Genomic DNA, 121,896 nt, shown 5'->3' on the forward strand with positions numbered 1-121,896 from the left:
TATTTACTCTTCGAACGAAACTCTTAAAAACGATCACGGTTGCCTTCGGCACATTGTTCAAATTTTACTTTACCGCTAACTTTGGTGACGCCGTAAAACATATTGGTAAGGGTACCTCAAACACCAACCAATATAACTATTTATACAGAATTGTGTTTGACTGCATATGTGATACGGAATGAAAAAAGAAATGGCTTCTCAGCAGAAGCGTGATCAATTTTGTGAGTCACTGTACATGCATTAGAGAAATAAACTCCCAACTGAAATTCGTTTAAGTGCACTTTCCGAAACTAATTTTTATTAACTTTATTAGTTAAAAAATAGGCGCTCAGCACATTTATAGACGGCCTCAGAGTTTACTATTTACCGTTTTCTTATTATTTATAGTTATTGTCTTTTTTGCTCTTTTTTTACTCTTTTGTTTGCTTTGGCCGCATTTAGCCAATATTATAATTTAACTATATTGATGTTGGCGCTGTCGCTGCCTAGGCCGTTTTCCAACTTAAGACGCAGATCCTTGAATAGCTGATAACCAAGCCAATGCCAACCGCATTCCAGCCGCAATCGGTGCGCTTCCTAAGTAAGCGCAAATAAATTCCGAATAATATTGCAAAAGTTTTGGCACCGCGACTGTGGCAGGCCAGACGTACCGTTGCAACGGCCAAATACTAATGCCAATAGTGAAGGAGCGTAAACTTTCTCAGCAATGTGTTCATGCAGCGTAAGTTTTCGCTTCGCAACGCAAATTGTGAGACCGATATGAAGAAATTGGATTTCGCGCTTTCGTGAAAATGTACTGGAAATTCGTTTGAAAATTTGCATTTTCGCCCCACCACGTTCCACTATGTTAGCGACCATTGTGGGCCAATTGCTGCATGCGACCCATTGCCGTTGCTCAAATTTTCAATAATTTTTGCGTATTCTTGTATATATTCGTTCTACTCTGCCTTCTCTGCGTCTCCGTAATATTTATTTGTTTACATATATTTTCCCCTGCAATTTGGTAAATTTGATTTGACGTTTCCACACAAAGGCCAGCAATATTCCACAACTATTAACAAAGCATATGTATGTATATATGAGTAATAATTGGAAATATTGTGGAAATTCGCAAAAAAAATTGAGTTGCTCTTCAATTTGCGTTGGTCTCCTTTTCGACGTACGTTCTTAATGAACTAATATATTTTAATTAGGTAAGGGGGTACTAAATTAGGAAGGAACTGAAAATTTTGTTTCAAAGGCAAGTTAGATGACAGAAATTTAGATGTACGAGGTGTGTTCAAAAAGTAACGGGAATTTTCGATTTTTTAAAAAAATAAATATTTATTCACTTATGCACTTATGCCAGCGCTTCTTCCAACCGTCGAAACACCTTTAAAACTCAATTTGCGAACTAATAAAGGTGAGATTGTTTCTAATACTTTGGGATCTCAGCAACTGAACAATTAAAAAATTCAATCATCAAATTATAACCAAATAAATCTACCTTCAGATCCCCGATAGTATAAATCTAACCCATCGAACACTAACATAAAATTAACTATAATACAACTAATGCTATTTAATTGACCAACCAGAAACGGTTTATTGAAAAAGCAGACCAAAAGTGGGCATTCTCTGATCTAGGAACAAATATTGAAATTCATTTTCTTTGCAAATTGGATGGGAAGTATTATCATACCCGGTTGTTCCAACCCAACAATTGGAGACCTATTATGTCGACTTTAATCTCATCCATTTGACTTTAACTTAGATAACCCAAGAATGAAAAAGTTATCGCTCATAAACTAAGCACATGTAGTACTTATACGGTATATTATAACTCTTTGGAAAAATGGGTGTACATTTATCAGTCTATACCTACAAACCATATATATACCTATGTACTGAATATATAAACATCCATCCAGCCGTGCTATTTTACCCGTATTTTCGGCCAATAATTAATATAAAATCGTAAAAAGCGAACAGCGAATTAATCGTATAAGAATTAAAAATTCCCATAACTCAAAGTCCTTATGAATCTAGGTGATAACATAACCACAAACCAGTCCATTTATCTAATCAGGCCTATTGACATCTCAAGGTGTAAATTTATTGTTGATAGCGATATCTGATGCGACGCACAGCCTTATAACGGTAACTATCTTGAGCCAACTCGGAACTTTTCGCCGCCGGCACTTCAGCAATATCATTATTGGAAGGTATTCACCATTGGGAGCATCCATACCTTTAGCGGCGGCAACTTCCTCAGCACCCTCAGCTTCACGACGATGACGACGGTACTTCAAGCGATGCACAGCCTTATAACGATCACCATCATCAGACGGTCTTCAACTCTGGTGCCAACTCAACTTCTACTGCAGGTAAGTATTCAGAAGATGACAATTCAGAGACTTCACGACAATGCCAAGTACAGAATCTCAAACGATGTACAGTCTTGTAACGGTAACCATCGTCAGCGACACGAGTTTCAACGCCCTCTGGTGGTATATATTCAGCGCTTGGCTCGGCTACTGGTAGCAAATATTCAACGGAAGGAGCCTCACGACGATGACGGTGTACCTTGAAACGTCTGACAGTTTTGTATTTATAAACATGTTTCGCTACACGAGTCTCAGTGCCCTCTGGTGGCATATAATCGGAGGAGGTTTCTGCTACTGGTGGTAGGTATTCCTCTGATGGTACCTCACGATGATAACGGCACTTAAGACGACGCACAGCCTCATCACCGACTGGTGGCAAATACTCGGCGGATGGCTCGACACCGTCAGCAGGAATACAGGCATACAGCGAATGTCACCACAAAGAGTTTCTGCAAAAATTATACATATTTTTTTTAACTTCCCGCTAAGAAAATTGAAAATTTTCTAAAAATCGGGAAGTTATTGGTTTCCCCCCATTTTGCGAAAATCGAGTTCTCAACAGATCTCGACGTTCTGAGGGTCGAGGAAGCTTCCCGAACATTAGTGTGTGTGTGGATGTATGTAAACCTCTTATATCTTTTAAACGGCTCAACCGATTTGAATAAACTAAACGGCATTCCATTTCGTGTAAGTTTGGACCAGTAGATTTCGAGAAATATCAAAAATAAATCGTTTTTTTTTTCGAATTTCTTCCAAACGACTTGACCGATCGACACCAACTAATCAGTTCTAAACCTTGAAAAAACACATCGTTTGTCGCAAACCGGGTCAAAATCGGGTGATTTACTTACGAGATATCGAAAACGAAAGAAATCACCAAAATTGATTAGTCTTTGAGAAATGTGGGAAATAGTGTTATATTAAACTCCCATTAAATTTTTGAGCTCGAAGATTTTTATCCTTTCTGTTATCAGCTCCCTTTTGACAAATTCTACATTTCGTTAAACGAGATTGTTGTTGAACTTAACACTTCGCTGATGTTAAGCTCAATGAGGCTGTTGGGTTAATGGTGGAGATTATATATTTTTTGCGGCCCTGATCATGTAAGAAATTACAATAGAATATTGAATAATTGAGAAAAACAAGAAGAATTGTGAGAGAAGCTGCGACCATAACCATAAAAAATACTCTTTATATGAAATATTTATACAACAGGAACCAGGAAAATCATAACAAAATAGGAGCGTCGATAATGTCAGCCGCTTGAAGTGTTCTTCGAGTAGCTATGTTAAGTACACGAACAAATTATGGACTTAATTTTTTACATTTTCGAATGTAATGTCGAGATAGGTACTTAAGCAAAGTATATAAATTTACTTTAAGAGCAATTTCATTTTAATGTTTACAATGTATGGAAATTCGAAAATATTCGCTTGACTCCTGAGATTAAAGTAATCTGTACATTAAACGCATTTTCTTCAATTATTATTGCGTCACGAATTATTTCTGCTTTTCCCTTATACCGGGCACTTAAAGTTCTCTACAAAGTATACGTATCTTATATCGTCAATAATTATTACAGTTTATGTGTAGACCAAACATTTTTGTTTGTGGTAAAAGCTTAGAAGCTTAGAAATAACACACATTTCTCAACTGCGATTTAAAAGAGCTCCTGAAAAGTAAGCTTAGGTAATAAAAAAGTAGTTGCAAATTCATTACATACGTATCTCGAATACCAGCTATCTACATCAAATTCATTTTAAGAACTTTTTGATGTTTTTGTCAGTCACAGTTTTCGACGTCCACTTGGTCGGAATTCATATCACCTTAATAGAACTCACCACTTAGGAATATCTCATTAATTGAATTTCTTAAATTGAAAGTAAAGTTACTAAAAAATGAATTCACTTAATTTTAAATTAAAATTCCTACTAAATGTATAGATTTCCTTCTGACCCCGAGCGAGAGTATTTTCAAACGCTTTGTTCAACGATTTTTTCTGAAGAAAGACGAAAGTTTGAATAATTTCCATCCAATAATTTAAGAAGTAGGTAGTTATTTTTCATCGTTATGCTCTATTTGAGCTTTTTTAAAATATATATATATATTTTTTTTTTGTGGAAAGAAAATTGAAACAAACAAGTAAGGAAGGGTGAAACCGAACATTGCATACTCTTGAAACTAGCGTTACGTATTACGCATATGGAAGATAGGGGTAGTATTGACCTGATTTTATCTATTTTTGGCTTACAGCCGGAAACTCGAAAATTTGTCTATTAGGTATATGAGGACTAAGGGAATTATTGATTCGATTCAATCCATTTTCGATATACAGGCATAATATTATCAGGACAGAATTCTATAATATATCTCAGAGATTGACCGATTTTTCGATAAATGTTCTCAATAGGAACTGGGGTCCATGTATTCGGTACCTAGGGACTTAAATGTTTTTCGTTTGATTTGGACAATTTTTCGTCAGAAGATGGCACACTTTAAAGGCACTATTCGTGCAAAGTTTCACTGCTTCTTGATTTGTATACTGGAAAGTGAAAGAATCAGAATTTAAAATTGTGATATATGGGGTGTAGGCATGGTTGTAGTCCGATTTTCATGCTGTCAATATAATGTTAGAAATGTCAATATAATGTTGCCTGCCGAATTTGGTTGAAATTGGGCTAGTAGGTATATGAGTTTTCACATAAATGTTGGTGGTGCTACGCCCTTCATCCAATTTTAACAGCGGCGCCTATAAAGCATTCTTCTATTTTCCGGTATAAAATTTTATTTCTCTGATGCATTTATTTATAGATTTATCGGACTTTTAGTATTTTTTAACACAACTGTTATGTGGGGAGTGGGCGGGGTTATCATCCGATTTCACCTATTTTCACACTGTCGGTAGGGGTGCGAAAAGGGGTATAGCTGTCCGTACAGGCGATGTCGAGCTCGAGATATTCAATATATATATTCTTCCAGTTACATGTTGCCCAACAGGACATTACCCGAACATAGGTGCGCTACTTCGGGGTGAAAATCGTTTGGTGCTAGGCGACTTTAACGCGCATCACGATCCTTGGCACTCCTGCCTGTCAAACGATCGTAGGGGGATGGAGCTGACGGAACAGATTGACGATTCGACATTCTGCACAATGAATGACGAAGCCCCCACCAGAATTATCGGCACCTGTAACAGCTCACTAGATATTACTAGCGGGGGTCTGATAAATAGTATAACATGGCGACCTATGCTAACTCTCGCATCAGACCATCTGCCCATAATTATCTCGATCGAGAAACCTCCCGACTTTATTTTTGTGGACAATCGTTTGTTAACTTTAATAAAGCTAACTGGGTCGGCTGCACAGAATTTACTGAGAGTACCTTCAACGCAGTACCCATTCTTATGGACGTCATCGTTGGCGAGCGTCAATTCCGCAAGGTAATCGCTGCTGCTACCGCTCGCTTCATACCGGCTGGTAGAATCGCGTAACTCCGCCCAAATTTCCCAGTCGAAGCAGCTGTACTAGCAAATGAGCTCGACATCTTACGCCATGCCGATCCCTGTGATCCCCGAATAAGAGATCTCAATTTGGAGATTCGGCAAATGGTAAATCATCATAAGCGGACAAAATTAATAGATCACCTGAAGTCCTGCAACCTCTTCACCGGTGTAAGCAAGCTTTGGACAACTGTCAAGGCCTTGACAAATCCGAAGAAACATGACGATCGGGTTGAAATTCAATTCGATGGCCATGCCTCCTCGCACCCGAAGAAGTGCGCGAGCTATTTTACCCGGCAGTTTATGCAGCACCCTTCGACCGACAAGGCCAAACGATGTGTTACCCGGCGGCTGAAAGACTGCGCACCACTTCCTTTTACCAATGGGGAGGTTCAGAGTGCCATCACAAAGGCCAAATCGTCTAAATCCTTGGTCCTGATGCTTATTCAATGCTTATGCTAAAACATCAACGGGAGTAAGCTACCTCACCAAAGTCCTCAACTTGTCGATGACCCCTCTTCAAATATCCGATATGTGGAATGTCGGAAGCGTGGTCCCACTACTGACACCTGGGAAACCCGCCAACAAAGATAAGTCGTCCGATAACTCTCCTTTCCCCAGTAGTGAAGACACTTGAGGCTTTGCTACTCACGACATTCACTCACCACCTGAGTCTAGCAGAACATCAGCATGGCTTCCGAAAAGTGCACAGCACCACCACAGCACTTAGCGTCATAAACGCCCAGATATTGCCTTAAATAATAATCCATGCCAAATTTTCTGAAGATATCTCGTTAAATTAACGACTTTTCCATACAAGCACTTGATCCGATCATTCAGTTTGTATGGCACCTATATGGTATAGTGATCTGGTCAAAAATTTTTTTTCGAAGATTACATTGTTGCCTTAGAAAATTTCGTGAAGATATTACGTCAATTAAAAAAGTTTCCCATACAAGCACTTGTTTCCGATTGTTCAGTTTGTATGGCAGCTTTATGCTATAGTGGTCCGATATCGCCTGTTCCGACAAATGAGCAGCTTCTTTGTTAGAAAAGGACAGGTGCAAAATTTCAGATCGATAGCATAAAAACTGAAGGACTAGTTTGTATATATACAGACAGACGGACAGACAGACAGACGCACATGGCTAAATCAACTCAGCTCATCATGCTGTTCATTTATGTATATATTTTATAGGGTCTCCGACGTTTTCTTCCGGGTGTTACAAACTTTGTGGCAAACTTAATATACCCTGTACAGGGTATAATTAAAACAAAACAAATGTTAACTTCGGTTGCACGAAGCTACAATACCCTTCACAAATACCAAATCTGGTAAAGACATCTGTCAAAATGAAAAAGCTTCCATTCAAACACTTGATTCCGATCAATTAGCAGCTTCTTAGGCAGCCCGCCCTCGCATAAGGGATTAGCCAATGTATGTTTTGTGTTCTCTGAACACTCAGCAGAGCATAAATGGACGGAGGGGAAAACACTTATATAAATACGTACACAAAAAAAATATCATCAATATCAAATATTCAAACCTTTCTTATAAAGTAGTAAATACGAAAGTGAAAAGTCATAAAGAATTTAATTTGAATAAATTTTATTATTCTTGCATTTATTTCTTAATATAACAAACTAATCGTAAAGCACCATCAGCACACGTGGGACTATTTTGTTTTAAAATTCCATATCTCATATTTACACATCATATATTCGCAATCACAACCATTTACTTGAAACCTATCATTTAACATGCGAGTTCATTACGTTTTTAAAATCTACTGACGGTTACGGTACTTCAAGCGACGCATTGTTTTATAACGGTAACCATCCTGATCCAATTCAGCGCTCTTCACCACGGGTACCTCAGCATTATCATTACTAGGTGGCAAGTATTCACCATTGGGGGCATCAATGTTTTCAGCGGCGGCAACTTCTTCAACAGCTTCAGCTTCACGACGATGACGACGGTACTTCAAACGTCGAAAATTCTTATAACGATAACCATCATCGCTCAAAACGGTCTTCAACTCTGGTGCCAACTCAACTTCTAATGGAGGTAAGTATTCAGAAGATGGTAATTCAGAGATATCACGACGGTGACGAGTACGGAATCTCAAACGACGTACAGTTTTATAACGGTAACCATCGTCAGCAACACGAGTTTCAGCGCCCTCTGGTGGTATATATTCAGCGCTGGGCTCGGCTACTGGTGGCAAATATTCAACGGAAGGAGCCTCACGACGATGACGGTGTACCTTGAAACGTCTGACAGTTTTGTATTTATAACCATCTTTCGCTACACGAGACTCAGCGCTCTCTGGTGGTATATATTCGGAGGAGGGTTCAAATACTGGTGAAAGGTATTCCTCTGATGGTACCCCACGACGATGACGGTATTTCAGATGACGCACAGCTTTATAACGGTAACCATCGTCGGCAAGAGGTGCCGATTCATCACCGACTGGTGGCAAATACTCGGCGGATGGCTCAGCTGGTGCTGATTGGGCGATGGCATATGCAATAAGGCACGCAGCGAGTGCGACTGCGAAGAGTTTCTGTGGATTAAGGGCATTAAGATATTTTAGTGTTAAAGGACTTGAGAGCAATAGTAAATACTTGAAGCGGTGTTAAGTCGTAGCTTAGTATTAAGTGAGTGGGACAGTTTTATACTTTATACTCACCATTTTCTTATTATCCTTAAGTACCTACAATATATCCTGTCAAGTTATAATTTGTTTATTTTCTTGTTCTGGGTTTGTGAACGTAACACTCTGCAGTTGGTTAACTCAATGATATCACTATCGAGATATTTAGAATATTTATAGTTGGCTAGATGATTGAAATCGGGTCTGAAAATATTTAGGTTGCCAACTCATGTCATATACTTCAATAGAAATTAGGTACTGAAGTAATTCATAAATTTATAAGCAAAAAAGCTGAATAAAACTATAAGCAGAGCTACATTCCGGGTACATCTGTGTGCTCATCTGAATCTGGTTTGGGCAAATAGAAACGCTGAGAATGGTATATGTAGTCACATTATGGCAACAACAATGAGGCTTTCAAATTAAATTTATCTATTTTCAACTCCTCCACGAAAATTTCTTAATTTATTACCATTTTAAGGGGCACTTGTGCAAATTTAATAGCATTATTAATTATTAAGCACAGTTTTTCGAACCGGTTTTTCAAGTAGCCCATAGTTCAGCGTTGCCCACCTACGTATGTATAATACATACTCGTAAGTAGCAATCACAACAGCGCTATTCATTTGGACCGCTGGCTCTGTACTGTAATTGGCTACTGTTCACCTGATGCCATTTAGGACATCAAATTGATCGATCTGAATTTTACAATTACTGTTTAATGCTTCACGAATAAACATACGAAATATTTGCTGACGAAAATAAAGCTAAACTGCTGAGCGATTAAGCATTAAGGCAGAAAAATTACTCGGACAAAATGCTAAATCATGTTATCAGCATATTTGCTTTGAACTCATCTCTACAATCGTAACAAACATAAGTGCTAAGGCAAATTCTATGTAAAGCTTCGTGATGATTTGGCTTATCGAGAACTATATTATTGAGTTACGGTTTTCATAATGAAATAAATTAGCAGAAGGAAAACAAAGCGACCGCGATCTCAAAGCTCTTAAGTGGCATTGTATTACGTAATTTATATTTCAATAAAGAGTAGAGCATAGGAAACGTAGTCAGCGAAGAATAATTACTTCGATTTTGCTAACCTGACCTTGGCTGTAGTGTATTGCTCGCAAAGGCATACACTTCTACAGCCGCCGTCTATTCTTTGCATATATATTGTAAAATTACAATTACAATAAAATTTCTATAGCATAAACTTTAATTAGAAACATTTTTATGTACATTAGAAGCTACTTCACTTTTTGGATATCTAATTACGCAAATGGAATCCAAATTAGTATTGCCAACTACCTACTTGGTTGAAAGAGGAGGTCGAAAGAATGCCTGATCGCAAGCGACCGCCCTGAAGTAATAATTAAGCTCATAGTGATTCCAAGTTAGTCGCAATTCGTTGAATCTAAAACCATACTATTACTATCAGGTTTCAAAAATAAAATAGCATATGCCGACATTTTCGTCGCCAAAATTATAAACAAATCGAATCATCATTTTCATTATCAAGATCTACCACATTATTTTAGATATTATTTTAAGTGATTCCAAGAGAAGCGCTACTCGCGGAACCTAAAATTCTAATATTACTACAGTATCCCAAGATAATTGCACTTCAAAAATTGCAAAAATTTATGGTTCAATTAATCGGGTAATCAATTCACCGATACTCGTTTAATTGAACAATTCATTCAATTATAAGAATCCCGCTTAATTGGACAACCTAATCAATTAAAAAATGCATATGTGCACTTTAAGTAATTATTTAGTTTTTATACTCTCGCAACTTGTTGCTACAGATTATAATAGTTTTGTTCACCTAACGGTTGTTTGTATCACCTAAAACTAATCGAGTTAGATATAGAGTTATATATATATAATGATCAGGATGAAGAGACGAGTTGATATCCGGATGACTGTCTGTCCGTCCGTCCGTCCGTGCAAGCTGTAACTTGAGTAAAAATTTAGACATATTTATGAAACTCTGTACACAAGTTTCTGTGTACCGTAAGACTGTTGGTATTACAGATGGGCGTAATCGGACCACTGCCACGCCAACAAAACGCCATTAATCAAAAACAAATAAATTGCCATAACTAAGCTCCACAACAGGATACAAGACTCTTATTTGGTACACAGGATCACATTAGGAAGAGGCATATGCAGTTTAATTTTATTTTTTTTAAGTGGGCGTGGTCCCGCCCCCTAATAGGTTTAATGTACAGATCTCCTAAACCGCTAAAACTATAATAACAAAATTCACCGAAAACGAACGTTTTTAGCACCTCTATCGACAGCGTGAAAATGGGTGGAATCTGGTTACAACCTCGCCCACTCCCCTTATAACGGTACCGTTAACAACTACTAAAAGCGCAATAAACACACCAGATACATTAAATATTATCTCTGAGATGGCATGAGATAACTTTATAGGAACCGCGTTCAAAATTAGACAGTGGGCGTGGCAGCGCCCATTTTCAAGTGAAAACCCATATCTTGGGATCTGCTTAACCGATTTCAAACAAATTCCGTACATAACATTCTTCTCATTATCTATGTTATAGTGCGAAATCGGATTACAACCATGCCTATTTCCCATATAACACCATTTTAATTTCCATATTATTCTTTCACTTTCCACTATTCAAATCAAGCAACAATGATTGTATCTTTACGTGAATAATGCGTTTAAAGTGTGCCACCTTGTGACCAAAAATTGTCTAAATCGAACCAAAACTGTTCAAGCCCCTAGGTACTGAATATGTGGACCCCAGTGGCTATAGTTGACTTTTTACCGAAAATATCGGTCGATATGTAAGATATATAATAAAATTCATATAATAAAATAAATAAATGAAACTCTCGATAATAGTATGGTTTTGTGTCAAAAATGGGTTGAATCGGATCAATACTTCCTATAGCCCTCATATTCCTAATATAAAGATTTTTTAACTTCCGCGTGACTTTATACCGCATATATCGGCCAATATGCGAGTTATCTCAATGGAAATAAGAGAGTGTGTTTTATGTTATTTAAAATTGATCAAATTGGGAGAAAATTTTACCTAGCCCCCATGTAACTAATATCAGGATTTTCGAAATTTCGTCTGACTTTACTCCATTTTATTGGTGATGGTATGTGAGTACCTTAGTGAAACAGGTGGAGCAGTTTATTAGTCTGTGGCATGTTAGTAGTATAAGGTATTGGCAAAAATTAATCAAGTCGGGTTAATACTCCCCTTAACTTCCATATACTACTTATAATGTTCTTCGTTATTCTAACCAGTTTTATGCCGGATATGTCGGTCAGTGAGTATTAATTTTTTTATACTCTCGCAACCTGTTGCTACAGAGTATAATAGTTTTGTTCACCTAACGGTTGTTTGTATCACCTAAAATTAATCGAGTTAGATATAGGGTTATATATATATAAATGATCAGGATGAAGAGACGAGTTGAAATCCGGGTGACTGTCTGTCTGTCCGTCCGTCTGTCCGTCCGTCTGTCTGTCCGTCCGTCCGTGCAAGCTCTAACTTGAGTAAAAATTGAGATATCTTTATGAAACTTGGTAGACATGTTTCATGGTACCGTGAGACGGTTGGTATTGCAGATGGGCGTAATCGGACCACTGCCACGCCCACAAAACGCCATTAATCAAAAACAAATAACTTGCCATAACTAAGCTCCGCAATAAGATACAAGACTGTTATTTGGTACACAGGATCACATTAGGGAGGGGCATCTGCAGTTAAAATTTGGAAGCAAATGTTTTTAGCACTTCTATTGACGGTGTAAAAATAGTTGAAATCGGGTGGCAACTCCGCCCACTCCCTATATAACGGTACTGTTAAAAACTACTAAAAGCGCGATAAATCAAGCACTAAACACGCCAGAGACATTAAATTTTATCTCTGAGATGGTATAAGATGACTTTATAGGAACCGCGTTCAAAATTAGACAGTGGGCGTGGCACAGCCCACTTTTAGGTGAAAACCCATATCTTGAGATCTGCTTAACCGATTTCAACCAAATTCGGTGCATAACGTTCTTTTCATGTTTCTATGTTATAGTGCGAAAATGGGCGAAATCGGATTACAACCACGCCTATTTTCCATATGACACCATTTTAAATACCACTTGATTCTTTCACTTTCCACTATGTAAATCAAGCAACAATAATTATATCGGCGTAAAACTTTGCGTGAATAATGCAATTAAAGTATGCCACCTTGCGGCCAAAAATTGTCTAAATCGAACCAAAACTGTTCCAACCCCTAAGTACTAAATATGTGGACCCCAGTGCCTATAGTTGACCTTCTACCGAAAATATCAGTCAATACACAAAGAAATCTCAAACGAGTATACCATTTGACTTTGCGAGAGTATAAAATGTTCGGTTACATCCGAACTTAGCCCTTCCTTACTTGTTTTATATATAAATGTACTTTTATATGATTTCCGTTTTTCCACCTGACTTAAGACCGTTCTGGTTGATCAAAATGTAATATTGTAACGAGATTAGTGGATAGTTTTCTTAAAAATTATTTGGTTTGACGCTGAATTAGAATGAAATTAGTATACACCTTGGTCTGAACCTCACACCTTCATATGTATAATGAATTCCAATTATCTGGTTACGTTTGTGACATAAGCTTATATTATAAAATTTAGCCATTGGTCGAGTTAATATCACATGCATACTTATGTATATCGCCTTTCAAGATGTTCTTCTATATAATTTTCGCTAACGAGAACTAAAATATAGCAATAAAACTGAGACTAAGTTTATGACCTTTAATATAAGTCGAGAAGATACCAAATTTGGTTATAGTTTAATCCCGATTTCGTTTAATAATGGTTTAAGAATGGATTCTTGCTCACAATTTTTCTAATATAAGGTTTTGCCACACCTGAAGGAATTGCCAGGCCTTTGATTCTTGCGAATTGCAAGAGTATAAAATTCTCGGTTCCGCCCTAGTACCGATTATCGGGGATATATTGACCCTAGCTCCTACATATTTTATGTAAAAAATTCAAACTTCCGTTTGGCTTTATATAAACGTAGAATATTAGATATACAATAGTTTAATGCCGAAAATGTGTGAAATCGGTCCACGAATTTCCCCAGTTCACATGTACTACTTATGGTATAATTTCATAATTTAATGAAATTAAATGGACAGTTTTTCTTAAAGATAATGTGGTATATCGCTGCATATGAATGAAATTGGTCTAAACTTTTGTTTAAACCTTATAACCGTAATATACTGACTTCCACTGCTCTGGTACAACAGCAACCTCATATAATCCACATATTAAATCTAGCCCCTTTGGTTCAGTTTATATCACATATATCATGTTTTAGTTAAATAGCTTCTTTTCATTAAAGTTAACATTTCGGAGAAAAAAATAGTATTGACACTAAATAAAACTATGATCAATAACATAAGTTAATAAGATACCAAATTATAATAGAATAATGAATGTTGAATTCTTTCGCAACATGTTGCAGCACAGTAAAGTTTTGTTCACCAAACTGTTGTTTTCATCACCTAAAACTAATCGAGATAGATATAGATTTCTATATACGTATATTTCTTGTAATATTTGATGACCCCATCGGTTTAAATGCTACTGTCTATTATTTCAGTTTTGCGACACATGATATGAAGGTCATGAGGTCACAGTTAAACTCAAGAAAATAGTAGCAGTATGTTGCAAGAGTACGATATGTTGGGCAAGTTGTAAACACTGTTCAACATAGAACAAAACGGCAAGATCCCCAAATTCGCTCTGAAGAGCAAATAAGAAATACTCGAGGTCATAGATCTCGGCGCGAAGACCCTGAGGTTCGATCTGTTGAGCAAGTATAGGAATTTAGAGCGCATACGTGATCTAATGTAAAGAAAACATGCAAGAAGAAATCCTGAGATAAGAAGAGAGGAGCGTGATGGAGAAACACAACGTCGACAGCTTAGTAGAAGGGATATGATGGAAGAAATTTTCAATCAGATACGTTTTAGACAAAGTCAAGTTCGCCATTGTAGAGATAACCCAAAAGAGCAAAGTGAAAACAAAAAGTCCCAACGAATCCGATTAACGAGAGAAAATAATGTTATAGAAACTGATAATAGTGGCAATTTAACAGATTTCAAAAACATTTATTTCCAAAATATAAAGACGGGCCCTACTGAAATATGTATTTGCTGCGGCGGATTATGGTTTGCGCAAGGTCACCCAAATGCTAAATCCGTCTTCTTTTTAATGCAAAAATTTTCTTCGGAAGATGGAAATTACAATTTTTGTGCTACTTGCAAAAATGCAATTATTGAAAAGAACGTTCCACAAATATGTTTAGCAAACGGTCTAGACTTTCCTGAAATACGGGATTGTTTGAAAGATTTAACCCCAATTGAAGAACGTCTCATAATGCCTAGATTGCCTTTTATGATCATCCGCCCGTTAGGATATCAAGGTCTGAGTTCTCTCAAAGGTGCTGTTGTTAATATACCAATTTCTGTTAACAATATTGTGACATCTCTACCAAGGTCCTTTGATGAGGCTCATGTGATACAAATTCACTTAAAAAGGCGTTTGGAATACAATCATGATTACATGATCGATACCATACGCACCGCAAAGCATATGGAACCTTGCAATTCTTAGTGAATACCCCTCTGTATCGTGAGCACAATATACATATTAATGAGAACTGGATTTCAGAATTTAATAACCAAAAAGAAGTTCCGTTTGTTGCATTTGCAGAGGATTCCCGATTAGTTCAATATTTTCATGCGGCACAAATTTCTCATGATAATCCCTCAGCTAATAATATTCCAATGGGTCTTTTACCTTCCAAGCTAAATCCAGGTGGTCAATAAACTCTTCTGAACAATATTCCTGTAAAAACTTAGACTATAACCGTTTAGTCATAGCGCGAGGTGAGGACAAATTGACATAATTTAAGATATCAATCTATAAGAGTTGTTATTTGGAACAATTAATGGAACAATATACGGAAGAAGCGTACATGCTCTGAAACATACAGCAAAATAATACGTTCTGAAATTCGCCGTTTTGACAGAAGAGCGTGTACCATTCCAAAGTTGTTCTATGATTACAAAAAATTCGAACTGCTACAAATTAAGAACAGTACATCCATGGAAAACTTTTTCAAAATTCTAAATTAGAAATTTCTGATGTAGTCATATTTGAATTTAAACGATTTTGTACATTTCTTGTCTGATAGTAGAATAAATATGTCTTTTGATGACCATTTGTTAGCCCTTAGATTAATGATATAAAATTAATCTTAATTGATGAAATATCGATAGTAGGTGCTCGTATGTTTAGCTCTGTTGATGCGAGATTAAAGCAAATTTCCAAAACAGGCAGCCCCTTCGGTGGTATACCGGTCATAGTGTTTGGTCATTTGAAGCAACTTTCACCTGTTGGAGATAGGTGGATATTCTCTCCCAATCCCAATGATGCATACAGCACTTTAGTTGGTTCTCCTTTGTCTGAGTTATTTAAATGCTTTGAATTGACAGAAATAATGAGACAACGGGACGACCAGGCCTTTGCAATTGCATTAAACCATATGGCATCTGGTACTATACCAAATGAGGACATATCACTCATTGAAACTCGAGTAGTTAATTTCGAGGAAGTTCCCGATGATGCCATACATTTATTTTGATCCAATGAAGAGACAAAGAATTTCAATGCCCTTAAGCTTAGTCGAATCTCAACTGAAGCTATCCTATCAACTGCAAAAGACTGAGTTAAAGGAATTGGTAGGGACTGCCCTATGAATTGACATTAAAAACCTCCGCCAAATATATTATTACAGTGCAATTCAAAAGATTCAGGACTTTTATTAAAAAACGAATATTATTTTTTTTTTTTTTTAATTTATTGGTTGCCTTCAAAATAGTCTCCTTCCGCCTGAATACAACGTTTTGCACGTTGAAGAAGGTTATCGAATGACTCCTTTAGGTTGGCATCAACGTCAGCATAGCGGTTTCCTTTCATGGCCAAATGTAGTTTTCCGAGCAAATAAAAATCGCAGGGTGCCATATCAGGCGAATAGGGTGAATGGTTAATGATATAAATGCGATTTTTGGTCAAATTGAATGTTGAATTCTGAGGTCTTTTTCGCGTTGTTTCAAAGTGTGCGGGACAAATCGAGCACAAACCTTTCTGAGGCCCAAATTTTCTGTCAAAATACGATAAATCGACGCTGCGGAAATTGGTAATTCCGATTCCATATATTTAAGCGATGATTTCGGCTCTTTTTTAACGCACAATTTCCGTGTTTTTTTTCGTTCACAACATCTGGCCGGCCCGAACGTTCGTCGTCTTCCAAGTCCTCCCGTCCCTCTTGAAAACGTTTAAACCACTCGTAAATACAGCTACGGGATAAACAATCATCGCCATAAACTTGTTTCATCATTTGATGTGTTTTGGTAAAAGTTTTACCAAGTTCAATACAAAACTTAATGTTGGCTCTTTATTCGATGCTCATTTTCCGACCGACACTACAAATGTAATGTCACATGTAGCGCGATATCTCAGCTGTTATACAAGTCAGCTGTTATATAAATTTTATACGACAACACTGAATAATACACAAGCGGGATAACAATTTCAGACAGATGGCGCCACTAGAAGCCGCTTGTAGTTCATACAGCCGAAGTTGTAGTTCATACTCGACCCAGAATGTCTGAAGCTTCAATATAAGTCGCTTCTAGTCGAGCTACTTCTGCAAAAGGTCTATTCATCATAGGAAATTTTATTTCTCCTAACAAATATTCTGAATCGGATCCTGTATTTAGGGAACTGAGGAAATTGAACACAAATAAAGCTCTGACAACAAGTTTCAATTTTATGATTTCCCGAACATAAGGCATCAAATTTTATTCCATAATGTTCAGAGTCCTCACGCTCACATTAATGATATAAAAAGCGACTGCTTCATGCTATCTTCAGATATTTTATGTTTTGTAGAAACTTGGAGTTATCCTTGCGAAAATTTTGGTACACCAGGATTTACTCCAATTAACGAACTGAAGATAGATAGCACGGAAACAAGCAACAGAAATAAACGGGGCATTATATTATATTATATGCAAAGCATAGTATTGCTAGCTCTATAGAATCAAAGGCTGTAAAGAAAATGTATTCAGGCCGCAAAGTTTTAGAAGCGGTTTTGTTTAAATGTTTCAATATTAATATTCTGGTTCTATACACAAATTCAGCTTTCTCTGTCAGACATTTAATTGTAGAATTTCAGGAAGCCCTTACTTCTGAGTTATGCAATCAAAATGTGCTAACTGTTGGAGATTTCAACATTTGTTTAATGTCTACAGGGAATTCAATAGGAAATCTGCTCCATGAAAAAAACTTTAGTTCCCTGCGTGGTGTAGAATATTCAACTACACGTGTCGGTACACAAATTGGTTGGGCCGTTTTAAACATGGATCCTTCCCATGTTAATGCAATTACTTTTGAGAAAGTACACAGCTATCATGACAGTATTTGTGTCTCTATTTCGAACTAAAGTTGTCAGACTTAGTGCAATAGTTCTTCATTTTTTTCCAAATATAATCGAATTAGAATGGTATAGCAATTTTGACAGTAGTTTTTAATACAATTTTAAGAAAAATATGTATAATCGAATTAGAATGGTATAGCAATTTTGACAGTAATATTTAATACAATTTTAAGAAAAATATGTAAAAAATCTAATTAAGAAAATTAAACTTATGTGTATAGTTTGTTATTATATAAGACATTATTGTATAAATATATGATAGAAATTAAATAGTATAAAGAGAAAAGAAATATATTTTGGATATATGTATAAGAATCTCTATAAAAATTTATGTTTAATATTGTAAATATTATATACAAATTAATATAATAATATAATTTGTATACTCTCGCAACATGTTGCTACAGAGTTTAATAGTTTTGTTCACCTAACGGTTGTGTGTATCACCTAAAACTAATCGAGTTAGATATAGGGTTATATGTATATAAATGATCAGGATGAAGAGCCGAGTTGAAAACCTGGTGACTGTCTGTCCGTCTGTACAAGCTGTAACTTGAGTAAAAATTAAGATATCTTAATGAGACTTGGTACATATGTTTCTTGGTATTGTCAGACGGTTAGTATTGCACATGGGCAATTTCGGACCACTGCCACGCCCACAAAACGCCATTATCTATCTAGTTAATAATTAAAATCCACAATGCTCCTATTAGCCAAATCATGAAAAATGTACTCTGAATATCATATGAGACATTACTTTCTATATTTTAATTGAAATTATAAGTAAGGAAGGGCTAAGTTCGGGAGTAAGCTAACATTTCATACTCTTGCAACTTGCAAGAATCAAAGCCGAGAAAATTACCAGGGGAAAACTTTACATATATTAAGAAATGTAGTATGGGATCTAAGAGAACTATTGATCCAATTTAACCAATTTTTGACACAAAGGTATATTATTTTCAAAAAAAACATTTTCCCCGAATTTCAACTACATCTCATGTCATATAAAATTGCTTTAAAATATGATCTCAAGTATACCTCAGTAATGCCAAATTTGACTCAATCAGCCTTTTCCTTTCTCTGTTTCCAATATAGCAATAATTTCCAACTGACAAAATGAGTGATACTTAAATACAATTAAATAAACAAGTTTTCTTAAAAATTGTGTATGAATATGAAAGAAATTGGTCTAAACTTTGGTCCAAAACTTATATATCTAAAATGACGAATTACTATCCTCTGGTTGACGTTTTACTCATCAACTCAATATATTAAATGTAGCTTCTTCAGTTGAGTTTATATCCCATATATCTCATTTGAAGAGGATTTTAATAAAATTACATTAAATTACAGCAATAAAACTACGTGAGTCTGTGACCTATAATATAACTTAATTTAATACTAAATTTGATTATAATCCATTTACGATTTCGTCTAAAAATTAATGTTGAATTATTCCGCAACATTTTTATACTCTCGCAACATGTTGCTACAGAGTATAATAGTTTTGTTTTCTGTTAATACAATAATACCTTATATAAGATTTTCAAACTTCCGGTTGGCTTTCTACCATGTATATCGATCAATATATGAGATATCTTAGCAAAATTAATTGATCGTATAATATATAGCTTTGTGCTGAAAATATATGTATTTAATGATTTTATGATATTTTATTCTAACAACTCTTATGACGAATATGTCAGTCAGTGTGTAAGTTATATATGTATTTATAAAATTGGATGGAAACATGTTCCTAAATATACTTAAGTAAAATCAAAAGTTAGTGCAATCAGACCAAACCCACCCGATACAATGATTTCTCATTTTCCAGCTGAATTTAATTTTATTTATTTATTCTTAAACATAATGTGATAAAATGGCACTTAGGGGTTTTAAGGGAAGCGATGTAAAAATTGGACACTGGGTGTAACACCGCCCAACTTAAAATTAAAACCCATAGGTCAGAAACTACTTCACCAATTTCAATTTTTTATTTTGGTGCGTAATATTATATTTGTATCCAGCCAGCAACCACGTCTACTTTTCATACATATATCACAATTTTTATTTCCATATGATTCTCTCACTTTACAGTATATAAATCGAGAGGCAATGACGTTATCGAAATAAAACTTTGTACCCATAATATTGTATATTTATGGTGTGTAATTTCACATCCAAAAGTAGTTAAAAAGTTATGATCTGATATAACTTTTCAAGGCCCCGGATACCAATATGTGCACCACAGCGCCGATGGCAGATTTTTCTCCGAAAATATATCATTCAATCTGTGAGATATACTATTGAAATAAATAGAAAACCATTTCCTGATAATAATACGCCCTCATGTGAAAAATCGATCAACATTTTCCCTAGCGCCGATATATGTATTTATGTAAAGATTTTTTACTTCTTAGTTTAAAATTTTTCGGATTTTTGCAATTCACAGCACATAGAACAAGCATCTACTAGGTGCATTCAGATACCGATTATGTGACCCTAGAGCCTATGGTTGACTTATTACTGAAAATATCGGTCATCATGTGAATATGTCACAACGAAGATTAGAGATATTTTTTGGTATGGAGCAATTTATGAATAATATGTCAATAAAATTTGTTGGCGATGGTTCGCTGAAGAATTTTTTTGATAAGAGATCGCCCCATACCTTCTTCAATCGCTTTGGTTATATGGGTTATAACGAATGTCGTAATTTTTATTAGCTGTGATATGAAACGTAAAATTAATGAAATCTAATGAAAATGGGTTGATGTTGTCTCATATACATCCAGACCAGAAAGTTTCCGGAAATTGTTTTTTTTTCGATATTCGCGGTTTGGTTCATCATGAATTCGTTCCAACGGGACAGACGGTCAATAAAGAGTATTATTTGAGTGCTTTGAGGCATTTACGCAAAAACATCCGTCGTAAACGGCTGGAATTGTGGAGCAACAATTCATGGATTTTTCAGTTGTGTTGAGATTTGTGTGGATTTTTCAGATTTGTGAACCACCGTATTCACAGGATTTGGCTCCATGCGATTTTTTTTGTTTCCAAACTCCAAATTATTTACATAAAATAAGTTTTTTTAACGCGAAACATTTTTTCCCAGCGCTTATAGGGTATCTCACTCTCTTTTAAACTGAAGGTAATGAAGTGAACAGCAACTTCGATAACAAAAATCTTACAATACCTACTTATATTAATATATATAAAAATTATTAATGATTTTTATAATATGGTTCTAAACTATACATAAACATAGATAGATACATTAGCATACAAATATATAGTATGTACCATTGGTATATTTATTATAAATTACAAACTTTCTACCTTGATATACCCTAAACATATATTCCACTAATTTTCTACCTATTTTGACCTTCATGAGCAGACATTTGCGGTAGGTGAAAAGGTAAGTTTAGGAAAGAATTAAACTAAAGCAATTTTCGTAGGGGTTTTCCGCTGAATGCTTTTAAGATTATTTAACAACTTAATAATTTCAAAAAAATATAATATCGCATAATACTTATTCAGTGTTTATACTTCCAGTTATGCTTGATTACTTGACGAGTGAAGTAGTAATTTTATTGAGGAAAGTTTAATTTTTTCAATATCATATAGTTAAATACAATACAACTATATTGTGGTTAATATATATCACACAAACATGCATACACCAGTATCCACGTTCAAGGAAGCTGTACGAGCGGACCCTTAAAATAATAAATCATGTGTGTACGAATGCAAATGCTTCGGAGAAACAATGATTATAGAAACAATGAGCAAACACAAAATACAGAAAATCGCGCTAATCACAGATTAAATCAGAGAAGGGGGAGAAGAGCAAAGTAGGGATACTGGATTACGTGGGTCTTACGGGAAAACATCGATGTAGGGTCTGCTGAACAAAGTATAAATACTGTTCAGCATAGGACTAGACATAAAAATCCTGAAATTCGCTCAGAAGAGCAAAGTAGGAACACTAGGGAACATTGAGGGCTCCGTGCAAAAAATCTTTGGTACAGGGATTCAGAGCGCATAAGTGATCAAATACACAAAGAGCATGCAGGAAGAACTCCTGAAGGAAGGAGAGAGGAACGTTATGTGGAAACACAACGTCGACAGTTAAGCAGGAGGGGTGCAAGAGATGCAATTTTTAATCAGAGACGTCGTCGACATAGTCAGATCGGCCTTCGTAGAGATAACCCGGTCAATAGGCATATTGAAAACGAGGCAGTCCCAACGAATAAAATTAGTTGTTTTAGAAGCTGTTTATAGTGGTAATATAACAGATTTTAGAAACACTTATTTTCAAAATGTTAAGAAAAGTCCTACCGAAATATGAATTTCCCATCCAGGCGGTCAAATGACACTATATCAGAGGTAAATGCTGGAAATTATACTGTTAAGAAAAAACTAAAACATATACTTGTAGGTCATAAATTTATATCTGCGCAAGAAGCTGCATTAGGCTCCATTATTTGGAAGCAAGTAATGAAAAAATATTTATAAATACTTCTCGACCTGAGGAACGTGTTTGAATGGTAAAACCTAGGGCGGAACTTTAGAACCTTCCTTCTGGTTCGACTGAAATATTCGTAGCTGGTAATTTGGATCGTTATGTTCAGTGAACCGATCAGTTAGAAACGCTTTGTTTATTTGATTTTGCATCAATGTATACATTTTTTAAATCCAGTAGAAGAGCACAAGAAAAAAGATCATAATAATATATGCAAGGCATAGTATTGCTAGCTCTATAGAAAAAGTTTAGTTCCCTGCTTGGTGTAGAATATTTAACTACACCCGAAGGTACTCAGATTGATTGCGTATTTTCAAACATGGATCCTTCCCAAGGTGCAGTTACTTATGAGACAGTGCATAGCTATCATGATAGTGCAACATTTATTTCTCTTTTCAAACATACATATATTAATGTTAATTGAATGGCACAGCAACTCTGACAGCAGTTTTTAAGAAAAATTTAATAAAATAAAATATATTAATATGTAAATACTCTAATTAAGAATATTTAAATTATATGTGTTATTTATTATTATATAATACAGTATTGTGAAAATATACCATAAGTTAGAAATTAAATATAATAAGGCCAAATTAATTGTAAAATAAGTGTTGTTAATTAAATTATATATGTCTATACCTTTGTATAAACATCTCTATAAAAACTTTTTTTTATGTTGTAAAGATTATATAAAAATTAAATTTTAAAGTTTTTAATATTTATTTTTTTTAAGCTAAACATGTCTAATAATATTGATGTGATAAATAAAAATGTTAATTCTTAAAAAAACTATTTCTTTTCATATAGTACCTCAATATAGTTGGAATACATTTTTTTACAAAATCATAAGCGTATACAACAAAATTTAAGTACTCATAACTGGAGTAAACTGAGTACACAAATTGTTCTAATTAGTTTCAACTATGAATGTACATGACTGAGGCAACACTGCTAATTAAAATATATACAAAAATCTCATACGAGTATAACATTTCACTTTGCGAGAGTATAAAATGTTCGGTTACACCCGAACTTAGCCCAGCCTTATTTGTGTTGCTATATTTTAATTCGCGTCAGATAAAATTATATTAAAATCATCTTCAAATGAGATGTATGTATGTGATATAAACTCAACCGAAGAGGCTTAATATATTCAGTGGAAGTGGGAAACGTCGAGGCTTAGACCAAGATCCAGACTTTCGGGACAACCAAAATATTTCGAACCTGTTTCCGAATTAAAAAATTTCGTCATGTTGATCGGAAAAGTGAAGAAAATGTTTTGCAAAATTAAAGATATTAAAATCGAACATAGTTGGTGTAGGTTGTGCAGCGCATATCCTGCATAATGCGATTCGTAACACATGTAATGCACTTATTGTTGAAATAGAGAGCATTGTTGTTCAGATCTACACACATTTGTGCATCGACACCATTCGCACTGAAGCATTAAAGTCAATCTGCGAGATTTCTGAAAACAAATACGATCAACTGGTTGGTTACCGCAAAACTCGGTTCATTGGCTTGAGAGAAGCTTTGGGGAAAATCATCCGCATGTTCCAACCTTTGAAAACGTATTTCGACGACTTTCCTTCACTCTTCAAAAATGCCAGATGTTTCCGCCACTTTTCAGTAATCCACTATCGAAGTTCATGAACAAGTGAAAATATATTTTTATTAACTGTAATTTTTCTAAAATCGAAAAGTTATTTAATTATAATCTCATTAAGTTTAGACCATGGTTTTCAAAGAAACAATAAAGAAATTTGAAGATGATGATATTCCAGCAGTTGCAATTTACAAACACTTGTAACTTTTAATGAACAATTTGCGAACATCCATCCGACACAATTACTTTCGTTTGCAAGTAAAAGCGGAAATGGAGAACCTGAAGAAAGAAAACTGTAACTTGATGCAATTTGAAGTAAAGGCGATACAATTTCTAAGTAAATATTTCATTTTACACCTCAATTTCTCATTTTTAATTGTCTTCAATATGTCAATCAGTTGATTGCTACGAATATCTTGAGGCATGGACTCAATAGTTTGCTCGTGTAAAACTATTTGGTTGGGTGCCACTCACTGATAAACACCGGAAACACCGTCCACTTCATCAACTGATATACTAACGATATATAACAACTAAGTAATTGCGGATTTCACTCGTAGATTGCTTCAGTTGAATTTTTAGGTTTGCTGGCGTAGTCCAAATGTAAAACTCATTTTGTTGTTTGATAATTGGCAATTCAGCTGTCAATCAGTAAAAAAAAGATTTTTGATCGGTTGCGTAGTTTTTGTTTGGCGTTCGTTGAAAAATGGAAGATCAAAAGGAACATTTTCGTCATATTTTGCCTTTTTATTTTCGCAAAAGGAAAAAACGCATCGCAAGCTCACAAAAAGTTATGTGCTGTTTATGGCGACGAAGCCATAAAAGAACGGCAGTGTCAAAATTGGTTTGGTGATTTTTCACTCAAAAATGAAAAACGCTCTGGTCATCCAGTTGAAGTTGATAACGACCTAATCAAAGCAATAATCGATTCGGATCAACAGTACAACACGTGAGATTGCAGAGAAGCTTCAGGTATCACATACATACATTGAAAATCACTTAAAACAACTTGGCCATGTTCAAAAACTCGATACATGGGCTCTTCACGAACTGAAAGAAACGCATTTACCGCAACGCATTAACAGTTGCGATTTGCTAAAGAAACGTAATGAAAATTATCCATTTTTAAAACGAATGATAACTGGCGATCAAAAATGGGTTGTTTACAGCAATATCGAGCGGAAAAGATCGTGGGGCAGCCCAGGTGAACCAGCTCAAACAACATCAAAAGCTAGTATTCATCAAAAGAAGATTTTGTTATCAGTTTGGTGGGATTATAAAGGAATTGTCTACTTTGAACTCTTACCACCCAACCGAACGATCAATTCTGTTGTCTACATTGAACAACTAACGAAATTCAACAATGCAGTTAAAGAAAAGCGGCCCGAATTGATAAATCGAAAAGGTGTTGTATTCCATTATGACAATGCAAGGCCACACACATCTTTGGTCACATGGCAAAAATTATTGGAGCTTGGTTGGGATGTTTAGCCACATCCACCATATAGTCCTGACCTTGCACCATCGGATTACTTTTTGTTTTGATCTTTACAAAACTCCTTGAATGGTAAAAATTTCAAAAATGATGATGATGTCAAATCGTACCTTATTTAGTTTGTAGCAATAATTTCCAACTGACAAAATGAGTGATACTTAAATACAATTAAATAAACAAGTTTTCTTAAAAATTGTGTATGAATATGAAAGAAATTGGTCTAAACTTTGGTCCAAAACTTATATATCTAAAATGACGAATTACTATCCTCTGGTTGACGTTTTACTCATCAACTCAATATATTAAATGTAGCTTCTTCAGTTGAGTTTATATCCCATATATCTCATTTGAAGAGGATTTTAATAAAATTACATTAAATTACAGCAATAAAACTACGTGAGTCTGTGACCTATAATATAACTTAATTTAATACTAAATTTGATTATAATCCATTTACGATTTCGTCTAAAAATTAATGTTGAATTATTCCGCAACATTTTTATACTCTCGCAACATGTTGCTACAGAGTATAATAGTTTTGTTTTCTGTTAATACAATAATACCTTATATAAGATTTTCAAACTTCCGGTTGGCTTTCTACCATGTATATCGATCAATATATGAGATATCTTAGCAAAATTAATTGATCGTATAATATATAGCTTTGTGCTGAAAATATATGTATTTAATGATTTTATGATATTTTATTCTAACAACTCTTATGACGAATATGTCAGTCAGTGTGTAAGTTATATATGTATTTATAAAATTGGATGGAAACATGTTCCTAAATATACTTAAGTAAAATCAAAAGTTAGTGCAATCAGACCAAACCCACCCGATACAATGATTTCTCATTTTCCAGCTGAATTTAATTTTATTTATTTATTCTTAAACATAATGTGATAAAATGGCACTTAGGGGTTTTAAGGGAAGCGATGTAAAAATTGGACACTGGGTGTAACACCGCCCAACTTAAAATTAAAACCCATAGGTCAGAAACTACTTCACCAATTTCAATTTTTTATTTTGGTGCGTAATATTATATTTGTATCCAGCCAGCAACCACGTCTACTTTTCATACATATATCACAATTTTTATTTCCATATGATTCTCTCACTTTACAGTATATAAATCGAGAGGCAATGACGTTATCGAAATAAAACTTTGTACCCATAATATTGTATATTTATGGTGTGTAATTTCACATCCAAAAGTAGTTAAAAAGTTATGATCTGATATAACTTTTCAAGGCCCCGGATACCAATATGTGCACCACAGCGCCGATGGCAGATTTTTCTCCGAAAATATATCATTCAATCTGTGAGATATACTATTGAAATAAATAGAAAACCATTTCCTGATAATAATACGCCCTCATGTGAAAAATCGATCAACATTTTCCCTAGCGCCGATATATGTATTTATGTAAAGATTTTTTACTTCTTAGTTTAAAATTTTTCGGATTTTTGCAATTCACAGCACATAGAACAAGCATCTACTAGGTGCATTCAGATACCGATTATGTGACCCTAGAGCCTATGGTTGACTTATTACTGAAAATATCGGTCATCATGTGAATATGTCACAACGAAGATTAGAGATATTTTTTGGTATGGAGCAATTTATGAATAATATGTCAATAAAATTTGTTGGCGATGGTTCGCTGAAGAATTTTTTTGATAAGAGATCGCCCCATACCTTCTTCAATCGCTTTGGTTATATGGGTTATAACGAATGTCGTAATTTTTATTAGCTGTGATATGAAACGTAAAATTAATGAAATCTAATGAAAATGGGTTGATGTTGTCTCATATACATCCAGACCAGAAAGTTTCCGGAAATTGTTTTTTTTTCGATATTCGCGGTTTGGTTCATCATGAATTCGTTCCAACGGGACAGACGGTCAATAAAGAGTATTATTTGAGTGCTTTGAGGCATTTACGCAAAAACATCCGTCGTAAACGGCTGGAATTGTGGAGCAACAATTCATGGATTTTTCAGTTGTGTTGAGATTTGTGTGGATTTTTCAGATTTGTGAACCACCGTATTCACAGGATTTGGCTCCATGCGATTTTTTTTGTTTCCAAACTCCAAATTATTTACATAAAATAAGTTTTTTTAACGCGAAACATTTTTTCCCAGCGCTTATAGGGTATCTCACTCTCTTTTAAACTGAAGGTAATGAAGTGAACAGCAACTTCGATAACAAAAATCTTACAATACCTACTTATATTAATATATATAAAAATTATTAATGATTTTTATAATATGGTTCTAAACTATACATAAACATAGATAGATACATTAGCATACAAATATATAGTATGTACCATTGGTATATTTATTATAAATTACAAACTTTCTACCTTGATATACCCTAAACATATATTCCACTAATTTTCTACCTATTTTGACCTTCATGAGCAGACATTTGCGGTAGGTGAAAAGGTAAGTTTAGGAAAGAATTAAACTAAAGCAATTTTCGTAGGGGTTTTCCGCTGAATGCTTTTAAGATTATTTAACAACTTAATAATTTCAAAAAAATATAATATCGCATAATACTTATTCAGTGTTTATACTTCCAGTTATGCTTGATTACTTGACGAGTGAAGTAGTAATTTTATTGAGGAAAGTTTAATTTTTTCAATATCATATAGTTAAATACAATACAACTATATTGTGGTTAATATATATCACACAAACATGCATACACCAGTATCCACGTTCAAGGAAGCTGTACGAGCGGACCCTTAAAATAATAAATCATGTGTGTACGAATGCAAATGCTTCGGAGAAACAATGATTATAGAAACAATGAGCAAACACAAAATACAGAAAATCGCGCTAATCACAGATTAAATCAGAGAAGGGGGAGAAGAGCAAAGTAGGGATACTGGATTACGTGGGTCTTACGGGAAAACATCGATGTAGGGTCTGCTGAACAAAGTATAAATACTGTTCAGCATAGGACTAGACATAAAAATCCTGAAATTCGCTCAGAAGAGCAAAGTAGGAACACTAGGGAACATTGAGGGCTCCGTGCAAAAAATCTTTGGTACAGGGATTCAGAGCGCATAAGTGATCAAATACACAAAGAGCATGCAGGAAGAACTCCTGAAGGAAGGAGAGAGGAACGTTATGTGGAAACACAACGTCGACAGTTAAGCAGGAGGGGTGCAAGAGATGCAATTTTTAATCAGAGACGTCGTCGACATAGTCAGATCGGCCTTCGTAGAGATAACCCGGTCAATAGGCATATTGAAAACGAGGCAGTCCCAACGAATAAAATTAGTTGTTTTAGAAGCTGTTTATAGTGGTAATATAACAGATTTTAGAAACACTTATTTTCAAAATGTTAAGAAAAGTCCTACCGAAATATGAATTTCCCATCCAGGCGGTCAAATGACACTATATCAGAGGTAAATGCTGGAAATTATACTGTTAAGAAAAAACTAAAACATATACTTGTAGGTCATAAATTTATATCTGCGCAAGAAGCTGCATTAGGCTCCATTATTTGGAAGAAAGTAATGAAAAAATATTTATAAATACTTCTCGACCTGAGGAACGTGTTTGAATGGTAAAACCTAGGGCGGAACTTTAGAACCTTCCTTCTGGTTCGACTGAAATATTCGTAGCTGGTAATTTGGATCGTTATGTTCAGTGAACCGATCAGTTAGAAACGCTTTGTTTATTTGATTTTGCATCAATGTATACATTTTTTAAATCCAGTAGAAGAGCACAAGAAAAAAGATCATAATAATATATGCAAGGCATAGTATTGCTAGCTCTATAGAAAAAGTTTAGTTCCCTGCTTGGTGTAGAATATTTAACTACACCCGAAGGTACTCAGATTGATTGCGTATTTTCAAACATGGATCCTTCCCAAGGTGCAGTTACTTATGAGACAGTGCATAGCTATCATGATAGTGCAACATTTATTTCTCTTTTCAAACATACATATATTAATGTTAATTGAATGGCACAGCAACTCTGACAGCAGTTTTTAAGAAAAATTTAATAAAATAAAATATATTAATATGTAAATACTCTAATTAAGAATATTTAAATTATATGTGTTATTTATTATTATATAATACAGTATTGTGAAAATATACCATAAGTTAGAAATTAAATATAATAAGGCCAAATTAATTGTAAAATAAGTGTTGTTAATTAAATTATATATGTCTATACCTTTGTATAAACATCTCTATAAAAACTTTTTTTTATGTTGTAAAGATTATATAAAAATTAAATTTTAAAGTTTTTAATATTTATTTTTTTTAAGCTAAACATGTCTAATAATATTGATGTGATAAATAAAAATGTTAATTCTTAAAAAAACTATTTCTTTTCATATAGTACCTCAATATAGTTGGAATACATTTTTTTACAAAATCATAAGCGTATACAACAAAATTTAAGTACTCATAACTGGAGTAAACTGAGTACACAAATTGTTCTAATTAGTTTCAACTATGAATGTACATGACTGAGGCAACACTGCTAATTAAAATATATACAAAAATCTCATACGAGTATAACATTTCACTTTGCGAGAGTATAAAATGTTCGGTTACACCCGAACTTAGCCCAGCCTTATTTGTGTTGCTATATTTTAATTCGCGTCAGATAAAATTATATTAAAATCATCTTCAAATGAGATGTATGTATGTGATATAAACTCAACCGAAGAGGCTTAATATATTCAGTGGAAGTGGGAAACGTCGAGGCTTAGACCAAGATCCAGACTTTCGGGACAACCAAAATATTTCGAACCTGTTTCCGAATTAAAAAATTTCGTCATGTTGATCGGAAAAGTGAAGAAAATGTTTTGCAAAATTAAAGATATTAAAATCGAACATAGTTGGTGTAGGTTGTGCAGCGCATATCCTGCATAATGCGATTCGTAACACATGTAATGCACTTATTGTTGAAATAGAGAGCATTGTTGTTCAGATCTACACACATTTGTGCATCGACACCATTCGCACTGAAGCATTAAAGTCAATCTGCGAGATTTCTGAAAACAAATACGATCAACTGGTTGGTTACCGCAAAACTCGGTTCATTGGCTTGAGAGAAGCTTTGGGGAAAATCATCCGCATGTTCCAACCTTTGAAAACGTATTTCGACGACTTTCCTTCACTCTTCAAAAATGCCAGATGTTTCCGCCACTTTTCAGTAATCCACTATCGAAGTTCATGAACAAGTGAAAATATATTTTTATTAACTGTAATTTTTCTAAAATCGAAAAGTTATTTAATTATAATCTCATTAAGTTTAGACCATGGTTTTCAAAGAAACAATAAAGAAATTTGAAGATGATGATATTCCAGCAGTTGCAATTTACAAACACTTGTAACTTTTAATGAACAATTTGCGAACATCCATCCGACACAATTACTTTCGTTTGCAAGTAAAAGCGGAAATGGAGAACCTGAAGAAAGAAAACTGTAACTTGATGCAATTTGAAGTAAAGGCGATACAATTTCTAAGTAAATATTTCATTTTACACCTCAATTTCTCATTTTTAATTGTCTTCAATATGTCAATCAGTTGATTGCTACGAATATCTTGAGGCATGGACTCAATAGTTTGCTCGTGTAAAACTATTTGGTTGGGTGCCACTCACTGATAAACACCGGAAACACCGTCCACTTCATCAACTGATATACTAACGATATATAACAACTAAGTAATTGCGGATTTCACTCGTAGATTGCTTCAGTTGAATTTTTAGGTTTGCTGGCGTAGTCCAAATGTAAAACTCATTTTGTTGTTTGATAATTGGCAATTCAGCTGTCAATCAGTAAAAAAAAGATTTTTGATCGGTTGCGTAGTTTTTGTTTGGCGTTCGTTGAAAAATGGAAGATCAAAAGGAACATTTTCGTCATATTTTGCCTTTTTATTTTCGCAAAAGGAAAAAACGCATCGCAAGCTCACAAAAAGTTATGTGCTGTTTATGGCGACGAAGCCATAAAAGAACGGCAGTGTCAAAATTGGTTTGGTGATTTTTCACTCAAAAATGAAAAACGCTCTGGTCATCCAGTTGAAGTTGATAACGACCTAATCAAAGCAATAATCGATTCGGATCAACAGTACAACACGTGAGATTGCAGAGAAGCTTCAGGTATCACATACATACATTGAAAATCACTTAAAACAACTTGGCCATGTTCAAAAACTCGATACATGGGCTCTTCACGAACTGAAAGAAACGCATTTACCGCAACGCATTAACAGTTGCGATTTGCTAAAGAAACGTAATGAAAATTATCCATTTTTAAAACGAATGATAACTGGCGATCAAAAATGGGTTGTTTACAGCAATATCGAGCGGAAAAGATCGTGGGGCAGCCCAGGTGAACCAGCTCAAACAACATCAAAAGCTAGTATTCATCAAAAGAAGATTTTGTTATCAGTTTGGTGGGATTATAAAGGAATTGTCTACTTTGAACTCTTACCACCCAACCGAACGATCAATTCTGTTGTCTACATTGAACAACTAACGAAATTCAACAATGCAGTTAAAGAAAAGCGGCCCGAATTGATAAATCGAAAAGGTGTTGTATTCCATTATGACAATGCAAGGCCACACACATCTTTGGTCACATGGCAAAAATTATTGGAGCTTGGTTGGGATGTTTAGCCACATCCACCATATAGTCCTGACCTTGCACCATCGGATTACTTTTTGTTTTGATCTTTACAAAACTCCTTGAATGGTAAAAATTTCAAAAATGATGATGATGTCAAATCGTACCTTATTTAGTTTTTTGCTAATAAAAACCAGATGTCAAAAGGTCGTTGATCAAAATGGGCAATACATTACAGAATAAAGTTATTTAGTTCCATGGAAAAATTGTCCGCAATTACTTAGTTGCCAACCCAATATATAATATATCGCAATTTTCAGTGAATCATAATATGGAAAAAATCGATGACTAAAAAAACCGTCCTGAATTTTGCCGGAAAAAATATGGTCTAAGTCTAGACAAATTCCATTCATATTTATCGCTTAATCATTAATATAATTTTTAAGAAAATTTGTCCACCTAATTTCATTAAACTATTCCTTCATTCCCACCATTTTGACCAACTTAAAAAATTTGAAGTCAGCTGGAACATCGGAAATTACTAGATGTACTATTGAAAACCGTTTATCTGTTTTGACATTACTACAAATTATTAGCGGAAAAAGATGCGCCCTGAGTTTCATTAAGGTACCTCACATACCGTCGCCAATATATAAAGTGTAGGTAAGTAGGTAACTAGGTAAGAGTGCCGCCCATTCGTGCTCAATTAGCGCTAAATGCGCCATTTTGATACACTATTTGCATGGTAAGACCATTAAATATTGCTATCTCATTTCATTATTGTATTCACACCCTTTGGTTCCCTCAAGGAAACTACTTATCGCAGAGAGAGTTTTTTTTACTTTCCGTTTCCTTATTCCACAAATATCCCGTTATGGTTGCTGTAAGTCTATATATACTTTTTCTGGACCTATTCAATAAGTCCTTAATTCTTGTCTTGTAATAATCTCTCTTCATAGCTTTTCGTGTTCCAACATTATATAAATGAAAAATTATTATATAGCCTATGTAGACGTTAAACACCTTTAAATTGGCGAATACGATGTTGCAAGCGGTTAAACACACCTTTAAACTGGTACCTCATGTCAGGTTCGCTTATTTCTAGTCCCTGCTAAAATAATATATTCAAAAGCATGAAAGTTTGTCAGCTGCATTTAGGCCGGATGGAGCTGAAGCTCAGCAAAGCAAACGTAGTTATAGTCCAATTTTGTTCAATTCAAGCTGTGTTTGTATACGATAAGGAGAAATAATTAAAGTTTGATTATTAAGTAGTGGCTGTGCCTATATTATATATAGGGATGGGGTCAACACTGTGAGCATTTTTCAAATAAAGAAAATCACTGCCTAAGTAATTTTAAGCAGTATCTAGTGACTTTTTAGTTTTGAATGTACTAAAACTGATTAAACGTTAAAAATCAGTTCTGAACAACCTTTTCGTCTAATTCAATCCGAAAAATTTTCTTTTAGTGAATTTCAATTTTCCTTAATTTATTCTATCTAGTTTCGAAGGCTTTTTAATAAAAATTTTTATCCACATCATAACTATTTGAATATCGTTTTTTACTAAAATTTGTAATTTTTAATCTGCGGAATACCTTCCTTTCACTAACCCTCGAAGTATAATTATGCACTCACCTCAACTAGGCTCAGCTTAGATCCCATCAAAGTTTAACAAATCTCACCAAATTACAATAAATACCTTTAACGTACTGTGAATATATGTGTATGTTTGTTGTAAGCTCATAAAACTCGGACAACAAACTTGGACAGTAAAACAAAGCGCACCAGATCAAACAAAACCTACAAAATCCGCAGTGCCAAAGTGTAAATGTGTTTTTTATGTTCTGCAGCTATCCCAATAATCAAAGCAAAACTTATAGCATATAAAATTACCAAAAAAGCAAATACCATAAAAGTCCACATGCAGCAATATTTGCTGACACTCCGTGGACGTTCATCCACACATGGGAATTAAAAAGGGGCGTAGTTGGGCGCGGGCATGTCCAAAAAGCATAAATGCAAGAGCAGCAAATGCTTAAACGTTCAATTGACTGGAAATGCGCACATGATTCATAATTAATAAACTGCGAATATTTTCACAGATTAATTTCACGTCACCGACAACAAACCACGCAAACACTACCTGAAGGTGATCTGCAGGCTGTGACTAAAGGCTGGTGGCTAATGAGTCAAGTAAATTACACCTGTGTATGCTATGAATTATGTGTAAAGGAATGAATGGCACAGCATGCACCACCACCCCACCGCTTTCATACTTTGTTGTAATTCAAGTGGTATCAGCGATTTTCAACCAGGAATACAATTACTCATCACAGTTCCAAAGTGCCATCACCATCAACGCGATATCTCAGTTGGTGTATACTTATAAATGGGAAAGTGATTCGAAAAATGTTACCATTGCTTCCGCTCTGGGCATACGCGGTTAAACGTCAGTAATTTTCCATTCTCATATCGAATGCATTTGAATAGGTTAGTTTATTTTCCGATTGATAAATCACTTTGAACAATAACAAACATGTTGTTCACCTTTGAATCAAAATATCTGAAAACGGATTAAACCATCGTATATCAAAACGTTTTGAGATCACCACAATTCTACCAAGGCATCCTGCCTTCATCTCAACTAATCAATCAAAAATATATTCCTAAAAATCAAACTTAGAAAGGCAAAGGTATACCCAAGGATTCAATCCCCCATCTACGTGGACTGCGTTAGATTAAACCACATTCCTAAAGCTTGAAGGTGGATAAGGTTGGCGTTCATAACGAAGGTTTTTTTGGTGGAGGGCACTCGGTAAGGTCACACTAGATAAACCGCTAGAATGTGCTCAACGAGCGGTTCTCATTGGCATCAGTGGTGCACTACGTACACCACTTAATATCACTCTACTAATATCACCCGTGAACAAAGCCGATAGATGCATTGCTGCTAAGGTTACTATCAGAATCTGGAGAACCGGATACATTAAGGGTCCCAGAGAGGGACGTTCCGAAATCCTCTCTTACTCCAACTGCATTAGTCTTCTATCGGGAGCTCTTAAACAACCCTTGTTTCAGATTGCGAGACCAAAGCATGTACTTTTCCGAAGTACGGCTTCTTTTAGGGGGTATGTATCCACTTCGATAACAGAGCAGATGTTAACATGTCTTCGTATATTCGAGTGCTCAGACACTGTGGCGATCTATTCTGAGCAAGCAAATCTTGCAGGGGCTATTTTTTGACACAGTGGCGGAGGATTGGCAATGCCTGAAATCAAACCACCAAGAAAAAATAGTTGAAACAGGAATTTGAGCTAATTTCTTACTTGTGACGCAGCTCCGTGTCGCCTAAGACAAAACCCTAGAAATGTAGTTCATTACATATAAAATGTGCAAGCTTCAGGCTCCATCCAATTTCCACTTTTACCAACAAGCGCGTCAGTGAACTCTACAAACAAATAATCCGGCCAGACGGACCAAGCGGTGACCGTGTAAACGCTGCCGCCTATAGAGAGATAGAGTGAAAAAGAACCGCGTTGAAATACCCAATCAACAGCCAACTCCCAACTGGACATACACAACTTGTCTATATATTATTTTCCCCTTCAAAAAATTTCTGATTGGGCTGGTTTAAAGTTAAACAATATGATGTTGTTTGGCTTTTTGTTGTTGATTTGTTCGTTTACTGTTTACAATGCGCTCAAAAGCTTAACAAGTGCGAGTGTGTTTGCATCTACATACATTTGTACATTTGGGATTGAATGCTGTGCCTTAGTCACCTTTTAAACGTTTACATTTCTTTCGGTCCCCCCCACTCTTTCGCCCTTAATTACTTGTTTACCTATCAGAAATTCATTCATTTTAAAATTTTTGCTTATACTACACACATTGTTTAACAAAAATGTAGCGAAATAAAAAATAAATTACAAACATTGCAAAAGCGACATCAACAATGACCATAACAATTACAATAACAACAAAGCCTAATTAACGTTAATGGCCAATTTCAAACACACTGTTCTTGTACCCTTGGATATACTAAATATACAGTGTAGAAAATATATGTAGAGAACTCGATGAAAAGCCTGGAAATTTCTTGCACCTAAATACATAGTGAAATAAACCATACCCTGCAGTCAAATTGCAACTCTGCTCAAGGAATAAGAACGTACGTCTGAAAAATGTTTTCTAATCTTTTTCGGTAGCCTATCTATGGTGCTTTTGACTTCAATATTAGCCGTCATTGATTCTCATATTTTGCAAGAGTACGATTTGGTTGACGTAACAGTTATGATATAAACAGATATAAAAGTAGGCACAGTATTATTAAATATAGATCTGTCGAAAAATTTTCGATTTTTAAAAAGTTTCAAGGTATCATACCCTACAAACTTCGGGAACATTTGTAGAGATATCAAAAGACATGTGTACATCTTGCTATGCGGCAACTCACTGTCTAATATTGATGAATATTTATAATGTTTTTCCAAGCTTTCCTATACCAAATAAGACGAATTGAATTAAAATCACACATTCAGCTGTTTCATATAAATCAGTTTCGGTGCTATTGAAATAGGTTTCCCCCAGACTTTTGAAGGGGTCTAAAATTTTAAAACAAAATACATATATTATTATTGCTTTTATTACGGTTTTGATTTGATGAAAAACTTTAGTTCGAACTAAATTCTCACCCTCTTGTACTGATCCATTCCAGTACCACTCACATGTATTCCATCTTGGGGCACTTTCAGTAAAGTTCTACGTACGAAATATTATCAGCGTAATTCGCATCATTTTTATGGTAGCATGCCACTAGTATTAACTCCATCTGCTTTAAAGAGAACCGTAATCTTTAAGATGAAAAAATGCTACTGACACCAAATAGTTACGTAATGATTATTATCCTTGCTCTGTTCATTCACCGAGGCTGAGGCATACAAAATTGTATTGAAAAGTTGTAGAATCTGTATATTCGGTGTGTTGCCCTCGATGAAAAGCATATTGAATAATAAAATCGAATTTTGCCAAAAGAAAATCAGAAAAAACCTCACCTTTTTAAACCCAAAATTGTTAGTTCCACGATAGTACGATTGCACCTTACTTTCGCATTTGGATAACTTTACGGAGAAAGAAGAACCCAACAGAAAAATGTTATACCTATACTAATTTCGTTCTTTGAATAAGAATTCATCTTAACTTTACAAATTTAGAACCTTTCGCTTTTCTACAAGGGTCGCCACTTTTATTTGATTACAGTATTGTAAAGCTCAATTCACTTAAATACAGTGGTGAAATTCCTGCAAATAAAAGTAAATAACTGTGAATAAGAGAATACAAATTGTCACTTTGATGAGGCGCAAAAAATTGGCGAATAAATATCGGATAAATTGATTCCATAGATAGTAGAGAGTTGCGCTTAACACGCTGTGAAAGAGTTCTCGAGCCGATAATTAAGTACATACATTTGCTCTGAGCTTTCGACTTTTTCTGGGCATAAGGTACAGTGGCAGCTTACATTTAAGTGAGGTAGCACTTAATGTAAGTGTACAATTAACTTACAGTAAAGTAATTTATTCACTATATACTTGGTATGTAATGCTAAGGCACTTTTTTTTGCTTCTCAGTAATTAAATCCCATTAATTGGTGTGATTCTTGACTTGTGATTGCAAATTACTGCATTTTAACAGTTTTAATAAAAATTAAAAATTTATATAACACTAAAAATAGCTTCGTAATTTAATTTAGTGCTAAAAAACCACCATATTATGAAATTTTAATTTAAAAATAAAATTAAAGCATTAGAAACATCTCACTTAGTGAGCAAATTAATTTTATATACAGGAGTAAGGAGTTGTTTTTAAAGTTATACGAATTTCAATCGAAATAAAAACAGCAAAAAATGGCAAATATTTCGATTTTATTGGTGTGAAAATGTATGGCATTTGGTGTTTGAACAAAGTTCTGGTTAAGTGGTCAGCGCGAGGAAATATTGTCGTCCCAATAATCTCGCAACTTGTTCCACCAAGTGTAATAGTGTGAATAATAGTATTGTATATGGTCAAGAACAGACTTACCGTAAGGGCTCATTTCACCCATTTTTTCTATTTTACTTAAAATCGCTAAAATGGTTATATTTGGAATTTGAGGACTAGGAAAAGATTAATTACTCTCGCATATAAAAGGTCAGTAAAGCAAAATTACCGCTATATCTCCCCGAATTTAAGTTAAATATTAAGGCTACGTTAATTGGTCAGCCCGTTATTTGAGAACTATTCGAAAAAAGGATTATTATTTATGTTCATTTATTATATACATATACACATATATACCCTCATTAAAATATCTTACTTTTTGTCTGATTTATCCAATTTAAAATCAATGAACCAGTTGGATGTAAGATATTGGGTATATGGCCTATCTTTCCGTGAATTCAGTAAAGAGATCTTTTATAAAATGTTCCAAAACTTAGTCGAGTAGTTGACATAGTTTCAGCAAAGAATAATCAAAAGTGAAGTGTAATATGTTACAGAAGACGTACATGGGTATATCTCTTTGGGTAGTACTGTTCCACGAGAAGATATCAAATTTCATCCATTGGATTACGGAAGTAATATCACATTTAGCTTACAAGAAAACACATTGCAATTATGATTGTAACTAAAATAATGGAAGATTTCCAATTTACCATATGAATTCTCCTAAAAACTTATTGCTTCCTTAATTTGAACTTAAAATTCCTGATTTCCATATTGCTCAGACGCTATTTATTATAAGTTTTTGACAGTTTCAGTGCAGAAAGTACTAAATACTAGATCCTCAGAGGAATGACAGTGCCCATTCTGTGACAGCAGTCAGTAAAAGCAAAGAGCATTCAAAACTCTACAAAAATTGAAACTTGCTATAAAATATTTAGCGTAATTACTTTTTTAAACTTATTACAATATTATATAATTATAACACCTAATTTTATAGTCATTCAGAAAGTACTTGGTACTCTGAGATTTATGCGGGGCCTAAAAATGTATTTCCATATTACTTGATATGTCAAAACATTGCTCAGTATATCTTTCATAGGGGATGGAACAGATTTGGAAGAAAGTTGTTTTTAATAAACTGATTAAGGTTCAAATTAATTATCATCAGCTTTCTTATCAGAGCTTTCTTATTACATCTAAGCTTTACTAATGTCTCACCAAAAGATCTAAGCATTTATTCAGGCCTAAGTTCCACAAAGCAACTAGTGTTGGCTTACAATTTTTCCGGATTTTTACTGGTTGTGCATGAGTTTCCACTCGTTCACCCTCAACGACTGTGCTTAAATAACGGTACACAACAAATTTTATCGAGCACATTGGAATTATTAAATCGACAGCTCTTAGCGCGAACGGAACACACAAGAGGCATCATGTTATCCAACCACAAATTACACATGCAACATTTTCAATGCAAGTGGCAACACTAAAATGCCCGATACAATTGTGCGTATTTATTTCCTGTCCGTGACATCAAATTTCAATATAATACGAGAAACAAGCGTATTCATTTAACAAAAATACTGACACAAATGAGTTGTAATCGTGTTGCATTAAAAATTTAACAAAAACTCCAATCAGCGCATTGCTACCTATGAAATGCAAATAGTTGCCGAACTATATATGCTAGTATGCATACATGTATATGTGTGGGTGTGTGTGCATATGCATAATACATGAAGCGCATAAAAGATAGTGTAAATCAAATCAACGCCCAACGCTACCATATTCACCCATAGATACCAACACTAATGCACGCACTTACATTTGGCAAATTATGCATGTGTCTGTATATATGTGGGTGAGCATGAACAATATATTGTGCAGCTTATGAGCACAACCACAAAACAATCATTATACTGTTAAGTATAATGAAAATTGAATACGAAAATCCCTAACCAAAGTTGAGCGTGCACACACACATACACGCATGTGCATCCCTCTCGAATGGTTTGAGTAGCATATTTTAAGGCGCATTAAGGCCACCGAGTGTTAAATAAACGCAACGGAAGCATTAGCAACGCCATAATGAATTAACGGTCAATCCCACGGAAACCACTTACCAACTCAGACCACTAGAATAACGGTATTTTTGTAAATGCTTATAAAAGTGCGGAATAAATAGCAAAAATCGGTTAGTTATTTAAAGTAAAGTAAAGCTAGATTTAAACAAACACCAAATTCAATCATCAAGGCAATGGTGGAACTTATATAGACTTAGAGAGGGTAATAGTTATATATAATGAATTATGTCCTTATAAAAGAGTAGTAACCCACATTCTAAAAGTTAAATACAAGTACATATGCTGACAAAAAAATATTTAAATCTTATACAAAACCGCTAGTTTTTTCATAAACAATGACCAGATTAACATGCTAATTAAATTTGTCTCTAAATGGGAAGGTTTTTTAAATCATACAAGTATAATACATATTTGTATAAAAATAGCAACAGATCTTCAATGAGAAACTAGCCTGGCTCAGCTAAACTCCCTTATATTTACAAATATTTGAAGCACTTTTTAACTAACTAGATACGTTTCTTCTCGCCATAAATGAATACACCTCAGAATAAATGAATATATCATCTTCCAACCACATTGAGCCTTAAACTAAGTTTTAGTCTTTACCGTAAATTGACAGTTAACGAGGTTTAGGATTTTCTAGCAATTGATTTACTGATCCTTATATTATGTTATGTACAACCTCTGTTAGACCAATTCTTGAATACGGTTTAGCAATTTGAACCCAAGGCCTCAGGTATACACAGACAACAAGAATCAAAAAAAATTGATTTTAGGAAATTTACGTTAGGATGCTCATTATTATATACCTTTTATACTAGTCGTCTAAAGTTTATTAACTGACCTACTCTGGCCACCCGAAGAAAAATATATGCTTTAACTTTTTTGGGTAAAACTATTTGAAATAAAACATATTTTTCTCTCAAGAATATCATGGAACTGTTGTCCCTCTCTTTTCTCGAAGAATCCTCTCCAAAAGAAGTTCAATGAAACTTTATTTAGAGAAAACGCGTTATGCTCGTCCGTTATCCGAATAAATAATGTTAAGAACGTCAATGGGGCTACGACTACCGTCAACATGAAGATATATCGTCAAATAAAGAGGTTTTCCATACAAGAATTTGAAACCATTCAGTTTGTATGGAAGCTATACGCTATTATGATCCGATATCGGTGCTTCCGATAAATGAACAGCTTTTGGAAAGAAAAGGATGTACCAGCGATAACTTGAGTAAAAATTAATATATCTCAATGAAATTTGATACACGTATTCCTTGGTAAAGAAGTGAGGATGAGTTTGTAGATAGGCGTAATTGGTCCACTGCCACTCCCATAAAACGCCATTATCCGAAAACTTATAATATGACATAACTAAGCATTAAATTAAGATATAAACCTAAATAAACTCAATGAAGATTCTTAAATGTCTTACCGCTGGTGGGGGACAAAAAAGACCTTCATTGAGCTGAGAAAAATTTCATTCTAATTTTATTTTATTAAATGCATCTTTTATATACTATTTACAAATCTTACTATCTAGTTATATGTATATATATATATGTATATTTGTATGTATCGTTACATGACATTGGGTTGTTTCTAATTGTACAACTCAATCTATGTGCGTGTGTGTGTGTTCGTAGGTTATCTATTTTATGTGATGTGATATAATTCTGCTCAAATATAATATAAGCGAGACTGGCTCAATAAAACAAAAACGGTTAATTATTCTTCAATATTTATTTTATCCCCTTCAAAATAGTGACTATTAGAGGCGATACACATATGCCACCTTTTTTTCCAATCTTCATAACACTTCTGGTAGGCCGCTTTAGGTATGGCTTTCAGTTCCTTCTTCGAAATCTCTTTTATGACTTCAATCGACTGAAAATGCTTTCCACGAAGCGGCAATTTGAGTTTAGGGAAAAGAAAAAAGTCACACGGTGCCATGTCGGGTGAATACGGCGCTTGCGGAACAATATTTACGTTGTTTTTGGTCAAATAATCGTGTACAAGACGAGACGTATGAGCTGGATTTTGGAACAAGTCGAGCAGACACACGTCTCATGCCCAAAACATCGTGAATAATGCTATGAGCGGATCCATTTGATATGTTGAGCTCACTAGCTATCTCTCTTTCAGTCACACGACGATTTTCCAACACAATTTTCTTTACTTTTTCGACGTTTTCTTCGTTTATTGACGTTGCTGGACGACGATCATGGGGCAAGTTTTCCAGCGATGTACGGCCGTCCTTGAACGACTTATACCAATCAAAAATACGTACACGTGATAGGCAAGACTCCCCATATGCCTTCTGCAACATGTTCATTGCGTCCGTCGCACTTATTCCATTGGAATAACAAAATTTCAAACAAACACTTTTTGCTCAACGTTAATTTCCATAGTAAAATTCGAAAAACACACTCGAGGTTGACTTGTTTATAGTGCCGTAAAAAAAAACTATGTGACAGATCGCGCTCAAATTTGACATGTAAACATATAACAGTCCTGCCAACCTAACCAAAAAAGTATGACCATGTGTCATGTCCTTGTCGAGTTATGGATAAAGTCTCGTTTATATTTGAGCAGAAGATTTAGAGTTCAAGTGCACAGAATTATAGTGTATAAATGAATTTTCAGAACTCTATTTTTATCAATGCATACATTTATTTATGTATGCGTATGTATTGCAGCATATAGTTTTATGTTTGTTAATGTCTATATGTAAGTTTTGTACTACCTCAGCATGATAAGCTTGTTCAAAGATATTTGAACAAAACCTGTAATTTAGTACAGAAGATTGCACTATCAAGAAGCACCTATGGACTAAAAATTATGAAAAAAGGGACGTGGCCCCGCCCTCTGGTAGGTTAATTGTACATGTCTCCTAAACCACTAAAGTTATAATCACCAAATTCGCCCCGGGCAAATTCTATGAGAATCCCCACTAACAGTGTGAAAATGGATAAAATCGCGCTCTCTCTTAACGGTTTTGTTAAAAAATACTTAAAGCGCGATAACTCAATATCTAAATATAGCAGAGAGATAAAATTGTATACTCAGAATGACTCAAAAGGGCAGTATAGGAGTCGGGGTCAAAATTATCTCCAAACATATCTCCGGATATACTCGAACAATTTCAACCAATTTCGGTATATAACATAATCCTGACGATCCTATGTCACATTGTGAAAATGGAAGCAATCGGACTACAACCACGTCTCTCCGCACATAGCACAATTTTAAAACCCATATGATTATTTCAATTTCCAATACACAAATCAAGTATAAGTATATATTCGGATAAAGCTTTGCACAAATAATGCCCTTGACGTATGCCATTTCGAGTCCAAAAATTGTCAAAATCGGACCATAACTTTTCAAGCTCCGCATACCGGATATGTCGACCCCGTGCGTATGGCTGACTTTTTTCCAAAAATATCGGTCAATCTGTGAGATACATATGTTACTGAAATTCTGAGAAAACCTTTATTTGGTAAAAATATACCGTTGTGCCAAAAATGGGTTAAACTGGATCACTTCCCTTAGGCCCTATATACCTAATAACTGTCGGCCAATGTGTTAGTTATTTTAATGAAATTGAGAGAGCGTATTCTTCTAATAACAGCTCATCTTTGTCCCTAAAATGGACAAAATCGGGCGAAATCTTGCCTTAGCCACCTCTATTCCATATATATGTTTATATTTATATATTTATAAAATTGCTTGAAAATAAGTTCTCAAGTATACCTGAACAATGTCAAAATACCCCATGTAATGATTTCCGACTTTCCACCTGGCTTTAAGCCGTTCAGGAAAGTCAAAAAAGTGGACACGTATTCTTAAAAGTTATATTAATATAAATATAATTGGTCTTAGGCTTAACCTCATATCCCTAATATAATGATAATCCTTTGGTTGACGTTTTTCACATCAACTCAATATATAAAATTTAGCCTCTTTGGTTGAGTATATAACGCATATATAATATATATATTTCATTAGAGGATGACTTAAGTATAATTTTCGCTGAGGGGAAGTAAAATATAGTAATATAACTAAGTGAAACTATAACGTTCAAAATAAATTAATATGATACCAAATTTGATTGTAATCCATTAACGATTTCGTCGAAAAATTAATTTTGAACTCTTTCGCAACATTTTTAAAATAAAGTTTTGAAAAAATATTTAGCCGGCTTTAATCCTTGGAAGTTGCAAGAGTATAAAATAATCGGTTACATCCGAACTTACCCCCTCCTTACATGTTTATATATATATTCTATAAGGTCTCCGGCGTTGCCTTCTCAGTTGGCAAACTTATATACCCTGTTCAGTGTATAAAAATTTATCACTGAATTATTTGCAAGTGAGAAAAATATATATATTTGTTATAACGGTACTCTTACAGTCTCATATTTAAGTACATTAGGTATTTCTGTTTACATATGTACATTTATGTATGCGGTTTTAGCAAGTTTAAATGTGAACCACCCCCGCATACCATGGGTGAATTTTAAAACCAAATAATAGTCAACAAACTTTGAGCGAAAAAAAACCAACAACCACCAAAAGATAATATCAAACAAATGTGGTCAGCAATATCGGCAGACGTCAGACAGTTTAGCAAACTCCCATGTACAGTGGGACAAAGTATTTAAGCATGCAACAGAAAAAACATAAAATAAAACAAAAAATACTAATTGTTTCAAATTTATTAATCCAAGAAAAAGAATTTAGGACATTATCTTTGTATCGTTGTGAATAGGGAAACGGAAATAGCTGCATCTCCTTGACATGTGAAATATTCTTTCAAACAACTTAAAGTGCGTTTGCTGAGTAATATTCAACTATATGAGACTCTGCCCGATACAAGGTGAAATATCACAAACTACTTGTCCAATCTAAAATTCATGAATTGATCCATTACCTTACCGAATTTAGGGAATTCTTCCTTTCTAAACATTTCAATAAATATCCTGATCATTAAATAACATAATTATTAAGGATCAACATTTTTTCAAGAAATACCCCCGCGCGTTTCTGTGACTATGGTATAAATTTAATATTATTACAATGAACTAGTATTTAGTGCTGTGACAATATTATTTACAAATAAATATGAAAATGTTATAGAAGGTATAAGAGTCCAAGTGATTTAACTTGAGGTTTTACCGATATAGTGCATTTTGTATAATCGATATCGTACTTACAATATATTGCAGTGGCTATATGTTGCTTTTTTTTAAATTTTTTTAAGTAATACTATATTCAAATGATTTTTACATGCATTTTAAGCACCTGCTTATTATTTCCAATATTATTTTTTTATTTATGAATTGTTTTGACTTTTAACATATGTATGAAATGACGATATAAGCTATCCTATCTTTCAAGTTGGATCAAACTGCAGAGAGTAAGAGCTTATGTTTACTTCTCCTTACACTAAAATCCCGTTATCACAAAAATGAAAATAGGAATATACATTTTTGTTTTTGCATTTTGAACTTAAAAATATAAAGAAGAAATACATGTAGAAAATTTGAACGGAATTACCTATTTACATTGTGGTTTTACTTCACTTAAAAAATAGTGTCGGGTAAACGCAGACTTTATTGGCTATGTGTATACCAATTATAAACAAAGTACCTGCTACACATAGCTGCCTGGTATATAATCGCACCACACAGACAGCTAGACATCAATATATGTATGTATGTATGTACATATATGACCTGCGAAAATTTGAACGTTTATATTTACTAATAATACTGAACATTAAATACCTAAGCTCTAACTCATGTCCAAGTTCAAATTCAAAATAATTGTTTAAATGAGGCCAACAACAAAATACCCGATATGTATTCAACATTGCATTTAATTAGAAGAGCCAAACGTCAAACCACAAAATCAAACCAGAGTACAAACCCTGATTGCCGCGCTTTAGCATAGTTTTAGGCGTCAAGTGATACCATGAGGCTAAGGTTTACCATTCAGGAACTGATAGAAATACTAAAGCATACACTTAGGCTCAACTAATAAATAATATACACAGTTAAAAATATTCTATTTATTTTTTTTCACAACATTCTTTCCAAACACTTAAATAATGTTCATTTTGGTCTTTATATACAAGCTAACACTTTGTTGCTCAAGAGGTATTATTATATTTCCACAAAAATTTAGGTTATGTTTATCATGATCGTGCCAATAGGGTCATAGAATAAAATATAATATATGTATGTATAACTGATGTTTGTACTGCGATTTATTGTACCTACCAAGCTTCACATTATATCGGCACTCTAATAATTCGAGTATACAAGTATTACTTGGGACCAAAGCGGCAATGCACCTGCTCGAATTTGGGGATCCGAGAATTTTACTCGTTTTTCACTTATGTGCTACACAATCAAGAAGCAGGTGCTCTGGAGTTTTCTCTTCCTCTGCATCGCATAAGTGACATAGCACAAATGTCTTAGGAGTCAATAGTGGTCTGTGTATATTGTAACTAACTTTGTCGTAAATAGCCTAACTTTCTTCTTAGAGAGATTTATTAGACACTTGAGCCTCATAACTTTGAAACATATAGCCACCCAGTAATAATTCTTCTGAGTCGGTAGTTTACCACCAGTACCTGTTTCTCCCACTTCGTCCATTGTTCTTTTCGGTACTGCTTCTTAATGGATACCCACTGAGAAGGGTTTCCAATCCTATCGGACTAATGACCGATGCTGAATAATATAGGAAATATGTTAGTTTATTTCAGAATACGCCGCTATTCTCACTCGAAGTGATACAGAACCGATCCAACCTTATAGTCCAGTCATTTAAGCTTAAATTAGCTAAGAATCTCGGAATTCAGATACCCAGCTGTAAGTCTGTAAATACTTGTATATTGACACCCTTAAAGTTGTCTCAAAACCTACATATGGTAGGGTGTACGCAACTATTAAATTTTAAGGTCAAAGGTCACAGAAATCGGTTTTTTGCGCTTTTTTTGTAAATATCTCATTTTCTATGGGTTTTTTGCTATTGGTATTTATTATCAATATTGTAGAATACAAAATTCTCTACAAATTTTGTTTAAACATTTTTTTCATACGGTGAACCGTTTTCGGGAGAGAGGGCTTAGAGCGCGCGGTCACAGCATCACTTCAGGTCAACCGGTGCCTCCGATCAAAAACGCGCCATATATAGTTGATGAACTATCGATAAATCAATGATTATAAACATTTGTCAATTTTTATTAACTATTATATTATATTTTATCATTTTTTCCTAACCTATCCACTTTTTATTCAGTATTAATTTATTTAACAACACTTACCTGCCCATGAAATTGCAGAATTGTTAATGAAAATATAGGAATTATATTTGAATTTAAACCTTATTAATATTAATAACTTCTTACATGATAAAAAAAAAATAAAAAAATTTATTAAAAAATATCATTCAATACATTTATTTTTATTAAAAGTAAAAAAATGGAATAAAGGGTACAAAAACTACAATTTATAATTTTAATCATCTTCTTCCTCTTCATCGTCGTCTTCCGGCTGCTGGTAAATTTCAAACTGGTCTTCATTATCGTCTTCAACGACATTTGTTTCAAGTTCTTCCATGATTTCGGGGTCAAAAGTTCCATCTTCGTTAATGTCGCTCTGATATGGTAGAGCATTGAGACAAGCTTGCCCATTACATTGGCCACAAGCTAAAGAGCATTGCAAGCCCGCTTTCCTGCATCCACATCGCGAACCACAACCACTCTTGCAGTTGCAGAAAATTGTATTTAGCAAATGTTCTGGAGCAGGTAGTGAAATTGTCATGATAGGCTCCAGAAAATCGTTTCGCATTGCCCTACCCCATACCTGGGGTTCCAAATCATGCCCTAACCAAGTTTGAACACTTGTTGGTGGAATATTTGAAAGCTGCACAGGTTTATTAAGTTTTGTAGACTTGACGTAATGCATATAACGAAGATGATCGTGACTTTTCACAGATTTCGGAGCATTATAGACTGCCAATAAGGTTTGAGTTCCACTCTCTAATAATCTCTGGGCCGAACAATTTTCTTCCTCAAATGCTGCAGCTAGTTCATCCAAATTGGTCAGTTTCTCAAAAACTTTTAAAAATGTTTTTTTTTCCTTTTTAAAAAGCGCAGAAGTTGTGTCACATCCACTTAATGCGTGCAGAAATAAAATATGTATTTTGGAATGAGGATAATTATCAAAACTTTTAGTCGAGTATATCTCCGTTTTTACATTGCCTTTCCCAACTTTTTTAAAGAAAATTTCTTGTTCGTAAGACAGTGTACGCTCAATTAAAATGATGAGTAAATCAATATCTTGTCCTATTATTTACAAATTTACAGATTTTAAAGAAGATGCACTTAATTTTTTTTCTAATTAAAATGTCATTAGTGTTAATGGGAATATAATTATAGTAAGATTTAAGTTTTTCCCTTCATTATATTTTAATTTTAGGAAACGGTGATCAGTATTATTGAATAGATAAAGATTTAAGGCATGAAGAAAATGATAAAATATAATATAATAGTTAATAAAAATTGACAAATATTTATAATCATTGATTTATCGATAGTTCATCAACTATATATGGCGCGTTTTTGATCGGAGGCACCGGTTGACCTGAAGTGATGCTGTGACCGCGCGCTCTAAGCCCTCTCTCTCGAAAACGGTTCACCGTATGAAAAAAATGTTTAAACAAAATTTGTAGAGAATTTTGTATTCTACAATATTGATAATAAATACCAATAGCAAAAAACCCATAGAAAATGAGATATTTACAAAAAAAGCGCAAAAAACCGATTTTTGTGACCTTTGACCATGAAATTTAATAGTTGCGTACACCCTACCATATGTAGGTTTTGAGACAACTTTTAGGGTGTCAATATACAAGTATTTACAGACTTACAGCTGGGTATCTGAATTCCGAGGTGAACTTATTATAATGACTGGACTATTAGTGCAAGGGTCATCAGCGGTAAACATCCCTACGGCGCTTTTTTAAAAAACTTGATTGCAAATAAAGATTGTGGCTCTTTCGAGCAGACTTTGCAGCTTCGAACTTTCAAAATAATGCGGACAAGGAAACTCTAGTGCTTTCACATATTCGGACCACTTAATTTAAAATAATTTTTATAAAATGAGTTTAGCTTTAGTCACGTTAAAATAAAATCTCCAATTCATATAGATGAATCGAATGTCAATGACTTCCTCCTAGTTTCATAATAAGACTATGCGGTTCGGTTTGAACCGTTCCCTACTTAGTTTGAATAATTTCAACATTGCCATCTTTTGAGTGGAAATAAATCTGTGGGAAATATCACATATGCACATGCTAATGCCTAGCATCGATGCCGAACCATCGTATAGTCTGACCCAGAATGCCGTAGGAGTTATCTATCCACCCCTCTGTTGGAAAAGTAGAATTTTTTCTGCGCACTTCAGTTCTTTTTCACTTAAATCAACACTTCTCGTCCTTTACAATTCCTTTTTTTTATTTTGATAATGTAACAAAGCTGTCTAGTCCTCTCTAAAGCAAACGTCACCGCATTTTATATGTGTCGGAATGGCTTTTAAATAAAAGTAGTTAGTATGTGACAAAGTTCGTAATTTTATTACCACACTTACTCTTTGGCTCACAATTAGTCCTTCACTTAGGATATTTGGTGTTAGAGATTAAACCTAATAAGCGTGAATATTCAAATGTTATATAAACATAGACACGTCTGGCCCTGCGTAGCCCTTAAATAAATGTTATTATTGTTACAGAACCATCATTGAAAGAAAAAAGGGAATACATAGCATGTTTATCCACGTATTAATAAGTGAAAAGTTAGTTCGATGTCGAATTCAAAAAGAGATTATAGTAAGGATGCCGTTGATGTGATGAGAAATTTTTTTGGCAATACTTTCTGTTATATTATTTTATAAAGTACTAGGCGCCCTCCGCTGCGCTTCGGGACGCTCGCTTCGCTCGCTCGCCTACGTCCGCCCCCCGCCGAGAGCGAGCTAGCTCGCTCTTATGTTAGTTGATTCTCGACAGCAGCAGAAAACTTTTATATGTAATAGAGAGATAGTAGGGATTAATATCATTATTTATAAGAAATGTTTTTCTGAAATCTGAAAGTCTCAAGTTTCTGCTATTCCCAAAATCTAAAAATAAGTATATTTTCTTTATCTACCTTCTATTTCATAAATTCGAACTAAGTACCGTAGCCAAAGTAGATACTAACTTACAAGTCTCCCTGGTTATGTAGATATAAAACTCGTAGAAGGCATTATAACTTCCTCACATTCGTTATCGTGGTTACTGCGATTAGTATCATGAGAGAACTATTCGTAAGCAATATTTTAAAATGTCTAGTTCCGCTTTAAGCAAATGTCGAAATAATTAGACATTGGATTTAGTTCGATGTTATGTATCCCACACACATTCAGTGACCAATTTGAAGTGCTCTGCTAACATCCTGCCTCTATCGGTAAATTGATTAATCTTTAGCCATACAATTTATATTTTTTTGCCTCACTTATGAAGGTAATGCTCACATATCCGATTTTTTAACCGAATTTTTACCGATATGTAGGGTTTTTCCTCGTCGAAAAATCAATAAATAAGGGTGGATTAACTATTTATTTTCATTAGAGTCGGTAGCTGTACCCAGCAACCTAGGCGAAGTAGAAGGAAGGAATTACGAAATATTAGTGCAAATATTGGGAATTCAAAAGTATTGAAGAAGCTAAAAAGAAACGCAGAATTTAGGCTCCTTACAACACTTTTCACGAGTTCAATTAATTAGCAAATAAGTGCAGATCTTCGAGTAAGGCCGATTTTGAAGTTTTATGGATCTCAACAAGGTTAAGCGTTTACGAAAACAACCTCGACCACTACGCGGAAGGCATCTCACATGTGACCAGAGCTTCTTTAATCGAGTTTTTCACAAATGTTTACATTTGCAACTGTAATAAATTTAAAAGCTATTGAATAAATACACAGCATTAAATTCTTAGGCTTCATTTTACTGGCGAATCGCTAGAGAGGATCATGAACTTAATCAAACATTCTCTCTTAGATAAGGGACACTTTTTTTGTAATATGTGCATCAATTTTACACTTTGAAATTTACATAATTAAACGCATTAGTGATACTATATTTTTAATTAGTGATCCTAGTTCCAACAAATGAGACAATATGACACACGTTCAGCAACTTAATAAATAAAGTTTAAAGAATCTCTTGAATGTAAATTGTTCAAAAGTAACAGAGTGACCCTCAAGGTTGAAGTAAATGAAAGTATTGGATATAGTGAATTTTTTTAATGAATTTACTCAAGATGAAAACTATCGTTGAGAAATGTGTGTCGCGGTGAGACAAATTTCAAAGGATTGCTCTTAAAATATACCTAACAAACATTACGATAATAATGGGAAATTTCGATGTCCTACAAATAATGACATTGTGACGAACACGGATGATAGAAAAAAATCGAATCGACGATACATTGCCAGAATTTTCGACAAGCGATGTTTTGTTAAATATCTACTACATAAAGGTTGACGCATTGTGCAGCAGAGTCAGTTCTAGTTGGAGTGTTGCCGTGTAAAGAACAATTAAGATATAAGTAAGAAGTTGTGAATTCGGATAATGGGTAGTAAAGTGTCAAGTTGTTTGGATTACAAATAAAGATATGTGCATTGCCATTAAATTTGGACTTTTTCTTAGGTAGACGATTTATCAAGAAATCCGTTACAATATAAACTGTAACTAAATAAGTAAATACTAGTACTACGTACTACACAGTCTTACAGAATAATAATATTGCAAGATCATTTCGTTTTATTCTAAAACATCGGTTGTAACTTGGCCCTCAACTTAAACTTTTTTTTTTTACCATTTTGGAAACCACATTGGAAACTATGATGAATATATACTCGTATATGAACTTTTGGAACGGATAAACTGTCAGCTATTTACTATAGTTTGAGTAGTGTATCTAATTGCATTAGGTTAAACCATATTAAATAGTATAAAATTTCGAAAATGTCGCTGGATAGGATATGTATGTATGTATGTATGTCAAATTTTATGGTAAATTTAATGGTGAACATGGTAAAGCAATCAATAAATCATATGCTATTGGTCCGGTAGAGCGTCGAAGTCACGGTCATGCCTAAGATTTTCTGCTCATTTAGTATTCCACAACATGTGAGCGGAAATTTTTTTTGTGATTATTTATCCGATTATTTTACAAATTACTATTTTATTATACAATATATACATACATTTGTTTACATTTATAACTAATAAAACTACTAGAAAATAATTACAATTTATACATATTTAAAACTGTAATTACCTCTATATATAATATATTTTTTTTTTTTTATTTACTCATATTACAGTTTCAGCAATAAATCGCTTAACTTATTTACGAAAATGTTTGTTGTGACAGGTAATTAAAAACAAACATTTAAATTACCTAGGTATATACTGTATTTTTACAATATCACAAATTGTCAGAAGAACTATAAATTCTATTAAAATTGTTTAAAAAAAGTATTAGCTAACAACAAAAAGGTAAACAAAAAGAAAGTAATGATAGCACAATGGAATGGGCACATAAAAACAACGTAATTGCTTGTGGCAGGAGTTAATCAAATCGGATACTTGAGCATTATGAAATTAAAAAAAATTAGCGTACTTTTTATACAATTTACTATGTAAATTTCTTCTTTAAATTATTAAAACATTTAACACAGTGTGCACGAAAAAAGTGCAGCTCAAATACCAGACAATAATGGCAAACGTTTAGTTTTTATGCGCAATCTATTCATCTCTCTCGAACTTATGTACATTTCTTATTTAGCAAACTATTATGATTTTTTCTCAAATTTGAGTACTGTTGTAAAATTTAGAAGAAAGGCAAGAAATACAGAAAAGGGAAATACAAATAAAGTAAAATAGAATAAATTATTTGTACAAAAGTTTACAAAAATAGTATAAAAAAAATAGTATTTTTAGTTTAAAAGTTGGAATGGCATACAAGAAATTTTCTATATCCGAAACAGTTATTGTCATTTTTACTCTAAGAAATAGTAATGCGCGGACAATTATAATTTCTTGAACAACCTGAAACAGTATAGACATTTGGAACTATTATTTCATCCATCGGATGGTTTTTACGCCACGCTTAGATCTACATTTAATGTCGACAATGTTAGATATTTCCAATTTCATCTAATTAATACGGTTGCCAACACATCATGATTCTCTAAGCCATGCTTAATATTTACGGAAACATTTCATATAAGTTTTACTTTGAATAAAATACTACTACTGCTTTTCCACAACCCCATTACCACCGTTCTCCACCTTCCAGTCCGGTTCAAATGCCTGATTTGTATGTTGCATTCTTATCGCTGCTTCGGCGTGGTTACGATTCCTCGTGACCTGTGTAGAATTGCGCAGACCGTAGCTGAAGTAAATGGCAAAGCCAATGGCAACCCATACAAGGAAACGTATCCAAGTATTCACATCCAGCTGGAACATCAAATAAACATTCACGAAAACACTTAAGCAAGGTATGAACGGCACAAGTGGAACTTTGAAAGTTAACTCAATTGTCGAGACCGGTTGCATACCAATTATAATCACAATAAATATGAGCAGCACACCCATAACACCTAGTGCCACCGCACCCTCTGTCGACGTTAAGCCAAAAAGCGCCTCTACTATATCCCAGACGATGCACACTATCGCAAATACTACGACGGCTATTTTTGTAATACGTGATGTAAATAAATTTGGTTCACGATAAGAATTTCCATTGAAGAATTGACGTATAACTTTGGGACAACTAACGGAGATTGTCTTCGTATCCATATCTTCATCCTGATAGCGCAGTACGAGTACACATATCGCTACGATTGTGTAAGCCAGTAGTGTACCAATGGACATCATGTCGATCAGCTGGTCCAGATCGAAAATAAGTGCCATAACTCCTAGATGAAATAATCATATATGAAGCATTATTAAGCATTTCTAATACATATATAGTCGCTGTGGCATAAAAACCTAGAGGACCTCAATAAATATTGAAGCTGTGCCTTCAAACTTAATCCTTCTACCAAAATCCAAGATCATATCAGCAATTAAGGTATCAGTATATCAGCAAAATATAAATATAATTAATATTTCGATATTTGGTTTTTCAATATCTATCTAGAATACAAAAACACATTAATAAAGTTTTCGCCTTCCGGAACAAACGCAAGTTTATCCACCAAGGAGTTTATTAACCTTAAAAAGTGCGTTTAAGTCTCCCAGAAAGAAAATCATAACGGTACCGAAACTAGGTCATAACTTTTCCGCAATTGATTATTGTAATAATTGTCGAATTCTTATTTTAATTCTATTTCAGTGTTTCCAAACTTTTTATTAATGCTTACCTGCAAAAATTCCCGCTATAATTGTTGCCAGCAATGGTGTTTGGGTGTAGTTATGTACTTTCGAAAATGATTTGTAGAGAATTCCGTCGTTGCCCATGGCATAAAGAACACGTGGCAATGGAAACATAGCACCCAACAAACTTGTGGTCAAGGCAAAGACTGCGCCAATTGTAACAATCCATTTAATAGCGGACCAACCAATGTCATCAAAAGCCTTCGGGAATGGTGCATCTTTATCCTAGAAGAAAATGAAAAATTAGAATGAATTGAGAAGTGAATAACATAAGTGGAGTATAATTAAACAAAAACTTTAATGTGCGAATAGAAGACACTTTTCAACGCTCTATAGACGTTTGGTGAATTGTCTAAAAATATTTTGACATACGGTGAGGAAAACATATTCAAAGTAGATATTGAGAGATTAATATACATTTATAGCCTATTGCTATCGGTGTTCTCAGAGATTTTAAACTCACCAGTTCAAAATAAGGCACCATCATAGTAAGTACCGTCGAAATGCCGAAGTAAGACAAGAATATGATAATCAACGAAATAACGATCGCGAGTGGAATATTTCGCTTTGGATTAATTGCCTCCTCTCCAGTTGTGGCTATGCAATCAAAGCCTACAAAACCATAAAAACATTTCGCTGCCCCGGCCATAACACCGGTAATACCAAATGGCATAAAACCGCCACTGCCGAATCTATTATTGTCAGTCTCGGGTATCTGATCTTTTGGTATGCTCCAGTTAGAAGGGTTAGCTAGAAATAAAAAAAAGAAAGTTACATATGCGGCTTTCAACGATTTATAATGTACTTACCATTTATAGCACCAGCTACTAATACTATAGCAATTGTGATTAGATTTACAGCCGTGAAAATATTATTCAAGAAACTAGACTCTTTCACACCAAAGGCAAGTAATGCCGCCAGCAGCAAAATTACGCCCATGGCTAAGAAATCCGGATACTTCGCTAAGAAATCCACATTCATAGGTATGGCCTCCGTCAACTTCTTCGACATGTTATTATCGATGAGCGCGTCAAAGTAGCCGCTCAGACCGCGAGCTACACTGGCGGTGCCTATTCAGAAAGGAAATATATGGTTGTAGAATAAACCCAATGTTTAAGCATACATCATTGAGCTAAATGAATAAGTATAAACATGTCCACATACCGATCACATATTCCAATATCAGATTCCAACCGATAGTGAATGCTACGAATTCTCCAATTGTTACATAACTGTAAACGTATGCAGAGCCAGCTTTTGGCACACGAGCTGCAAATTCAGCATAACATATGCCGGCAAAAGCGGATGCAAGCGCAGCGATGAGAAATGATATGGTGACGGCTGGACCGGCGATATTATAAGCGACTGAACCGGCGAGTACGTATACGCCTAGACCGAGCGTACTGCCTACACCGAGTGCAGTAAGATCGAAGAGATTGAGTACACGTGCTAATTGTGATTCGTTTTCCACGACATCGTCCGTTTTTCGGCGGGTTAAGGCGGCCCAAAATTTCGACATTTTTAGAAACAAAAGCGGTCTCTCCTATTTGATCTCGATGATATCGGTATTCTCTATTCTAGGTATGGTTGCTGTCAAAAAAGTGAATAAACATTTTAATTACATATATGTACATATCTCTCTGTATAGTTTCTAGAATGATATATAATGAAAAATTATACGTTTAATCATTTAGTCTGCAAATTTGGTACTAGACAATTAGGGTAACTAATTCAGACCACTTCTGTCAATGGCAACATGTTATCAAATCCAAGCCTTATCAAAAAGATAATTTAGTGTAATTATTTTAAGAGCTTTAGCGATCACAATGTCTGTGCTATTGACATATACCCAGTGTTAAAATGTTATACTTTATTGAAGTATCTTTCGAACGCACCACATTCAGGATTAGTTTCATGCATTAAATGGAACTGACTTTCCTGTTCGGCTCAAATTAGACTACTACACAGGAATGATAGAGCAGATATTATCGAACAATGCAAAAATTTACATTCTGAAATATATACGGTAATTTAGTATATCCGATCTTATACCTCTATTTTATGGCTTCAACCGACCAATTTCGCGTTCGCCTAACGGATATTGAATTAACAAAGAGCATCAGAGATGTTTTAGTTGCGGTCTTACAACAAGCAACTCCGAAATCTACTTGACGTTTGTTTTCAAAAAAGCCGTTATAGAAGTAGATGGACGGTATTTCCCCTAGTGTTATTGGGAAATCACTAGATAACTTATTTTGTTCTCAAAAAATTTTTTTTTTGATCTTTGAATCAATAAATAAGAAGAACAGTTAGGGAATAAAAAATTTAATAGTGATGGAGAGACCTCTGAATGACAGATCAGCTAGATGTGCATACTACCAGTAGAACACGTAGCATATGCGCAATGCATTTAAGACGAAAATGTGATTACTCTATAGACAATATTTAAAAACGGATCATTTGCGGAAGCTCGTTTTCGTAGTCAATGAAAAACTGCAGTTCTAATTTCTGCCATAAAAAACTTTTAAGATCTTAAAAGCTGTAGATGCCTACATTTATCGTATAACATCAATAATTCGTCAATTCGGCGAGATATACTCGTATATACTTGTACATATATATTATGAGCAAGGGTGGACAGAGAATTATCAAATCTATTGAGCATAACCAAAGTAATCCAACTATTATTTAATTATTAGGTATTAGTAGTATTCGGCTTTCTCCGGATGGGGATATAAGTAAGTTCGAATCTATTTTTTTTTGAAATTGTGTCCAATAGATTAGTGTGTAAGGCTCTCCAACTGCCTTTCCTTTATCAACAAGTTTAATAGCTTACAGCAAGTTTATTTAGAACAACGGAGACCTTGGGTAGCATATTCATTGCTGAACCTCGGTTCATTAAAAACTCGGTTGTACGTACTCATGGAACAGAGTACTAAACCAACTTTGTTTCAGTTTATCTTTATCGAAAATAGAAAAATGAAAAACAGAATGTAATTTGAACTAAATAGGTTCTTGGATCACACGATCTATAGAAAACAGAGCTCTTTTGACTCAGGGGGGGAATTTCAACCAGATTTTAATGGAATTATTTCTTTAGTGGAAACCCTTAAGCCGTTATCTAACCTTCATACTTGTACATTTTTATTGGAACATTTACAACTCGCTGCGTTGATAACTGGTAAGCGACAAGTTATACTATGAAGTGCTAAGTGATTGTTTAATTGATTTACAGAGTTGACATCGAAATCAATTGTTCGTGACTCTTTCCACTCAGGTGCGTTCAAAAATAGAAGCATTTCTTGCGTCTTATTAATCGGAATGTGAACAACAAAGTAAAATATATTATGTTAAAAAGCCTACTTAGGCCTTATAAATCAACACATATGGGCAAGTGTTGTACTAATGTCTGTTAAAATATTTTATAATTTATGTACGTATGTATATGTACGGTGTGTTTAAACAACTTTTACCGTTTCTGAAGAAAAACGCGTAACTAAAGGTCACAAACACACGTACAGACGGTTGTCCATATGTACGTAGATAAATATGTGCTCTTGTCATACATATATAGATTTATAGCGTTATATATGTATAATAAGTGTATAATAAATGTGCAAATACAAGAAAGATAATAACAAATAAAATTATTTTAATTGCATTTAGCTTCGTTTGTGTATTGGCAAAGTTTTACAATATCTCAATAAATTATTGACCCAGTACGTTTTTACACGATAATCATGCAAAGTACTTCAGTATTCAAGCGCACAGGTTTTCTGAAGTGGATCCGGTTTTCTTTAAGAAGTTATTTATACTATGCATTTTTGACACAAAAAAAATTGACAAATTAAATGCGAATTCTCCACTTTTTAATTGAAAATCACACAATAACCCCAGCCTTTAGCTTTCGTGGAGGGTAAACCCCGGAAATTATCGCCTTGTTATTGACTTTTACAATTTAGTTACAAAAATAAATGTGTATAAGAAAATTACAGTAAAACAAAAAAAATGTTTTCTTCGGTTGAACCGAAGCTATAATACCCTTCACAAATACAAAAGATTCCTTACAAGAACTGTGATTGATCGGTTTGTATGGTAGCTATATGTTATAGTCGCTCGATCTGAATAATTTCTTCGGGAATTTCACCGTTGACTTAAACAATAACCCATGAATATATATCCTCAAATGAAAAAGTCCAACAAATAAGCAGCTTCTTGGTGAGAAAAGGATGGGTGCAAAATTTTAAATCGATATCTTCTAAGGGAAGGTATACAGGCAGACGGACAGACAGACACGGGCATGGTTAAATTAACTAAACTCCGCACGCTGAGTGATATCATTGAATTTGTAGGAATTTATATTATCTTTTCAAAATATATTCTGAACAAGACTAATATAGATTAAAATAAAATTCATCAAAATCAGGAAAACATTGATTATAATTACTCTAATTTGTCCTTGAAAATGTGAAAATATTTTGAAATACTATAAAAGTTTTATTGTAAGTAACGGATGAGGTTTTTAAAGATATAGACTTTCAATAGAAATAAATCTCACAACCCTAATGAAATGGCCAATATAAAGTATCTTGAGACTAGACATATCGTAGTTCCATAAAGTAGACTGACCAATTGAGAGACTACCACACAGAAAGAAACGTCGGAGATCCTACAAAGTATATATATGATCAATGTGACGAGCTGAGTGGGTTTAGCCATAACCATTTGTCAGTCTCTATCTCCGTTTGTATATACGCGAACTTAGTTTTTGAGATATCAATTTAAAATTTTGAACACTTTCTTTTGTACGCAAAAATCATTTGTCGAAATTGCCGATATCGGATCTTATACGAGTTCCTGCCATTCAAACTGACCGATCAAAATCCAGTCCTTGTCTGTCAAGATATCTATTTCCCGAAATTTGGCAAAAATTATTCTCCAAGGCAACGTTACAATCTTCGACGTTACAATCTTCTTCTTTGTATACCCTTTAATTTATTGATAAAAGTATATCACTAACAGTTGGTACCAATATAAAAGTACGATATCATATAATTCACAGCTGGTTAGACACATATTCCTCTAGAAAGTTCTATAACTCTTCAAAAGTATAACAAGACAAATATTCCTCTAGAAAGTTCTATAACTCTTCAAGAAGTAGTAGTATAGACACAATAAGCGGAGTGAAGTTTTTATTAATTAAATGCACTTTTAATTGAGTTGTAATAATTATATAAACTAAAAAATTTTGCAGTTGAACAAAATACAACAAACAGTAAAATAAAAGTATTAACAAAACAACAAGTGTAATTAATTAGCCACAAATACATCAATTAAATCAAATTAACTCAGAAAGCTAACTATTCATGGGCATGCCATATATACTATATGTGGCTGTATGTAGAAATATGTATGTAATGCTTTTAACGAGTTCAAAAAAGCATTTTTTAAGTTTATTTGGTTTTATTTTGGTACTACATATATTTGCTATACACAAAAACACGTACACCAAATTAACCGAGAAAGAAAGAATACGAAAAAACTAAACAAATCCATAACAAAGCTGAAGAACACTTGAGCCGCTCAAGGTTGTTGACTGAAATTGGAATGTCATTAAAAATAATAAAAAACAAGAAAAAACGGTTGCACCGAAGCTATAATATAATACCCTTCACAGATACAAAGTTTTCGTCAAATGAAAAGTTTTCCATATAAGCACTTGATTCCGATCGTTCAGCTTGTATAGCAGCTATATCATATAGTGATCTAATCTGAAAAATTTCTTCAATGATTACATTGTTGCCTTAAACAATAACTCGTGCCTATTTTCGTAAACATACCTTGTCAAATAAAACAGCACTTGCAAGCACTTTACTCAGATTGTTCAGTTAATATTACAGCTATATGCTATAGTGTTCCGATCTAAACAATTTTTTCGGAGATTAGATTGTTGCCTTAGGAAATAACTTATGCCTAATTTCGTAAAGATATTACGTCAAATAAAAAAGCTTTCCATACAAGCACTTGATTCCAATTGTTCAGTTTGTATTACAGCTATATACTATAGTGTATGATTTATGTATACATTTTATAGGGTCTCCGACGTTTCTTTCTTGGTGTTACAAATTTCGTGGCAAACTTAATATATCCTGTTCAGGGTATTATATATAACAACAAAAAATGTTATTTTATACTCAATTAAGTAGAAAATCATCATTTAAATATAAGCCACAAGTAAAATATTGAATAATTGTAGTGAACAATCTAACAATAATAGTAACTTTCGTCCAATATCGCATTTTACCAAAAAAATTACAGATGTCGATATAAATTGCTAATTGTATTGTTGTAGGGAACTAAAACAGTTTGCATCTTGTGTATGCAATTTTTTATATAAAATATCATTGATGTGTCATCATAAATATTGTTAAGAAAAACGTGAACAAAGTTAATTGTAAACACAAACAACACACTTAGTAATTAGGTTTTTGTTCAATAACATCCGCGGGCAAATGTTGTATTTTATATTTTGAGGTTCGAATTTGTCTCCGCAACGTGACAAGTTTTATAGCTTATGGGTCTCTTGGCGCACTCGGTAATCGCATATAGAGTATTCAGCCCTGTTCTCTTGTAAGTATGTTCAAAGAAACACTCGCTAAAATAATAAACTGCTTATAAAGCTACAACATTAACAGTATAATTTTTTTGAGTTACGTGAGAATGGCTTACAAGTATACAATTTATGAAATCGCCATCTTAACTTCAAACGAAATTGAACAAGTGCTACAATATTCTTAAAACACAAACAAATATTTGAAATTATCTTTTGTTTTTTAGTCAAAAGAAGAGCTGGGACTAATGGAAAGAGCAATTTTTGAAATAAGCCATCGATGTCAGAACTAAATATAAGTCATTAAGAACATGATAACGAAGAACCGTTGTGGTATGTGTATTTTTATTCATAAAAATCGAACGATTGTTCAACAGTATCTTAGAGCTCAAAGGGTCCATTATAGTATAAAATGTCGGCGACCATAAATAATTCCCTATATAAACTACATACATAAGTACATATACATTTAAGTGCCATAGAAACTTTCAAAAAGTCCTGAAAGCAACATTTACTAGCTTTTTAATAACAACTTAATTATTTGACCAATTATCAGTAATTTAGCAACGCAACGTTTTAGGTTTGAATATGCAATAAATGACAGATATAAATTCAATTAAATTATTTTTGAAGCTGAAATGAAAAGAAAATTATATATATTTTATGAGGGTTAACGAGTATGACTTAGTTTGACGTAGTTTTGGAAAACTCTATGGATACAATTTAAAAATGTGCACGAGTATAGCTAAAAATAAACTATGTATATTCGATTCGCCACTTCTCTACAAGCTAAGTTCAAGCTCTACGTTCTCCTAAAAGAAATTATTTATAAAAACATTACAAAATGATCTATTCGAAAATATAATCGTAATAAATAGTTTTTAACAATACCGTGTACCGTTATATGAGGAGTGGGCGGAGTTGCCACATGATTTCACCCATTTTCAACATGTCGATAGAGGTGCTAAAAACGTTTGTGCTCAGTAAATTTTGTTATTATAGCATTAGCGGTTTAGGAGATATGTACACTAAACCTATTAAAGGACGGGACCACGCCCACTTTAAACAAAAATTAAACTGCAGATGCCCCTCCCTAATGTGCTGCTGTATAGCAAATAACAGTATCTGTTTGTATCTTATTGTGCAGCTTAGTTATTTAGTGATACGATTACGCCCATCTGATAGACCATCCGTCTTATCGTACCAAAAAACATGTGTACCAAGTTTCATAAAGATATCTTAATTTTTACTCAAGTTACAGCTTGCAGAGACGGACGGACGGACAGGCAGTTACCCGGATTTCAACTTGCCTCTTCGCCATGATCATTTATATATATATATAACCCTATATCTAACTCAATTAGTTTTAGGTGATACAAACAACCGTTAGGTGAACAAAACTATTATACTCTGTAGCAACAGGTTGCGAGAGTATAAAAACTAAAAAAACGCACTTAAAGCACTTCAAAACAATTACATAATTCGGTATCTTAATTTAGTGCTTAGTTATGGCAATTTATAGGTTTTCCGATTACACCCATCTACAATACTGATCTCTCTTGGGTGGCAAGGAACATATGTAGCAAATTTCATTAAGATATCTCAATTTATACTTGACCAGGAAAAAGTTACAAACATAAAAATATGCAAACATACAGGTGAAGCTAATAAAAGCGTTATAAAATTAGTAGAAATCGTTTTGTTGGATCTCTTTCGACCACCTTGAAGAACTCATTTTTATACCCTGAACAGGGTATATTAAGTTTGCCGCGAAGTTTGCAACACCCAGAAGGAAACGTCGGAGACCCTTTAAAATATATACATAAATGATCAGCATGATGAGCTGAGTTGATTGAGTCATGTCCGTCCGTCTGTATATATGCAAACTAGTCCCTCAGTTTTTAAGCTATCGATCTGTTTTTATTTTACTTTGTCTTTACTATTTTTAATGTGCCCCTTTTGGTTTGTCTATTGAACTTGGCGTATAAAATTTTACCGCAATGTGAAACCCCAAATAAAATACAAACCTCCAAAGCATAACATATAAATTAAAATGAACCGTAAAATAGGAAGTGCTCGATTTTTTTAATTTTTTCTTTGTTATTTTAGGTTTATTTAATAACCATAATCACCGAAAGTATTACACATAACTTATGTGAACATTTCGTAGCCCTTTGATTTTGGAGTCTATGTAAAAAATTTTATGAGTCTAAAACGGGGAGACCTACAAAGACTATAAATATCGAATTATGTAGGTTAAACTTTAATTCAAAAAAAATTTAATAACTCTCTGTAGGCAATCATGACAAAGAGAAATCAAATGCAAATTTGTATTATATATATTTATATATTTGGGTCTACCTTAATATACTTATGTAGCTAATACATGCCATAAATTGAAAAATTATTATGCAAATTTACAAGTGTATGTTCACAAATATTAAAATGAAGTAGGAAATGTCTACAAATGCCATATAAAATATATAGTAGTATATATTTTACTACCTTGAATTCCACCTTCAACGACATTAACATTTAAATAAGTTTAGCTTAGCAAAAACAGCTGTTGAATATGGTCAGCCGCTTATTTAATGAAAAGAAATTTTTCGCAAAAAAGGCTTAGAAGAAAGAATAGGTTAAGCATGGCCTCGGGTGTAGAAAATATGTTAACTGCATCGAATTGGTTTTATTTTTCTTGATTTGATCAGAATCATTTTATATGGCAAATTTTTAAGTAGAATAGTTATTTTTTTAAATTTCTTATAAATATTTTTGGAAAGAAATTGACTATGGGGAAAAACAGCGTAAGGAGAAACAGTAAAATAATGTTTCAATGCTAAGAAATCGTAAAAGTAATCGAAGATATGACGCATAAGAATTCGAGAAAGTGCTATAGTCATTGCGACATGACGAACTGAGATTTACAAATAAGTGATAATTATATTCTGATGAACCAGATCAAATGAATAACTTAATGAATTTTAATAAAAAAAAAAACACATTTTATAAATATGAGAACAAATGTAATAAAAATATTCAGATTTGCTTTGCAAGACAATTATAAAAAGTTATTACAGACTTATTGAGTTCGACACCAAAGAAGAACCACTAAGCGGAAAATCAATACTTCCAACATAACTTTCAAATAACTCTGTGCAGCACTTAACAAAATTTAAGGGGCCCTTATATCATGATAGTAGCTTCAATAGAAAGAGTTTGTCCAAGTGCAATCGAATCCGACATTCTTCAAAATATTTTTTTAGCTGTGAAGCACCCTTGATGAAGTATTTAACCATTCGAACCGACATACATTTTATTTTAAAACGTGCGTTCCATAAAAACTTTGTTCGGCTCAATGGTCACTAACGACAATAAACGCACGGTAAAATTCGATAAATAATTGCATTGGTAATATAATATTTACACGAAATTTTGAATTTAATTTTTCAGACTGTTCTATATTTGCATTACTATAATATAGCGCTAAAGCGTTTTACTAACAACGTGGAAATTATAATAATTACAACGATTTTATTGCCAATGCATTTGCGTCCGTGTTTCAGCGATTGCACACGCAGTCCGTTTGCACAAACTCACAGGCTATTTAGTCGTAACGTATCCGCACCGTGTGCACAGGCAGGTAGACAGCGCTTCGGTAACGCTTACTACTAATTTTAAAGTCGAACACGATCACTGCAATCTACACCTCCACGCGCGACACGCTCCAAACTCGTTCTGAATGCACCGTGTCCGGAGTAAGCTAACAAAAAGCTTAAGCCACACAGCTGCGCTGCGAACAATAACGCAGACAAACACATACGACAACTTAACTGGCGGCGTCGCAGCTGTGACGCGCACTCTTAACTTTATTTTAATTTCTCGACGAAGTTCAACAACTTGGTCAATAAATCAAATGTTATTGCTTTTGTTCTAAAGCTTATACGTGTTGCGGTAGTTGTCGGTTTATATTGGTTAACGCTTTACATTTGACCACCATAAATCCAGATTGCACCGAACAAACTTTCATTGATCGGCATGACATACAGCTAAGTAGTTGTGCTGCAGATGTTTGTTGTTATTGTATTTTTTATATTTGTTTACTATTTTTTGGTTTTTTATTAATTGCCTACCCGGTGATTACGCGGCACGTTGAAGAATCATTAGCAACAAAGCAAAGAATCATTAGTTAAGGCGGCAGGCCAAACGCTCGCGTTGCTTAGCGAAAACAAAAGTATTTCTTCCCAATATCGTCGCGTTGCGTCAGCAACATTATCGCATTTAAACGCAATTGCCGATCGTTATCACACGCAACGTTGATATGCTTAACGGTTTCCAGACAAATACTACATGAGTGCATACGTACAGTGGGACGGAAGTGGGCAAAACCGCATGCTTCTAAAAATATCATTGCTTAAGCGAAAATCAGCACAATTGCTACGAAATCATAAATAAAATTTTACTTTCGTAACAGCCTGCCATAGTAATTGAATCAAATATATCGGGAGAAGAAGCTACATGTAAAATACAACAAAAACACGACCACTGCGATATTCTATTTTTATGTTTAGTTGTGAAGACGTCAGATAGGTTTTTAGGTTTAGGTAGTTTAGAAATGTGAAGACGTCAGATAGGTTTTTTTTACTCGAAAGTTTTTTTTCGGTGTATACTCTGAAAATGTAATGAGTCAAACCATTAACAAGTAAATAATGAAGGAACCACAGAAAGTGACGATTATCTTAACCTGAAACTAATACAATTTATTTATCTGCAAAAAGTTTGTACGATTGTGTCGTGCTGTTTGTGGCAAATTCCTTGATGTTGTCGACAACAGAGAGTTAATTTTTAAGGCGTTTTCTCATGACGGATATACGCTCGAACACTAGAAATGGAGCGAGCGCTTTGAAAACAACTTTATGAGACCGAACCCTAGTACTGCATAGTGGCAATGTGCACTAATAGTTACCATTCTTCTTATCGTTCAAAAATTATATAGTGCCATTTCACTATGTAATAAATTATGACATCTATTAGTCAAGTACTGAGAAATGCAAAAAACCAATTGGTACAAAACAACATTTATTCGAGCTTAGTGCTACATTTAGTGTTCCCTTTCACATGGTTTAATGAAATAAAGTTCCATTCAAGAATGGTAGAAATAGTGAACACGAAAGATTTGTCTCTTTTTTTTTGTGTGCGTTGGACAGAAAAATACATTGCTTCGTGACGTCATGAACGAAAGAAAGGCAGGACTATGTATACAGATGCTATTAAAGTTTTTATATCAGCTGTATTAATTAGTAAGTTAGCGCAAACGTTCAATTAGGCTGATTCAACAACAGCTATTTTCGATTCGCCAAGCGTTACTCTCCAGCGAATCGAACAAACTATGCTAAATGCTCTAACAAAAAAACAGCACCTGTGGTGCAACCGTGTCTGCTGACGCATGCGCAATAGTGTTATGATTTATTCTTAAGGAAATTTTCTTTTTTTCGCGTTAAAAAACGTTGTTATAACCCTTTCTTTTGGTTTTCTATAAATTACTATACTTGAAATTAGGTCGTATGTTTTAAAAATAAACAAAAATAAAAACAATTTTTATTTGCATTTGTCATTTGAACTATTTATAATACTAAATTTGATGTACAATAAAATATGCAAAACTATACCACTTTAATGAGGAATCCGCGTACTCTTTTGCACGAATTCCACTCGATAACTTTGTGGTTGCTTTTACTTGTAATCTTTTTGACAAGAGAGCAGAAGAAGAAGATAAGATAATATATCAAATGTCAAACTTACGAATCAAAACTTAGTCAAGAAGTTGTGCCATGGAAAAGTATACATAATTAACATCAGTTTAAAAAGCTAGATATCCTATTATGGGCCCTAATATATGTACATATATATTTTAATCACAAGGGTTTTTAAAAATTATCTTTCAAAGCTCAATATAACAAATTGTTTTAATAATTACTAACTCATACATGAAGTAAGATCCCTTTTCTGAGCTAATTATATATTTAATAAACAATTTTTTTTTGATAATTTAATCGGAAGTCAAAGTTTAAATAACATTTGCGGATAATTCTAAGAGTATTAAAAAACATGGCGTGCTATAAAAAAGTAATAGTAATAAATGTATGTCAATCTGTTAAACACATACACAACAAAAACACAGCTCACTTTTGGAAATAATTTAACAGTTTGACACAATCGACACAAACAACTATCAACAACGGACGAGCGTCTTTCTTTCTTCCAGTACCGAAGTAAAGGTGTCAACAACAACCATGTGGCCGAGTATAGCACAATTAGATAAAACATTCTGATATAGGTACATACATACATATATACGAGTACAAAGCGGTTTTTAGATAAATAGTTTGCTATTAACCCTTTTAGTGCCGGGAGCCGATATATAGTTCTGTATTTCATCCGATATATAGTTCCATTTCATATTCATTTATAGATAATCATTGAAATATCCACGGCAACAATTTCCAGTGTTTAATTGATAGTTAATAACTAAGTCAAGAGCGTAACGCTGATGTGTACATATTTCAATTTCGTAAATCATATGTTGGGCATAACCTTAATTTACAAGTGAGCAGGGAAATATTTCCCAAGCTTGATTGCTCGATTATTCTTCTACTTCTACCATAAAACTCTGCAGAAATTAATCTGTAAAACTATTATTGACGCTTTGAAATAATCCCAACTAGTTTAAGTATATTTTTAATCTTATTGGTTTAATGGTTTAATGTTTAATTACTTAATATTAGAACCAGCATCCTTCTCGGCATTTTTATTGACTATTTTTATTATATGTAATTAGAAGATTATTTTGCTAAAAATTATTTGTCAGGTCGGCTAAGATCTGCATAACTTCATTGACTGCTGTTGGTTTTAGTAATTATCACATCACTTGCATATTATTCAAAGCTTGACACCTTATTCTGAATTCAAATAAACATTATGGTATATATAATAATATGTATATTTCATGTCTGATTAACAACCATAATAACAAGTTTTAAAAGGGGAATAGTAAATTTAAAATAAACACAAAGAAGGTTTTAATTTGACGATTAGTTAATAGCATATCGGAACCAATACCAATTCCCCTATTATGGTTTACAATAAAGCTGCAAAACTATCGATAGTCGGATCACTAGATAGTTGCGATAGTAGTAAAAGGTCCACTTTTTATTAATTTACTAATGTAATATAAGATCAAGAAAATTAAACTTAAAATACGTTTCGAGTAATTTATTCCTCATAATCCACTTGCTGTTATTTAAAAAAAGTAATTCGCAGCCGCTTTTAGCGTTTGTGCCGTTATCATATCTGATATTAGCAATCTAGTCTATGTAGAAGTAGCTGGAATACAAAAGTATAGCAAAATGAACACAGAAATCTACATTAATTTATTAGAAAGTGAGCAGCTAGATTTTGCTTGATATGAATAGATTTTTCAGCAAGATAATGCCCCAATCCAAGTGACAAACAAGACAAAGAAGTTTTTTAACTCCCGACAAACAAAGATACTTCGGTGTCCTTCCTTAAGGCCAGACCACAATCCCATCGAGGATCTATGGGTAACTCTTTCCGCCAAAATATTTGCAAATTCGAAGCAATACTATAGTCTTAGGCGACTTAAAAATGCCACAGTAGATGAATTGGACCAAACTGTCCTAAAACAATTGGTGGAATCAATGCCCCGTCGTATTCAGTTGGAGAAAATAAATAAGGGTAACACCATCTTTTATTTACTTTTATAAAACAAAACAAATAATAAGTGTAAATATTAAATAGGCTTTTTGCACATATAAACACTTTATATGTGCCATTGCTTATTAAAATACTGAAAAACCGTGGCGTCAAAAATTCTAAATTGCGGCTGCATATATTAATAAGAGAGGTTATGGGCAGCCGGTATTTCAGAACAATAGAAATTCTTACCTAATTGTAAATATTTCCGCAACATTCTTTCTAAAGCATCCAACACCTAATTGAACCTGTAAAAAATAATTTGAAATCCGTTCACGCAACCCAGCCAAGATTGAAAAGATGATTTTAATCTACCATCTTCAAAATTAGAATTCACATTTGGTATTACCAGACTATATCATTATGTAGCTATATTAAGTTAAGTTTTGCAATTTTATGAAAATTGTTGGTAAGTCTAGTTAAGGCATAAACCATCAATAGTCTAAATAAACTATCGATAGTGAGGCGAAAATAAAACTATCGATAGTCCCATCGATTGTCTTGCAGCTCTAGTGTACAACTCGACTCGACTCAGTTGAATCGAAATTAAAACAATATGTGTTACATGTTTATAAGATATAATCGTTTAAATAAGTTTTTATTAAATAAGATGAACGAATACTTCATCAAAGCTGTACCAGGAACAGATGTACCTTCTATATTGAAGTTATGCGCAACTCTATAATTCCTCCTTAAATATTATATGTATTATGGAATACCGTATTTCTACGAAATAACCGAGAGGAAACTATACTTAATGCATCATAAATATTACTTTACTCAATAAATGTATTACCGAAAGAAGTATCAATTCATTATGTTCCCAACATTTTCTATATATCTTAAATATTTATTTCAGCTAAAAATACCTAAATAAGAAGACTTATCAAACTCCCTCGTAGTTAGACACAAACAGGTTCGTATTTAGGTGTGTGTGGCTAACTGCAGAAGAAAATTTTTGAATGGAAATGTTTTCGCCCACTGTGACATAATGCTACACACAGTAAGTTACCTAACTATTCGTACAAGCTAAAATTAATTTTTGGTGGCTGACAGTTTCTTACTAAATAGTTTTGATTATTTTTTTTTTGAAACCTTGGATCTAACAGCGGGTTTCCTTGGTTAGGTTGAAGGATATAAAAATGATGCAATACATTTCAAGCTTAATATTTATTAGTTAAGTGATTTGTGTCATTTTAATTTTTCATAAAACTAAGCAAATTACGTAATATTACATATACATTCCTTACAAGAACTTCGAATATTCGAATTGTAATGTTTTGATTTTAAAGCGACCTATTTTGGAAAAATCTATATATTAGGCCTGGATATTGTCAGATTTGACTCCACACACATTTTTATACTCTCGCAACCTGTTGCTACAGAGTATAAAAGTTTTGTTTACCCAACGGTTGTTTGTATCACCTAAAACTAATCGAATTAGATATAGGGTTATATATATATAAATGATCAGGATGAAGAGACGAGTTGAAATCCGGGTGACCGTCTGTCCGTCCGTCCGTGCAAGCTATAACTTGAGTAAAAATTGAGATACCTTTATGAAACTTGGTAGACATGTTTCTTGGTACCGTGAGACGGTTGGTATTGCAGATGGGCGTAATCGGACCACTGCCACGCCCACAAAACGCCATTAATCAAAAACAAATAAATTGCCATAACTAAGCTCTGCAATAAGATACAAGACTGTTATTTAGTACACAGGATCACATTAGGGAGGGGCATCTGCAGTTAAAACTTTTTTTTTTTAAGTAGGCGTGGTCCCGTCTCTAATAGGTTTAATGTGCATATCTCCTAAACCGCTAATGCTATAATAACAAAATTCACTGAAAGCAAATGTTTTTAGTACTTCTATTGACGGTGTGAAAATAGTTGAAATCGGGTGGCAACTCCGCCCACTCCCCATATAACGGTACTGTTAAAAACTACTAAAAGCCCGATAAATCAAGCACTAAAGACGCCAGAGACATTAAATTTTATCTCTGGGATGGTATGAGATGACTTTATAGGAACCACGTTCAAAATTAGACATTGGGCGTGGCACAGCCCACTTTTAGGTGAAAACCCATATCTTGAGATTTGCTTAACCAATTTCAACAAAATTCGGTACATAACGTTATTTTCATATTTCTATGTTATAGTGCGAAAATCGGACTACAACCGTGCCTATTTCCCATATAACACCATTTTCAATTCCATCTGATTCTTTCACTTTCCACTATGCATATCAAGCAACAATGATTATATCGGGGTAAAACTTTGCGTGAATAATACGTTTAAAGTATGCCACCTTGTGACCAAAAATTGTCTAAATCGAACCAAAACTGTTCAAGCCCCTAAGTACTAAATATGTGGACCCAAGTACCTATAGTTGACCTTCTACCGAAAATATCAGCCAATCCACAAAGAAATCTCAAACGAGTATACCAATTGGCTTTGCGAGAGTATAAAATGTTTGGTTACATCCGAACTTAGCCCTTCCTTACTTGTTAGATATAAAGTTATTAAAGTAAACAGTACTACATCTATTTTCGAGAACTATTTAATATATTAATAAATTTAAATATTTTGCAAAATTGCTTAATTTTGGCTTCAAATTACTCTTCCTTTTCTTGAGAGTCCAATTTTACTACAGTACAGTAATTGTGTCGAAAAGAAACGAAAAAAAGTTCGCATTATTTTCAAAAAAACTCTGGAGGGACACGGATAACATTTCAACTGCAAATATATGTCCAACTTTCTTTGTGGTTGATATTCAAATTTTTTTACGTTCAAAGTCCCTTATTTATATACCAACTCCATAAAAATAGCTCTCAAAATAATTATTGAATGAGTCAAACCCAATAACTTATCATAATAACATTTAGCATATTTAGACTCAGTGTAAATATATTAGTTTTATATACATATATATACAATTAATATATATATTTATACATAAACATGTAAATGTACCGATAAAGTTGAAATATAACGTGTTGTTGAAATCGAACCACTATAATTTGACCGCATTAAATTAACATCAATTGTATATTAATTGCCCGTAAAAATTACAACTATTGAAAATAGTAATCCATACAACAAAGTTGGTTAAGAACCTCCAGCAAGAACGTTGACTTGACTTTAGACTTTGAATTAAATCCATACATGTATGAATTACCGCATTTGTACACTTAAGAGGCACGCGATAGTGACTACCGTTTGTAAACATGATACTTCGTATGAGTGTGAGTGTGTGTGTTTTTGACTTTTGCCGCATACATTGGCTGAAAACAAGTGGCAGCTAGAAAATTAAAAAATGCAGACCTAACTGTGTCATGCGTTTTGCATACTCGAACATACGAGTAAATTTGGCAATAACATTTAGCCGACAAGAAAATGTTGGACAAGAAAAACACGATAACACTGAAGTTACGGATAGATTTTGTTTTGCCGGCGAAACTAGTAAAAGCCAACTAATATACAAATAATTAAGTAAATCTAAAACTGTCAATATGCGAAAAATAATTACATACACTTTAAAGTAATTAGCATTTTCCCTGAATATCAGATATTAAGGCGCAGATACTGATGACACCCGAAAGTAGCCGATACTCTAATAATCAAGATCACATATTCGCTTTGCCAGTTCACTTAATAGTTGTTTGTAACACCTAGAACAAAATGATGATGTTGGAACAAGTAGACATCTCGAATCATTTGTAACGTCGTATTTTATCATTTCGATTTATAAACTATCTGGTTTAGTTTCAGTTTTTCACAAACTGAACAAAACTGTTGTACCCTTTTGCGATATGTGGTGTATTAGGTCATAAAACTAAATGAAAAAATTTTTAACAAGCTACCTACTTGTGACGACTGAATTTTAATTTTATAATGAATCATTGCTACAATGAATTATAACCTAGAACTATGTATTCAAATGTATTGTTCGGGTTTTCCTGATTCCTTAATCTTTCGATCGTATATAGATCTGCAAACACTTTTGTTAATGTGAAAAACCAAAAGTATAACATATTATAGATGAATGATTTCATAGAACATGAACGACAATAAATTCGAATAGCGCCATGTTCTTAAATTATAAAAAAAAAAATTTAATTCGCGTTAATCACGACGACGTTACTCAAAAACCTGTCACCATTCTTTAATTTATGAAATTATCCATACTTGAAATAGATTTATAAGTATATTACATTTATAAAAACAAAATAATGGCTATGGTTAAGTATCAATAGCCATAAGTATAATAACCATTTTGTTGTGGTTTTTTTTAATGCTTAAACCTTTTTATACCCTGAACAGAGTATATTAAGTTTGCCACGAAGTTTGTAACACCCAGAAGGAAACGTCGGAGACCCTATAAAATATATACATATATAAATGATCAGCATGATGAACTGAGTTGATTTAACCATGTCCGTCTGTCCGTCCGTCCGTCTGTATATATGTAAACTAGTCCCTCAGTTTTTAAGCTATCAATCTGCACCTGCCCTTTTCTCATCAAGAAGCTGGAACGGCCGATATCGGACCACTATAGCATATAGCTGCGATACAAACGGAACAATCGAAAGCAAGTCCTTGTATGGGAGACTTTTTCATTTGACGAGGTATCTTGACGAAATTTGCATGAGTTATTTTCTAAGGCAAGAATATAATCTCCGAAAAAATTGTTTTGATCGGATCGCTATGTCATACAGCTATCATATAAGCTGAACGATCGGAGTAATGTGTCTGCTTGGAAAAAAATTTTATTTTTTATTGTCGATTCAAAATTCTCAAAATCTGAATCAAGTTATTGTAAGGAACCTTTGTACCTGTGAAGGGTATTATAGCTTCGGTGCAACCGAAACAATAAAAAAAATCTAGATCATCTAGACATATTCATAAACACAAAGTTAATATAATATCTTAAACATATTAACATCTCTACATATGTACATATGCAGGTATATATATCTTAGAGCATTTTATTAAAGCTGCCACACGTGGACCCCGTTTAGTTGCGTAAAGTTATATTTATCAAATGACACTTGGTGATTTATCACAGACTATATAAATTGTCACAAGTAGAGCTTTTTAGAACTTTTTTATAATATGTACAGATATTATTCTTATGTATATACATTTAAAGCACGTATTGCGTTGCGATAATAAATTAATTGGCACTAAAAGTTTAGTAAAGAACTATCAATAATTAAAAGGTTATAAATGAAATTATAAAGTGTGCAAATATGAAGCAACAAATTGATTCGAGATATTTATTCTTTTCAAGCGGAAAAGCACAAAATGTAGACTAACTAACTACTCACCACCATAGTTAGATTAGATAAATGAAAAATTTATAGAGCTCTTCGTCAAAACAATGCATTATTTACGTAATTAAGCAGTTGTGTCACACTTTAATAATGCTCACGCTTAATGTTGTAAAAATTCGTTATTTGTCCAAAAAATGATTAGAAAACGTCACAAGGCCATTATAAAGATTAAAGTCAGTTCTATCTAGATTATCGAATAAATACTTGGGTTGACAACTTGCGAGTAATTAAAACAGGAACTATTAGAGCTCGAGTTCTCAGGTAGTTCATAATATAACAAGTGTTTTTTTAAGAAATTTTCAATGAGACAGAGTTAAGCAGGCCTGTTTACAAAATCCTACTCGTACAAGAGTTAAAGCCAAACGAGTATCAAGCGCGTCGAACCTTAGGTGAATGAGTCCAAAAAGAGATGGTCACCGATCCCGATTTCACAAGAATATTAATATAATAATCAAAATTGTAATATTTGGGATGATGGTAATCCACAAGCCATTGTTGACACCACATTACATCCTCAAAAAGTCAGTGTTTGGTGTGCTCAGTGGGCAGAGGGAAATATTGGTCCATATTTGATATATATATTTGATCAGAGTAGATATATTATTTAAAATTAAAAACAAGAAGCGGCTCCCACCCCCAAATTTAACTTATGGCCTTTGACATATTTTAGCTCGTTGCAAAAATAAGTGAAATCGGTCTACGAGTTATTACACTGCATAGGAATTCGTTGACTTTATGTCAAATACATCGGTGTTAGCGCATGATATTGTATCTTAATATTTCGATTATAACTACGCAGTTGGGCGTTGTTTACAGTTTCTATGAAAGTTTGACAGTTTCTTACGTTTATGACGTGGCCAAATTGCCGCTATCATTCTACATTCCATCTCACTTTATTATAATATGATATGAAAATCATAACAATATCCGCAACATGTTCTGCTGTAATTTCGATATTATTATTGGGAGGAAATCAATAGAGTAGAAATCGGATTGAAGTCAATTTTCAAATATGTACATTGTTTTCTTCAAAATTCAGCTAAGTGCAGAAAAGAATCTAAGATTATCGAAGCAAAACGTACTTAAAATACTTGAAATTAATTAATGAAAAACTTCAACATCAAAAAAGTTATCAATAGTTATCGAGACTACTCCAACATTTAGCTCTTCAGATTGTTTTGTATTTTTAGATTAGTGTTATGATAACGTGTTTGAAAAAGTTTTTCACATTATCAATTTAGACTTTATGCAATATAAAGAAGGTGAAGGGGTTATAATTATGTATCTCTTAAACAGACGTCTGATGTTTTAAGCATTTGAGATAAGAGTACATAACCGACACCATACAAAGTTTGTATCGTCTTGAAAAAAATCACATTTTAAGAGCGAGCATATTTATACTATCGCAACATGTTGCTACAGAGTACCTATAATAGTTTTGTTCACCTAACGGTTGTTTGTATCACCTAAAACTAATCGAGTTAGATATAGGGTTATGTATATATAAATGATCAGGATGAAGAGACGGGTGACCGTCTGTCCGTCCGTCCGTCTGTCCGTCCGTTCGTGCAAGCTATAACTTGAGTAAAAATTGAGATACCTTTATGAAACTTGGTAGACATGTTTCTTCGTACCGTGAGACGGTTGGTATTGCAGATGGGCGTAATCGGACCACTGCCACGCCCACAAAACGCCATTAATCAAAAACAAATAAATTGCCATAACTAAGCTCTGCAATAAGATACAAGACTGTTATTTAGTACACAGGATCACATTAGGGAGGGGCATCTGCAGTTAAATTTTTTTTTTAAGTAGGCGTGGTCCCGCGCCTAATAAGTTTAATGTACATATCTCCTATACCACTAATGCTATAATAACAAAATTCACTGGAAGCAAATGTTTTTAGAACTTCTATCTACAGTGTGAAAATAGTTGAAATCGGATGGCAACTCCGCCCACCCCCCATATAACGGTACTGTTAAACACTACTAAAAGCGCGATAAATCAAGCACTAAACACGCCAGAGACATTAAATTTTATCTTTGTAATGCTATGAGATGACTTTATAGGAACCGCGTTCAAAATTAGACAGTGGGCGTGGCACCACCCACTTTTAGGTGAAAACCCATATCTTGAGATCTGCTTAACCGATTTCAACTAAATTCGGCGCATAACGTTCTTTTCATATTTCTATGTCATAGTGCGAAAATGGGCGAAATCGGAATACAAAAATATCGGTCAACATAGGACAAGGCGGTAAGATCCACAAAGAAATCTAAAACGAGTATACCATTTGACTTTGCGAGAGTATAAAATGTTCGGTTACATCCGAACATAGCCCTTCCTTACTTGATTTTTATTATTTTTCATATTATATAACATCTAGTTTTTAATTACATTTTTAAGATACAAATCGCAGCTCAAAATAGTTCACGGTTCAGCTTTTCATTATCGCTAAAGTTCTTTCCAGCAAGCATTCTCTTGAGATCAGAACAATAGTTCTACACTCTAGTTTCATAGAATCCATAGTGTCTATGGTCAGATATTCCAGCACGTTCTTCTGATAACTTTTGAGTGTCAGCTGTCTCGAACAACTTCATTTACGATCCTATAAAATGGTTTTGCTATCGTCGTCCTTTTGGTATCAGGTATTTGGTATTCAAAAATCAAAAATTATACTTTCATTAAAACAGAATTTTTTTTCAAAATACGGTATTTACTAATCTATTACTATATTTACTCGAACGCAGAATATTAGGTCGAACTACAAAACATATTCACAAAATTCTAGTGGAAGCCTCAATATGAACCTATCTATTATATATACAATAAATCTATGTCAAGGAAAGGAAGCTGATACTTATTTTTTAGATTTCTAAGAGCCTATTATACTATAAGTTATATAAAAATTTTCAAAATCAGTGAAAATAACTTAATGTCACTTTTTATTTATTAAAGGAATTTATACACAACCATATTTTGCCCCAAATTATTTATTAAAATAAAAAGTAATTGAAAGATTTATAAAACCGTTAGCTGAAATTATACAAGGACTAATAATGAGATTTTATCCGAACCAGATAACTGAAGTGGTTTGCGAATTATTTAACTGATAACACGGTTTGGAATATTGTGTACCAATCCTGGTCTTTATTTGACTCATAACGTTGACATCTACACAGTCTGATGATAAATTAAAAGATTGCAGTGAAAAACGATCATCAAGAAAGTAAGATTGGTCAGAGCAAGTACGCAAAATTAGAAAAGGACAATTCGACGAATCTTGTGAAGAAGTACCGTCATACCGATTTGGAAGCTCAATTCAAATGGGAGATCAAAGTAAGACAATAAATAAATTAGGGATTTTATTCACTAACAATAATATTGCTAAATAAACTTCATGATTTCAAGGTGGAAATACTTTTTTCTTACGAATATTTGGAACTTTTTCAATGTGAACGAAAGAGTCCGTTCGACATTGAAACTTAGGCTTGTTGAAAGCTTGATATTAAAAACAATAAATCGGCAATATGAAGATAATTGGTCCGTCGTATGTCAATAGATATGGCGGTTAGTTCCTGGTTGTGAATGACTTATTTTTTAATTTTTTGAAGAATTGACTGTATTAAAATAGTTGGGTTTGGTGCGCAACATATCTGTGCGTTATATTAGAACTCTGCTCCCAAGTGAAAAATTAACATGTGCAAGTTATCGAATTCAATGCAAGAAAGAGTATGTGTATACCGCATTCAAGTTATATAACCGTTTTATATTTAAATTATATTTACAAGTATTTATGCCAAACTCTTCGATTTATACCAGCTGTTTGTTCGATTCGCCACTCTCCAAGCTCTCGAGTTTTAAAAGCTTTTTAATGTTTCGGGTGTTTAAAAAGTGTCATGTGAGTAAACATTGCCAATTTCAGACTTCACTACCTCGCTTTGTCGCCGACGGGTATTTGTGTGTATACAATGTGTGTGTGTGTGTGAATGGTAATTGACTTCCCTATCCATTTCGCATTCATTTGCTTTAGTGATTATTGTTGCACTAAAATGTTTCGCCAATATCTGTGCATTGTTGTTGTACGCGTATGTTTGTACATTTATAATCACCGAGCGTTTAAATCATGCAAATTCTCACAATACCGGAATAAACCAATACGTATAAATGCCCACTATTTAAATGTTTGTATACTTGTCCAATAAAGTGTGTATGATATGAATGAATTGTTTTTAATTCCCAACTAAGAGATTGTGCAAATATTTCTAGATACGCTATATCTGGTGGTTTTCGTTACGAAATCACACATCTGGACGTGAACGCACACGTATTTGCAAATATCGGTTTTAAAAATGTTTAAAATACGATAAGGAAACAAACGAACCTCTCTCCATTCACATGAACAGCTTCTTACCAATTAACGATTTTCGTATTGAGCAATAGCATCAACCTCTTTTCCTCGGACAGCGTCTTAGCGCTACATAACATACAGTACATAAGGCCTAATGCCTAAGAAGTGACGTTCTAACTATTTATAAAATATGCTTATGTTATTATTATAAGTATACGTATATTTTGAAATCCATTTTATTGAAATGTTACTTTCAGAAATGAAAACACATGACTGCATTTATAGTAATTTTGAAACCTTAATGAAATACCGAAATAAATGAACATTTGTATGTGGTTCCTCAGAATATGAAATTGTTATATTCAAAAAAAATCTGAAAAAACAATACCACGTAATGTTTTCTTTCATTTTCTAATATTTAGGAAAATAATTCCAGTTCCATCTTTTAAAATTATTACAAAGTTGTCACCGTTTTAATTAGTTAAAACAGAGCAAAGCATTATAAAATGAGTGTCCAAAGTAAGAACTTAAAGAGAGAAAGCTTTTTGACGAGGCTTTAATGTACACATATTTTGGAACAATGTTGAGACTTAAAAAATATAATATTAAACCTATTAAAAAATTTAACCAAACCTAAGGCGTTTCGGAAACCTTCCCGCAAAATCGGCTAAGCTTCAACCGTCGTTCAATGTTGCCCCACATGAAAAAATTCCTATTAATTTTTTGTTTAGTTGTAATCTCAAATCAGACAAGGCCGGATCTGATAGTGTATTCTATTAAAAATCTTAATCTTGAAATATGTTTAGTATTTAATAAACATGTTACCAAATAACCGGTAATATTGCTGAGATAGAGAAGTAATATCGTCACAACTTTGGTCAGAGTTATGGAAGAATTAGAACGGATTATAACTTATAGCTTTAAGACTACCGCTTAGTTATTAGTCTACTATATTAAAATTTCAGGTGAAGCAGAAGTCAAAGTTTCTTTTATCAATATTAAATATTTAAATGCATTTTTTAGGTTCGTAGGTTTTGCATCACATTGTCAGTCGTTATCTTAATGAAACTTGGTTCACGTGTTCCTTGGCAAAAAAGTGAGACGACTGCCTCGCCCACAAAACGCCAGTTATTTGGTAAATATTCAAGCTATATCACCCAAACTTGCACAAGACGTATCATTTCGACACCTCTTGCGACAGCATGAAAATAGATGAAATCGGATGATAACCGCGCCCACTCCACATATAACGGTTTTGTTAAAAACTACTAAATAGTAAATACAATAACGAAATGCGTCAGAGACATTAAATTTTACATCCGAGATGATACAAAAGGACTTTATATGAGCAGGTGTCAAAATTGGACAATGGGTGTGGCACCGCCCACATTTAGGAAAAATCACATATCTCCCAACCTACTCCACCAACCAAATCATCCAAATTATGTAAATAAGATTATTTTGACATTCCCATGTAGCAGTGTGAAAATGGGCGAAATCGGACTGCAACCACCCCTACTTCCCATATAACACAACTTTCTTCCTATTTTCCTATTAAGTAGATTTATTTTTATCAATTAAGTAAAAAATAATTTAATACGGTTTAATCCTGATTTACTTTTTTAAAAAATAAATTGAAAAGTACTTGATATCTATTGATGTCGTTAGTTTAGTTTCGATCTTTTTCCGTTACGTATCGCGTAAAGTATCGATACCGAACCGATTGACCATAATAAACAATTAAACAGCTTGGTCCTAATCTTTTTAACTTCTGAAACGATTTTGATGAAAAATATTTATTTTTCCTTTAGTCTAAAGTGCTAGTTATTTTATTGAAATTTTTATATTGAAATTTTAATTTAATTTTTTCTAATATTAATGATTCTTTGTGTATAAAATGGATAAAATCGGACCAAACCTATTCAAGACCCCATATACCGAATATGTGGACCCGAGTTCCACTTGCGAACTTTTTATCGAAAATATAGGTCTATCTATGATATACATATTATTGAAATTCCGAAAACATCCTTTCATGATAATAGTATCACCATATGTTAAAAATGGGTTGAATCGGATCAATACTTTTCTTAGCGCCCATGTATATAATATAAAGATTTTCGAACTTCCAGTTGACTTTAGATCGCAGATGGTTTATCGGTCAATATGTGAGTTATCTTAATGAAGTTGAGAGAGCAAATTTTTTTTTTTGTACCTACAAGAAAATGGATAAAATCGATGGTATTTGAGGTACCTTGAGGAAACTCAGAAAACATCTTTTCCTGTTAATAATATGTGGTAATACCAAAAATAGATAAAATCGGTTCAATACAACCTTTATGTTCCATATACCTGAAAAAGTTTTTCAAACTTTCGGTTGGCTTTATAGCGTATATATCGGTCAATATCTAAGATAACTAGCAAAATTAACTTAAGGTATAATATTGAATATACTCAGCCATGTTGTGTATTTCATTTGCCTTTTCCAGAAATTGTGTGCGCTCAAAGTTAGTTAATAAGTGTCTACCCTCACTATCACCACGCTAGAAACTGCAAAGCCAACATGCAAAGGGCATCCATTAAGGGCATATTCTGATTTAGAAATTTAAAAAAAATCGATTTTTTTTTTTGCATATTATTGTAGTATAACCCTTTAAGAATATGTTCCTAAAAAGATTTTTTGAAATTTAATTTATTTTCAGAGTTACTGCTCATTTTGTGATGCGCCAACAAAATCGACTGGCAGCTCGGCGCGAGCTTTAAAGTCATTTTTCTCTGACCTACTTTTTTAGGAACGGTGTGCATGATATCTGAAGTTCTACTCAATCGTTTTACTTGAAATTTTATACAGAGCTTCATACTATCGCACTACGAGAGGAAATAACGAAAGATACTTTTCAAACAGGGGCCAGTTTTTGAAAAAAAAACTTTCCGAAAATCCTCTCACAGTGCTATAACTACATCCTTCATCTTTAAGGATGACTCAACAATTTCTATTTCGGGTAACTGGGAGTCCTGATATCCTGCAAACCAGACACGTCATTTATTTATCAGTCCCAGCTTTGCCGGCCTGGAATTATTTAAAAAATTTTGTTAATATTATAATTGATTTGTACTCTTTAAATATCAATAAAAAACATATAAAAAATGGGTCCGAAAAAGAGCCTAAAATTCGGGCTTCTAAACCAGAATACCCCCTTAACCCAATGTAATCAAACTGGGTCAGTGATCCACAGACCTGTTGCATTTCAGTACGGGCTCTGTGGACCTTGTGTAAGAAAGCGTTAGTTAACAACCAGCACCAGTGCAAAAGTTGTATTTTTCTGGATAAAAGTGGAATATCGTAGGTCTAATGGTATACTAGCTCTTAGCAGAAGACAGATCTACTCAATTTTTATGAAAATAATGAAGATTTCGCTAAAAGATTTTGAAAGGATACAGATTGAAACGTTGTCCAAGAAAAATGAAACTGAACTCAATAGCCACCGCAATACTGTATTAATAATCTGAACTGCCATCATTCCCAATACAATGTCCACTCGATTGGTCAACTATGTATGTACTTTCCTTATGGTACTTCTTCCTAATGAAACATCCGTATCTTTCCCAATGGTTATTTGGAAACGTCGTTTTGCTCCCTGTTGCAAATAAAGTTGAATTGCGCTACAAAGTTATAGTAGTCAATAAGAGTAGCAACTTTAAATGGATTTTAAAAGCCCTGTTCTAATATTCTGCAACACAAAGTCATTATTTTGCAAAACTCTCACTTGAAAACAAATGTCATTTGCTTCAAACAGCTGTTTCGATGTGAAATAGAAAGACGAAATAAATGAAATCATTCGTTTTGTAAAAACGAAATCACATCAAGTTCGGTTTCTATAACATGCCTGAATATAGTCCAATCATGAACACTTCCATACAATACATATACTTATTATACCTTGAACAGTATATATTAAGTTTGTCACTGTCTGTATATACGCGAACTAATCCCTCAGTTTTTGAGATAACCATTTGTTGGAATCGCCGATATCGAACCAGTATAGCATATAGCCGCCATACAAACTGAACGATCGGAATCCAGTGCTTGTATGAAAAACTTTGCCATTAAACGAGATATCTTTACGAAGTTACAATCTTCGAACAAATTGTTCAGATCAGATCGAGCTCTTAATATGAATGGAATTGGTTTAGACCTTGGTCCAAACCTCATTTAACTTTATTTGACGATTTGCACATCACCTCTATATATTTAATTTCGGTTGGGTTTATGTCAGATATCTCTACTTGAGGATGATTTTAAAACAATTTTCGCTGACGGGAAGTAAAATATAGTTATAAAACTAAATTAGTCTATGACATATAATACTGGGAAACAGTAGTTTTGTTTTTATGAAAGTCCTTAACCGATTTTGTATGATTTTGCCTACTGATTTTAAATCTGTAGTCAGTTTTTCTCTAGCAGCTCTAGTTTTCGAAAAATTACCATATTAAATTTTTGACCAAAAATTACCATTTTAGAGTTAAAAAATATATTGCTCTTACTTAACATGGAAAAATATATCTTTTATGTGCTGGAAGTGCAACATGCGCTGCTCAATGTGTTGAATGTAGTATGGAGACTTTTCATTTAAAAAGAAATTTTTCACAACCCAAATAAATTCAATATATGCAAATTTCTTCTTATCTGTCATACAATCAGTGAAATGTTAGTCCTTTATTAGTTTTGCGGATACCAGTGTTAATTTTTTCTGTGCTCAATTACGGAAATATTTTACTGATATGTTTAAAACATCATTGTTTAGAGCATTTTCAAACTGTTTTAGCAGACCTAACTTTATATGAAGAGAATAATTCGGTCTCTGGCTACTAGAGGGGCATCCATCACATTCATACTACCCGGTCAAATTCACTCTCAAAGGCCAAACTTTTTTAGTCCAGTGATTTATCTTGCTATCCCATAAGCACATGAAACAGGGGTATTTGGTATATCTTTATGTTGACCCAAAAGAAAATTAACCATTTTAAAATCGACGCTTATCAACCAGTTATGTTCTATGTATTTTAATTTCTCCATAACCAAGGCACCGTGGAATATTCCTCTTTTACCTTTGTTGAATGTGCAATGGTTAAACAGCCCATTTTATTTTCATTAAGTAAGAGCACACATTTAAGACTGCTCTACTAGTTATTTTTAATGTAGACATAACGACTTACTTTTAAAATTTAGTAATTTTTTTCCTTAAAAATTATTCAAGTAAGCCGAGTAAGCCGATATTTCAAGAACTACCTGTATCACAAAAACTAGAGCTGTTTTATAACTAGTAGATTTAAAATTAGCGTCAAATTAGTAAGAAACCATTTACAAACTTCATAAAACAAAAAAGTTGAATTTTGTTTACCAGTGTAATATAACTTAATAAAATACTTAATTTGATTCACGATTTCGTCGAATAATAAATGTTGAATTCTTTCGCAACATTTTTAAAATCATGTTTTGCCTTGAAAGAATTACCCAGGATTTGATCCTGGCAAGTTGCAAGAGTATGAAATTTTTGGTTACACCCCAACTTAGCCCGTCCTTATTGTTTACTTTTTTCTTTTAATTTTGTTTTCAGTGTTGGTGTTTCATTTTATCTAACCGTATATGTATAATACTAATTTCAACATGCACTAACCCACTGTGCAGAAGGGGAATTACATTACCTACAATTATTATGAAAAACCTAAGAGCACGACTCACGATGAGCCTCTATAATATTTTAATCGACTTATAGACTATTGTATATTAGTAATAAAACTTCAATGAGTAACTGTCTATAGTGGTTTCGCTGGAAACGCCGATGATCTCACAAGTGAGAGTACTCTATTTCCCTTATCATCAGATTGGGAACGTTCGTAGTTCTCTGTCGATCTAATACTTGGCGGCTGATCATTTCGATAACACGGATAATACTTAAGAGTATATAACCAGACATTGCTCAATATACATGCACGCGGTAAGAAAAAAAATTTTAACATCGTCAATTAACAATATTTTCTGGAAGAACTATACAATTTTGCTAGAATGAAGATGAAAAAATCTGTAATTTCATAACTTGGTTGAAATCGAAATTAGCCGCATCAACAGGTTTTTAATAGCATAATGATTTTTGTGGTTTATTATAGTTACAGGGGTATAAATAAACCCCACGATTAAAAAAAAAAAAATGTGTTAATATAAGTTATAAAAAAAGTTGGTGACCATACATGCACCCGAGGTTTCAGTGTGGGCCAAAGCTCTTGTAACTGTGGTAACTTTCGAAACTATTATTTTATAGCACACATACTTGTATGTATATAGGTAGACAATGCATTTCACACACATGGTGCGGCAACGTGAGGTGACGACATTTCGAAGCGAACTTGCTATCCACCAATCCTGGCAGATGACCCATATTGTCAAGTCTAATTTCAGGTTGTAGTTGGGGTACAACGGTCCGCTTTTTTTTGTGAGCGGTTCATTAGGCATCGTTGTGCATCGCTTGTGGGAGTTGAGCTGGATATTGTCGAAGGGCTGGCGCTGGGACGAAATTTGGAACAGAGAGCCAAGAAGTTGGGTTGAACCGTTCCGCCGCTATATTTCATCATCGCTTTAACCAGGTTCAGTCGGTATTGGAGTAAGCCTACCTTGTCTTTGTGTAGGATTGCAATTGACGACAACCAAATTGACAAACCAAATGATTTGGATTAGCTGTCGCATATTGGCGGATTTCACATTGTCCGGAAAATGGTATCATTTGCTCGTCAATTGACATATGTTTGGAGCGTGGCAAACTATGACATATTTTCAGAATGTGGTCTATCAAAAGTCTTATTTTCCACAACGTGCCATTGGAATTTGAACATTTGTTTACGTCCACTAAGTGCAGATAGTTCTTAAGCTCAATAAAGCGATCAGGACTGATTATATCCCTAACTATAGGTACAACAGTAGAGCTTTCCTTGAGAATATTTGAGGATGCCTAGCATCAATTGCACGCCGCCAAAGTGAATCATTTCAATATATTTGTATCTATTGACTTCAGATCAAATACTCAAAAATACAGTACAAGACATTTTTGTCTGCACTCCCCTGCGAAATTAGCACGTCATCTGCAATATTAGGTCCACGGCAAGGCATTACGTTCTTCCGTCACAATGATCATGATGTCCTTTGACTTACTTCTTCAATATTTTCGTGGTATTGTCTCGCTTCTTAGATATTTCTTCACGTTCGCTTTCCCCACTGTTTTTTTTGGCAGAAAAGTCAAAGTCACTGTTATTCAGGATATCCTCAATTGCTTGGCCACCCATATTCAAGCTGAAAAAAGTCGCATATCTCACAAAACAAATCCTTAGTCCTAAAGTACTCTTATGTGTACCATTAAAACAAGACAACAATTTCAAGATAAAAAAATTTAACGAACGTAAAACTCGCCTTTTACACGTTAGTCCAATAGTAAAATATCGAACTAAACTGAACAATTTGATTCTATAACAAAATTCAAATATTGCAAGTAGATGTCACTTAAAAAATTTTCGGCGAACAATTTTAAATGAAACAAGTGAAGAAGGGCTAAGTTCGGTTATAACTGAACATTATGTAATCTTGCAACATGTAAGGATACCAAAAGGTTTTATCCGAATATATTCATTGGCGCTTGATTTGTGTACTGGAAAGTGAAAGAATCATATGGAATTTAAAATTGTGCTATATGTGAAGTAGGCGTGGTAGTAGTCCGATTCCACCCATTTTCACAATGTGACATAGGATCGTCAGGATTATGTTATACACTAAATTTGGTTGAAATTGGTCGAGTAGGTCCGAAGATATTTGATTTCACCTAAATGTGGGCGGTGCCACGCCCATCGTCAAATTTTTACCCCGACACCCATAAAGTCCTCTTGTATCATCCTGGGTGTAAAATTTAATGTCTCTGGCGCACTTGTTTATTGATTTATCGCGCTTTAAGTAGTTTTTAACGAGACCGTTATATAGGAAGAGAGCATAGTTATAATCCGATTTTATCCATTTTATACTGTCGGAAAGGCTTCTTATAACATTTGTCCTAAGCGGATTAGGTTATTGTAGCTTCAGTGGGTTAGAAGATACGTACATTCAACCTATTAGAGGGCGGAGCCACGCTAATTTTTTCAAAACTTTTAGCTCACAGACAACACAACTGCAATCCCCTGTACCAAATAACAGGTTTATATCTTAATTTTACATGGTAACCCTATGGCGGGCCAGAAAGGTCGCACTGATAATGCGTGCAAAGTGATTTCAATAAATATTCAAAAGGAGATTATGTTGGTGAAATGCTTGTAATTTGTCCGAAACAGGAACATGAAGATCTAACCTCAAAAAAACAGCTTGATGTAAACATACTGGATGAAAACACCAGAAAAATAATCACGCAAATACCAAAAACCTACCAAAAAGAGGAATTACGTAATGATCTATGCCACAACTTAACACTCAATACATCAAAAAATATTGCAGATGTATCTGACCTTGATCTTGATGAAGTATCAGCTCTAAAAATGGAAAATGAACTACTAAGACGATGCAGATTCTAACATGTAATAAAAAACCTCTTAACAAAAATTTGAAATGATGGATAATTAACTTATGAATATAGTAAATTTTAGCTATCTATTAAGTGTCTCTTTTTTGCTCTTACTTGTTATAATTTATAATTTGTATATGTATTTGTATAACTTTGTTACGCAATATTTAGTGTAATATACTATTATCTATGCTAGAATATTAATAATATTAGGAAATAAGCTGTTAAATATAATATATTGTATTTGTAATGCCCTGGTTCTAGGCACAGATGTTAAACATCTCTATAGACTTGTACCAGAAGAAATAAATAAATAAAAAAATTTAGTGCTGAGTTATGGCATTTTATAGGTTTTCGATTATTGAGCTTTGTGGGCGTGGCAGTGGTTTGATTACGCCCATTTAAGAACTCGTCCTTAGCTTTTTGCTAAGGAACACGTGTACCAAGTTTTAGTAAAATATTTTAATTTTAGTTAACGCTTGCACAGACGGACGGACGGACAAACAGACAGTCACTCGGAATTCAACTACAAGTATATATATATAACCCTATATCTAACTCGATTATTTTTAGGTGATACGAACAACCGTTAGGTGAACAAAACTATTATACTCTGTACCAACATGTTGCAAGAGTATAAAAATTACACGACAAACTTTCTCTCCAAGCCCTCTATAGACTTATATCGAAACTCTATAAGCTATAGTAACTCATTCAAGTACTAACAGCAAAAGATGTCGCTACTAGTTTTAATTTTAATAAATTCAGTAAATTGAAGGTACGAATATGTATGTATGTGTACCCACGGTCCCAAGAGGATAGGATTAAAGCGATTCGTTGATACATGAGGACTTTGTTATTGTCTACCTACAAAATTTTTGGCATCATAATGGATTGGTGCGATGCTTCAGGTGATCAAGTTTTAACACAACCTAAACTCAAAACCTTAGAGTTAGGTGTTGACCCAACTTAACTTAAAAGTTCGTTTCGTATTCGACGTAATGTAAATTTGTACTATATTCTTGCATTATTGCCACAACTTGGAGAAAGTTTCATTTTGACATATTTTGTCTCTGCGTCAAGAAGAAGATTTTACACTTTCAGGATAACCTTAAGAATTTCAAGACAGTAAACAATGAGTTTGAATCCGATCGCAGCAATATACATAAATATATTAAATTCTGAAATAATTAATTACAAAATGTAAATGCTTTACAGAAGATTATGAAATAAATAATATTATGTATGTAGGTATATACAAAAAATAAAGTAAACAATAAAGTCATAAATTATGAGAGAATAATTTCATTAACTCATCATAAGTTTATGACATGCGAATGAACTCGAAAGGTTCTAGTACACTGCATTTGAATAGAAATCCAAATAACTTTAATTATAACGAGCAATTAAAAGCAGAGACTTATCATGAAACACATATATACACATATAATTATAATGTGCTTATGTATCTAAAAGTATATAATATTTACTTGAGGTTTTGCGCATATCAATTATTTAACTCATAACTTGCGGTAAAAGTAACAATGCCGAGAATAAAATTACTTTTGCACATATCCATACATACTCTTATATATATGTATGTACCTTTTTATGAATATGTGTAAAAAATAATTTTATCTACACCGTCGCAAAAGCAAAGAGCAACAGGTAAAGTGCTCATAAGTAACTGCAATTAAATGCAGACAGTGAAAAACAAAGAAAATTTGCCATGAATAAAAGCAATTGCAAATATACAGCAAGTGTCTAATTTTAGCATACTTGTGACGCGTGCAACTAATTCACAATCGCCAAACAATTACATATGTATGTCATACTACTCACAATATATAATATAGGGTGTTTTTTAAGACATGTGGTTTTCAAGAAAAAATACAACGGATATAATTTACTGTTACGGCCAAGAACTTAGCTGTATTATAAAGATATGGGTTTGCCATTCTGTTCCCAAATAACTGCGGGACGGCCGTTTTGAATTAGGCCGAGAGACCGAATTTTCGATCATTTTTTGCAGCAAATATAGGCGTCAATCGTCTCAGACTTATCTGCGTAGAAAAGCGACTTCACATAACCAAATAAAAAATAGTCCACACCACAGACCCACGACACGAGATAATGCACTCACCAAAAGTTTACTTCAATAAATTGATTGTTGGCTGTTTGGCATGCAGCGTCGTTTTTTTGGAACCAAAAGTCGTCCACATCAACATCCTCCAATTCAAGCACGAAAAAGTAGTTAATCGGACCAATGATTCCCTCTGCCCATAGAGCACACCAAACAGTGACTTATTAAGGATGTAAGTGCGGCCAAATAATTTCTTGTGGATTATCATCAATCCATAAGCGAGAATTTTGTTTATTAACGTACCCTTTTAACCAAAAGTGTGCTTCATCGCTGATCAAAATTTTCTTGTGAAAATCGAACATTATTTTGTTAATAAATTTGCACGATTTGCAAACGTTGTTCTGGGGTAAGTCTGTTCAGTATGAAATTGTAAACCAAACTAAGTATAAATCAAGTAACAGCTGTCAAAAAGACCAACTTCAAAAAGAGGATTGCCTCATTGAAAACCACACATCTAAAAAAACACCCGTTATATGGTATCACACTTTTTCTGAACACGCGCACCTATACACAAAAAAATTTGAGCAAATGCACAAGATAAAATGCACTATATATAATAAATGTATTTACCCTTATTTTACTATTCCAAAAAGGAGTAAATAATTGATTTGATTGTCTTTTTGAGAACGCAAATACCTGAACATATTTATGAGACCTAATACACGTGCACCCAGGGTGAATCAAAACAGGATTTTACGGAGTTGTTATCAAATAAGCAATGCAATTCGTTCTTGCACAGTGTATATTCAAATTCAAAACAGTTATATGGAAAGGTCTATTTAGGTTAACTATAGTAGTTTTTAGAACAATTTTTGTTCTTTAATAACATTACAAACAACGATTTTAGACCATTATACTAATATAACGATTTGCCAATATCTGAAAATATTCTCCCGCCTTCGTCCTTTCTTCATTGCTATACCCTGAATAGGGGATATTAAGTTTGCCACAAACTTTGTAACACCCAGAAGGAAACGTCGGAGACCCAAAATATATAACATATAAGAATAAATTATCAGCGTGACGAGCTGAGTCGATTAAGCCATGACCAACTATATGCCCGTCTGTCCGTCCGTCTGTCGAACTAGTCCCTCAGTTTTTGAGATATCGATCTGAAATTTCGCACCCATCTTTTTATCGGACCACTACAAACTAAACGCTCGGAATAAAGTTCTTGTATGGAAAGACTTTTCATTTCATTTGGTCGTTTTTCGAAATACCTTTGTTCAAAATTTGAAACTAGTATTTACAATTAATACAGTATTATACATACTTGAAACACATTACATCTGTGTATTCAAGTCATGAATTAAAAAGGCAAAATCGCGACATAATCTCTATTTGGCTTATGAGGTTAGTTAAAAAATTCGAAAACTTAAGAAATCACAGCCATTTAAATGGTTATGACGTAAAGTGTTCAATACAAACACAACTAATGCTATTGATGCACCCATTACTGTACTTTACATGTTTCAGCTTACCTCTAGACGAAGATTTTATTTTTAGCTGTTTGCACCCTTTCGCCAATTGAAATGGTTTTTATTGGAAAAAAAATTTGAAATTATTTTTTGGGTATTAGAACGACAACTTTTGTTTGTTTAACTTAAAAAACACTACACTATGAAAAATATTTAACTACATCAGTTCAATATTGTATGAACAAATTGCATTACTCAAAACGGCAATTTCGACATAAAAGCTTCACAAATAAACTAAAAGTGGCGAACAACGCTGAAACAACTGCGATCAGTGATATGCAAAAGAGAGATCTGTGGAAGTTAACTAGTTAATGTCTAAAAACTGACGCGCTCACAAGCTTACTGGACCGAGTTAACTGTAGAACACATGAAAAAAGTTTTAAACTCAGCAAACACTAAATCAAACCGTAGAGAGGATGTGCTATGTGCATGCACGGCTATAAATTGAAATGGATGAAGATAGTGAAAGAAGAGATAGCTTTGTAGTTTTGTTACTCGAAGCAGTACTCTAATGATCAGTAAGAGCTTAAAATCACAAAAAAATAGAGTAACAATTCGGTTCAATTACGATTCTGTGATATTGTTACTCAATGTTTCTTACAATTTGAGACCACCATTTGACTCAAGCATGTTATACTTTATAATATTTCTCCGAAAACAATAAACGATGGCAAGTAAAAATTTACGGACATAATGATATTGTGTGGGATCTATAATATACAGGGCAGGCTGAATGGTTTGTTTTAAATTGAAAATTCGAATTTCTTACTATTGAACATCAATTCATTGTTGCTTTTAGTCATTTGTGAATTCCAGCAGAACCCAATTTGCACAGAGCTTTCGCAAACCCAAATATTTATGAGTACCACAATACTACGAGAGCTGAAAAGCATTTGACTTGAATAAGTCACAAACAAAAAACATCTATACATACTTACTATGTATGGTAAAGCGTTTAACCAGAACTTATTCGGCAACATGCTGAAAATGGTTTTCTAAATATCTGGTTAGCAACCATCCGTCAGTTAGGTTCTCGTAAACTTTCCCGAAAGAAGGAGTCTTGGTTAGTTTCTAACCAGAACATGAAATCACAGCTGTCAGCTGTAAAATCTATAAGAAAAATCAGCTGCATAGACGGTGTTCCGACGGTAAATATTCCTCTGAAACCAAGCACTGTTGCAACCTCGAAAGTAATTTCAAAATCAAAAGAATTGCTGAATTGCGTAGCATCGAGCTGTTACGGAAAAGAACACAAAGCGTGCCACTCGTGTTCGGGTCTCTTCGTCTTTTCTCGCCCTCCCCTTGCCAACGTGTGTTTTCCCCACGCCGCGTTTACCTTGTAACTCAATCTTTAGTTCGATCACTGGATTGTTAAATAAAAGTCCCAATTTAATGGCTATACACTTATCTTTTTCTGATAGGGACAAACCACCGTTGATACAAAGCACTGATAAGTTTTACAGCAAATTCAACGGGAAAGTATTGGTTTGCTGAATTTCATTCTAATCGCACCAGCACGAATGATGGACCATGTTCAGAAAGGCCACACGTGCAATAACGCCAGGAAGCATCGCCAAAATTTGTGAAAGTATTTTGGGTGACCGTAAAATGAATCTGCTTAAGATAAGCAGCATCGTTTGCATCTGAAAGAACTACTACAAATGAAAACTCATTTCGCAAAATACGTGCGATATTCGATATGTGATACGACCGATAAATTAGAGGCACCTATTACGTTAAGAACTAGTCCCCACATTATAAGCAAATGTTCTCTCACAGTTAGGCCAAATGCTTTTAAGATGTTTCTAAATTAACACAAATTAATTTGCCTTTTGAGAAAACTTCCATATTTGAAAAGATGTTCTGGTACACATTGCACCAGTAGAAAGTACCGAACTTCACACCAAAATTCTGAACCAGATCGAGTCTACTAAATGTTAGATTCAGTACGAACTTAGAATTTTTTGTTAATTTTTATAAAAACAAATTTAAATATCAACATATCATATTTCATATGCTATTATCTCATTTTAAATATCCGAATATGTATATTTAAGTGGGAGAGTATTGATTAGCATAATTATGAATAAAAATTTAGTTAATTTATACTTGTAACCACAATTTTATGACCTTATTAGCATGAAGCTAAAAAGATATTATTACTTTTGTTTGAAGATTTAACAGATACATATACATGTACATATGTATAATTTTCATATTATTAACATTGGTGAATTTTAAAAGTTTGATTTTGTAAATAGTTTAATTAGGGACATTACATATAATAATTTCACTTCCGAGTCCATCAGTCCCATCTAGTTAGTTCACCGCTTATACAGAAATACCACAAACCTGTGATCTTTTTAGATTCTGAATATTCACAATCGTATTTCGCTGAGGTTATAGACGGAAAAGGGGATGGTATAGCGTGAGAAATAAAAAAAATTAAGCGTGACCATATCAATCGATGACTTTAAGGAGCATTCGTTGCACACGTTCTTGTAAAAGAGAATCCAACAAAATAATCTAAACCTAATAAAGTTTATTCATGAAACCATTATATCATAAAAAACCATTGAACCATCATCAGCAATGAGACTGTCCACCTAGAACTACGAGTACATCGATTATTAAGTGTACGGCCCAGCAGGTACAGCCTTGAAAGATAAACATTGTGTGCTTTAAATGGAAGCTCTATAGCCTAGTCATGCAGTTGTTATTCCGCGGTCATTAAGAGGCATCCGGAGGCGGCTCATTCGTGACGCCTGTTATTCTAGGCTCGTTGGTGGTCGCTGTTTCGATACATACAATGGCAGTTGGCATTAAGGTGCAATAATCGGAGGAGGATGTGACAGTCATGCCTTCAGACGGAGGGAGAGTTGTACTAAGCTTCTAAATCTTAAGTACCGGTCAATTGAACTCTCCTAATTTAGGTGTTTTACCTAATTTCAGGACTGACATCTCATTACCGTTCTTCTATATCTACGGAATAATCATTCTAAGCTGAGGGGCTGTGTAAGGTACTCGAGTCAAAATGTATATAGTTGTTAAATTTTAGCAAAGATACTCAATACTAGCTGATCGCGGACTGTGTTCCTCCTATGTGCGAATCTCTGTCGTCTTGAATGTAAAACCTGTATTATTCGCGCGAGTTCGATGGATACTGCGACATTTGCTCTGTTAATTATGGATATTCCCACCATGTATAACAAAAGCTCAACAGAATAAAAGCTCATAGAATAGAAATTAGGTGAGTTTTGCACCGCGACCTAGGATCTATTGAGACCTAGTCTCCATCACATGTATTCCCAAAGGCCCAACACTCCGACGAACTTGCTATTGCTTAAACACTCCTGAAGCTGGGCTCTATTAAGGTGATGTTCTCAAAGTAGGAGTGGACCAATAATCTTAACTACAGAAGAGCATGTGGATCGGAAGATAGGATTTCTTAAGTTCGCATTTCAGCTGGGTATAATGATAATGATGTGTTTTGTGAAGTACTCGACTCCAGCTGATCCTACTTCTTTTCGAATTTTTATCAACTTCTAGACCTTCGCCACTGTTAGTCTCGAAAACTCATAAAACAATTTATCAATACTATTTTACTGTTTAAATTTATATTTAAGCAAACAGAAAGTTCAGCTTTGTAACAAGCGCCACCCATTTTTATACCCTGAACAGGATATATTAAGTTTGCCACGAAGTTTGTAACACCCAGAAGGAAACGTCGGAGACCCTATAAAATATATACATAAATGATCACCATGATGAGCTGAGTTGATTTAACCATGTCCGTCTGTCTGTATATATACAAACTAGTCCCTCAGTTTTTATGCTATCGATCTGAAATTTTGCACCTGTCCTTTTCTAACAAAGAAGCTGCTCATTTGTCGGAACGGCCGATATCGGACCACTATAGCATATAGCTGCCATACAAACTGAACAATCGGAATCAAGTGTTTGTATGGAAAACTCTTCATTTGACGAGGTATCTTCACGAAATTTGGCACGGATTATTATTTGAGGCAAAAATGTAATCTCCGAAGAAATTATTCAGATCGGATGGCTATAGCATATAGCTGCCATACAAACTGAACAATCGGAATGAAGTGCTTGTATGGAAAACTCTTTCATTTGACGAGGTATCTTCACGAAATTTGGCATGTATTATTATTTAAAGAATTAATCTAATCTCCGAAGAAATTGAATAGATCGGATGACTATAGCATATAGCTGCCATATTAACTGAACGATCGGAGTAAAGTGCTTGCACGCAAAATTTTTTTATTTGACGAGGTATCTTCACGAAATTAGGCACGAGTTATTGCTTAAGGCAACAAATTATTCTCTACAGAAATTGGTCAGATCACTATATCATATAGCTGCCATACAAATTGAACGTTCGGAATCAAGTTCTTGTAAGGGGCCTTTGTATTTGTGAAGAGTATTATAGCTTCGGCGCAAGCGAAGTTAACGTTTTTTCTTGTTTTAATTTTATTTATATACGTACATACTTAAGTATCTTATCAGCCTAAAAACCTATTTTCATTTTGTATTTCCTGTGTTGCAACCGACGCATGTGTGCAAAGTGTCATGAATAAATATATCGCAATCAATACAATAAACTTGGGTGCACTTCTCACATCGGTATACATTTTTGTCCGCTGCTTCCGTTAGAGGTTTCTGGCATGCATAGCAATTCGCCGCCTGCCCATTGAATTCTAACTCGGTGAAATGTTGCACTGGAAAGAGATGATGATAGGATCGAGCCAAATGTGGCGCTGAAACCAATGTTAAGCCACATGTCTGACATTCAACCGGCAACTCGCAATATTTACTGAAACACTGCGGGCAATGGTAACCTCCTGACGTTAACTTACTCGGTTCTTCTGTATTTTCTATGTGACACATACACATTGAAAGTGGTGGATCCTTGCCACAATCAGCCTTAACATGAGGAAACCCCATTTTTATTAAAGAATTTTCTTGGGTTTGCGCTGCTGGTGGTGGATCTACATGCGCTAATAACTGGTCACGGTAATGAGCATCATCAAGAACAGCGCCATAAGAGCCTTGAGTTTGTTGAGTTAAATGCCGACAGACATGTATTTCAGCAGATAGTGAAATCACTGAGCATCGTATGTTATCTGCTTTGAGGGCATCTACAGTACTATTAATGTCAACAGGATCGCACGTGGTCAATGAACCCATAATTATTAGTATTTCCCGTGAAGCATGACTGGGCACGACTTTTAACGCTTTCATAGCTAAGTCAAGACCGTTTTGCAATGAAGGTTCACTAGTGAGTGAAATTTTACTAGCGCTAAAACAATTGGAACATATATACTAAAAAACTTTGTTTGTGTTCTTAAAAGTCATTATTTACCCTTCCAGTGCCTTTAAATGAAGCTTTGATGTACCGGTTAGTTCCGTGAGTTTTTCGGCACGTTTTCCCTTCAGAACAATTAGACCCAACTGGCTTATAGGATTCTGATCAAAGAATTCCTCAATAAAGATTTCTAAAAGCTAAAAAAGATTCAATAATTAAACTGCAATGTATTTAAATATAGTTAGCGTACCTTAATGGTGCATAACATTCGAGTGGGTTTCAAATCCGGCACGGTCATTGATTCAGAGCAATCCAAGACAATATAAAGGTGCCGCATCATTCCCAAACGGTTTTGTTGAGTCTTTTGTGCCTGTCGTTTACGTTTCGCTTTTTGAATAATCTCTGCTATGGCGCCATCCAAAAGACCGTCATCATCTTCCTTTATAGCTTCCCTGAGAACCACAAACACATTGACATGAGGCAAATTGCAATAATTTCGCCAAGGAAGCTCCATATATACCATGTTTTCTCGTAGCCAGTTTCCCAGCGATACTCTTTTGGATCTTCTCCATCTATCTCTGCCATTGTTGATATCCTGTTATACTAGTTGGAAATTGCAAAATCAAGAACAAATATTCGAAAATGTTACTAGGCAAATATTAAACAGATGTTTTATTAACAAAAGTCTGACTGATTGATGTTGCTAGAAGATATGGACATTATTTTTATTTTCTTACAAGATGGTTGCAGTCTATATTGTGGCGAACACGAATACCAGAACATGTCAGAATTGACGATAATCTGCCAGAAGCAACTAAACAGCGAATTCGTAGTTGCCAGAATGTTCTAGTAGCGAACTTTTGTTAAAAATTTACTATATAAGGGCTGCCGGATTGTGCAATAAACACAGTTCTAATTAGAGTGTTGCTGTGTAAAGAGCAATTAAGCTATAAGCAATAAGTTGTAAGTTCGAATAGCGAGCAATAAGTGTTAAGTTGTTGGACTTGAAAAGAAAGATAAGTGTATAGCATTAAATTGGGACTTTAATTTAACAATCCAGTGATCGAGCTCAAAAGTGAGTTATAGTTAGACGATTTATCGAGAAATCCGTTACAATTAGTGTCTGAAGTGGGATTGTCAAATAATTCCCAAGGAGATAATTATTTAAAAAAGTTTAACGATCTAAAGATTCCACAACTGAAAAAGGAGCTGGATCAACGTGGTTTGGCGACAAATGGATTAAAAACTGAATTACAATCACGGTTGAGAGAGGCCATGGAGGCGGAAAACATTAATGTTGAGGAATATGTCTTTCACATGGAATTAGAGGAAGAGACATAGATAGAAGGAAAGGAAGAGACTCAATACTCGTCAAAGATTGTGGGCATAAACATAATTTTTGCTGCAATATCGCAAATGTCGACACAATTTAAAGAGCAGGATGCACGTATAACCCAACAATTAGCAGAGATGTCATCACAAATGTTGACACAAGAATCCCAATTGTCCTCGTTAGAAACGATGTACGTATATCAGCACAGGTGTCCTCACAGTTGGAAGAGCAGTTCGCAGCGCAAGATGCACGTATATCAGCGTTCCACGTTTTTAAGCTTCAATTCGAAAAGACGGCATCTTCAAATAATTGGAACGCTGAAGATAAAGTAGCTGCATTGTTCGTTGCATTAAAAGGATCTGCAGCGGAGATATTACAGACCGTTCCAAACTGCGAGGCGAGTAGTTATGAAACGTTGATGGATGCATTAGAAAGACGGTATGGTAGTGAGAACAGGAAGCAGATCTTTCAAATCGAGTTGCGAAATCGCCGCCAGAAAGCCAATGAGTGTCTGCAGGAGTTTTCTACAGAGATTGAGAGGTTAGCTCACTTAGCTTATGCACATAAGTCCATGGAATACATCGAGGACACGAAAATTCAGAGTTTCGTCAATGGAATACGAGATAACACTACACGCTTCGCAGCATTAGCATGTCCAAAATTGACGTTTGCAGAAACCGTTTCGTATGCTCTGACACAGGAAACTGCTTCTCTGATTTGCAATCAACCATTTAAAGCTCACAAAGTAGAAATAGAGGAACACATTTGGGTGAACCAATTACTAGAAAAAATTGACAACATGCAAAAAGCACTGGAAAAATCTACGGAAGCTCATAGGAAAAATGATGGTGTGCTTAAATGCTTCAACTGCGGAAAAAGGGGCCATATTGCACACAACTGTAACCAGTCCAATAATCCAGTTGGACGTAAACGCAAAGCTGAGGAAGATCAAGCAAATGTGAAATCAAACCAATCGTTAAACTAAAGCGAGCCAACCGAAAAGGGCAAAGGCTGGCTCCCGCAAGCAAATTCCCTGTAATCTCCATTTCACAAATAAGCAGGAATACGAGTAACGTTACCATTAGTGGATGTGTAGACGGTAAAAAGCGCATACTGACTGTGGATAGGGGCGCATCACATTCCATAATTCGATCTGATCTGGTTGAGAAAGAAGTGAGACCATTAGCTGGGGCAAAGTTGCGTACTGCAACTGGAGAAGATACCCTAGTTCTCGGAAAGGTAACGTGCGAGATCGTTATTGGAAAGGCAGCCGTGTTACACAATTTTATAGTGGCAGAAATCGTTGACGAAGTCGTAATTGAGGTAGACTTTCTAGCGAATCAAGGAATTAAAATTGACATGGAAAACAGGATTATGTCCTATAGAAATATGCAAGTGCCACTTATGTTCGGTTACGATAATAAGTACAACGTTAGACGAGTGATAACAAAAGAGTGTCAGCAGATTCCACCAACATCAGAAGCAGTTATTTGGGCAGAAATAGATGGAGACTATGGGTCAAACAAGTGGTGAATTGTTGAGCCCACAAATTAATCTACACCAAACTTACTTATAGGCAAAACCCTGGCTATGACAAGACTAGATAAACGTGTTCCAGTAAGAGTACTTAATGAGTGCAAGTTACCAATCAAACTCTCTGAAGGAGCTATATTAGGGCAGTGTCAAGAGATTGAGGCCGTGATAAATTGCGAAATACGTCTTGAGGAAGATTCCATGGACGAAAACGATATATCGAGTGAAATTAACGCATGGACTGAGGAACTAGAGGCAAACTATCAAACTATGGCTAAACAACTTCTTCTCAGATACTCATCCATATTTGATAAAGACTATGCCAAACCAGAAAGAACCAAAGTTGTGAAACATTTTATTAACACAGGTGATGCAAGACCAATCCGCCAGGCTCCTCGAAGCGTTCCTTTAGCAAAACGTGAAGTTGTAAGCCAGACCATACGTGAAATGAGCGAAAGCGGTGTAATCGAACCATCAGAGAGTCCGTGGAGCTCACCTGTAGTACTTGTCAAGAAGAAAGATGGCAACATGAGATTTTAGTGGACTATAGAAGGTTGAATGATGTAACGAAGAAAGACAGTTATCCACTACCTAGAATCGATGATACACTGGACTCGTTACCAGCCACAAAATGGTTCTCAACACTTGATTTGAAAAGTGGTTATTGGCAAGTGGAGGTAAACGAAGAAGACAAAGAAAAGACGGCTTTCAGCGTTAGAGATGGTCTATGGCAATTTACCGTAATGCCCTTTGGATTATGTCACGCTCCTGCTACTTTTGAGAGACTTATGGACCAGGTATTAAAAGGATTACACTGGAAGACCTGTTTGGTATACCTCGACGATATCATTGTGTTGGGTAAAAGCTTCGATGAACACCTTAAGAATTTGAAAGAGGTTTTCCAACGGATAGCTAGCGCTAGTCTGAAGCTGAGTCCGTGGAAGTGTTCCCTTTTCAAAAAGTAAGTAAGCTAATTAGGACACAAAGTGACAACGGAGGGCATTTGCACAGCTAATGAAAGGATAGAGGTAGTTAAAGATTGGCCCACTCCTAAAAATTTACATTAATTGCGGAGTTTCCTTGGACTGTGTACTTATTATCGACGATTCGTTCCAAATTTTGCCAGCGTAGCTAGTAGCCTCCATGAACTCACGAAAAATAACAGAGTTTTTGAATGGAATAAAGAACAGGAAGTGGCTTTCCAAACTCTGAGGAAACGTTTAAGTACTGCGCCAATGTTAGCATACACGGTCCCAGGATCAACGTTTATTTTGGATACGGATGCTAGTGGATTTGCAGTAGGAGGCGTTCTATCACAAGTCATTGATGGGCATGAGAAAGTGGTTGCGTATTACAGGCGTAGGTGAAGTGCATCAAACATTTTCATAAGTACCTTTATGTCCAGCGATTTCGGGGGAGGACAGATCATGCAGCATTAAAATGGCTTCTACAATTCAGGAACCCTGAAGGACAGTTGGCACGGTTGATGGACTCTATAGAACATCGCAAAGGTGGTAGTCATGGAAATGCTGATGCCATGTCCCGCCGTCCCTGTAATCTAGAATGCAGACATTGCTCAAAAGCTGAGGCCAAAGAAGACATTATAGATGTCTGATTAATGACTATAACATCAGACTGGGATCCGGAGAAGCTACGGAAATGTCAGCAAGAGGATCCAGATTTGAAAAGTGTAATACACGGATTGGAAATGAATAAACGTGCAACGAGAGAAGAAATAGCTGCAGAAAGCCCAGTCGCAAAGGCTTATTGGGCACAATGGAATAGTTTGAAGTTAGTGTCTGGCTGCTTGCATCGCGTATGGGAAAGCGAAGATTGGCAAAGTTTACGAGCTCTGATGATTGTTCCAAAAGTAAGAATTCCTAAAGTTGTCAACGAGCTGCACAACGGTCCAAGTGGAGGACACATGGGTATCACTAAAACCTTGGAGAAATTAAAACAAAGATTTTATTGGGTTGGTTGTCGTCAATCAATTACTGAGTGAACCGCCAATTGTGTCGAGTGCATTGCCGCTAAAGGGCCGCGGTCCAGGAGTCATGGTCAGATGAAGCGGTACAATTCAGGTGCGCCGTTTGAGCGAGTAGCCATGGATGTAGCTGGTCCATTACCTATCAGTAAATTAGGAAACAGATATGTTTTGGTAGTCATGGACTATTTCAGCAAATGGCCGGAGGTATACGCAATTCCTAACCATGAGGCAGGAACAGTAGCGGATGTATTCATCAACAATTGGGTATCGAGATATGGTGTTCCAATAGAATTACATTCTGACCAAGGGAGACATTTTGAATCAGCTCTAATACAGGAGATATACCAGAAGCTGTGTATCCGGAAAACCCGTAAAACTGCACTACATCCGAAGTCCGATGGCATAGTAGAACGATTCAATCGAACTTTGGAAGAACATTTGAGGAAAGTTGTGGACAAGTATCAGAAAGATTGGGATACCCATATATCCTAGTTCCTGATGGCTTATCGATCTGCTGTACATGAAACAACGGGGCAGACTCCAGCAAGGGTAATTTTTGGTAATGATCTTCGACTACCGATTGATTTAAAATTTGGAATTAACGCCAACGGAGGAAGGAATACTAAGGAATTCAATAGCATCCTAGAAGACGAGATGAGAGATATACATGCTATGGTGAGACAGCGCACCAAAATTATGAGCGATAAGATGAAAGCAAAATACGACAAGGCAACGGAAGAAAGGGTTATCTCCCAAATTACAGTGTAATTGGGAAGGACCATACCAGGTTATTCAACGACTCAATGATGTAGTGTATCGCATACAGACAATTGTAAGACCAAGGAATAAAATGAAGGTGGTTCATCTGGAACGGCTTGCAGCGTTTGATACCGCAAATATGTCTAATCGGGACGATCAGACTTAGATAGAGGGCAGTGTGGCGAACACGACTACCAGAACAAATCAGAATTGACGATAAACTGCCAGAAGCAACTAGACAACGAATTCGTAATTGCCAGAATGTTCTAGTAGCGAACTTTTGTTAAAAATTTACTATATAAGGACTGCCGGATTGTGCAACAGACACAGTTCTAATTAGATTGTTGCCGTGTAAAGAGCAATTAAGCTATAAGCAATAAGTTATAAGTTCGAATAGCGAGCAATAAGTGTTAAGTTGTTGGAATTGAAAATGAAGATAAGTGTATAGCATTAAATTGGGACTTTAATTTAATAATCCAGTGATCGAGCTCAAGAGTGAGTTATAGTTAGACGATTTATCGAGAAATCCGTTACAATATAATAAACGTAATTAAACACCCAAAGCGTCTTTATTAAGTCGATAATGTGATATAAATCTGTAAAGTAATGCATGCATACAAACATACAAGTAAATGCAAGCCAAATTTCACATGCGACTCCCTGGCGCATCAAGTGAATTACTGTGATCTTTTAATATCTTCCTTTTAATTTTTTCGTTGCCTTTTTCTTCCAATAAAACAAAAGTTGAATAGCGGAACTAATTGTAAAATTTAGTAGACTTTATTCCGGTGTTTCAAATCCATCAAACCAGAGAATGCTACTGAATATAGAAGTCGCAAATATTAAGTGAAATTTTTTTGTGTACTAGAAAGAAGGCTATAAGTCATTGTATAAATCTACAAGTAATCAATCCTAAATTTTAACTAATACATACGCAAAAATGGCCCACTTGGTACAAATACATGTTCACAAACAAGTTGTTAAGCTGCATCCTTTTATTTACATCTCTGTCTAAAAATGCAGATTCCATCAGGTGATCTCAGCTGTTTCACACACATAGGAAAACAGCTGATTCTTAGGTTACTTGTAGGCAATAAACAGACACAACGAATATTCTTAAATGAATTATGCGCCATTGTATAAGCCCAGTAGATTTATACAATGTTATGCGCATGCCGATTTAGATTTGCGTTTTCAATTTCTATGATATGACCAAATTTGTAATAATGAAAAGCCAGAGAATGTTAATAAATAGAGAAGGCGCAAATGTTAAGAAGTACTAATTTGATTAATATATAAAAATTATATAAGGGGATTATTGGTTAAAGTCCCAAAATTTACAATAAAATATGAATATAAAATGAACAATATCTAATAGGCGAAGGATAATAATAAAACAGTGGCTAAGCGGCCCCGACTTTACTTTTGTAGTGACTCAGGTCGTAAGCGTGAAGCAGTTAAGGTCAATCCGAATACGAGCGTTTACGTTTGGACCCTGAAACTCATGAAACTTAAATTTTATTTTATTATTTGACATTTTAGCTAAACTCAATTTAGTTATTAAATAGCATATTTTACTCACTGAAATAATTAGAATATTTCAGGAAAATATATTCATATGTTAGGGTTTATTGAATATTTCCTTATTTATGCGTATTTATACAAATGTGATAATCACACATACATTCTAAAAAAAAGGAAAGTTGATGCTTTCTTCTTCTTGCCCCACACAAACAATGACTTTTGTCTTAAATTTTTGCTTTTTACGAGAAGCGGTTGAACGATCGCAGGCCAGGAGGGGTCTGAGGCTGCCCTACCACATAATTATTTCAGATATATTTTTATTAATCGAATTTATTTTAAAATCGTTTAAAATTCGAATTTATGTATACCTTTATATTTCGTTAAAATATAATATGTAAATAAATCCTAAGATATCAATATTTCTGAATACAAATTAGGCAATATGATAATATGAGTCAACGCCTCTGTCCATGATGGCAAGCTATGAAAGTAAAGGCGAGATCGCGCGGAGACGGGGCGGAGTAAAAAATTTAGTTCTGACAAAACGTTGAAAAAAAACAAATAACAACTTTATCGACGAACATACATACATACATACGAGCTCGCATACATATTGACGCCGAATTTTGCGCAACGCTTTTTTGCAGTGCTTTGCTATTGAAAATTGACTTATGCTCTCTTGAAATACTACGACTACCGATTGGGCTGTATTTTCATGCGATTGAATTTAGATAAAATGGGCTAAATCGAAATTTAATGAAATTATAATATAGTATTAAGTAAACATACACCATACACCATATGAAATGTGCTAAGAACTAAGATAAGTAACAAGGAATTTCATATAAATGGCAACTTTATATAAATTTTATAATATAATGTCATAAATAATGAGTAATATCAAATAAATTAAAATATTATTTAAACTCGCTGATAGGTTGCCAATTCTCCTTCTGAAGGGAACATCAGACAAATTCTTCAATTGAGAAAGCAGCTTGTGAGCAACATACAAATGCGTGGGGATGGTAGGATTTTCAGTGATATAAATTGTAAAATTAAAAATTTGCTGATTCTTCGATTTTACTGAAGACAACGTTCAAATTCAATTTCATTAATTTTTATTTAAACTTCGTTTTCGCGCATTTGCAGTAGGAACTCCATATGAAAACCAAATTTGGTTGACCAGGCGCACATAAAAAAGCGCAGTGCAGAGTTATAAACGATCGCACTTCGTTTTGTCAATGATTCATCCTTGGTTTTGTAGCATCCTTGCGTTGGCGTTGTAATATGAAATATGTAGAAAATATAGCGCAAGCTTGCTCGAATCTTATTGGTCGATGACGGTGGCTGCGATTTTTTTTGTGGCTTACGCGAATGTTTGATTTTTTTAGGAAAGGCATATTGAGAGATATGTACATATATGCAAATATATTTAGACATGCGAATATTTAGACAGGCAATTTGGAGAATATTTACATACAATTTGATTATTTGAAACAAGTAAAAAATGATTATGTTCATACATTAGAGCAATTTGTTCAGGTATTGTTTCCCTTGCTGCTTGTAGAACACAGCTCCTTATTGCAAATTTATATCAAATATTTTGCCTGAGTTCAAATCCTATCACAGATGTTGTTTTATTTATTTTTAAATTTTTATAAACCTTTTGTGTTAAATTTATTTTATTTTAATTTTAATTTTTCCCTCAATATATTAATGTTCTTCAAAATATATTATTTCTTTCTGTTATTCTAATTTTCTTTAACACGCATGGCAAAGAACATCTGCACCTACACACATTCATTTGCTGTTCCCTTATAAGGTGGTGAAAATTTGCTTGGTACCTTGTTAGAGTGGTGTAGTTTGTTGAGTTCGATATTTTAATAATTTACATTTTAGCACAGCTAACATTTGCGCCTTCTCTATTTATTAACGTTCTCAGCCTACGCAAATCTATCTTGGTTTCCACAACATCCTGAATATATGTATGTAAATACATAAAATAATTTAAACTTAAGGAAGAAAATTTATTTTCTTTCAAATATTAGTTCTCATTCATTATTTATTACTATCACCATAGATCTCTCTTTCGAAACTTTAATACAATTACAAAATATTTTATAAAATATAAGTAAATTTTAGTATTGCTACTTTCATTAAATATCCGTTCATCACAAAACCCTATGCGCTGCCGCTGTCGCCATTTTGATTGGTCAATCACGTATGCCGCAAGTGCTACGTTTTATAAACGAACGGAAAATCTTGCATTTGCTTGTTTTACATTTCGTTTGGACGCAGCAGCAGTATCAATATAGCGAATTTCGGTAGGTTTAATTGTTTATAGCAAAAATTAGTGAAAAGTGGAAGTGATCTTAAAATATCTAATTTGAAATTTGTAAGAGCGTTTATAGTTATGGACTTCCGTAAATTTGATGAATAGTTTTGTAACTGAATACAAAATTTCTTGTACATTCAAGTGAAAATTTTCAAAAAGTAAAGAGAAAAGCCCAACAAAGTTGCTTTACCGTTTTAAAATGAAATTTGCAGATGTTAACAGAAAACTTAGTATATAAAGTTTTTAATTATATGTTTTAACAATTCCCAACTAATAAAAATTTATTGATCACTGTAATATATTTGGCGCAAATGAGTGCTGACTAGGGACAAGCGTTTCAAAATATCTATCAATATAAAATTGAAATACATACTTTACAGACATTGGTAAAGTACTATAATTTTTTCGCCATGGTCGGAAGAGATATCACACCTACGGAAATTGGAAAGCACGCCAAATTAATTAAAAGTAAGTTTGTTTTGCCTATATTATGTTGAGACTTGTATAACGATAATAATACATTTTTAGTGGCGCAAGAGGAAATGGCTACAATGGATGTTCTTGTGTGTGGCCGCTGTCTTAATGTGTACCACTTTGTTGAAGATTTTGATGATCATAAACAGAAACCATGCCAAAAGGAGAACACCAACGTGCGAGAATGTAATGACACTAAACCAAAAATATGGGCGTTTTTGCTGTGGAAAGCCACACAACTACATAATAATAAAGATTCAAATACGGCAAGCCCCAATTCTTGGGCACTTTATCAAACATGGGTGAAAATGGATGAAAGTTTACGAGAAACATGGATTGTAGCTGGCAAAACAATACAATCTTTTGCAAAAGTAGGTCAAGGTGGTCTACAAGAAATGCCAGTAAAAATAACTAAAACTGTCGTTAATAACACTAGTGAAAGTGTTTCACCTGGCAGAAGTAAGTAAATTTTGTCTAGTCTCTAAAAGATTGTAGTTAAATGATGTACCTCATTTAGAGCTTTTAACGCAAACCAAGCCACAAGTAGCTAATTTGAAACCTCCAACGAAAATTATAGATGGCAATAAAGATATTGAAAATGATTCCATTCATAGAGCAGTAACAACTGCACAAAAAATTGTCAAGAAACCAGTTACTATACGAAGTGATGCAGTAGGAGGCGTTACGCAAAATAAAGTTCCCATTGGAAATACAACAAAACCTCTTAGGTTTGTACTGATGATATTCATAAACTTTTTTTTAACAATTGCATTTAAATTTTTCATAGTCGACGTGCAAAACGCACTGTTCCAAACTCTGATGAAGTGATTGAGGAAAACGTTGAGAAAATTGTGGCAAAACGTTTTAACCCGCGTCGAAAGATGCATGAATATTTAGTAAAATGGGAGGCTCGGACTCATGAACAAAATACTTGGGAGCCATCATCGCACCTAGAAAATGTCCCTCACCTCCTGGAAACATTTGAAACACAATTGGCGCGACAGAAAGAAACACGTGCAGCTTTACAAGCTAAGCAAGCTGCTTTGACAGCTGCCGGTAAAACTGCTGCAAGTGATAATGCTCATAAAACTGAATCCGGTGTTTCTAATAAACATGGAAGTGGTATAGGAAAACTACAAAATGTTGGTAGTAGTAACAACGACAATGGAGAAAGTAGTAGGTCAACAGGTGCCGATGTATCAACAAGACCGTCTCGAACGTCTAAAACCAAAGCCATGGATCAGGTGAAACAGTGGGTTTCTGGAGGTAACCAAATTCCTTCAGGTGCAGCTTCACCTAATGGAAGTGATGTCGCCGGAAGTTGTAATAACTCTCAGGATGGCGAAAGAGAATGGTCTATGAATACCAGTAATAGTTCGGCAGTCGGTGTGGGTGGCTTGAAGCGTAAACTAGAAGATTCAGACTTTAATGATTCTAACGCAAGTGATTTGCCTAGCACAACAGCAACAATAGAAGACTTGGAAGAGGATCTTATTCCATCACACACAGTAAAAAGAATGAAGAATGGTAATGCTATATCAATTGAGGTAAATTTGTCACTTATACATTGAAACAAAAAATTTTCATATTTTCTACAATTCTTAGTCTAAAATCGTTAAAGTGAATGGTACAAGCAGCACACGTACACCAACCTCAATTACCGGCGAGTCGTTACCAGTTGGTCCGAATTCCGCTGAAGTTATTATAACACAAGATGCAAATGCTTCAGGTGTAGTGAAAAAGCCTGGTTTCAATGGCACTAGCCGTAACGTAAGTTCATTAGCTAGCAGATGTATATAGATCATTGTATTAAATATATATGTCTTTAATTTAGTTGAATAAGTATATAGTTCAACAAGTGATTCTAAAATTTGATTTTATTTGTTTTGGAAACAAAAATTGTAATTACTTTCTGTTAACAGTTAAAAAATATGATTTAAAGTGGAAAGATATCTAGAAAAATTCTAAACTAGGTTTGAGTATATAGAGTAAAACTATTTACGGCATTACTTTCAAATTCGCATGTATTAATTTATTCCGGTTTCTTTATTATTGTAGACAACACAAAAAAGTGAGGCCCAAATACGTATACTCTCGAAGGGAGAATCGGCTGTATCCAGCACAGGTATAGTACGGGTTGGAGGTGGTAGTGATAGCGGTAATGAATCTAAAACAGCATCGTCCATAACAGCGAATCGGACACAAATCCGAATAGGAGCTAGCGGTACTACTACTGTGGGCAATACTCAAATCAACACAATTTCGCGGCAACAACACATACAACGTACATCGGGAGGAACCACGCTACAACGAAAAACTATTATGAATTCTAGTACAACACAACAACAACGTGGCAGCACACCAATGCATGTGCGCACCGGTATAACCAACACCACCAGTTCATCTGTTCAACAACATGCTTCTCCTACATCTGGACGTATGATTATACCGCGTCAGGGTAGTTCCGGACTAGTAAATCGACCAACTGCTGCCAGTAGCACGAAAACTGTTACACCGGAACAGAAAATACTGCAACTGTCCAAGTCGGGAGACTTAAAAGTCACTAAGAAAGTGATGACAAGAGAAGATGCCATTGCACAACGCCAGAACCTTCGACAACAACAATCACAAATTCAGATTCAGAAAGTACAGCAGATCACTCCGCCAACGGGTGGTGGACGTACGAGCCAAGTGAGCGCCGTTAGTGTACGTAAGCAACCGGACGGCACATATGCGCATGAGGAGCAACATCAAGCACAATTATGTCCCATAACAGGTAAGCAAAAAATTGCACTCCACCTTTCTCCATCCATCAACTAAACAAATATTTTAATTATAGGTAAAATATTAGGACAAGATGACCAGGTGATGTCGCAGCAGCAGCAAAATCAAAGTGGCGTGATGCATACCCAATTAATAACGGGTGGTGAGCATCAATTGACGCTTCAACAAGATCATCATCAACAGGCATTGCAAGATATTGATCCAGGAATGCTTTTTTCAAGTGATCAAATGCTTACTAATGAAGATGGCACTCCATTATTAGTGACTGGTGAAGACGGCACAGTATATCAAGTGGCCGGCAAGAATGCCGAAGGAAAAACTATTCTCGTGACGCAAGGTCCTGACGGAGAACAGCAATTTGCCTATGTTGCGGCTGCCGATGGTGATGAAAATCAAGTACTCACTCTAGACAACGCTGTTGCAGAAGCAGTTGCGCAGAATCCCAACGAAATACAACAAACGGACTCCATGTCGGAGCCGCAATATATTGTCAAAACAACAAACGAAGATGGCTCTACACAGGTAGTTACAATGAGTGAGGCAGAATTGCAACAACACCAAGCATTAGCTGCGGCACAACAACAGCAAGCAGATGTTGGTAGTGGAGGCGTTGCTGTTGCCGCTAGTGGTAGCGGAGCTACCGGACAGCTATGTATACAAACATCTGACGGTGCGGACGGACAGGAAGCTAATATACCCGCTGAAGTAATACAGGCTGGTATGCCCTCACCAGGTAAATACTATTGAAAACATTACACGTGAGCATTTCATTGCATTCAATATTTTTTGCATAGGAGGCACACGGCGCGTAGTGTTACTATTGCAAGATGGTACTTACATGATGACTGAGATGCATGATGATGAATTTAAAGCATTAAACATCGCCGCGTAAAACATGTAGCTGAATAGGATATTTGACAATTTTTTGTATTACTGGGTTAAATATGTTGCGCCATAACATACATTGGTAAAAAGCCTCTTGGATATATATATATATATATCCATTTTGTCACATTTTGTGAAATTATAGAAGTTTAATGATATCATCGTTCCATGTCCGCAGTCTGCTTTAGCAAACCTAAGGTAAACATAAACACAACCTATGAAAAACATCGGTAGACATGCACATAACAAAGCCGGGTTTACTTTAAAGTTTGTTATGATAATTTTTTCTTTAAGAGGTTAGTATATTTATATCTTTGATAGGTTTTTTTTTTAAGACATCAATGTATTTTTATTTCTTTATGGATTTTATTCATTCAAAATGTCATCCCTATAATGATTAATTTTTGTAAATTATTTAAATACATTCGTCGGTTCGATTGAGATGTGCATGTAAGGAATCCAACATTCATTGGTATCAATAATTATCACAGCTATCGATGAATAATTCGTTGTATACGTATAATAATAAAAAAAGACGCAAGCTGTCGATACACTCTAAAAATAAAGAACTTAATTTTGAGCAAGTATAACATAATTTTAATATTTAATTAAAGTCAAAGAAATACTTATGGTACGGACAGAGTATTTATATTTCTGCTTAATATTCAAAGAAATTACAGTCTTTAAACACATGACAATCAATATTCCTTCAAAAATTTTGCTATAAAAAATCCGACGGTGTCAAAGGGAACTCCTTCGATTTCTTTTGCTTGTTGACCAAACCGTTGTACGTATTGCCTGAAATGGTCAATAAAATAAATCGATTATATATATCTAATTTATTTGGAAAATAAAAGAAAACAAAACGTTAACTTCGGCTGCACCGAAGCTATAATACTCTTCACAAATACAAAAATTCCACACAAAATGCTATAGTAGTCCGACCGAATAAATTTCTTTGTATATAATATCACTGTCATGGACAATTATCAATGCCAAATTTCGGAAAGAATACCAGTTTCTCAAAAAATGAGAGTCTAGTTCACGTATATACAGACAAACGGATGTACAGACAGTCAGCTTAAAATATTTATTTATATCGGCCCTTTTCCTGTTGTCGTTCTCGTTTTAAAACGAAATAAGAACAGCTATGTGACATTCCTTACATTTATTGCACCTCCATGTCGGGGCGGAGACGGTTGGCATAAATTAAATAAAATTTGTAAAATGTTATTTTTAAATCTATGAAGATGTTTAACAGTTATGTATGGGCAGATTGTTTACTTCGGGGTGTTACAAACTTTGTGGCAAACTTATATACCATGATCATTTAATTATGTAAATTGTTAAGATTACCTCTCAACATTGCTAAGAGCGGTTTGTTCAAGACCAATGTCGCCTAGATGGGGAGTTGCAGGGACCAAACTCATCTGTGGAAATGTATCTAGTACCCAAGCAACCATGCCTTCATTTTCCTCTTCAGTCACTGTACAAGTACTATAAACCAAAACACCGTTTGGCTTTAGCAATGGCACTGCTGCGGAAAATAATTTTCGCTGAACTTTTGGGTACGATTCCAGCATACGTTGTGACATATTCGGCGGAAACACGAGCAACGGTCTATTTCCCAAAGCGCTACAAGGTGCATCAAGTAAGATTTTATCAAACGTATTAGCGGCAAAAGGTGGCTTGCCCAAACGTTCATTGTTTTCTGCTTCCTTAGCTGCGTTGAAAGCTTTCGTAGCGTCGAAATTATAAATGCTTATGCTTTTCAAGGCTAAACTCGTTATTTTTTCCAACATGCTAGAGATTTTATTAGTTACCTTATCGAGCGCTATTACTTCGCCTTCATCACCCATTACCTCTGCTATATGCGATGTTTTATTTCCAGGCGCCGCACACATATCCAACACACGTTCGCCTGGTTGAGGATTCAGTACTCGTACGCATACAATAGACGGCAAGTTTTGCAGAAGAGCTTCATTACAGCTCAGATCACCAATGGTAGGTACGCCGGAAATAGTTTCAATCATCTCTACTGCAACTCCTTTCAAAGGCTCGGCAGTACTACTTTTTGCAGGTCCAAAAATCTGATGTCGTTGCATTCGTACGACACCCACGCCCAAAAAAATTTTATCGACCGAATCGTATTGAATATTTGTACCCTGCTTACATTTACCCGCCAAATCGGCGTAGACCAAAACCTCCTCATTTAATTTTGTACCTGCTTCCATAGCAAGCACCCCGGGTGCGTAGATATGAGCGCCGCGTAGTAGCGCCGCACCACAGCAGCTGTCAACTACAACCTCACGTTGTAAATCTGACTGCTTCTGCTTCATATCTACAACGTTAAACGATGTTGGTGAAATGCAAAGTACCTCTGGAATACTAGGTACTTCATACAATTTGGGTGGATGTGTATATCTTTCATCTAATATTTCTTGTAATTTCTGCTTGAATGCTGGTACAGTGGTTCGGAGCGTATTTACGCGATATGTTGTTATTGTAGGTGGTCGACATAACCAATTCATTAACTCCTCTAGCTGAATTGGCTGGAAAATTAATATTAATATTTTCTTTGAGAATAACATTAGCATTGTGTCATTAAGTGATTTAACAGAAAGAGAGTAAGTGGAGTAAGTCCAAACATCAGTATGTGAGAGAGATATATGTACATACCTATTAAGGATTATGATAACCTTAAGATCTCAGTCACGTTGACTTTTGTTTGTTAAATAAATTGTGTTATTAAAGTCCAAGGGTACTAATGATTGACATTTTATAATTGGTAAGGCTTTTGACAATGTACATATGTACATATAATAACCATAAATACTAATATAGGTTCCGGCATTTCCCTCCAAGCAATGTATTGTATATACTATAAAAATCTAGCAGTTCAAAAGGTTTACCAAAATCTAATTCTAAAAATGTAAATTTTCGATTCATAGACGGTTTCGAATCAATTTATTTATTGAATATAAAATGTGTTTATTAATATATTGAAGATATAAAGGTCTAAGACATTTTATGAATATCTCTCATATTTTAAAGTTACAGAATACAAAACTACCGGGTACTCTTTATATGTTTGCTAAATAAGATAGTAATGGCAACCCGACCACAAATTTTTTAATTCGTTATACAATTATTTGTCTCTGTCATCATTATTTGTGCGTATGAGTAGACCATATTACTACATTTGAACATTATTGTTTGAAAACGAGTGCTCTCGGAAAATTGATATATAAAATTAACAAGAGTTTACTTACATTCCGCTGAAGAATTTGTGACTCCATAAGAGGATTACGTAGAAAAGGTGATTTTGGAAACATTTTTTTTTTTTTATTAAACTTCCGTTTTGTGGTAGAAAATATCGAAAAATACTACGAGAAAATATGGGGAAGAATGTAAAATGAAATAATAAGTGCTGCCCAACTTCTGAAAAATCTGGACTCGCATATTGGTCATCTATAAATTATAATGTAAATTAACGGCTTCGTTTAGAAAGGTGCTCAGTTCATTTATCAATATTAATTGCAACATTAAAAGGACTTTTATATACATATATCAATTTGTTTTTAAGTACAGAAGTTAATATAATATTAGAACGCTGTTTTGCGGCTTCAACAAAAATTCCAATTTTCGATCCTGAAAGTAATAGTGTTTTCTCGTTCACACTTGTGCATTTGCTACGACACTGGTGAAGCACAACGTGGCAACTTTTCGTAGTTTCATACTTTGTAATATTCTTCTGATTGTTTGACAGTACTTACACTCTTCTTACATATATTTAGTAAGGAAGGAAGACAATGTTAGCTAATATGTTGATGCATATACTCGTTTCGCAATACTTTCTGTATGTAAGGTGAAAAACTATTTGTAGTGTGCTAATAATTTTATACGTCAAATAGCGTACTTTAAATTGGTGTGTTCGTGTGTTTTATTGCTCTGTGATTTTCGCTGACATTTCCATACAGAAATTAATAAAATTTCTGTAATTAAGTGCGTGAACTCATCTCAATTAATTGGTGCGTATATGAATTAATAAAAGAAAAAATTGAGGAAATAAGTGTCGTTTAAGAAATACATTTGATACAGGAATCGGTAATCGCAGCTTTAGAGATCTCAATTTTTCCATTTTAATCAGACAACATGCTATCCTTTTCATTTAATTATTGAGTATCTCATTATCATTAGATGAAGTGTGATGTTAAAGTTAATGCGGTAGAAAGTTGTAAAAGTTTATAAGACGTTTTAAATATTCAAAGTAAGAAAAATATATTGGCAGATTATATTTTGTCTTGTAGTAAATGTATAAATTGTATTCTACATATCTAAATTGTAATGGTAGAAACTCAGGTTCGACCCTTTCATTTCTACTATCATATCGTGGTTACATTCGTAAAATGGAAATCATAATTTCTACCCAAGCGGGCTGTTAAAAATTACACATTTTTTTAATATATTTTGGGGTAATCGAGATAAAAATGTTACTGAAAAATAAGATACTCGCGGCATATTATATATATTGTATTAATTGAAAGTTTTTAGAGATGTATATTTTATTAATGTTTTCAATTCTTTGCAATTGTGGTTTTCAGCAGTATGGAAAGGGTCTAATATAGCTGCAGTTGAAAAAGGTGCGTTTTTTCTTAATACCAATGGAATCAACTTTTGTTTATTGTTCACCTCGTTTATCTGCGTTCGTATGGTGAATTAAAAGTCGTATGTCGTAAATTACGTCGCCGTCATCATTAATGTGTGGTGCATTGGCGACATCGCTATCGTTCTCCACTATTGCCGACGTTACTATCTATGTTATTACTGTTTATCGTAGTTCCTTTTAACTTTTCTACTCTTTCGGAAATTATATGGTCAATAGTCGTCACATTATTGGAGTTTTGCAGTTTCTTTTCTTTTCGTTTTTGTCCCGTATTTGACGTAGGTGGTGCTTTCGCCGTACTAGAAAAAAAATAGGGTAATAAAGAAAATATCTTCTCTGAAAAATGAAATTTTTTTTCCTTATGATGAATTCAGTGAAAATTAAAAATTTAAATATTAGAAAAATAAACTGTAGAAACTTGAGTTAATTATATGAAGTGAACTTGGCCAACAACAACATGAAGTGGAAGCCATGACATGGCAGTTCCTTAAAAATATATCTGCATATTTATTAATGAATAAAAGTTAATACGTTTAAATTCTATAGTGTGTGTGACCTAAGTATACTTATTATTTAAATGAATATGAAAGTTATGTGCTAACAGTTTCTAAACGGCTTCGCTGACTCACTCGAAAAATTTGTTCCCTTTCCTTCCCATTCTCTTCAAAAACTTTATAAAATGTATGGCTAGTAGATAATCTAATCCATACTTAAAATATGTTACCTCTAAAGTTTTATGAAAGAATTTTTTTTATTTATATGTTTATGAGAATATTACGAAATATATGTGTATAGATGCAAAATATTCAAATGATATTAAATCAGAAAAATTACTTATAGAACCACCATACGGCGCACTAAACGCTTCAAAACTCCAAGGTAGAATATCGCATTAACGTTTTGGCCGGGTGGAACAAATTCTTTGTGGACAATACCCTTGGAATCATAAAAACAAATCAGCATTGTCTTCACTTTTGACTTCCCCAGGCGCGATTTTTTGGGTTTCGGCTCATTTCTCATTTATGTTCCCACGACCACTTTGAAAACGTTGAAACCACTCGTGCACTCTGCTACGGGATAGGCAATAATCGCCATAAACTTGTTTAATCAATTGAAATGTTTCGGTAAAAGTTTTACCAATTTTAAAACAAAATTTAATGTTGGCTCTTTGTTCGAAGCTCATTTTCGCACCGATGACAAAAACATCCTGACACTTATAATGCAATAACTTCACTTCCAATAGATGAAATCTCATGAAATTTTTACTGAAAGACGATAAAGGATAGCAGATTCTGACGCACTAGTCGACATACAGATGGCGCCCCTAGAGTTTACTTTGTTACTTTTGTACTGTTTACTCTGGAACGCACCTTGTATTAAAAAAAAGTAGTTAAGATGAAAATTTTTTATATTCTGAACAGGGAATATTAGGTTTGCCACGATGTTTATAACGAGCAATAAAACGTCGGAAACTCAATAAATTATATAAATATAATCGGACAACTATAGCTTATAGCTGCCATATACACTGACCGATCAATGTCAAGTCCTTGTATGGAAAACTTTTTATTTGACAAGGTATCTTCACAAAATTTAGCATTGATTTTTCAAAAGACATCGCTCCAAAAGTATTGGTAAAAGCAAGATTATTAATGAATATCTATACTAGATAATGATTGAGGTATGCACCGCAACCTATGGTCTATTGTGCCCTCCCCTAAGTCACAGCGACTCATCTAGCCCCAGCATATTGATGAACTCTAATATACTGCTAGGTTTGGAAACATGGATCCCAGGGCCTTAACTCTACGTCTGCAGACTGCTGTGCAGTCCACTAGTAGGTGTTCTGGGGTTTCCGACTCCATGTCGCAGAACCGGCAGTTTGTAGAGGAGACCAAGCCCATGTTAAATAAATGCTTGTTGAGCTTGCAATATCCGGTGTAGAGCGCGACCAGTAGTCGGAATTTGTTCCTTGGGTGATTGATTACGGTTTTAAACTGTCTGAGGTTATAACCCCCCATTAGCAACTTGGCATGGCGCATGCCTTGGAGATGTTGTCAATGTCTCTCCCTTCCTGCTCTTTCCTCTTTACGGAGCAGCTCTTTAAAGGTATGTGGACCAGCCGCTACGTACGGTTCTGGTGCTACCATGTTTGTAGAGGCTGCAGAGCGGGCCAACTCGTCAGCAAGTTCATTTCCTGCTATACCCCTGTGATCAGGCAGCCAGATGAGGTGCACTCTATTGAGACTTGATAGGCTGTTCAGCCGTTCTATACACTCCTGCACTAGTAGCGATTTGACCTCAAAAGCCGAGATCGCTTTAAGTGCTGCCTCGCTGAGTATGGCGATGCTCTTATTGCGATAGTCGCGTTGGAGGTTTATCTCTACACACCGACTTATAGCATATACTTCCGCCTGGACTATGCTAGGAAAATTTTCCATGGGAATGGAGAGCTTGGTGCGTGGTCCTGCGACCCCTGCGCCAATCCCCTCCGCCGATTTCGAGCCGTCGGTGTACTACTTGATAGTGCTGTGCCTTAGCAGTAGGTCCAGCGTGGAATCGTTCCATTCTGCTTTACTGCCAAGGGTAACCCTGAACTTCCTAGTGAAGCTTACTGTTTTGGTAATGCTGTCCCTTGGAAGAAGGGCCAGTGGTATTGCGTCACTCAGGGCCTTCATCCGCTGGGACGAGATTACCTTCCCTTTGCCAAACCCTTCTGCTGACATTTGAAGCAAGGTCTGTTTGCCCGTCTGCTCGATCACCTTATGTAACGGTGTTAGCTGCAGCATTACTTCCAGTGCTGCAGTCGGACACGTACGAATCGCGCCCGACGCGCAGATACAGGCAAGTCGTTGCAGCCTCGATAGTCGAGGTCCTGCCGAGATTTGCGATCTCTCAATCTAAGGAGGCCCTAAAAATGAAATTTTTTTTAAATCGTTTTATTTTTACTCGAAGATTACAAATCCGTGAGCGGAAAGTAAATTTTTTCAATAGATAATGTACATATTTACAAATATATTTAAGCCACTTTGCACATATTTTTCAACTCACTTTGTTGTTCTTGTGGTTGTAAAGGCAAAGTTCTTCAGAATTTAAATCACTTAGCTGTAATTACCAGTTTAGCGAGCTAAACATTTTCTTGTGAAAAAAAAACTAAAGAAATGTAACAGTCACAATTTCTTTTCCGCCGCGATCTATGAACGAATATCGGAAATCGTCGAACTCCTTTCAGTACTGGCGGCCTTCGGCCGCGCTTTAAAAAAATAACCCGACACCGGAGTGTCCATACTTCTTTTGCTCGAACACCTTTCAGCAACGAAAAAAAATAATAATAATTAAATGTATCACATTTTTTATTTTTAATGCATATTTATTATAAAAATAAAAAAAACTTTTTTTGGTATATATTTTTTTTGAAAAAATTAAAAAAAAGTGTAATCTTCGCGTAGACGATTTCAAAAAAAGGTCTCCCTGGTTGGTAGATGGGGACCTAAACTATACATTTACCTTTTTTAGTTTTTATAACAATGATCTCTAAATATATAAATGCATTGTCTTGTTTTTGTTCATCATATTGGTTCCCCGGTTAATTGAACCAAAAAATGTGCAATTGTTAAAGCACAATTATCCGAGGGATACTGTAATTAATATTGTTTCAATATAAAAAGTGATAAGGGATCGACAAGTTTATTCCCACTTATTAACACAACCAAGCTTTTAATTAAGCAAAAATTCCTAAAATACGATTACAAACAATATTGTATTCTGTATCTGATACATCGAAAGTACTTCAAAATATATACTTGTAAAAACATTTTTTTTAGTAACATATACTGACAATCCTTCAAAGTAATACAACTAATGATTCTTTTGTGTTTTATTCATGTTGTACATGAAATTATATGCATATAAGCCATAACAAATTATTTAATTTTTTTATGTCTTCATATCTTTACAGCCGACTTATTTGATATCTGCAGCTTTAAAGTGCAGGCTCGGATCGACCTTATACGTACCGTTCAATTCCAATTAAGTAGTAACATTATTCTCATAGTTTGCAGTGTAAAATTTGCAACATAATACAAAGTACAATAGTATAAAGGAAAGAAGAACAACAATTGAAAAACTTGTATCAAAATGGGGAACGTTTTTGGAAATCTTTTTAAAGGCCTTTTCGGCAAAAAGGAAATGAGAATATTGATGGTCGGATTAGATGCCGCTGGTAAAACCACAATTTTGTACAAACTCAAATTAGGCGAAATCGTTACAACGATACCTACCATTGGTAAGTTCTAATATTTATTAAATGCTGTTCGAGAAAAAACATTTACTATATAAAATCCTGCTCTCTCTTAGGTTTCAACGTCGAGACTGTAGAATACAAGAATATTAGCTTTACGGTATGGGATGTGGGCGGTCAAGATAAAATCCGTCCACTGTGGAGGCATTACTTCCAAAATACACAAGTAAGTTGAGCAGGTTTTGCTCTCCTAAGATATGTTATTTTTATAAAACCCGAAATTTAAAGTGGTTTATCAAATAAAAGTAGTATGTATGTATATGTATACATATTGTACGACCAAAGTAATTTATTAGAAAATTCTATTTTTAAACAGGGTCTTATATTCGTCGTTGATAGCAACGATAGAGAACGTATCGGTGAAGCGAGAGAGGAATTGATGCGCATGTTGGCTGAAGACGAGCTAAGAGATGCTGTTTTATTAATATTCGCTAACAAACAGGTATGTATTGAATATGCAAATTTTTATTACATAATATTTTATATCTCTGAACATTAAAAAGCGAAAATTAGAAAAATATCTTAAAAATACATACTTAATCAAATTTTACTTTAGTCAGATTTGCTTTTCGTCGATTATTAATATACATACATGTCTAAGTATATATGTATGTAACATATGTACGTAATTTTTATTGTTAACACTAATTATATTCTGAATATTATAATATTATCAAATATAATATATGTCAAAGATGATTTTTACCTAAATATATACTTGAATGATTAATTATTAACAAAATATCTATAAATTATGTGAGTTTATTTATGGGATATTCGGTCCACTTGTTAAATTGGTTTCAATACATATTGAAAACTACATAGTGAATGTCATAGTGCTACAAAATGCTTTCAATGCTTAGATAAGATTTTACTGATAAGAACATAGCAAGTGTATCGTAGGTTTTTGGAAGTTTTACGTCGGCATATTACAAATTAAAAGAAAATTGGGCAATAAGTAATATATTCCAGAATTTTTACCCTACTCATATATAAGAACTGATATTTGGTAGGAAGTTTCCTTTGTTAATAAGTATATATGAGTAGTATAGACAATAAGTATACATTTTTAGGCTTATTATGTGTTAATAGTAATTTCTATGACTTATGCAAATATGTTTCTCTTTTAGGATCTGCCCAATGCAATGAATGCAGCCGAAATCACCGACAAGCTCGGTTTGCACTCACTCAGAAATCGTAATTGGTATATTCAGGCGACGTGTGCAACCAGCGGCGATGGTCTCTATGAGGGTCTGGATTGGTTGTCTAACCAACTTAAGAATGCTAATCGCTAGATACACACATATAAATATATATTAATAAAAAACACCTTTTTGATTTAAACATAAAGTTAATGAAAATTTGAATAAATACAAACAAAAAGCGAAAAAGAAAGCAAGAAAATCAACTAAAAACGATTTCCTACTGATCCTTCTTCTCCTCTTATCCCAACTTCAACAAAATCAAGCGAAATGCTACGATTACCATTTAGCAGCCGTTGAAAGAATGAAAGTACTAATATCAGAAGAAGAAGATCATAGCGTACAGAGTATCAGAAAAAAAAGAAATTTAATACCGCTATTTAATGAAACTATCAATTTCAAAACGATTCTCTTATATATGTATGTATATGAATGTTAATGGCAACAATAACAATGTATATCGAAATGATAAGATGAGTTGTGAAAGAAGGGAAGAAATATCAAAAAGGATTACAAATATGGCATCCACTTCTAAGTATAATTTTAGTATTTCCTATTTTTATTTTATTAATTGTAATTTCTATGATTATATTTAATTGATACAATTACAACAAAATATAAACAAAGGCGAAACACATACACACACAACACAAACTCTTTATATACAAAAACAACTAAAAATAATAAAAATTGTAACAAAAATGGAAAGACCGAAAAATAGATAAGACATTCGACAATTTTGAGAAGGATTGATAAAAGACGATTAATTCGGTCTTTGCTCTACTCCCATTCTTCTGGTTAAAGACAAGTGGATATTATAAATTATTATCTAAATACTAATAATGATGCGTAAATAAAAAGGAAACAATTAAAGAAGAGTGAAACAAAAAAATTAATCAATGCCCAATCTTGAGCTCCGTGAATATAGCTATACTTTTGAGGAATGTGTTCAATCTTTTGAAGTGCGTTCATGAAGGGTTCAATTTTCAGTGATAGATGCATCTTTGTGTAAACCTGCTAAAACGCACAACTAAACTCTATCGCTATTTATTAACATCTGACCCCCACATAGAGATTACTCGTGTGAAATTTTGTAATGAAAATGATTCTTTAAAAAAGCACGGACTTAAGTATGTATTTCAAATATTGCTAAAGATTTCACGTTTCAAATTTTTCATATATTATAAATCACCAGAGCAAAATAAGAACCTTCACTCCGTTTCCACGAGGTCTACATAACCTGAACGGACCCGGATTTTATCCGGCCAAGGACTGTCAACTCGGCAGAATTTTGCCGCTACAACAACAACAAGACCCTTGACGTGTTATACCTTTCGACGTCCCAAGAAAATTAAAACTAATATTTTGTGTAATAATTAAGATATTTTAATTAAATGATGAGTTTTGCTTATTTGAACATATTACAAGCTATTGGAATTACAAACGATTAAGTTTTGCAGACAATGAAAGAATATTTAATAATCTATATTCATTGGGAAAATATCTTAAATCATTCAATTTCACTCTTGGAGAATTTCATATCATTAATCCATCCAGCTTGAATTTGTAGTTTCCTTGTTTACTATGTTATATTTTGTGTTATCTTCAGTTGCCCCAAAAAAGTATGT

At 34.3% G+C, this 121,896-nt stretch overlaps 6 protein-coding genes, 1 long non-coding RNA gene and 1 pseudogene across 15 annotated transcripts; 3 read left to right on the top strand and 5 right to left on the bottom strand.

The window, feature by feature from the left end:
* Positions 1–2,094: 2,094 nt before the first annotated feature.
* Positions 2,095–5,510, bottom strand: LOC118682357 (uncharacterized; annotated as a pseudogene).
* Positions 5,511–7,460: 1,950 nt separating this feature from the next.
* Positions 7,461–8,805, bottom strand: LOC106618381 (uncharacterized). Its single transcript, XM_036370809.2, has 2 exons — positions 8,562–8,805; positions 7,461–8,435 (listed from the first exon to the last, which is right to left on the bottom strand). The coding sequence occupies exons 1-2, from the start codon at positions 8,562–8,564 to the stop codon at positions 7,656–7,658; spliced, it is 783 nt and encodes a 260-aa protein (XP_036226702.2). The 5' UTR covers positions 8,565–8,805; the 3' UTR covers positions 7,461–7,655.
* A 39,022-nt stretch (positions 8,806–47,827) lies between these two features.
* On the bottom strand, positions 47,828–91,482 carry slif (cationic amino acid transporter slimfast). Of its 5 annotated transcripts, none has more exons than XM_014236110.3 (6): positions 91,161–91,482; positions 56,043–56,468; positions 55,688–55,948; positions 55,342–55,628; positions 54,866–55,103; positions 47,828–54,418 (listed from the first exon to the last, which is right to left on the bottom strand). In XM_014236110.3, exons 2-6 carry the CDS (start codon positions 56,395–56,397, stop codon positions 53,751–53,753), a joined length of 1,809 nt encoding a protein of 602 aa, XP_014091585.2. In that variant the 5' UTR covers positions 56,398–56,468; positions 91,161–91,482; the 3' UTR covers positions 47,828–53,750. The 5 variants fall into 5 exon arrangements, with proteins under 5 accessions (XP_014091585.2, XP_014091584.2, XP_036226698.2 ...); XM_014236109.3 differs by lacking the exon at positions 91,161–91,482 and adding an exon at positions 65,086–65,245; XM_036370805.2 differs by lacking the exon at positions 91,161–91,482 and adding an exon at positions 65,013–65,231.
* On the top strand, positions 61,154–82,092 carry LOC138857962 (uncharacterized). The gene is made up of 4 exons (XR_011397214.1): positions 61,154–61,508; positions 61,716–61,821; positions 77,675–77,933; positions 81,648–82,092. It is a non-coding gene; the product is annotated as an uncharacterized lncRNA (long non-coding RNA).
* Positions 91,483–95,627: 4,145 nt separating the features above from the next.
* Ssl1 (general transcription factor IIH subunit 2 Ssl1) lies at positions 95,628–97,313 on the bottom strand. 2 transcript variants are annotated; one of them, XM_014236112.3, is made up of 5 exons: positions 97,224–97,313; positions 97,007–97,089; positions 96,737–96,938; positions 96,544–96,683; positions 95,628–96,480 (listed from the first exon to the last, which is right to left on the bottom strand). In XM_014236112.3, the coding sequence occupies exons 2-5, from the start codon at positions 97,069–97,071 to the stop codon at positions 95,703–95,705; spliced, it is 1,185 nt and encodes a 394-aa protein (XP_014091587.2). In that variant the 5' UTR covers positions 97,072–97,089; positions 97,224–97,313; the 3' UTR covers positions 95,628–95,702. The 2 variants fall into 2 exon arrangements, with proteins under 2 accessions (XP_014091587.2, XP_036226697.2); XM_036370804.2 differs by lacking the exon at positions 97,224–97,313 and having other exon boundaries at positions 97,007–97,216.
* An 8,513-nt stretch (positions 97,314–105,826) lies between these two features.
* Positions 105,827–110,695, top strand: Chro (chromodomain-containing protein chromator). 2 transcript variants are annotated; one of them, XM_036370791.2, is made up of 10 exons: positions 105,827–105,946; positions 106,338–106,425; positions 106,486–106,890; positions 106,949–107,159; positions 107,219–107,978; positions 108,037–108,201; positions 108,490–108,556; positions 108,623–109,207; positions 109,271–109,948; positions 110,010–110,695. In XM_036370791.2, exons 2-10 carry the CDS (start codon positions 106,368–106,370, stop codon positions 110,105–110,107), a joined length of 3,027 nt encoding a protein of 1,008 aa, XP_036226684.2. In that variant the 5' UTR covers positions 105,827–105,946; positions 106,338–106,367; the 3' UTR covers positions 110,108–110,695. The 2 variants fall into 2 exon arrangements, with proteins under 2 accessions (XP_036226684.2, XP_014091594.2); XM_014236119.3 differs by having other exon boundaries at positions 105,828–105,946; positions 108,490–109,207.
* Positions 110,696–110,723: 28 nt separating this feature from the next.
* LOC106618393 (tRNA (cytosine(72)-C(5))-methyltransferase NSUN6) lies at positions 110,724–113,860 on the bottom strand. Of its 3 annotated transcripts, XM_014236122.3 has the most exons (4): positions 113,572–113,860; positions 113,373–113,486; positions 111,457–112,652; positions 110,724–110,898 (listed from the first exon to the last, which is right to left on the bottom strand). In XM_014236122.3, exons 2-4 carry the CDS (start codon positions 113,433–113,435, stop codon positions 110,799–110,801), a joined length of 1,359 nt encoding a protein of 452 aa, XP_014091597.2. In that variant the 5' UTR covers positions 113,436–113,486; positions 113,572–113,860; the 3' UTR covers positions 110,724–110,798. The 3 variants fall into 3 exon arrangements, with proteins under 3 accessions (XP_014091597.2, XP_069967224.1, XP_014091598.2); XM_070111123.1 differs by having other exon boundaries at positions 113,373–113,860; XM_014236123.3 differs by lacking the exons at positions 113,373–113,486; positions 113,572–113,860 and adding an exon at positions 112,780–112,965.
* A 111-nt stretch (positions 113,861–113,971) lies between these two features.
* Arf1 (ADP-ribosylation factor 1) lies at positions 113,972–121,160 on the top strand. The gene is made up of 5 exons (XM_014236125.3): positions 113,972–114,131; positions 118,725–119,051; positions 119,123–119,232; positions 119,383–119,508; positions 120,197–121,160. Exons 2-5 carry the CDS (start codon positions 118,904–118,906, stop codon positions 120,359–120,361), a joined length of 549 nt encoding a protein of 182 aa, XP_014091600.1. The 5' UTR covers positions 113,972–114,131; positions 118,725–118,903; the 3' UTR covers positions 120,362–121,160.
* The last annotated feature ends 736 nt before the right edge of the window (positions 121,161–121,896 follow it).

This window comes from Bactrocera oleae, chromosome 6 (genome assembly GCF_042242935.1).
Source record: "Bactrocera oleae isolate idBacOlea1 chromosome 6, idBacOlea1, whole genome shotgun sequence".
Classification (NCBI taxonomy): Eukaryota; Metazoa; Arthropoda; class Insecta; order Diptera; family Tephritidae; genus Bactrocera; species Bactrocera oleae.

What these genes read in the sequence shown, in the direction of transcription:
- slif (XM_014236110.3), bottom strand. Translation starts at nt 56,397, where the DNA reads ATGTCGAAATTTTGGGCCGCCTTAACCCGCCGAAAAACGGACGATGTC. An exon ending in GATATTGGAATATGTGATCG is followed by an intron (nt 55,949 to 56,042) that starts GTATGTGGACAT and finishes CTTTCTGAATAG; the next exon opens with GCACCGCCAGTGTAGCTCGC. An exon ending in AGTAGCTGGTGCTATAAATG is followed by an intron (nt 55,629 to 55,687) that starts GTAAGTACATTA and finishes TTTTATTTCTAG; the next exon opens with CTAACCCTTCTAACTGGAGC.
- Ssl1 (XM_014236112.3), bottom strand. Translation starts at nt 97,071, where the DNA reads ATGGCAGAGATAGATGGAGAAGATCCAAAAGAGTATCGCTGGGAAACT. An exon ending in ACTGGCTACGAGAAAACATG is followed by an intron (nt 96,939 to 97,006) that starts GTATATATGGAG and finishes TGTGGTTCTCAG; the next exon opens with GGAAGCTATAAAGGAAGATG. An exon ending in GAATGTTATGCACCATTAAG is followed by an intron (nt 96,684 to 96,736) that starts GTACGCTAACTA and finishes AATCTTTTTTAG; the next exon opens with CTTTTAGAAATCTTTATTGA.
- Chro (XM_014236119.3), top strand. Translation starts at nt 106,368, where the DNA reads ATGGTCGGAAGAGATATCACACCTACGGAAATTGGAAAGCACGCCAAA. An exon ending in AAGTGTTTCACCTGGCAGAA is followed by an intron (nt 106,891 to 106,948) that starts GTAAGTAAATTT and finishes TACCTCATTTAG; the next exon opens with AGCTTTTAACGCAAACCAAG. An exon ending in AATACAACAAAACCTCTTAG is followed by an intron (nt 107,160 to 107,218) that starts GTTTGTACTGAT and finishes AATTTTTCATAG; the next exon opens with TCGACGTGCAAAACGCACTG.
- LOC106618393 (XM_014236122.3), bottom strand. Translation starts at nt 113,435, where the DNA reads ATGTTTCCAAAATCACCTTTTCTACGTAATCCTCTTATGGAGTCACAA. An exon ending in CACAAATTCTTCAGCGGAAT is followed by an intron (nt 112,653 to 113,372) that starts GTAAGTAAACTC and finishes TTAATTTTCCAG; the next exon opens with CCAATTCAGCTAGAGGAGTT. An exon ending in GCTCTTAGCAATGTTGAGAG is followed by an intron (nt 110,899 to 111,456) that starts GTAATCTTAACA and finishes TGACCATTTCAG; the next exon opens with GCAATACGTACAACGGTTTG.
- Arf1 (XM_014236125.3), top strand. Translation starts at nt 118,904, where the DNA reads ATGGGGAACGTTTTTGGAAATCTTTTTAAAGGCCTTTTCGGCAAAAAG. An exon ending in ATTACTTCCAAAATACACAA is followed by an intron (nt 119,233 to 119,382) that starts GTAAGTTGAGCA and finishes ATTTTTAAACAG; the next exon opens with GGTCTTATATTCGTCGTTGA. An exon ending in TAATATTCGCTAACAAACAG is followed by an intron (nt 119,509 to 120,196) that starts GTATGTATTGAA and finishes TTTCTCTTTTAG; the next exon opens with GATCTGCCCAATGCAATGAA.